This window comes from Tachyglossus aculeatus, chromosome X4, assembly GCF_015852505.1.
Source record: "Tachyglossus aculeatus isolate mTacAcu1 chromosome X4, mTacAcu1.pri, whole genome shotgun sequence".
NCBI lineage: Eukaryota > Metazoa > Chordata > Mammalia > Monotremata > Tachyglossidae > Tachyglossus > Tachyglossus aculeatus.
Window position 1 is genome coordinate 56,684,072 of NC_052098.1, and position 121,896 is coordinate 56,805,967.

General features: G+C 43.6%; 1 protein-coding gene across 5 annotated transcripts; it reads right to left on the minus strand.

Moving 5' to 3' along the window:
* Nucleotides 1-73,210: 73,210 nt before the first annotated feature.
* YTHDC2 (YTH domain containing 2) lies at nucleotides 73,211-121,036 on the minus strand. Of its 5 annotated transcripts, none has more exons than XM_038769752.1 (30): nucleotides 120,344-121,036; nucleotides 118,563-118,653; nucleotides 115,557-115,753; nucleotides 114,596-114,795; nucleotides 113,396-113,562; nucleotides 112,469-112,571; nucleotides 110,281-110,437; nucleotides 109,420-109,527; nucleotides 108,985-109,139; nucleotides 106,787-106,922; nucleotides 102,835-102,961; nucleotides 102,548-102,613; nucleotides 101,771-101,949; nucleotides 100,092-100,188; nucleotides 99,920-100,007; nucleotides 99,750-99,830; nucleotides 98,808-98,890; nucleotides 96,412-96,517; nucleotides 92,915-93,034; nucleotides 92,318-92,590; nucleotides 90,131-90,257; nucleotides 87,856-88,061; nucleotides 87,134-87,329; nucleotides 84,722-84,831; nucleotides 83,622-83,908; nucleotides 82,768-82,882; nucleotides 80,849-81,052; nucleotides 75,413-75,595; nucleotides 74,844-74,937; nucleotides 73,211-74,722 (listed from the first exon to the last, which is right to left on the minus strand). In XM_038769752.1, the coding sequence occupies exons 1-29, from the start codon at nucleotides 120,999-121,001 to the stop codon at nucleotides 74,866-74,868; spliced, it is 4,692 nt and encodes a 1,563-aa protein (XP_038625680.1). In that variant the 5' UTR covers nucleotides 121,002-121,036; the 3' UTR covers nucleotides 73,211-74,722; nucleotides 74,844-74,865. The 5 variants fall into 5 exon arrangements, with proteins under 5 accessions (XP_038625680.1, XP_038625679.1, XP_038625683.1 ...); XM_038769751.1 differs by having other exon boundaries at nucleotides 84,722-84,834; XM_038769755.1 differs by lacking the exon at nucleotides 120,344-121,036 and adding an exon at nucleotides 119,827-119,877 and having other exon boundaries at nucleotides 84,722-84,834.
* Between the last annotated feature and the right edge of the window lie 860 nt (nucleotides 121,037-121,896).

Sequence of the window (121,896 nt, forward strand, 5' to 3'; positions counted from 1 at the left end):
CCACAGTGAGCTTAAACTAGCACTATAATCAATTGTTCTGTGTAGGGAAGTATCAAGACCTAGGCTCACACTTCATTTCTGAAAGGAAATTCCATCATCATCATCACCCACCTCCCCACTACTACTACACACCTCTCTCTTTGTAACCACGTCAATGTTCAAACCATTTTCTGGCTGAGCCTACATAGCCAAACCTAACATCAGTTTGGAGAGAAATGGGTGGAATCGCTGGGTTTCTTAATGATCCTAAGGGAATCAGCCTATTAGAGGGGGATTGGGTGCAATTCAGCAGTGAAAAACTAAAAAGGTACTAGGTTGAGGTCACGCAGATAGGGTTTTTCTCTCTCCAAATCTGCCTCATAATCAATGGCCCTAGATTACCCTGGAATTTGTCCAGTTAGCAGTTGCTCTTCACAGCCCTTCTCACCCCACTGCCACCTTGCCTAGGCTCTGGGAGCCTTCCCTGAAGGTCATTCATTCATTCAATTGTATTTATTGAGTGCTTACTGTGTGCAGAGTCCTGTACTAAGCACTTGGGAGAGTACAACAATAAACAGACACATTCCCTGTTCCCTCCTACCACCCTGCCACTCCCAACCCTACTCCCACAACTCAGGGCTGGCAGCAAGGTGATGAGACAGGGTTGGAAAAATCTGAAATGCTCTGAGGTAGATGTGTTGACATCAGTAGGGAAAATCCTATTAAGTTCCAAGATATAGGACAATAAAAAAATTTTTGCCTAAAATCTCTTAATTTTCCAAAACCGATAACAGGATCTCAATGATTAAGACTGTGAGCCCCATGTGGGGCAGGGACTGTGTCCAACCTGATCACCTTATACCTACCGCAACACTTAGAACAGTGCTTGGCATGTAGAAAGCACTTAAATGCCACAACTATTATTATAATTATTACTATTATGCCAATATCATACAAATGGTTAGGGTTTGAACACCTCTCAAAGAGTAGGAGTCCTATTGAAATGCTGTTTGATCTTAGATAAAACAGAGACAGAAACAGAGAGAAGGGGCGGGGGGGAGAGAAGGAGGAGGAGAGTATTGCCTAATGTGTGCTATTCCATAGAAATATAAAATCTCCTTCTTTACACTGAGAGTTCAGCTAATCTTTCAGCACAGAGAATTGAATCACTGTGCTTCCAGCCTCCAAACGTTTGCTAGCCAGTTTTTAAGCAAAAGCTTTTCGTCCTAGTGTTTGTTTTGTTTTTCCTCATTTTCATGACTTCATCTGACATTTAAAACTTGCAAATAGACTCTGGGATGAGTTTGGGGTGCTAATTTTATCTACCAAATAAGGGGGCATATATTTGAAAATGCTGATTTTCAGAACACATTCATTCATTGGAGAGGCAAAAAATAAAGGTTCCTTCCTCATCAGAATGAAAGAATGTTTTTTCCTTAATGATCTAAGCTACTTTAAAAGGGCATAGTGTTCTATTCCTAATAGTTATCCGTTGTATTGGCATCTTAAATTTCAATCATGACCCTGGTCAGCATGTATTTCCAGATTGAAAGTAACAATGATAATGATAACAGTAATTCTACCTTCACAGCATGGCTAAAATCTGCCCTTTTTTCTCCATCCAAACTGCCATTACACTGACTCAAGCATTTATTCTATCCCACCTTTACTACTGAACCTGCCTCCTTACTGACGTCCCCACCTCCTGGCTCTCCCCACTCCAGTCCATATTTCAAAGTGTTTTTAGACCTTATTTAATAATCACTTACTCTGTGCCAAGCACTGTACTAAGCACTGGGTTATATTCAAGCTAATCAGGTTGGACATGATCCATGTCCTACAGGGAGCCCATGGTCTTAAACCCCATTTTACAGATGAGGTAACAGGCACAGAAAAGTGAAGTAACTTCCCCAAGGTCACACAACAGACAAATGGCAGAGCCAGGATTAGAACCCAGGTCCTTCTGACTCCCAGGCACATGTACTATCCACTAGGCTGCCCAGATCATTTTTCTAAAAAAAATTTCAGTCCATGTCTCCCCTTTCCTCAAGAGCCTCCAGTGGTTGCCTATCCAATCAGAAACTCCTTATCAGCTTTAAAGCACTCAATCACCTCACCCCCTCCTACCTTACCTCACTAATCTCCTACTACAATTCAGCCCTATTACTTCTCTCCTCTAGCGGCACACAGTAAGCAAGCTGGTAATTTCATCTATCTGGCCACTGACCCTGTTCCCTCTGTCAACAAAGTGCCAAACCTCCACTCTCCCCACCCTCAAAGTCTTATAAAGGTCATATCTCCTCCAGGAGGCCTTCCCTGATTAAGTCCTCTTTTCCCCGGCTCCCCCTCTCTTCTACGTTAGATGTGGAGACTAAATGGAGCATGATGACTTGAGAAAATTGGATACTAATAATAATAATAATAATAGCATTTATTTAGCACTTACTGTGTGCCAAGCACTGTTCTAAGCGCTGGAGAGGTTACAAGGTGATCAGGTTGTCCCACAGGAGGCTCACAGTCTTCACCCCCATTTTACAGATGAGGGAACTGAGGCCCAGAGAAGTGAAGTGACTTACCCAAAGTTACACAGCTGGCAGTTGGCAGAGCCCAAATTTGAACCCCTGACCTCGGAGACTCCAAAGCCTGGGCTCTTTCCACTGAGCCACGCTGCTTCTCTCAAGGATGGGGTCTAAAGATCAGAGGTCTCTGTGGGGGCGGGAGGGACTGGAGAGATTTTCTGGGGGTAGGGTGGATGTGTGGGAGAGAAGGCAGGTGAGGAGGTTGTAGTCAGGTAGAGGGATTTCAGAGTTGGTGAGGGTAGAGATTGTACACTGACTAGAGAGGAGATAAAGCATGTGTCCAAATTGATGGGTGAGTGAGATGGGGTGAAGCAAGAGGTCTGATCAATGCCTCTTGACTTCAATATCCATCCTGAGGATGCCAGCATTTTGAAAATTATTTTTGGCTGGCACTGCTCACTTGGCCAGTGATATTTAAGGAATTATTAGCAATGATTCCCAGATCTCTTTCTTGAACTGGGGACAGACAACTTGGAAATTAAATGAAATTATTTGAGTAATGATAGGCTCAAGGTCCAGGAGCAATTCCAATTCAGTTGAAGAAAAACTGCCCTTCTTATATCAAGAGTATTTATTAAGATCCTACAACGTACAGAGAAATGTACTAAGTGCTTGATAGAGTGCAAGATACAACACATAACCCTTTTCCTCAAGGATCTTACAGTCTAGTCAGGAAAGCAGACATTAAAAGAAGTTGCAGGTAGGAGAAAGAAGGAAAAGGGGACATTTCATGAATTAGTGCTTGAGTAATAAGGAATGCCAGTAAAATGTGGATTAAGACCGTGAGACCCACGTGGGACGTGGACTGTATCCAACCTGATAAGCTTGTATCTCTCCAGCACTTAGTACAGTGCCTGGCATATAGTAAGTGCATAATAATTACCAAAAAAATAAAAGTCAGAGCCGTATAAAAGTGCTGCAGGAGGTAGCACATACTTAAGTGCTTCAGAAGTACAGAAGAGCTAGAAAAACAATAGAGGTGTGGAGGGGAAATACGTAAGCAGGGGAGATGATGGCATCCCAAGAGTTAGATAACAAATCATCAAAATAACTAATGTCAAATCATCTAAAACTGAAAATCCCTGAAAATCCCTGAAATCAAAATCAATCCATCTAAAAAGTCAATCATTGTTGAAAAGTTGCAAAGAACTAAAGGGTAAATAAGCTAAATTCAATCATTCACCAGACTAAAATGTAGCAACTCAAAGTTTGGAAGAGATAAACTTCAGGGTCCCCAGGCTTCCCCACTCTAGCCAAGGCCACCTGGTATTCAACTTTCCCAAACTTCCAAATTTGGTGCAGAGCTTCTGCCCAACTTCCACTCCTGCCCAGGACAGAACTTCCCCACTGTGCCAGGCAAGAGAGAGGAGGGCATCCCACCCATCAGAGCCCCTGATGACCAAGACTCATTCTACTTTTTCTTTGAAGTTATTTCCCAGCACACCAGCCCCACAAACTGCACAAGAGACTCGAACAGTTGGACAATATGATTTTTAAATTGTTTGGAGTTGCTTGAGGATTTATGGAGTCAGGGCCAAGTAACAATGCTAGTCAAACAGTTGGCCATTTCAACAGGGCCAAGCATTTTCTCCTTGAGCTTCAATAAAACATACTTTCCCCAGCCTCTTTTCATTACTCAAACACAAAGCTGTTAACATTTGCACAATTATAGATGCTGCAGAGAGACAAGCTGACCTTCCGGACAGGATGCCACCCTCGGCTTTGTACATGTGTCCCAAGTGGCAACAGTAAGACTGCTGCTGAGTTTCCATCTGTCAGATCTCAGTGTTTGCCCATCAGGGGCCGGAGGGAAGGAGAGGAGAGAGGCAGGGCCAATACAGAAATTTGCCCTAGGCTCTGTCACTAGATATGACTTGATCAGGTATGACATGAGATTGCAGGTGCTGATATTGTACATTTGACTTGTAGAATCAGTGAGTATTGGATTTAGACCTCTAATTCTGTATAACATCTAGCACGCTGTTGATACTTAAATACTAATACCTCTATACAACACTATAGATATATATGCAGATATATGTATATATACATACACGCATATACCTCCTCTTGTTTTTAAATATGACCAATGGTATGTATTAAGTGTTTCTCTGGAAGAGTACAATAGATTTAGTAGAAACAATCCTTTTCCTCAGTGAGCTTACGTTCATTCATTTGTTTTTATTGACCGTTTACTGTGTGCAGAGTACTGTACTAAATGCTTGGAAAGTACAATCCAGCAACAGAGACAATCCCTACCCAACAATGGGCTCACAGTCTAGATGGGGAGAGACAGACATCAAAACAAATACACAGGCATCAATATAAATAGAATTATAGATATATACACATCAAAAACAATTAAACAGGCATTAATATAAATAGAATTATAGATATGTACATATATACACAAGTGCTGTGGGGCAGGGAGGGAGCGAAGAGCAAAGGGAGTGAGTTGGGGTAATGGGGAGGGGGAGCTGAGGAAAAGAGGGGCTTAGTCTGAGAAGGCCTCCTGGAGGAGGTGAGCCTTCAGTAGGGCTTTGAAGAGGGGAAGTGTGATTGCTTGGCAGATTTGACGAGGGAGGGCATTCTAGGCCAGAGGTAGGACATGGGCCAGGGGTTGACAGCGGGACAGGTGAGAACGAGGCACAGTGAGAAGGTTAGCATCAGGGGAGCGGAGTGTGTGGGCTGGGATGTAGGAGGAGGGGGCAAAGTGATAGAGAGTTTTGAAGCCAATAGCGAGGAGTTTTTGCACTTACTGTGTGCAGAGTATTTACTGAACACTTGGGAGAGTACAATATAACAATGAACAGACACTTTCCCTGCCTAAAATTAACCTACAGCTTAGAGGAGAAGAGACTTAAATAAATTACATCAACAGTAACACACCCCTAAAAATGAGAAAGGGAATTTCTTTTTTAAACCACCTATGTGTGATTCTCTAAAGTATAGGATTCGAAACATGTTGCAATCTGGTACTGCTTTTCACAAGTGCATTCACAAATTTTACTCTTCATTTAAAGCCCTTATCCAGCACAGTTTTTATTTAGCCTCTGTGGTAATTGCAAAGGAAATTAAATGTGGAATCAACTACTTGAAAAAAGACCTCTGAGATCATTAACAAAATTAAAACTAAATTAAGATTTGGTTTCTCCTCAATATAGTACTCAGTTTGCACTTCCAGCTCATACCATTTCAGGTACATTCGTACACCCTCGATTCCAAACAAGGCATCACTGAAATCAGTCCTCATTTATCACTTGCATCAAGGCATTACAACCATATATCCATTACAACCACAGTGAGATTCACATTAGCAAAGGATATCGCGGCTTCAATTACGGACAACAAGTGTTAGCTAATTGATGTGAGTTAGGGAAACACTGAACAACAAGCAATAGTACTTTGCACCGATGTTAATGCCTTTTCTCTCCAAAGATCTTGCATAGCAAGTTGAGGGGTTTATTCCTGAGTTCCCACCTTAAGAAATTGGGCAGTGACCACTTGGCTTCCAAGTCTTCTGAGGGCCCTGTAAGTTGAAAAGCTGAGATTTCTCCTACAGTACTGAATCCTACTCTTTTACTACCTAGGACAAGAAATATGATTCAGATCATTTTGAAGTGGTATTATTTAAGAGCTTACTATTTACCAGGCACTGTACTAAATACAGGTATGTAAGTTCTCCAGGCTAAAATTCCCTCATGTTCTGCAGGAAATCTAAGCCCCATCACACAATCTGAAAGATGTCCAGTGAAGACCCATTAAAGACCTTCTTTGTTGCCAACTTGTACTTCCCAAGTGCTTAGTACAGTGCTCTGCGCACAGCGCTCAATATGATTGAATGAATGAATAGGGGACAGCAGCTGTGGCAGTGGGGAGGCCAATCTGGGACAATACAAGCAGGAGCAGGTCAGGGGAAAAAGGTAGCTAAGCTGACACTCCCCTTTACCGTCACCCTGACTGCCCTGTTTGCTTCGGATGTGGTTTGCTGCTTCTGCAAGCTTCTCCCTTGAGGTTTCCAAGATAGGGAGTCACAGTCAAGGGTGCCAGAACCTCCAGGGAATAATTCTGGCAGCTGAGCAATACTACACTCACTTCCTTGGTGACCTCATTCGCTCCCATGGCTTCAACTACCATCTCTACGCTGATGACACCCAGATCTACATCTCTGCCCCTTCTCTCTCCCCCTCTCTCCAGGCTCGCATCTCCTCCTGCCTTCAGGACATCTCCATCTGGATGTCTGCCCGCCACCTAAAACTCAACATGTCCAAGACTGAACTCCTTGTCTTCCCTCCCAAACCCTGCCCTCTCCCTGACTTTCCCATCTCTGTTGACGACACTACCATCCTTCCCGTCTCACAAGCCCGCAACCTTGGTGTCATCCTCGACTCCGCTCTCTCATTCACCCCTCACATCCAAGCCGTCACCAAAACCTGCTGGTCTCAGCTCCGCAACATTGCCAAGATCCGCCCTTTCCTCTCCATCCAAACCGCTACCCTGCTCGTTCAAGCTCTTATCCTATCCCGTCTGGACTACTGTATCAGCCTTCTCTCTGATCTGCCATCCTCGTGTCTCTCCCCACTTCAATCCATACTTCATGCTGCTGCCCAGATTGTCTTTGTCCAGAAATGCTCTGGGCATGTTACTCCCCTCCTCAAAAATCTCCAGTGGCTACCAATCAATCTGCGCATCAGGCAGAAACTCCTCACCCTCGGCTTCAAGGCTCTCCATCACCTCGTCCCCTCCTACCTCACCTCCCTTCTCTCCTTCTACAGCCCACCCCGCACCCTCCGCTCCTCTGCCGCTAATCTCCTCACCGTGCCTCGTTCTCGCCTGTCCCGCCATCGACCCCCGGCCCACGTCATCCCCCGGGCCTGGAATGCCCTCCCTCTGCCCATCCACCAAGCTAGCTCTCTTCCTCCCTTCAAGGCCCTACTGAGAACTCACCTCCTCCAGGAGGCCTTCCCAGACTGAGCCCCTTCCTTCCTCTCCCCCCATCCCCCCTCCATCTTACCTCCTTCCCTTCCCCACAGCACCGTATATATGTATATATGTCTGTACATATTTATTACTCTATTTATCTTACTTGTACATATCTATTCTATTTATTTTATTTTGTTAGTATGTTTGGTTTTGTTCTCTGTCTCCCGCTTTTACACTGTGAGCCCACTGTTGGGTAGGGACTGTCTCTATATGTTGCCAACTTGTACTTCCCAAGCACTTACTGTGTGCAGAGCACTGTACTAAGTGCTCAGTAAATACGATTGATTGGTTGATTGATTGATTGGTGGCTGCAGCAGCAACAGCAGGAATTCCTGCTTTGCTCTCTATCTAGGAACCACAGTTCTCCACTTCCTTTCTGCCAGCACCCACCTGCCCCAAAACTCTCAAGCTGTAGCCCCCTGGCTCCTCTCTGCCTCCCCTCCACCACACAAACTGGCAGGAGAAGAAGGTGCTAAAAGGCAAAGTTTGTGGAGGAAGGAAGAAAAGGGAAAGTGCAGAAGGAAAAAATAATAATTGTGGCATTTGTTGAGCACTATGTGCCAGGCACCATACTAAGGGCTGGGGTGGATTCAAGCAAATCGGGTTGGACACAGTCCCTGTCCCACGTGGGGCTCACAGTCTTAATCCCCCACTTTACAGATGAAGGAACTGAGGCACAAAGAAATGAAGTGGCTTGCCCAAAGCCACATAGCAGACATGTGATGAAGCTGGGATTAGAATCCATGACCTGACTCCCAGGCCTGTGCTCTATCCACTACACCATGCTGCTTCCTAGTTAAGGGGAAAAAAAAAATCAATCATTGGCATTTATTGAGCACTTAACCATGTACAAGAGCAGTGAATTAAGTGCTGGAGAGAGTACAATAGAGTTGGTAGACACATTCCTTGCCCTTAAGGAGTTTACGAACTGAAGGGAGAAGGGGATAGGAGAGAAAAGGTAAGGGATCTTCATCTCCTGCCCTATAGCTGGACAGATGCATCACAAAAAAAAAAATGTGGCTGGAGAAGGAAGAGAAACCAGGACCTCAAAAAGTAGGGAGGAGAGGTGGAATCTGATCCTGGCAGCCTGTCCTTCATGCCCCTCAGCAGTGGCAAGAGAAACCATTGATCCCTGGGTTGAGGAAGCAATTGCGCTGTTCTATTCCACCAAACCCCTTACTCATGATCCCAGTGCAGTCTGGAAAATCTAATGGTCCCAACCTTGAAATGGACCCTCTGTGCCACTTTGATTATAAAATCCTTCCCTAGATTCTAAGATTCTTGAAGGCGGGAATAAAGTTTACCAACTCTATCATATTGTACTCTCCCAAGACCTTAATACAGTGCACTGCACACAGTAAGCGCTCAGTATAATACCATTGATTGAGGGAGCAGAGCTAGCTTTACATACTTCAATAGGAAAGGAGGGCATATGAGTAGTTTCTGAGGTTCCTATTGCAGTCTGCCCAATATACCCTTTGGCCCCAGAACTCAGGGAGAATATGTAGACAGGTGACCACTGGAGGTATATTCTCCTCAAAATGGCTGTCCAGGGGAATTTCTGCCACTGTGCTCCTGCTGACTGGGTTCCAGCTGACCACTTCAACCTTGTGGATTTAGCAGGGCCAGTTGTCCACAGGTCTCTCACCCCACCCACCCTGTGAGTATTGCTTGAGAAAAACCTAGGGAAAAAAAATCCCTTTGTTCAAGAGAAGCAGCAGCCTGAAAAAAAATCTGAGGTTGTTCTGAAAGAAAAACAAAAGAAATTGTAGGGGTGAAGTTTTACTAGTAGCAAATAGGGTATTAGAGAGACTGCAACTACCCTGCCTCCTGGAACAGTGAATTTCTTCAACAGGACTTAATGAAATAAAGCATAAGTTCCAGGCACACAGGCCTATCCACTTGAGTTTAATTTACCTCTTCTCCTCACAGCCTCATTATGAAGGATATGATTTCTACAGAAGCAAAGGTTTCATTTTGTTCCCATCTCTTCAGCCTCAGTTTCATGCTGCATGGATATTTTCCATCCATTTCTTATTCACAATGGCACCTCTGCTCTGATCTCTGGGATTCATCACCAGCTCCTGACCCTCTCACTGCCCTAAGGTCAATTTACAACATTGCTAAAGCTATTCCCCCATAACCAGTCTTGCTATAATAGGGTATATCTTCTTTCCTTCTGATCTAGGACTCAAAGGTTGTAGCATGTTTGCCCTTGATTTCCAAATCAAGGAGCTCTAGAGAGTGAAATAAACCCCTTAAAAAAATCAAAGTTCCTCATTTTCCACACAAAGCAATAAGCAACACTGAGCTTCCTAACCCACAGTTGGCTGAGTAGGGGATGAAAGAAATTTCCTTTTTTAAAAAGTGAAGGTTGAGTTCGAACAAACGTAAAAAAGAATTTCTTAGCAGCAAGTGTTAGTCACTAGAAGTGGGGAGGGTGTGGGATGACAAAAGAGGTTATGATATCCTCCTCTGGAGATCTTTTAAAACATCATAGTATAGATGCTCATTGGTCTGGGGTGGTGTAGAGATGATATTGCCCAAAGGGGAAAGAATGAGTTTTTGTTCCTCTGGGTCTCTGAGTCAGCAGTAAAATCCTCCAAAGTTAGAAGCTGATGAAACTCCCTCACAGGGGAGCTTCTGAGCCTCTTAGTTTCCCCTTTTACACTGACTCTAGTGGTTGCCCAAAGTAGGAGTCAGGAACAGGCCAGCTGCACCAGAACTGACCCTAATTCAGTTATGGTGATTGAAGGAACAGGTGGCAATTAAATAGAAGGAATTCTTTGGATGGCTTGAGGCTCAAAGAGGGGAGGTAGTGGGGTTGGAAATTTCATAGGAAATACCTGGAATTTCCCAGACTGGAATGTGGGAAAAACTTCATTTCTCAATGGCCTAAAAGACAAGGAAACAAAAGTCTGTCTCTAAACTAGCTGAATTCTGTGTAAGCTGCTCAGATCTTGCATCATACTGCAGTAACATCTATCTGCGGATGCAAAATCAAACACAGCAAGAAGGTTAGTCAGGCTCACAGAGCCAGAGCATGCAGTAGAAGAATGCCGGTTTTTCCCAACCATAGGAAGAGGCTTTGATTCCACCCTTTCTGGGTTGCAAAAGGAAGTAGGTTGGGCAGGTGCCAAATGTACTTTTGGAATCATTTCTAAAAATGAGGACAGACTGATTTTTACCTCCCACATGATTCAATCTAAATTATACTGCACAAAGCAGTTTGCTTACCTAGATACGCTTATGATGCTGAATATTCAAAAGAAAGAGGAATTCCCATTCAAGTACATAAACATCTTGTATTAGCAAACAATCCTTTTAAGAGCAGAAATTAGAGGATTCTATGAATAAACAGACTGAACAAACAATTCCCCCAACTTGCAATTCTCGAAGTTTGAGCAATTTTATGTTCCAAAAAGCTGAGACCTGGCACATACAAACTGTTTAGTTTTGGGGGAAGGGGCTATTCAGGAGGAGGTGATTATCCGTGGGAACAGGGGAGAAGGATATAGCTACATGAGCTGTTCAAATAGGGGCATATTTGAAAGCACCACTATAGAACAGCAACTGCTAGCTAATCTTCTTACACAATTCAGTTAGTGTGTGTGTGTGTGTGTGTCTACCCCATTCTTGTCATTAGCTGTGAGCCACAGTTTATTCACAATGCATGATGTAAAGCCAATGTTTTAATCACGGAAGGTATATGGTAAGTATATCATCTAGTGAATAAAAACACAAAACAGAGTGGAAGCTCAGTTTTATAACAAACTCAGTGAGCAATTTGCTATGGGCCATTCAGGGAATGTCTCTTGATCCCCATGCCACTTTTCTCTTCCTCTTTCATGCAATTTTCTAATTGAAGAATTGTGACACAAGGGTTTTACTAGGTTCCCCTGGGGTAGATACAAGATAAGACTAGATCATCCCTATCCTATACAAGACTCACAGCCAAGAGGGAGGGAGAGGCAGTTATCCAGCTCCCATTTTACAGATGAGGAAACTGGGACACAAAGATATATGACCTTGAGCATGTCCCTTAACAAAAGGCTAGTGACAGAGCTGGGATTAGAAACCAGGTCTCCTGATTCCCAGCCCCAAGCTCTTGATAGTAAGCTACACTCACTTCCTTCTAGTGAAGGAAAAAAGGACCATATACTTTGGTCCAGGGATCTGTTTTGGGGTTTTATTTATGGAATTTGTTAAGTGTTTACTGTGTGCCAAGCACTATACTAAGCGCTGGGGTAGAAACAAGCTAATCAGGTGGGATGTACTCCATTTCCCACATGGGGCTCATGCAGTTTTAATCTCTATTTTACAGATGAGATAACAGGCACAGAAAAGTGAAGTAACTTACCCAAGGTCACAGAGAAGACAAGTGGCTAAGTCAGGATTTGAACCCAGATCTTTCTGACTTCCAAGCCCATGGTTTATCCACTAGGCCATGTTGCTTCTGTCTCTTTTGCTCTTCATTTCCCTGCTCTCCCCTTGTTTTTTTTTTCCTCTTTCTCCAAAGCTGTCCTTTTTTCTCCTATTCAGCAGCCCTGCTGTCCCCTCCAAGTAGCTCTCCTCCTGTGCTGCCATCCTTTGGCCTTCTCTGTATTTTTCCCTTCTTTATCCCAATCAATCAATGATATTTACTGAGCCCATACTATGAGCAGAGCACTTTATTAAACTCTTGGGAGAGTACAAAACAGAGTTGGCAAACACATTCCCTGCCCATTAGTTTACAGTCTTGAAGGGAAGGCAGACTTTACTGTAAATAAATAATTCATAATACATAGTTTAACTATATGTGCATATCTTTAAACAGTAAGTATGCCCCTTTCTACCTGGCAATTTTCCTATTTCCTTTTCCAACATCTCACCTGAATGTGTCAAACGAGCAAAATCTAACATTTGATTATATTCCCAGATTCAGCTACCAGTGACGATCATCAAGACATGACAGTCTGCTGTATTTATGGGTCTGGAATTATTTCCTTTAATTCAAATCAATGTTAATATATTTAATACATTTCAAAATGTTAATGAAACATTAACAAATCTGTGTTAGGCCTCACCACTGTATGTATGTTCTCACTCTCCTATTTCTCTCTTTCCCTTTCTCTCTCTCTCTCCCCCCACTTCCCTTTCCTTTTCACACTAGTGCCAAAATAGCCAATCCACAGCCAGCCAAAAGTAACAACCATAGTGCCCCTAGGATAAGGTAACCAGAAATACTACTTTTGGCAGAGTGGCCATGCTTTGTGGGGTTCTAGCCTGCCACCCGGCAGTCCTAAGGCAAGACTTGTTAAGGGATTCTTTTGTGGCCAAGATGGCAGAAGAAAACCCCTCAGCCACAGAGGTAGGGACAGCAGCTGGCAGTTGTTGCCACCACTACTTTTGCTGCCATGGTCAAAATGGCATTTGGAGGCCAATATTGCTGCCTGCTGCCCAAGCCCTTCCAGCAAAGTCATGCTGTGGTAGCAGGGAGTTTTGCTGGTAGGGTAGGGGCATTAGTGGTGATGACTCCTATTCCTCCTCAGGACCCCCAGAGTATGGCTTGGGAAGCCCTTCTGACAGGGTCAGGAAAGCAACAATCATCAAATAGCAGGGAGCAGTATGGGCAGGATCCAGGCCATGGCAAATTATTTTTCTACACTTGTGTGGGGATCTTTGTGCATTTATCAACTCAGCCTTCCAAATCTCAACCCCCTCCAACCTCCCCATCCCTTTTGTTTTCACTGCTCCATTTCTGTCTCCCTCCCCACCTCTGTCTCTTCCTCTCTGGCTCTTTATTTTTCTGTCTTTCCTGCCTTTCAGCCCCACCCACCTGGCCCACTTTGAACTTGACAAAATCTGGTAGACTATCTTCTAGACTGTGAGCCCGCTGTTGAGTAGGGACCGTCTCTATATGTTGCAAACTTGTACTTCCCAAGCGCTTAGTACAGTGCTCTGCACAGTAAGTACTCAATAAATATGATTGAATGAATGGTCTTCTTTCCCAAGTGCCACCTACCAATTTAAAGTAGCTATATATAGACAGACATAAGAATACCTGTCCTCTCCCTTCCTCCAAGAATCACTGGATTGTGGGAGGAATTTAAGTGCTTTGAACTCAGCTCATTAGAAGAAAGCAGACCAAAAGTATCAAGACTGAATATTTTAAACAGCTGAAATTTCAGGAAATGCCTGCAAACAATACATGTTCTTAGAAGAAGGGCTTTACCTCTGAACCAAACAGCTACTGCATAGGAAATGCATTCTCTTTCATTTCTTTATTAAACTATACACAGTACCTGGACTGGTGAAAGAAATCAAAATGCTAGCTAGGTTTCTGAGAGGAGCTGGGTACGACTAACAGAATGCCGTATTTGAAGCAACATATAAAGGAACCGCACAATTATCCAGCAAAACCAGGCATTTAATGGAACATAAAGATCAATCCTCAAAATGGGTAAATGAGGCAATATTGGGTCCTGACGCATAAGTGTACTTGTGAATATACAAAGCTATACCTGTTGTTCAATTATTTCCATACAAAGACCATGTGCCGGTAAGTGCTAATGGTGGCAGAAGTGTCTGTTTTCATAGATGTTGCTGGAGTGCGAGGAAAAATCTGAATATATTCACCTGAGGAGAAAAATATTACTTGGGTAATTAGAACTAGATGTTTTTCAGCATTTCTAGTTATGAAATTATAGCAAGACTGAAAGGTGCCAACTTCTCATTTCAAGCTTGGAGGCAAAGTTGGTAAATGGCTGCCAGAGAGACAGGGCTTCTAGGGGATGGGAGTGTGTGCAGAGGAGAATGAGAGGCATTAAACACACACATTGCCGGCCCAAGAGGGAAACAGACATGCTCAGGGCTGAAAAGGAAAGCCCACTGGCACACTTGTGTCCACGCACATGTGTATGCACACACACAGTTGAGGAAGAGGCTCTGGAGATGCACAGAGATAAAGGGACAATCAGGTGAAACAGCCCTGGCATGGAAGGGAGCCCATTTCCCAATAGAGTCTGGAGTCAGACAAGGATGACAGTGTCCATTCCCAATTGGGATAGAAGACAGTCACACCCCTGGTTTCCACATGGCTCCCTTCCTATCTGAAGGGGCAGAGAACAGGCAGTCTTAAGGGCTGAGGGGAACGGGGGGGTGGGGGGGGTCAAAGCTAGTTCAGCTTTAAAATGCCAATTCCTCAGGTGTGATGGCTCCCTAGAGTTGTCCCTTGGATTGCCATCTGTCCAGTTTGACATCAGACAATTTTTCAGCGGACTTGTTTCCTACACAATTAGAGATGTCTCTATGGCAGCTATTTTTACTTATATAAATGTGTGTGTTCCTAGGACCTTCAATTATCAACATTTTCAATTTCCACATCATCCCAGTTAACAGGGAATTCCAGTTGTTCCCTACCTTCCCCTTCTGCCTTGCTCTCCCATATCCAGCCCTGGCTTCAGCCTCCTGAGATTTCAACCCTAGAAGACAAGGTCTGTAGGAAATAGAAAAAGCCAGGGTGGTAGCAGCAGCAGCAGCAAAATCCACTAGGTTGGAGCTCTAGAAAAAAAAGTTACAAAAATAGATTTCAAATTGAAAGGGGCATGGGGAGAAGGGTTTCAAAATTCAGAATGGTCAAAAATGATTTCATCACAGAAGGCAGGAAGGGAGAATGACATGCATTCTGCCCTACCTAGATATGTATTCAGCTCTTGGTGGGGGAATCAGGCTAATTCTAGACATTCTCCACAGTAAACATACATTGGTAATATTTTTTCATTGTTCTTTATTATTGTGGTTGCTATAATTACTACTATTTGCTGACAGCTTGTGAGCTACAAGATCAGTGTAAAGAAATCCATTTAAATAAAAACGTGTTGGTGAGATAGCAAAGGGTGAGTGGGGGCGGGGGGGGCTTCTGTGTTGAGTGCTGTCAGCAACATCCTAATTGTCCCTCCAAGCATAGCAATCCTCCAAGAAGAATTAAAGTGAAGCCTCCTCTGCTTGGGCCTTTAAAAAGGTGTTAAATAAAACTCTGGATACCTATGAGAATACCTCTACATTAGTGAAGAGATGGACTCACTCGTTGAAAGTATCAGTCTCTTCTATAAAGAATTCCTAAGAGACAGTCAGAGCTTAAAGCATCTTATTTCTAATCCTGTTAGCTTCCACATAAAATGCTTTTCTGCTCTTCACCCTCCCCTGCCCCTTTCTCTCCAGCTTCTAACCTTGCTTCAGTTTCACTGGACTTCCTCCCTTTCTGCTTCATTCCTTTCCATCCTCTTCCCCCCCAGAGGCATCCTTTCAACCACTCATTCACTCATTCAATCGTATTTATTGAGCACTTACTATGTGCAGAGCACTGTATTAAGCACTTGGGGAGTACAAGTTTGTAACATATACAGACAGTCCCTACCAAACAGCGGGCTCACAGTCTAGAAACACTCCTCAGCTCGGTAAACATACACAGAAGCAGCCAGAAGCCACAGCAGCCACCTTGCTACTGTTAGAGCCACACTACTCCCTCAGCAAGGTCTTTAATTCAATAGTATTTATTGAGCACTTACTGCATGCAAAGCACTGTACTAAACACTTGGGAGAGTTCAATATAACAATAGACACATTCTCTGTCCACAATAATCTTATACTCTAGAGGGATGAGCTTACAGTCTACTCAAAGTGGAGTGACACCTAGAGCTGAAAGGAATCAAACTCTGTACTTCATTTCAAATAGGAGCTTTGCCCAAGAAAGAGCCATAGAACTGAACTCTAACCCAGAAGACACAATAATACTTCATTCATTCATTAGTATTTGAGTGCTTACTGTGTGCAGACCACTGTACTCAGCACTTGGAAGATTACAACGTATAACAACAGACATATTCCCTGCCCACAATGTATAACACTTTCCCTTATGAAATGAAAACTCAGAAGTCCTGGTGCACACTCAGAATTCAACTCTCCCAAATTATCCATAATTTACCAGTCTCCATTGTAGTTTCTCTCAGACAGCCAGTAAGTCAATCAATCATATTTATTGAACACTTACTGTGTGCAGAGCACTGTACTAAGCGCTTGGGAAGTACAAGTTGTTAACATATAGAGACGGTCCCTACCCAACAGTGGGCTCACAGTCTAGAAGTCAATGAAGATGAACCCTAAACATACTATTGTGGTAGAAGACAAATGTGTTTTTCAAGTTCTAGAGCAAACAGGCAATAAAGTATTTAAAAGACATTTTTTACTGTGGTATCTCAGTAGTTTCTGGATAGCCAGAGATCCCATCTGGCTGTCAATCTGACATGAGAAGAAGGGTTTCAGTGTTCAGCCCCAGCAATCAGATTAAGGAACTACAAACTTCACCTCTGACTCCTAACCTCCAAGTGGGTCCACATCCAAATTTCCAGACGTTGAAAGCATATGAATTATTTATTTAGTTAGATGGTACATAATCAAGCCAAACTACCTTTATGCAAGATAGAGCTTTCTGTTTCTCCCTCTGAAATGCCATTTTTGTAACTACACCTCTAATAGCATAGGAGTTCCATTTTCACAAAAAACTCTCAGCCTCTGTCTTAAAAGGCAAGTGACATAATGCAACACCCTGCCCTTTTAAAAGACCAAGATTGTCCTCTTACCAGTATGGTACAGCATGCCAAAGACCTCGAGCCAGGTTTAATGATTCTGGGTCACCAGTTTGCTACTGAAGCTTATACATTTCAAGCTGGGTTAAGAGAAAACAAAAACCCATCAGACTCTGTTTACTTCAGCTAACAGCCAGAGTCCCCTTTGAGCCAAAAGTCCTGATCACATGATAAAGCCCCACGGACAAAGAGATCATGGAGTAGAGAGTAGAGCAGAGGTAAAGGAGGAGTCGAGCCTTACCTTACCCCCTCTCCTAGTTTGCCTCACTTATTAGGTGGGATGCCTACCACAGGTGTTCAGTAATATTACTGATTGATTGAGTGAAGGTGGTCACCAACACAATGGGCAAAAAAAGACACAGCTGAGGTTCCTTTCCCCAACTTCTAGAAGCTCAGCCCCTGGGGGGAAGAAGGAGAATGAGAAAGTGAAGGTCATCTCTCTTACCTAATATATTTAATCTTCCCAGTATCCCAGGCTAGACATCAAGTAGCCTGGACTTTAGTCCTAACTAAGCCAGTGATTGGTGTGATTTGGAACTCCCAAATCTTTTAACCTCTTTGAACTTCAGTTTCTTCACCTAAAGGATGCTCCTCTTCTCCTACCTTTCCCTGGGAGGCTATGAGAAGTAAACAAACAAAATTGTCTGTAAAGAGCTTGAGTTCTTAGTAAAGAAGACTTTCTCTAAATCCATGGTTATAGTCATTTTAAGTCAAGTAGCTTTCCTTTAATAGGTACTTGCAATCATTTTTAATGTCCACCACCTTATCCTGAGTTGCCAGCCACAAACCCTTCAATCACTGCAAATGGCAACAATTTAGAACACCAATTTATCTGTGTAATTACATCTTGACTAATGTGGCTAATTTGATGTGTAGGGTCTAGAAAAGGGACATCCTAAATATGTGGTCAAAGAATTACTGGAATTAGACAATTAAGGGAGAAGGGAAAGACCCATTCACAATCATAAGCCAATCAATGGCATCACTATCAGAAACTGTTTGGTTCTGTACCAGAGATGAAATGGTTTGGGAACTATCCCAGTTTTTGTGGTAGGCAAACAGCCATTCTGGCTGGGGCTGTACTAGAGAAATAAAGCTGGTCTTAACCCCAATCCCTTGGCTATGAGTTAAAAGGGCCTCCATGGTCCAGATTGCTTCAGACATTTCTCCCAATTGAAGAGTCCCCTTTGGCAGGATGAACAGACCCAATCCCACTGGGAGCTTCCTGTGTTACACATACCTTCTCATCAGAGAGCGTGTCTTTGTGGATAGAGCACAGGCCTGGGAGTCAGGAGGACTTGGGTTTTAATCCCGGCTCTGCCACTTATCAGCTGTGTGACCTTGGACAAGTCACTTAACTTCTCTGGACCTTAGTTACCTCATCTGTAAAATGGGGATTAAGAGTGTGAGCCCCATGTGGGAGAAGGACTATATCCAACCAAACAGTGCTTGGCACATAGTAAGCGCTTGACAAGTGCCATTATTATTCTTATTATTATTATCAAAGCTAAAACAGTGGTCTTAAGGTAATGTGACCAGACACCTGGAAATGAGCGGAATGATCACAAATTTTGAGTTTCCCATCCCACTACATGAAAGACTGAAGGCTGAGGTGGTAAGATAATAATAATAATGGCATTTGTTAAGTGCTTACAATGTGCAAAGCACTGTTCTAAGCGCTGGGGAGGATACAAGGTGATCAGGTTGTCCCACATGGGGCTCACAGTCTTCATCCCCATTTTACAGATGAGGTCACTGAGGCACAGAAAAGTGAAGTGACTTGCCCAAAGCCACACAGCTGACAAGTGTTGGCATCGGGATTTGAACTCATGACCTCTGACTCCCAAGCCCATGCCCCTTCCATTGAGCCACAACTCCACAGGCCCATAACTCTTGTGGTAAGGATGGTAACCCTCCAGCAGGAAGGAAGGATGCCTCTTCCCACTCCTCTTTGATGGAAATAGCAACCACTGCTGCTACCACTGCTATCACAACTGCCTGTATTGCTCCATCCTAGGGTCAGTCCATGCATTGATGAGAGTTTCTGGTCGTGTTGGGAATTTAATAACAACAATAATAATAATAATAATTGGTATTTGTGGTATACTGTGGTATTTGTTAAGCACTTACTCTGTACTAAGCTCTAGGGTGGATATGAGCAAATCGGGCTGGACCAGTCCCTGTCCCTCGTGGGGCTCCTAGCCTCAACCCCATTTTACAAATGAGGTAACTGAGGCCCAGAGAAGTGAAATGACTTGCCCAAGGTCATACAGCAGACAGGTGGCAGAGCTGGGATTAGAACCCATGGCCTTCTGACTCCCAAGCCCATGCTCTATCCACTCCACCATGCTGCTTTCATTCATACCTGGCCCTAGAAGAAGCCAGTTAACCAGTGAGGCTGTCCTCCACTTCAACCTAAGCAGCTGAAGGTGGTGACAGCAATGAGGAGGATGAGTACTTTCTTCCCTCTCCCCTTCCCAATCAAGCAACAGAATTCCTTGAGTGCCTACTGTGTGCAGTGCACAATACCAAGCGTGTGGGAAGGAACAGAAGAAGAAAACATGGCCTAAACCCTCTAGGGGCTTACAGTCTAATAGCGGAAAAAGGCAGACTGAAATTATTTATAAATAATGGGAGCAGGAGGAAAAACAATATATAAACAGATAGCAGCATGAATGTTTCAGTGGAAGCAGAGGGCAATGTCAGGCTGGGGCCGTTCCCTTGTGGCTCCCCCTACCTGGAAGTAACACTAGCCTGGGGCTGGTGAGGTTAGGTGGCCACCGATCCAGTTTTACAATGAACAATCAGGTTTGCAGTTGGCCTGTTCCACATCCAGTATCACAACCTACAGTACTGGACGCTTTTAGGTCGAGCGTAATTGTTTTCAGCCTCCATCCTCCCTCCACTACGACTCCTGCCACCAAGTCCCAGAGTTCAGTTGCAACATCCCAGGTCGCACAGTCCTGGAAGAGGAATGCAATGTATCTGGAGCCATCGGGAGATCAGGATCCTCTGAATAAAGTTTAGGTTCAAGCTAAATCTGGTCGAATAAGCTGACTGCTTTAAAAATGGTTTCCATATGATGACATTTTATAACTCTGCATGCCAGCATAACATGGGTAATGTCACATGTGCCTTGGGGTCCAGTTTTTCAGAGTATCTTTGCTAGAGGGGCCAATGATGACCACTCTGTATTCCGAACAAGGAGATGCAATGTCATATGTGTTACTCCAGGCACATGGCGTAACATGATGATGTGTCAAGCACATTTTGTGGCAATACGAAGATTTTGCACTAGCCTAAAGTATTTCTCTGGAGGAATCTGTGACACCTCCCCCATTTTCACATATTCTCTCTCTTGCTCTATAGGTCTTGCATTCTCCTCCCAGGTTTGTGGGAAGTCTGGCACAGATTCTAAGCTGCAGAATTCAGTGGCAGGAACTGTGGTAGAGGGGGACTTGGTTCTGAAAATTAAAAAAAAAAAACAGACATAAAAGCATCCGATAATTATAATGATGGTGGTACTTGTTAAAGACTTACTGTGTGTCATTCACTCTGCTAAGCCCTGGGGTAGATACTCATGTGACCAGTGATCCAGTAAGCCACTGGGCATATGGAGCGCCAGCTGAAGAATAAGGAATAGCAGCAGGATATCACACTGAGCCGGCACCGGAAGGCCAATTTGATAATTTCGGTCAATCATTAATATTTATTGAGCACTTACTGAGTACAGAGCACTGTATTAAGTGCATAGAAGAGTACAATACACCAGAGTTGGTAGACACACTCCCTGACCACAGGGAGCTTACATTTCTGATGGAACTGCTATCATTGTGAGCTAATACCTAGCTCACCTTGGCATTATCCTCATCACATCTTTCTCTTACAACCCACATATGCAATCCATCACAAATTCTGTAGATTTGACCTTCATAACATCGCTAAAATCCACCCTTCCCTCACCATCCAAATTGCTACTATGCTGATCCTATCCCATCTTGACTACTGCACCAGCCTCCTCGTTGCCCTCCCTGCTTGCTGACTCTCCAGCCCATATTTCTCTCTGCTACCTGGATTGTTTTTCCAAAAAAATGTTCAGCCAATGTTTCCCCACTCCTCAAGAACCTCTAGTGATTGCTTGTCCGCTTCCATATCAAACAGAAACTCCTTACAATCGGTTTCAAAGCATTCAATCAGCTTGCCCCCTCCTACCTTACCTCACTGATTTCCTACTTCAGCCCAGCCCACACACTTTTCTCCTCTAATGCCAACCTACTGACTGTACTTCAATTTCATCTATCTTGCCACTCATCCCTTTCCCACATCCTTCCTCTGGCCCAGAACTCCGTCCCCCTCCACATACACCAGACCACCACTCTGCCCATTTTAAAAGCCTTATTAAGGTCTCATCTCCTCCAAGAGGCCTTTCCTGATTAAGCCCTCTTTTCCCTGACTCCCTTTTCCTTCTGAGTCACCTGTGCACTTAGATCTGTACCCTTTAAGTCCTTGATATTCTCCCCAACCTCAGCCCCACAGGACTTATGTACATGCCGTAATTTATTTATTTATATTCATGTGTGTCTCCCCCTCTAGACTATCATCTCGTTGTGGGCAGGGAATGTATCTACCAACTCTGTTGTGTTGTACTCTCCAAAGTGCTTAGTACAGCACTCTGCACACAATAGTGTTCAATAAATACCACTGACTGACTGATTCCTTGTGGCAGAGGCAGTGGTGCAGACATCAGAGGGTATGGCCTGAGGCTCCCGGGCCTGGTGATGATGCTAAACGAACACTACATGGGCACACGACATTAATGTAATGCTGTAATGCAGGATGGAAGGTGGCAGGGAATTCTTCCCTGCCTCAGCATGGCCAAATGTCTGAAACCAAACTTGGGATCCACCTATGACACTGCAGCTACAGGAGCTCTCCGAGTTGTCCGCAGCCTGAGGTAGGGCCGTGGGGACACCTCTTCTGCTCCTATGGGGTCAAATTTAGGGGTCTGACTAAGTCCAAAAATTATCGTTTTGCTTACTGGATGGAATCACCAGAAACATTCTTGATGTCATCACACTACATCCTGTGTGTGTCAAGGCACGATGCATCATGACATGTCACACAAGGGGTGGCATTTGGAACTCCCGCCTCCAGGCACACAACTAGCTGAAGACAGCTCTGGATGACATGGTCTAAAACAGAGTCCAGCCTGATGTGGGACAAGTCCACTAGCACACCAAGGATCTCTCCTTACTTGTGAACAATGCAGGAGCCATATGCCCATCCCATGCTCTCTTGACCCCATCCATCTTTCTGAGCACCTCACACCCCACCTCACCTCCCTTTCCTCTCTGCCCAGTCTTGATTATCAGATTACTGCTCTCAACTCTACCCTTTCTACTCAGCTAGACTCACTCACTCCCCTTTCCCTTTGCCGCTCTCGTACCACTAACCCACAGCCCTGGATCACTGCCACTGTCCGCCTCCTTCGCTCTTACGCTCGAGCTGCCGAACGCTGCTGGCGAAAGTCTAAACACCATGCCAACCTCATTCATTTCAAGTTTATCCTTTCCTGCCTTAACTCAGCCCTCTCCTCTGCCAGACAAAACTATTTCTCCTCCCTTATTGACACCCATGCCCAGCATCCCCAGCTCTTCCGTACATTCAACTCCCTTCTCAGGCCCCCGGTTCCTACCCCTCCTCCTTCCCTCACTCCCAACGATCTGGCCTCCTACTTCATTAACAAAGTTAAATCCATCAGGTCCAACCTCCCCAAAGTCACTCCCCCCCCCCCAAACCCCCAGCTCTCAACACTCTCTGCTACTCTCCCATCCTTCCCAGCAGTATCCTCAGAAGAGCTCTCCTCCCTCCTCTCAAGTGCTACTCCGGCCACCTGTGCTTCTAACCCCATTCCCTCTCATCTCATGAAATCTCTCGCTCCGTCCCTTCTCCCCTCCTTAACTTCCATCTTCAACCGCTCACTCTCCACTGGTTCCTTCCCCTCTGCCTTCAAACATGCCCATGTCTCTCCCATCCTAAAAAAAACCCTCTCTTGACCCCACCTCACCTTCTAGTTATCGCCCCATATCCCTCCTACCATTCCTTTCCAAATTCCTTGAATGAGTCGTCTGCACACGCTGCCTCGAATTCCTCAACACCAACTCTCTCCTCGACCCCCTCCAGTCTGGCTTCTGTCCCCTACATTCCATGGAAACTGCCCTCTCAAAGGTCACCAATGACCTCCTGCTTGCCAAATCCAACGGCTCCTATTCTATCCTAATCCTCCTCGACCTCTCAGCTGCCTTCGACACTGTGGACCACCCCCTTCTCCTCAGCACGCTATCTGACCTTGGTTTCACAGACTCTGTCCTCTCCTGGTTCTCCTCTCATCTCTCTGGTCGTTCATTCTCAGTCTCTTTTGCAGGCTCCTCCTCCCCCTCCCATCCCCTTACTGTGGGGGTTCCCCAAGGTTCAGTGCTTGGTCCCCTTCTGTTCTCTATCTACACGCACTCCCTTGGTGACCTCATTCGCTCCCACAGTTTCAACTATCATCTCTACGTTGATGACACCCAGATCTACATCTCTGCCCCTGCTCTCTCCCCCTCTCTCCAGGCTCGCATCTCCTCCTGCCTTCAGGACATCTCCATCTGGATGTCTGCCTGCCACCTAAAACTCAACATGTCCAAGACTGAACTCCTTGTCTTCCCTCCCAAACCCTGCCCTCTCCCTGACTTTCCCGTCACTGTTGACGTCACTACAGTCCTTCCCGTCTCACAAGCCCACAACCTTGGTGTCATCCTCGACTCCGCTCTCTCGTTCACCCCTCACGTCCAAGCCATCACCAAAACCTGCCAGTCTCACCTCCGCAACACTGCCAAGATCGGCCCTTTCCTCTCCATCCAAACCGCTACCCTGCTCGTTCAAGCTCTCATCCTCTCTTGTTTGGATTACTGTATCAGCCTCTTCTCCGATTTCCCATCCTCCTGTCTCTCCCCTCTTCAATCCATACTTCACGCCGCTGCCCGGATTGTCTTTGTCCAGAAATGCTCTGGGCATGTTACTCCCCTCCTCAAAAATCTCCAGTGGCTACCAATCAATCTGCACATCAGGCAGAAACTCCTCACCCTCGGCTTCAAGGCTCTCCATCACCTCGCCCCCTCCTACCTCACCTCCCTTCTCTCCTTCTACAGCCCACCCCCTACCCTCTGCTCCTCTGCCGCTAATCTCCTCACCGTGCCTCGCTCTCGCCTGTCCCACCATCGACCCCCGGCCCACATCATCCCCCAGGCCTGGAATACCCTCCCTCTGCCCATCCACCAAGCTAGCTCTCTTCCTCCCTTCAAGGCCCTACTGAGAGCTCACCTCCTCCAGGAGGCCTTCCCAGACTGAGCCCCTTCCTTCCTCTTCCCCTCGTCCCCCTCTCCATCCCCCCCATCTTACCTCCTTCCTTTCCCCACAGCACCTGTATATATGTATATATGTTTGTACATATTTATTACTCTATTTATTTATTTATCTTACTTGAACATATCTATTCTATTTATTTTATTTTGTTAGTATGTTTGGTTTTGTTCTCTGTCTCCCCCTTCTAGACTGTTAGCCCACTGTTGGGTAGGGACTGTCTCTATATGTTGCCAACTTGTACTTCCCAATCGCTTAGTACAGTGCTCTGCACACAGTAAGTGCTCAATAAATACAATTGATTGATTGATTGATTGATCCCATATTTGGTCCTTTCAGCCACATTTCCAACCAGGGATTGTACATTATTTTCAGGACCTTTGTCTTCAAATAATATGTGTATATATGTTATAGGCGCAATATGTATGCATTTATGTAATATATGGAATATGTATACATATACAATTTACAATATATAATGTATACATATACAATTAGAGAAGCAGCACGGCTTATGCAATACACTGCCGCAACTGCCCTGCGACTTCTCCCGCCAACCTGATTTTCCTCTGCCACCAAGTCCTACGGCATAGCAAAGCCACTGTACCCCGGAAAAAAAGAGCCTTGAAAGAGATGGAATCGCTAAAGAATAAATACCATTATAAAACCCCGTGCAACACAAACAATGGAATACACATAAATTTTGAAGAAAGCCTTTTGCAATATAAATTATTTTATTGGAGAAATGGTGACACAACCTTGAAATTAGCCTTGAGAATAGCAGTGTAATTGGATTTGACATCCAGCTCTAAACATTTACATTTGGTGAAATTGGACATTCTGTTTGAAAGAATTATGAATAAAACTCTAAATAAAACCATTACCGTGCTGCTCGGAGGCAGAAGAAAAAAAAAGACCATCTGCCGGCCTAACAGTGGTCTCAACCTTGGCATGAAAGTTGGTCTCCGATTTTCCTTTGCGTGAACAGAAGTAAGCCAGTGACAGGCTAGGGCAGGGAAAGGGGTGATACTGAAATGAGAATGGTGTTGGGAAGGAGCAGAAAAATAGTAATAGTGCCAATCTGCATTGAAGGTTTCACTTAGACTGTGAGCCCCCAGTGGGACACCGACTGTGTTCAACCATATAAACCAGAGCTTAGAACAGTGCTTGACATATAGTAAGTGCTTAACAAAAACCATAAGAAAGGTCTCAGAGCTTCTTCCCAAATTGACCTCCTGGCTACAGAGTTCAGGAAAGAGGGGAATTTGTGGGGGAAGGGGAAGCAATTAAGGCCAGAGGGTGTTAGTCCCCATTACCTTCTTGAAATCGATCCTTTATCCTAGTCAGTCACCTAAGAGTTGTAGTTTTTGAAAAAGGCATAGAGCATAATACAGCACCTGGTCTAGATACCAGAGATTTTCCTTTCCACCACCCCCATCCCAGAGTCTGATGGGTGGCAGATGCAGACCTGAGGTAATCATAGCAGTTGTTCTGATTTTGGAGTCACACATTATGAGATTCTATCTCAACCCTAGAAAAGCCCCCAGCGGGGGATCCATTAGGGTCCTGGGTTTGATGGGAGACAACCCAGAAGTGCATGGTGGTATCTGTCCATAAGCTGGGGGAAGTAGGAGGGGCTGAAATGGCTGCTCCCTGGAGGATTTCTCGAGAAGAAGCGCCTTGCAAGCAGGAAAATTGTCTACCAACTCTGCTGTATTGTAATCTCCCAAGCACTTAGTACAGTGCCCTGCCCACATTAAGAACTCAATAAATACCATCGATGAGGAGAACACTCAGATGCAGCAGTGCCATACCGGGAAGCTCGAGGAGGCATTCTGCAGCCAGGTTCCAAGGACCCCCACCACCACTACCACTCGGGCTGTGCCAGTTGGGATCTCAACACCATGCAATGGGGCACAGAAATAGGACTTCCACTGCCGAGGTCTTGACAGCAGGATTCTTGCTGGTTCGGCCCTAGCAATAGTGGGGCTAGGGATCCCGGAACGAAATTATAAGTCATTTGTGTGGGTGAGAATGTGTCTTTGCATGTTTAGCTGGGTATATGCATGTTGCCCCTCTCCCTACACCCTTCCAAACCTCTCTTTGTACCTCCTCACCCCCTTTATTAGTCCCTTCCCTTTTATAGCCCCCCTTCCCTCTCTTTTTCTCTTGTCTCTTTTCTCTTTCTCTGTTTCTTTTTCTCAGTCAATCAATCAATCAGCCATATTTATTGAATGCTTACTGTGTGCAGGGCACTTTACTAATTGCTTGGGAGAGCACAACAAAACAATATAACAGCTCATTGCAGGCAGGGAATGTGTCTATCATTGAATTGTACTCTCCCGAATGCTTAGCACAGTGCTGTGCACGCAGTAAGCACTCATTGAATATGATTGAATGAATAACAGACACATTCCCTGCCCACAACAAGCTCTTTTTCTCTTTCTGTGTCTCTGGCTTTCTATGACCCTACCTTTCTATCTTTCCTGCCTCATAAAGCTTGTTCCTGGGGACCACCCCCATCATTCCCACCCCCACTCCACTGAGAATCCTCAAAAATCTGGTGACCTGATACTATCAGGAGACATCAGAAACGTGGAGCAGGGGACATTCCCAAGAAACAAGGGCATTTGGGAAAGGGAGTGGGGGGGACCCCTGATCTTTCAACATCCCAGGCAACCATCCATGTCATCCACCCCTACAACTGGCACTGGTGCAGTACGATTTTCCCCTCTCTCTATGCCAGGAGAATATACCAGTTTTTGCTACTGGCAGCCAGTGTATAAAGCCCTCAGTTTGATTACATGGGCACCCAGATCCTGTCTTTCGTCTTCCTCAAGTTCAGAAAGGCAGCCAGTCCTGTTGTTTTCTCAACAAAAGATTTTACAAAGTCAAACATCCCTCAAAACCTCTTGGCCCAGCATCTGCCATCAAATGTTTGAAACTCCCTTGGATGCTTTCCTGAGAAAAATAACCACAGAGAGGTTTTTTTGTTTTGTTTTGAGGAAGGTTTTTTGTTGTTGTTGTTGTTGTTTTTCAAAGAGGGAGGATGGAGTCTTTTTTTAACACAAAAACCCTGAATTTTGCTTTGAAAACCAGTGCCGACTAACCCTTTTATTCAAAAAAAAAAAAATTAAAGCAGGAGATTGGGGGATCTCCCTATTCAGCAGCATGTGTCTCCTATGGGAAGAGGAAAACTCCCTGCTAGGCAGACAGGGAGCCTGAATTATCAACGCTGAAGGAATAATCTACTCAGGCTTGTCAGAGAGGAGCTCTCCAGAGAGCTTTTGGGGTTTTTCCACTGGCAGCGTGAATACCTAGCAAAGGAGCAGCATTCTGAAGCAGTTGCAGTCAAATTTCCATATTGCTTCTTCAAGCTGAATTTCTAAAACAGCTCAAGAGTTTGACAACAATTGGGTCCTTTAGAGCAATTAAACAGCCAATGGGTGAGTGTGATTAATCAGACCTTAATTGGGGGCCAGGGGAGAGAGGAAAGAAGGGAGAGGGATGCAGTGATCTTCCATCCTTCCCTGTTCATTTAAACGGACTATTAAAACAACAGCCATCTGTGAAGCCAAAATACAGTCAGTTGCCACCCGTGTTTCCATGGCAACCCAGAACAATTGCCTGTTTCCAGTCATAAGCGAATGTCCTAAATGTCTCCAGCAGGAAGGATACAAGTCTGAAGGGATTCCCCTGAAATCTCCTTCCCCGCATCTTGAGCTAGTCACCTCCCCCTGCCTATTTTGACTCCCAAGTTGGAAGCATAAATTCCTGAGTGCTCTGAAGGGAATACTGGAAGGGAAGCAGGGCTTTCTCTGGAGAATTTATTATGCTCAAATCAACTTTTGTAAGACCATGGGGCACTCGTTGACCTCAAAAGAATAAAAAAAAGAGTACTGTAGAATCATTCACTGTAATGCTTTAGATTCTTCCACCTGATCTAGGAAATCTGCAGTGTCACTCGAATATAATCTTAACTTTTGTCTCATTGGGAGTCTCTAGGGGAATTGCCAGTTGCCCTTCAGACACACGTATAAGTAATCACCTGGGACCCAGAACCTAGGAACTAGCACCTTGAGCTCTTGGAAAGGAAGGGGCTACATCCCTCCCCGATTTCAGTACCCAGACTATCACTATTGCCCTAATTTTGAGATGAGAGGAAGTAGGGAGCCGACATGGAGTGGCCCAATCTAATCAGTACAGGAGAAAAATGGTTTCTGCCTCTGGGTGTAGGATCCACTGGAGGCAGAGAGACCCATAAAGAGGCAGTTGCAGGAATCCATACAGAAGGTAAGAAGACTTGCACTAGGCCTGTGACTGTAGGAGTGGACTAGATCCATGAACGATTTATCAGAAAGAATCAGCAGGATTTGATGACGTATTGCAAATGTAAATGGGCGGGGAGGAGGAACACAAATGAGTCAAAAGGTAATAATAGTTTGCAGTAGTAGTGGTAATAGTAGTTGTAGTAGTAGTTGTAATAGTATTTATTCACTGAACACCTACTGAGTGCAGTTCACTCAGAAGCCATTCGGTCTAGTGGAAAGAGCACGGGACTGAGGAAGAAAACCTGAATTCTAATCCTGACTCTGTCACTTTCCTGCTGTGTGACTTTGGGCCAGTCAACTTGATTTCTTCAGGCCTCAGTTTCCTCATCTGTAAAATGGGGATTAAAAACCTGCTTTCCCTCCCCTTTAATAATAATAGTAATAATATTTATGGGAACTATTAAGCATTTGCTATGTGCCAGACACTGTACTAAGTGCTGGGGTGGTTACAAGCAAATCAGATTGGACATAGGCCCTGCCCCTCATGGGGCTCACAGTCTCAATCCCCATTTTACAGATTAGGTAACAGAGGCACAGAGAAGTAAAGTGACTTGCCCAGTGTAACATAGCAGACAAGTGGCAGAGCAGGGATTACAATCCATGACCTTCTGACTCCCGGGCCCATGCTCTTCCCACTAAGCCATGCTGCTTTACACTGTAGGTCCCATGTACGACAGGAAGTGTGTCTAACCTGATTATCTTCTTCCTCACTCAGTACTTGGCACATATTAAGCACTTAACAAATATTATCATTTTTACTGTTATTATTATTATTATTCATTGACCTAAATTGGGAAAGTGCTGATGAAGTCTCCCATTAAGAGCAACGGCTGAGCCTCGGTCCTGAGGCTTCAAGATTCAGACACTGTGTGAAGGAATAGATTATCATGATAGTGATATGCACAGCACTACTTCGTTCTCTCGTCCCTCCCAATCATGCTCCCACTGGGGCACAGAGTGCAATGAGTGAGTGGGCAGACAGAGGGCAGGGCATTATGAAATATAACTATTAGAGAACGATAATGACTTTGCCCATTGAAATTAGAGGTAAATGGACGCATAAAAAACGGCAGGCCTCCCCCAACCTACTGCAGAATACAAACGTTGTGGATTTCATTCTCCTTAAAAGGAGCCTTAAGCGACCATGCTCATCACCATCATTATCAATGGTATTCATCGAGTGACTACTGAATGTGAGGTACTGTACTAAGAGCTCATAAGGTTACAACAGAAACAAATGGACATATGACCACTGCCCTCCAGGAGGTTTCACTATTTTATGAAGCTCAGAGTGGGAGAAAACAGAGTTTTTAGGGTGTGGGACCAATAGTCCAACCAGGAGGTAGGAGGTGGGGTGAGAGATGGCAGCTAAAAGAGAGAGACACAGGCAGACACACACACACACTCATCTACCCCACCCCCACCCCCTCACTAACCCTTAACCCTTAAACACATTCACAGAAGCACACATATCCAGACAGATACGGCTGAAAATTGTTACAGGATGAGATAAATTAGAGCAAGAAGCTAAGTGACCATCTCAGTTTCCAGCACAAAGCCCATTAGCAAGCAGCCTTTCACCAGAACCAACAGTGTTAGAACACAGACAAATAAGCAACAGCGGTGATGATTGAGCTCAGCTGCTGCTATTGCTCCAATCTACACTGGACTCCTTGAATTCCCACCACCACAGTGGCTACAGGAGAAATGGCCCTTCTATGGAATGGCAGAACCAGGGGGCAAAACTTATGACTGCCTGCTGAAGAAATGCTTTTTTCTTTCAACTTATCCTTTTGTGGTAATTAGCAAAATGATTTAGACCAGTGAAACAGGAAGGAGAGTAAAGGCCTTGGCCCCATTTTTCCTCTTCTAGTGTTTCTCTACTTCCACCAGAGTAAGTTTTATCAGGTCATAAGGCCAGAAGAAAGGAAGATAATTAATTCACTAAGCCATAGACAAGCCTTGCAGATATCTCTGATGAGTGTTTGGAAGGCAGAAGGAATGGAGAATGTTCCCAGCTGATTTATTGAATCTGCACTCATCAAAGATGTAACAAACTAGGGAGTACAAAAATAGGTGTATTTTCATTTTAGGAGCCCAAAAAATGGAGACGTACTTCATGTGGTGGAAATTGGTTATTTCTGTCTTGCACCACGAAGGACTTAGTGCAAATATTATTTTTATCTCTTACAACAGTTCCCTTTCCCAATTAAAAGTAGACATAGTGTCACAGTTTGCAAGCTAAAGCACCACACTGAAAACAGGGCAACTGTGAGCCAGATATATAGCTCTGGACCTACCCCAGAAACAAATGTCAAATGCCAGTAATAATCCCCCCTCCCACTACCACCCAGTTTGTCAGCTTGTGCTCCAGCCCTAATGATGCATATTCATTATGCTGGGAAGAGTTTTATTGCTGCTGAAATACAGCAAAAATGGTTCTGATTTTTTTCCTCAGTGGCTGTACTATATAAAGCATTGCTATCACCAGAGAAAAATCATTCATGAAGAATCAATGGCTCTAACAATTATGTTAGCAGCTGGTAAAAATGAATTCTGGGAAAGGAAAACTGACCTTACATGTTGCTCAGCATCGTTTACACCCATATGAATGGTCAAGCCAGACAGCCCATGGATATATAGCTAAGCCATGGGAAAAGAGTGACTAGGACCAGCTGTGGAAAGGCCTCTATGTCTTAGTTATGTGAGAATGGGTCTGAATGCTTTGAGCTCCCCCTCTACGTTCCTTTCAGAGTCAAAATGAAGGAGTAAGGAGATGATTAGCCCACTGATGCTAAAGTTATATTAACTCACTTCAATCTTGCATGATCAACAAAGGCCAAGCAGTAAACCAGCAATATTTTTCCATTAAAATAACCACAATAATCATAATAAGGCTCAAGAATGGGAGAAGAAGCTGACGGCCAGCCCCGTACCTTAAGAGTTAGGAAGCATCACGGCTGCTTCAGGTATCAACTTCATGTCATTACCCGAAGGGAAACACCCAGTGCCACTGCTGGTGTGAGCTGGGAGAGAAGAAGGGGGAAGTAGAGGAAGAGAGGAGGGAGAAGGAGAAGGACAACCGGGAAGGCTTGAAGGGGTGGCTTAATGTGACCAAAGATCCCACAATAGGTAGGACAGGTATGATTTGGAGAGTTTGGGCCCACCGCCCAAAAAACCAAAAAACCTCGAGCTGGCTGCCGCAGGGGAACGCCACAGGCCCACAGCTGCAGAAGCACAGTAGTAGGAAGGTGTGGACGAGGAGGAGGAATAAAGGAAGCCACCCAGGCTTCTCTTTTTTTCACTCAATAATCAATTAGTGGTATTTACTGAGCACTTGCTGTGTGCACAGCACTGTACTCGGTGCTTGGGAGAGAACAGTTGAGTAGGTAGACACAATCCCTGCCTTCCTTCCACAGCAGCAACAGTAGCCTCTGCTGAAACCACCATCACTGCCACAACTGTTCTGATAGCCACATCCTAGGGATGTGCATGTTGGGAGTTTCCAGCACAGTGGGATTTACACTTTCCTGGATGTGTCAGAAACTCCCTCTCATATGTGGTGGACAGAACAGCCTGCTACTTTCAGCCAGCGATGAGGTCAGGGGTAGTGGCAGCCTTGGTGGCAAGGCCCAAGATGGACTAAGTGATCCAGTTCCCACCTGGGCAGAAGTGGCAATGGGCTTGGCAGCAGCCTGGGCTGGGCTTGCAAGGCTGTTATCACTTGAGTGGCAGAAGCAGAAAATCTTAGAAGGTGGCAGTGGTGGATGATGAGTACCTTGTGCCCTCTCCCTCCTTCCCTTTCTTTCCCTAGCCCCATCCTAGTCGCACTTTCCCTTTCCTTTGGCCCCTTCCTCCCTCCCTCCCTCCCTTCTCTTCTCTGACCTCCTCCCTTCTCTGCTCCCACTTTGCCTACCACTCCTTTAAGACCCCTCCCCATATCACCCTAAGGTAACCAGAATGTGGCTTTCTGAGAGGTTGTATACTGACTGCATGACAACTGGCTACTTCAACAAGCAATCAGTAATTACAGTTTTGCATAAATACACAACTCATTAGGGGATGGAAGTCATCGGAACCTTCTCAGTTTTTGTTGGGGTCTCCTAAAGAGCAATTGGATTTTCTATCATCCTTCCTGGAAGATGTCACCTTTCACCCAATGCCTTGATTCAGAACAATTTCCAGGAAGAAATGTGTCATTTTATCTTCTTTTCAGTATGCTGTGGTAAAGAAACAATTTCATCTGTAACATTTTTTTTAAATCATGATAATTTTCCAAAACTAAACAGTGGGTGGTACTGGGGAGGGTACTTTGCTCCCAAGCATTTCTTGCCTCAGACTCTGCTCTGTGCCCAGCCCTACATTGGATCTCTCCTCTCGTGGTTTTTGCTTAGAGACTCCACCTGTCTATACTATGGAGCCAGAGATAAAGGGGTAGCAGGGCTGGAGGTGCAGGATTTGCTGGGAAAGCGTTGAGGGTTTTTTTGATGGAGAATGCGTAGGGTTTTCATATTCATGTTGGGTGTCCAGTGAAAACAAAGAAGGATGCCAAGTTAATGGGGCATGGGGGGCTGGTCCAGCTACCAGTTGCATTCGTTCTGGTTAATCCTAGCTAGTCCCTCTTGTCTGGAAGCACCTTGCAGGCAGGGAACGTGTCTACCTGCTCTATTACATTGTACTCTCCCAAGCACTTAGTACAGTACTCTGCACACAGTAAATGCTCAATTGATTGATTGATTAACTCAGGGACATAGAAGAATGTGTGCTCTGCTTCTGTGGTACCACTAATTGATTCATTGATTGAGAAAGATGCATCCAAGGCCATTAGAGTGTAAACTCCTTTTAGAATATATCTCAGGTTTCTGTTGGATTTCTTTGCACCCAATGGGTGCTCAATAAATACCATAGCACTACTACTACAGGAAATCCATCCCCCACATGTACTAAGCACTTGAACTCTCTCAAGCACTTAATTCAGTGTTCTGCATATGGTAAGCACTCAATAAATGCCGTGTATTGATTCATTGAGGCATGGAGTTTCAACAACATTGAGCAAGCATATGTCCAGCAACCAGATAAGGCAAAACTAATAGCCACTGAGCGGCACCCTGGCCATAATCTTTTTGGAGCTTTGATCCAGAGTTGTAATGCCTGAACCCACCTCCTGGGCTATACATTTGTACACTCAATCCACAACCTTAGGGCAAGGAGAGGGATTACCTCCTTGCTACCTAAAGGGGCTCTTAGGGTTATATTTCATCCAGAGTTTGGCTCCCACTCTCTCTCTGCCACCACTATTCAATCATCACTATTAAAAAGAACTGCAATGCTTTGAATTTGTAGGGCACTTTTATTTTTCTGAGATGCTTTCCTGTAGAGAAGCAGCGTGGCTTAGTGGAAAGAGCTCGGACTTGAAAGTCAGAGGTTATGGGTTCTAATCCCAGCTCTACCACTTGTCAGCTGTGTGACTTTGGGCAAGTCACTTAACTTCTCTGTGCCTCAGTTACCTCATCTGTAAAATGGGGATAAAGACTGTGAGCCCCATGTGAGGCAATCTGATTACCTTGTATCTACCCCAGCACTTAGAACAGTGCTTGGCACATAGTAAGTGCTTAACAAACACCATCAGTATTATTATCATTATTATCTTTTATCCTCACACCATCTCTGTGATGCAGGGAGAGGTAGGTATTTTGATTGTCCCCCTTTTAATGATGAGGAGACTGAGGCCCAGAGAGGCTAAAATGACTTGTCCAAGATCAGACAGCAGGGACTATAGCTGAGACAAGAATCCAGGTCTTCTCGAATAGATTTGAATGGGCACCAGACAGTGATTTTTTCACTGACAAAATCTATAGAATGCAGAGAAACACAGCAGCAGCAGCAGCAGCAGGGGAAACATGTTACTATGGTCTTGCCACTTGGATGTGGAGGAGTAGGTTGAGGACTGAAGAACAATTATGCTGTGGAGGCTGTGCCTCCTACTCATCTCATGCCCTTAGGAAGGTTTCCCCCTCTGTGAAAGCAATTGGGATAACAGTATTGACCCACCTGACAAATGATGTGGAAATGAACTTGCTGAGCTGGTAGAGGTCTTTGGAAAGATAGTGATGCCCATAAATTTGGGCAGGGATATAGACCCACACATTTATTGTGATTGAGTAACTATTGTTCCAGTAAGGACAGACTTTTTTTTTCAAATGGTATTTTTTCAAATGGTATTTTTTAAGCACTTAGTATGTGCCAGGCACTGTACTAAGCGCTGGGAGTAGATACAAATTGTACATGGTCCTTGTCCCATAGTATTATTATTATTATTTTCATTATTATTATTATATTTGTTAAGCACTCACTACGTGTCAAGCACTATTCTAAGCGCTGGAGTAGATACAAGTTAATCAAGTTGGACACAGTCCCATTTCGGGCTCACAGTCTAAGTAGAAGGGAGGAGGATTTAATCCCCATTTTACAGTTGAGGAAGCTGAAGCACAGAGAAGTTAAGTGACTTGCTCAAGGTCACACAGCAGACAAGTGGCAGAACCAGGATTAGAACCCAGGTCCTTCTAATAATAATAATTATTATTATTATATTTGTTAATCAATCAATCAATCAATCGTATTTATTGAGCGCTTACTGTGTGCAGAGCACTGTACTAAATACTTGGGAAGTACAAGTTGGCAACATATAGAGACAGTCCCTACCCAACAGTGGGCTCACAGTCTAGAAGCACTCACTATGTGTCAAACACTGTTCTAAGTGCTGGGGTAGATACAGGTTAATCAAGTGGACATAGTCCCATTTGGGGCTCACAGTCTAAGTAGAAGGGAGGAGGATTTAATCCCCATTTTACAGTTGAGGAAACTAAAGCACAGAGAACTTAATCAAGTTGTACACAGTCCTATTTGTGTCCCACAGTCCCCATTTTACAGTTGAGGAAACTGAAGCACAGAGAAGTTAAGTGACTTGCTCAAGGTCACACAGCAGACAAGTGGCGGAACCAGGATTAGAACCCAGGTCCTTCTGACCCCACAGTCTCAATCCCCATTTTACAGCTGAGGTAACTGAAGCTTAGCGAAGTGAAGCGACTTGTCCAAGGTCACACAACAGACAAGTGGTGGAGCTGGGATTAGAACCCAGGTCCTTCTGACTCCCAGGCCCATGCTCCAGCCACTAGACCACACTGCTGATAGACATGGTCAGGAAGAGGTGAGGAGAGAGACAACCAAGCCCATCCCTTCCTTGTCTCTACCTGCAACTGCCTGTTTCTGGGTACTCTGTTAAAGGCACTGCTGCTCCTATCAGAAAGCTACTCAGTTCAGGGTAAGCTGTTTTGCACCCCATTCCCTGCACCAGGAGTTACAAAGCTGTCCCAGGTAGTGGAAGCCCCTCCAGCCTGGAGCAGTTGGCAGTGAGCTGAGTGGCTGTTGGCAGGGGCAGAAGGCTGGGCTCTGCTCTGTTCTGCTCTTTCTTGCTGCAGGCCTGTAGTGGTGGGTCTAACACTGTAGTCGTTCCTCCTCTCTCTCTGTCCCCCTTTCCTAAATTCTCTCCCCTGATCAGATGTGGTGTGGCCTAACGGCAAGCACACAGGACAGGGAGTCAAGAAACCTGAGTTTTAATCCCAGATCCACCATCTACCTGCTGTGAGACCTAAGCCTCTAGACTGTAAACTCATGTGGGCAGGGAATATGTCTGTTATATTGTACACTCCCAAGCACTTAGTACAGTGCTCTGCACACAGTAAGCACTCAATAAATACGATTGACTGACAAGAGCAAGTCAGTTAACTTCTCTGGGCTTCAGCTTCCTCACCTGTAAAATGGGGATTATATTCCAGTTTCTTCACCTGTTAGGCATGAGCCCCATGTGGGTCAGGGACTGTGTCCAATCTTATTATTCTGTATCTATTCCAGTGCCTAGCACAATGCTTGGCACATAGTATGCACTTAGTTAATGCCACAATTGTTAAAATGTTTATTATCATTATTCTGACTCCTAGATTAGACCACACTCCCTTCCAAAATTGTCCCTGAAAACTTTGCCATAATCCAAAGCCCCTTGGAAAACAAGTCATAGACTTCTAAATGTGGAAAATGACTTTGGAACTTATCTACAATTTTGGCTCGTGTTGCCAACTTTTTCTTTCATAGTTCCTTGGTGAGACATCACCATCTGGTGGCAATGTGTGATATCAGAATTTCAAAGGACGATTTCCCTAGCGGGAGATACTCACACAATTTTCTTTTTCACCCTAAAAGTCAAGAAATAATAGTTAATGATACAAGAACCAACCCCACTCGATTGTTTATGGCCTTTATTTGCATTACCATGGGAGACGTGAGGTGGGATGTATCCCATCCTAAAAAAACCCTCTCTTGACCCCACCTCACCTTCTATTTATCGCCCAATCTCCCTCCTACCATTTCTTTCCAAACTCCTTGAACGAGTCGTCTACACGCGCTGCCTTGAATTCCTCAACACCAACTCTCTCCTCGACCCCCTCCAGTCTGGCTTCCATCCCCTACATTCCATGGAAACTGCCCTCTCAAAGGTCACCAATGACCTCCTGCTTGCCAAATCCAACGGCTCATACTCTATCCTAATCCTCCTCGACCTCTCAGCTGCCTTCGACACTGTGGACCACCCCCTTCTCCTCAACACGCTATCCAACCTTGGCTTCACAGACTCCGTCCTCTTCTGGTTCTCCTCTTATCTCTCCAGTTGTTCATTCTCAGTCTCTTTTGCAGGCTCCTCCTCCCCCTCCCATCTCCTTACTGTGGGGGTTCCTCAAGGTTCAGTTCTTGGTCCCCTTCTGTTCTCGATCTACACGCACTCCCTTGGTGACCTCATTCGCTCCCACAGCTTCAACTATCGTCTCTACGCTGATGACACCCAAATCTACATCTCTGCCCCTGCTCTCTCCCCCTCCCTCCAGGCTCACATCTCCTCCTGCCTTCAGGACATCTCCATCTGGATGTCTGCCCACCACCTAAAACTCAACATGTCCAAGACTGAACTCCTTGTCTTCCCTCCCAAACCCTGCCCTCGCCCTGACTTTCCCATCACTGTTCACGGCACTACCATCCTTCCCATCTCACAGGCCCGCAACCTTGGTGTCATCCTCGATTCCGCTCTCTCGTTCACCCTTCACATCCAAGCCGTCACCAAAACCTGCCGGTCTCAGCTCCACAAAATTGCCAAAATCTGCCCTTTACTCTCCATCCAAACCACTACCTTGCTCATTCAAGCTCTCATCCTATCCCATCTGGACTACTGTAACAGCCTCCTCTCCGATCTCCCATCCTCGTGTCTCTCCCCACTTCAATCCATACCTCATGCCGTTGCCCGGATTGTCTTTGTCCAGAAACACTCTGGGCATGTTACTCCCCTCCTCAAAAATCTCCAGTGGCTACCAATCAATCTGCGCATCAGGCAGAAACTCCTCACCCTCGGCTTCAAGGCTCTCCATCACCTCGCCCCCTCCTACCTCTCCTCCCTTCTCTCCTTCTCCAGCCCAGCCCGCACCCTCTGCTCCTCTGCCACTAATCTGCTCACCGTGCCTTGTTCTCGCCTGTCCTGCCATCGACCCCCGGCCCACGTCATCCCCCGGCCCACGTCATCCCCCTGGCCTGGAATGCCCTCCCTCTGCCCATCCGCCAAGCTAGCTCTCTTCCTCCCTTCAAGGCCCTACTGAGAGCTCACCTCCTCCAGGAGGCCTTCCCAGACTGTGCCCCCTCCTTCCTCTCCCCTTCGTCCCCCTCTCCATCCCCCCATCTTACCTCCTTCCCTCCCCCACAGCACCTGTATATATGTAGATATGTTTGTACATAGTTATTACTCTATTTATTTTACTTGTACATATCTATTGTATTTATTTTATTTTGTTAATATGTTTGGTTTTGTTCTCTGTCTCCCCCTTCTAGACTGTGAGCCCACTGTTGGGTAGGGACTGTCTCTATATGTTGCCAACTTGTACTTCCCAAGCACTTAGTACAGTGCTCTGCACACAGTAAGCACTCAATAAATAAAATTGATTGATTGATTGATTGATTGTTAGGAGGGTTTACGATTTCAACAATGCTCCACACTCACATCCAGATGGAAATAGAACTGCATGGTTGGAGCAGGGGCCCGAATACATTTATGGTACCTCTTCCGAGAAAAATTCCGTCAGGTTACTTAGCATTTATATTGCCCTTTTCAACTCTCAAGCTCTTTATGTGAATTCACCGATTAATTCTCCCAGCTACCCTATGAAGTAAGTACTACTCCGGACTGTTAGTTCCTTTATGAAAGCCTGAAGCAGCAGTTTCTGTTGCTTTAGAGTGCCTTGAGTGTACCACAGAGAATTTCTTCCAAGAGTCTAGTCCAGAGAATGTGAAGCAAAAGTATCATTTTCAAACATTTTGAGGCATTTGTCTTTTCAAGGGGAGAAGCAAGTCATGGTTCATTCAAAGCCTGAGTCTTGTGCTGTGAAAGGAAAGCCTCAGATTGCAGAACATTTTAGCTGTTACCTTAAGACTGACTCAACCACAGTTCAAGAAACTCTCTCTTCAATGAGTCTTTGGGCTAAGGATCGACCTAGGTTTGCTGAGGCATAGTTTGCAATTTTTAAAGCAATGCCCTGCCATTAGAGGGAGTGCTCAATAGATGTCACTGATTGATTGATTGATGTACAGTGAAAGCCAGCATTCTTTGTCCCCTTTAATGGAAATTCTCTCCACAAACCAGATGCCACCAAAATTTTTGGATGGGTCCGGTATTTAAGAATATCTGGTCTCGAATCTGAGACTATAAGCCTTCAGTGCATCCACCTCCCGCCTTTTCTCACCCCTGATAATCTTGCCAACTTCTTTCTAAGAAAATGGAAAATCATTGAGTGAACTCCCTAAAATCACCCCCTCGCCTACCCACTTCCCTGCCACTTCAACATCTCAACCATCTCTTAAGAGGAGCTTTCTCTTTTGCCGTCTAAATTTAGTCCCTCGACCTGTGCCTTTGACTCCATCCCTTCTCTCCTTCTAAAACACTTGTTCCCATCTTCCCTCCTTGATGGCTATTTTCAATTGTCACTCTCTTATGGCTCCTCCCCCTCTGTCTTCAAACATGCCCAAGTCTTGCCTATCCTGAAAGAAACTTTTCTGAACCTTACTGCCCATCCAACAATCTCCCACCTTACATTTCTGTGTGAATTCTTCAAATTGGATTGTAAAACTGGTGCCTCCACTTCCTCTTCTCTGCTGCCTTCTTTCTTGACCCTCTACAGTCCAATTTCCACCCCTTCACTCCACTGAGGCTACTCTCTCCAAGGTCACCAATGCCTGCCTTCTTGCCAAATCTAACAAACTGTACTCTGCTCTAATCATCTTTGACCTCTTGACTCCTTCAGACTCTGAACAAGTCCCTTCTTCTAGAAAAATTAACTAACCTTGCTTTTTTATGGTATTTGTTATGTTCTTATTATGTGCCAGGCCCTGGACTAAGCATTGGGGTAGATACATGATATTCAGGTTGGACACAGTACCCGTTTTACAGATGAGTTAACTGAGGCCCAGAGAAGTTAAGTGACTTCTTTTTCTTACAGAGTGCTCTGTTGGTTTCCCCCTTACCTCTCTGGCCATTTCTTCGCAGTTTCTTTCACCAGCAATTTCTCTACCTCCTACTTCCCATTTGTGAGTGTCTCTCAAAGCTCTGTTCTGGAGCCCGTTTTTTTTAAGCACTTACTATTTGCCAGGCACTGTACTAAATGCTGGGGTAGATACAAGATAATCAGGTTGGACACAGTTCCTTTCCCACATTGGGCTCACAGAATTAATCCCCATTTTACAGGTGAGGTAACTGAAGTACAGAGAAGTTAAGTAACTTGCCCAAGGTCACACAGCAGACAAGGGACAGAGCCAGGGTTACAATCTGGTATTCTGATTCCTAGGCCTGGGCTCTTTCCACTAGGCCACACTGCTTCTTTCATCAATATGCTCTCACTCCCTTGGGGAGCTCATCCACTCTCACAGCTTCAACTACTATGTGGGTGACTCAGTCAATCAATCAATAGTATTTATTGAGTGCTTACTCTATGGAGCGAGCACTATACAGAGCACTTGGGAGAGTACAATAGCGTCCAGTGCTTAGAACAGTGTTTTGCACATAGTAAGCTCTTAATAAATGCCATCATTTTTATTATTAGTAGTAGTAGTAGACATAATCCCAGCCCTAGTGGAGTTTCCATTCTAGTAGAGAAGACAGACCCTTAAAATTAATTACAGGTAGGGGAAGCAACAGAGTTTAAAGATATACACATAAGTACTCGGGCTAGAGGGGGGTGCTTAATGGAGGTGTTGATATAGTAGTAGTTGGGGAAACCGGGTAAGGAGATAGGAAGTTAATCAGGGAAGGCCTCCTAGAAGAGATGTGGTTTTAGAAAGGCTTTGAAGACGGAAAGAATACTTGGTCTGTCAGATATAAAGGGGGAGGGATTTCCATGTAGGAGGGAGGGTGTAAGAGGTCGATGGTGAGAGAAATGAGAACAAGGCACCACATTTGCCCTCACCTCTCTCCTTCTCTTCCATCTCACATATCCTCTTCTCTCTAGGACATCTGTCAGAACTTCAAGTTCAACCTGTCCAAAACTGGACTCTTCATATTTCCTCCCAAATCCTATCCTCCTTGCTTTCCCATCTCAGCTGACAACACTACCATCCTCCCCAACTCTGAAGTATGTAAACTTGGCAGAATCTTTGACTCCTCCCTCTTTTTCACCCCTCATATTCAAGTTGGTCACCAAATCCTGTAGGTTCTTCCTTCACAACATTTCCAAAATCCTCCCCTTCCTCAGGCTGGTTCAAGCACTTGGGTAGGGATCGTCTCTAGATGTTGCCAACTTGTACTTCCCAAGCTCTTAGTACAGTGCTTTGCACACAGTAAGCGCTCAATAAATACGATTGAATGAATGAATGAATTTTCATATCCTACCTTGATTACTGCATCTGCCCCCTTGCTGACCTCCTGCCTCCTGTCTCTCCCCCTCCCCAATCCACATTTCACTCTGTTGCCCAGATCATTTTTCTAAAATGTCATTCTGGAAATGGACAGCAGTTCCCCAAAATCTCCGAAGGCTGCCCATTTCCCTCTGCAGCAAGCAGAAACTCCTGATGACCAGCAGTCATCTCTCTCCCCTGAATACTTATCCTCTCTCCTGACACACTACAATGCAGTGGGTAAACTTTGTTGATCACAAGCGAACCTACTCACTGTGCTTCATTCTCATCTCTCCCGCTGCTGACTTTTTGCTTGGAATTCCCTCCCCTTTCACCTCTGACAGATCACTCTGCTCTCCCCATCTTCAAGGCCCTTCTAAAATCATATTTCCCCCAGGAGGCTTTTCTTGATTGACTTCTAATCTCCCCATTCTATATTCCCAATACCATTTCAGTACTTCCACACCATCAAAGCACTTAAATACTGACAAGCCCTCATAGCATTTATGTACATACGTACATACTCTATTACCTCCTACTATCTGTAATTCATTTAGTGCCCATCTCTTTGCTACATTGTAATTTTCTTGAGATCGGGAATCACGTTTCCTCATTCTATTGTACTTTCCCAAGCACTTAGTACAGTGCTCTGCACTCAGAGGAGGCTCAATAAATACTAATATTGATTGATTAAAAACTTCATATTTTTTCTTATAATTTCTGAATTTCCTGCATACATAGCAGGTAGCACTTTTTAAAAAATCCATCTTTATCTCTTTGATTCTCTTCCTTTTCTGCTACAGTGTGGCATTAAGATCTGGCCCCAGCCAGTGTGCTGAGAGATATAAGGGGTGACAAGACCATGAAAACAATTTTCTGTTAGGCCAGCCAGCTTTTTGGGAATCCACATCCCTGTATTTGGCCCTGAGGGAAGATTAACATCAGGGCACAAGACCAAAGGGCTTCAGGGCATTTCCTGTGGAAATTCTCAGAGCTGATGAAACTAGCAGTTGGTACAAACAAAATGCCCCTGTCCCTCCTGGAACAGTAAAGAAGAACATAAGAGCATTTCTTGCATTTTTTAAAGAGGAGGATGGGAGCAACCGCACTCTTGAACTGCCCCTGATCCTGCTTCCTACCAGTGACACATGGAAAGTTATCGATTGCCAGAAACTCATCCCAGGAGTCTGGCCATCCACAAGTTGGCCTGATCTATTGGATGGAGGTAGCCCAACGCTGCCCAGGGGACACAGACAGCCTATTCCCCAGATCCAAAACTCCTATGTAAGCTAGCTATTCGTAGACTCCCACGGCAGGGTTCTTTAAACCGGATTGTCTTTGTCCAGAAACGCTCTGGGCATGTTACTCCCCTCCTCAAAAATCTCCAGTGGCTACCAATCAACCTATGCATCAGGCAGAAACTCCTCACCCTCGGCTTCAAGGCTCTCCATCACCTCGCCCCCTCCTACCTCTCCTCCCTTCTCTCCTTCTAAAGCCCAGCCCGCCCCTCCGCTCCTCTGCCGCTAATCTCCTCACCGTGCCTCATTCTCGCCTGTCCCACCGTCGACCCCCGGCCCACATCATCCCCCTGGCCTGGAATGCACTCCCTCCCCACATCCGCCAAGGTAGCTCTCTTCCTCCCTTCAAGGCCCTACTGAGAGCTCACCTCTTCCAGGAGGCCTTCCCAGACTGAGCCCCCTCCTTCCTCTCCCCCTCCTCCCCCTCTCCATCCCCTGCACCTTACCTCCTTCCCTTCCCCACAGCACTTGTACATATGTATATATGTTTGCACGTATTTATTACTCTATTTATTTATTTTACTTGTACATATTTATTCTATTTATTTTATTTTGTTAATATGTTTTGTTTTGTTCTCTGTCTCCCCATTCTAGACTGTGAGTCCACTGTTGGGTAGGGACCGTCTCTATATGTTGCCAACTTGTACTTCCCAAGCGCTTAGTACAGTGCTCTGCACACTAGTAAGTGCTCAATAAATATGATTGATTGATTGATTTAAAACTGTACAGCAATGGCCATCATCTGTCAAGTCAACCATCATTCCAATTGCAGTGTCTGAACATTGAGCAAACTTTAGAGCACAGGAAAACAAAGACAGATAGCACAATATAAGCCCAAAATAGCCCCCTGGCTAGGAATTGTGTTGACTACTTACTATAATCTCAACCCTGAACTCTAACACCCATTCAAATCCAAACCAATTCTTTTGGGATCCATGGTGACTCAATGCCTAATACTGTGCACACACGGCTTCTGCTAAGACAGTGGTTAAATTAAGATTGCACATGCATTCCTATATGCTCATCCCTAGAGCCTAATAGCCACCAAATTAATTTTATTTTAATTAAAGTTCTAAAGGGATGAATACATCACAACCTCCTATCTGGATCAAGCCAGTGCTTAGAACAGTGCTCAGCACTTAAAACAGTGCTTGGCACATAGTAAGCGCTTAACAAATACCATCATTATTATTAATTGAGAAGTAGCATGACCTAGTGAAAAGAGCATGGGCCTGGGAGTCAGAGGACCTGGGTTCCAATCCCAGCTCTGCCACTTTTCTGCTGTGTGACCTTGGGCAAGTCACCTAACCTCTCTGTCTCAATTACCTCATCTGTAAAACGGGGATTAAGACTGTGAGCCCCACATGGGACATGAACTGTGTCCAACCTGATTATCTTGTATCTACCCCAGCACTTAGCACATTGCCTGGCACATAGTAAGTGCTTAACAAATACCATTTTAAAAAAAGCACCAATTGGTGCCGAGCACTTTACTAGGCACTTGGGAGTGTATACTAGAAGCAAAGACATGGTCCTTGCTCTCTACAAGTTTATAATCTAATAGGGGAAACAGGAAGGCATAAAGTATTTACCAAAAATGGGAGGAGGAAGAAGTGTACAAATTATTGAATGTTTGCACAGGAGGGTAGTTTTTTAATTGATGCAACTGAGGGTGTTGGAAATTGATCAGAGAAGGTTTCTCAGAGAATATGGGATTTTAGGATAGCTTTGAAGCGGGAGGGAGCTGTGGTCTAGTAGATTTGAAGTTTCCTTAGCTATAAAATGGGGATGCAACGCCTATTTTCTCTCCCCATTGGACTGTGAGCCCTGTGTGTCCAAGCTGATTCTCTTGTGCCTCCTCTAGGACTTAGTATAGTGCTTGTCTCACAGTAAGCATTAACAGATACCACTATTATTACTCAGACCTAGGTTTTAAAAGGATTTTCTTCCAACTATGGATTGCTGTAATACATACATCACCATGTTTTTCTCCACCTATGATGCTTTCAACATCACCCCCAGATACCGCTATTTTGGAGTGATATAGGAAAGAGATTTTACACCTGGAAAATAGCAGGAGTCACCTGCTACCCGTCCATTTCCCCCACTCAGCATCTTGTTTCCTGAGCTCACTGACCTCTGGCTTACCACTATTTTAAAGGCTTTTTCCAAACCAAAGAGTGGTGATGGAAAGTAAAAAGACACTACCTTTTTTTTCTGGTATGCGTTAAGCATTTACTATGTGTCAAACACTGTTCTAAGTGCTGGGGTAGATACAAGTTTATTAGAATGGACACAGCCCTTTTCCTGCAGGGGGCTCACAGTCTAAGTAGGAGGGAGAACAGGAGAACTGAGACACAGAGAAGTTAAGTGACTTGCCTAAGGTCACAGGGCAAGCATTTGGCAGAGTTGGGATTAGAACCCAGACACTCTGCCTGCCAGGCCCTTCTTCTTTTCCATTACTACTACTAATAATAATTGTGGTATTTGTTAAGCGCTTGCTTTGTGCCGGGCACTGTTCTAAACACTGGGGTAGATACAAGTTAATCGGGTTGGACACAGTCCCTGTCCCACATAGGGCTCACAGTTTTAATCACCACTGAGGGATTGACTGAGGCACAGAGAAATGAAGTGACTTGTCCAAGGGCACCAAGCAGAAAAGTGGTGGAGCTGGGATTAGAACCCAGGTTCTTCTGACTCCCAGGCCTGTGCTCTATCCACTATCCCATGCTGCTTCTCATGTAATACCACTGATGATCAATTCATACCACTGATGATTGATCCAGAAAGGAGTTGTGATGCAAACATCCCTTTAGAACATTAGTTCAAATAGGAATGATTTGGTGCCTATTACTACCTTCCACGTCTTCTTGCGAATTGAGACAACAAAACATCAACAAGCATTGTTCATTCTTCTACCGTGGAGTCTGGAATTTTGCACATGAGATTTGTACAAGTCACAGGCACAAAGTGAATGGCAATGGATTATCAACACACTTGAAACCTGCTTTCTAAAGGAAAGTTTGGCACGTAGAAGAGATCTCGGCCGGAAGTCAACAGAATTAAAAACCTTGTGAAAATTGCAAGCTCTCCCGAGAAAGTCAGAAGTGAGGTAACCTAATGCTTTAGTACCAGGAGATGGAGAAAGGGGAGGTAAGGGAACACATTGGGACAACAGTGGATGAGTGAGAGGTAAATGCCCAGCCACAGTCACATGTGTCCCCTTCTCCATCCCCTGGCCCTAAAGGTCTAGGAGGGAACGTGAGGATTCTATCACCAAAAAAGCAGGCTTCAAAGGCCAGAGGGGTAGAACTGAATGGATAATCAGAACAGAAAAAGGCTCATTGTGAGGAACACAAAGTGTTTAGCTTAACAGTGAATTCATGTTCTGTCTAGTGGTTACACAGTGCAAGGTCAGAGGGTGGAATGCCTCACCTCAGGAAGTTGGGAGGGTTGCAAATAGCAATGGGTTTTGAATCCATCATTCCCCTCCTCAAAAGCTTCCAGTGCTACCCAATCCCCTCTGCATCCAAAAGAAGCTTCTTACTATTGCAGCTTCTGTCTATTGAAGCAGTTTGGCTGAGTGGAAAGAGCACGGGCCTGGGAGTCAGAGGACCTGGGTCCTAGTCCCAGCTCCACCTCGTACCTGCTGTATAACCTTGGGCAAGTTACTTAACTTCTCTGTGCCTCAATTCCCTCACCTGCAAAATGGGGATTCAATACCTGTTTTCCTTCCTACCTTAGACTGTGAACCCCATGTGGGAACTGATTATCTTGTATCTACTCCAGCGTTTAGTACAGTGCTTGACATATAATAAGCACTTAACAAATACCCCAATTATTATTATTGGCCTCAAGGCCCTCTACCACCTTCTTTTTTCCATACCTTTCTGCTCTTGTCTACCACTACAACCCACCTCACACTCTTTGCTCCACCCAAGCTATTCTGTGTATTATACCCCATGTACAGGCACAGCAGCATGGCTTAATGCAGAGCACGGGCCTGGGAATCGAAAGGATTTGGGTTCTAATCCTGGCTCTGCCTCTTGTCTGCTGTTAGTACAGTGCTCTGCATACAGTAAGTGGTTAATAATAATAATGATAATAATAATGGCATTTGTTAAGCGCTTACTATGTGCAAAGCACTGTTCTAAGCGCTGAGGGGGATACAGTGTGATCAAGTTGTCCCACGTGGGGCTCACAGTCTTCACCCCCATTTTTACAGACGAGGGAACTGAGGGTCAGAGAAGTGAAGTGACTTGCCCAAGGTCACATAGCAGACTTGTGGTGGAGCCGGGATTTGAACCCATGACCTCTGACTCCAAAGCCCGGGCTCTTTCCGCTGAGCCACGCTGTTTGTCTTTGATTGATTGATGTATTCATTCAAATATTCATTTCCCCCCCTTTTATTACCAATAATATCTGTTTCTCTCTTGTTCCCACTGTACGGACACTAAACTCAATGCATCTGACTGTCTTCCCATTAGACTGTGAGCTCCCAAGCTTTTAGTTCAGTGCTCTGCACATGCTGTAGGTGTTCACTAAATACTGATGAGGAGGAGGATGATGGGTTTAGATCAGTTCAAGGGTGAATAGTCTATACTGGCTTACTAGAGGCAAAACTAGTCTTGAATGTAATAATAAAAGTGGTGTTTATTAAGCAGACACTTCATGCCAAGCACTGATAAATACAAGAAAACCAAAATTGACACAGTCCCTGTCCCATATGGGGCTCACAGTCTAAGGAGAAAGGAGAACAGGTATTTAATCCCCATTTTACAAATGAGGAAACTGAAGCACAGAGTACTTAAGTGAATTGCCCAAGGTCACAAAGCAAGTGACAGAGCCAGGATTAGAACCCAGGTCTCCTGACTTCCAGGCCCCTATTCTTTCCACTAGGCCATGCTGCTTCTCACGGTCAAAACAATGTGAACAAATGCAAAGGAGGCATGAATGTCAAGGAGAACAACTATCACACAGTTCCTCAATGCATCCTGTTACCACTGGTGGAGGCAAAATGCTAGGAGGCAAAATACTAGACTGGATGGAACAGAGGTCTGATACAGTCATGGCTAATTTTGCAGCCCTGAGGTAAATACCAATCAATGGTATTTATTGAGCGCTTACTATGTGCAGAGTACTGTACTAAGTGCCTGGGAGAGAACAATACAACAGAATTAGCAGACATGTTCCCTGCCCATAATGAGTTTACACTCTAGAAAGTATTTCATGAGCTATTAGAGTTTAGTTCTTTTTAACAAGTTCCTTAAAATAGCTCCATGTCCTGAAATTCAGCTGCCTTACTAGATTAAAGATGTCAGGAACATGCTGTCTGAGAGGGAACAAGATTGGCATTTATGAGTGTGGACTGGGTGAACACTGAATTGTTCTTAGCCAAATCCCACTCCAACAGGACCAGGGGGCAACGATTGAAGTTGGAAGGTGGTGGCATCTAAACAATCGAAAGTGGATGCTTTTTCCATCCAGCAGGTGTAAAACTTGTAGAATCCACTACCACTGTATATTTATATCCACTTAAAATGGATTCTACACTTAATATGTGCATGTGTATATATAAATAAATATATATTGAGAGAGAGAGAGAGATTATTGAGTCCACTGTATGGACTATTCATCCTCAAACTGATCCAAATCCATCCTCCTCCTCATCATCAGTATTTATTATTATTATTGAACACCTGTCATGTGCAAAGTACTGTACTAAAAGCTTGGGAGTATGCAATACACAGCCCTTGCCCTCAATTATGTATACATATTAATAGATTCAAGAAGGGTTTGGACGAATTCATGCACAAGATGTCTGTAGAGAGTTGTTAGAGGGAAAGCTTAGGAATAGTTGATGGAAAAGGTCAGATGTTAGGAGGTTCGAACAGTTGAAATAGTTCATGGATGAAACATCTGTGATGGTTTAGTTAGCAGGAAAAGGAGGGCACAATCATACTTTTTCTCCACACATCCTGTTGGCACTGCCAAAGACAAAACTCTGAGCTAGCTGGGCCACTGGTTGGTCTGCTATAGGATAGCACTGCTTATTTTCTTATGAAAGGAGTGAGCAAGGCTGTAACCAAAGATGAGCGCGGAAGTTAAAGACATGGTTGGTGCCTTTGAGGAGCTTACAATTGAATGCGGGAGGCAAGCCAACAAATTGCCAGCCATGCAAGAGTAAAAGAGTAAGAGCATAGATAGAAATGATAATAATACAAATACAAATTGAATCAATAGAAGACTTTTCCTTCAGTTTGAAGGTAAAGCTGATGATAATGAGATTATATCCATGAGTGAGTTATTATTGAGAGAAAATCTCTTGCAATAACAATAATGATAATAATTGTGGTATTTGTAAAGCACTTTATCCATGAAAATACAGTAGTGTACTTATTCCTCCCCACCCTATTTCTCCCTTCTCATCTTTCTCCTTCCTCCAAGCTGTTTCCAAAGAAGAAATCTCCCCACTGCTCTTAAAATCCACCCCCTTCGATACTGTACCTCTCAGCATGGCATAGTAGATTGAGCACAGGCCTGGGAGTCAGAAGGTCATGAGTTTTAATCCCGGCTCTGCCACTTGTCTGCTGTGTGACCTTGGGTAAGTCATTTCACTTCTCTGTGCCTTAGTTCCCTCACCTGTAAAATGGGGATTGAGACTGTGAGCCCTCACATGGGACAAGAACTGTGTCCAACCTGATTTGCTTGTATCCACCCCAGAGCTTGGTACAGTGCCTGGCACATAGTAAGCTCTTAACAAATATCATAATTGTTATTATTATTATTTTTCTTCTCACTTCTGAAAAGCACTTGCTTCATGCTTCCTCCCCCTCCTTATTACTATATTTAACCTCACTCATTCTGATTCTTCGGAGTTCTTCAGAGTTCAATCTTGCTCAAGTCTCTCCTATACTTTTTCTCTAGATGCCACAGCCCCTCAGCTATGTTTTCATCTCCCTGGTCCCATTCCTGTCCACACTCCTTGAATAGTTTGGCTACACATACTGCCTTTACTTCTTCTCCACCCCCTCTCTTTTTAACAATCAGGTTTTCACCCCCCTTCACTGAGCCTACACTCTCCAAGATCACCAGTTGCTTCCTTATTGCGAAGTCCCATGGTAAGCACTTAACAAATATAATAATAAGAATAAAAGAAGGAGCCAAATCACTCTGGGACATAGTAAATTTGAAGTGGCAGAAGTTAGTCAGTGCTGGGATTTACCCAGTTGCATTCAGATGCATGGGTGCCTGAGTGGAGGAAGCAGACAATGGAAGTAATCCAAAACCGGGCATTGGTGGTGTGAGAGTGACAGAGGGACCCAGGGTATGGGAGATTATTTTGGTGGAAAGGGCAGAGATGAGGGCATTATGGGAGGATTGGTTTCCATTGGCAGCATGGTGGCAACAGTCACCAAATTCGGCGATGAAAGCCTTTGTTATATGTGTCCATTTTCCGGGGTATATTCTGGTATGTGACTTCCATTTCTTCAGACATCCTCTGACCACAGTGCTGTGCTGCATACATGTGCCTCTAGAGCAAAGTCATTAGTATATTGTAGTTTCTGAAATGCTGTCTCACAAAGTCTTTTGATAATGCTTTTACTGTCAAGCTGAAAGAGTGAATCAGAAAGGCATTCTGACTCCCAACTTGTAGGTCTTTTACTGCATCCTCGAGCATAGTAGCATAGAATAAGTTGAACAGGTTCAGGCCTACCACACAATCTCACTTGACTCTCACATGATGAGATGATGGTGTTACGTGCTTACTATGTGTCCAGCACTGTTCTAAGCTCTGGGATACATACAAGTTAATCAGTTTGGACACAGTCCCTGTCTCACATGGGGCTCATGGTCTAAATCCAACTGACCATGAGCAATGCTATTACTGGACCAGAAATAAGGGCCCATCCAATCAGGTGTTTTGTCTCCACAGCAACGGAATGCTTGGAAGCACCATTGCTCTCCTTGGCCTCCATCTTCACAATAAGAGATGAACTATCAAACATCCCTAACTTTCCACTCTATAGCTCTCTCACTTTCCCTCTAGTGAATCAGCATGGAGAAATTATTCATCTAGGAAATTATACAAAACTCTCTTGAACTTGCTGATATATTCTGCACAACCTTCTCCGGGAACAACTTCCACATGCTTTCCAATGGCTCCTGCTGTGATGGCAGAGGGTAGCTCTCTGTTAGTGAAAGGTTTTCTGATGGTTTTTTTTAATTAAAACCCCCACATCTTTCCCTTGTGTTTTTCTTATTAAAATAAAGTCATTTTTAGAAAAGGAAAACAAAGAAATTGATTTTTGCATTTTGGGCTATATTACCCATTTTATTGTACTAGTGAGACAGCAACAAAAAGCAGGAACTCTTCTTACCCTAGAGATCCACAAATTGCCATCTTTAACCAAGTAAACAACTCTCTCTTCCTAAAGGCAATGATAAGAGGCTTTCATTTGAATTCCTTAGATTCAGGCTAGCATTCATCTGCTCTCTCATTAGGTATCTTAAAGTTGTACTTGGTCTAATAGAATTGCTTGAAAATTAATGATTAACTTAAGTATTGAAAGCCTTTAACTCTATCAAAATTATTTGGCAGTAGAAGGTCTGCTCCACCTCTGAACTTAATGGCTAAGCATTCAAGAGCTCAATGCTCTTGGAGGAGAAGAAGAGGAATTTATTTTTCTCCTAATATAAGGGAAAGAAGTTGGAATTTGACATCTCACAACTGATTCTCAGGGTCAGAATCGATTTTAAGAGATTGGTAATGGGAATTCTGAGTCCTGGTTTTGGACCACATAACTTCAGGTGACCTGAACCTTCAGGAAACACAGATCTGGTGACTACTAATGTCTGATCACTGAGAAATTTAACCAATTTAACCCTCTGACTGAAAGACTTTGGTTTTGCAGATGAGGGGAACCTTTCTCAATCAATCAATGGTATTTACTGAGCACTCACTGTATGCAAAGTCCTGGAATAAGCATTAGTATGTACAAACTATAATTCAATTAATCAAACATGTTTGTTGAGTGCTTACTCTGGGCAAAGCACTGTACTAAGTGCTTGGGAGAAACCAATGTAACAGAGTTGGCAAATACATTCCCCATCCACAAGGAGCTTGCAATCTAGAAGGGAAGACAGACATTAAATTACACATATGTACATAAGTGCTGTGGGACTGAGGGAGGGGTGAATGAAGGGTGCAAATCCAAGAGCAAGGGCATTGCAGAAGGAAGTGGAGAAGAGGAAATGAGGCCCTAGTAAGGGAAAGCCTCTTGGAGGAGACGTACCTTCAAGAAGGCTTTGAAGGTGGCGAAAGTAATCATCTGTTTTATATAAAGAGGGAGAGCATTCCAGGCCAGGCCAGCAGCAGGATGTGGGTGAGAGGTCAGCGGTGAGATAGAGGAGATCATGGTACAGTGAGTAGGTTGCCATTAGAGGAGCAAAGTATGCAGACTGGGGTTGTAACAGGAAATCAAGGAGGTAAGGTAGGAGAGGGCAAGGTGAATGAGTGTCTTAAAGTCTATAGTATGGAGTTTCTCTTTGATGTAGAGGTAGATGGGCAACCACTGCAGGATCTTGAGGAGTGGAGAAACATGGACTGAACAGTTCTGTAGAAAAATGATCTGGACAGCAGAGTGAAGCATGAATTGGAGTGGGGAGACAAAGGTTGCAAGGGATTCAGCAAGGAGGCTGACGCAGTAATCAAGGTGGAATAGGTAACAGATTAATAATAATAATAATAATGGCATTTATTAAGCACTTACTATGTGCAAAGCACTGTTCTAAGTGCTGGGGAGGTTACAAGGTGATCAGGTTGTCCCTCAGGGGGCTCACAGTCTTAATCCCCATTTTACAGATGAGGTAACTGAGGCACAGAGAAATTAAGTGACTTGCCCAAAGTCACACAGCTGACAAGTGGCAGAGCCGGTGTTTGAACCCATGACCTCTGACTCCAAAGCCCGGGCTCTTTCCACTGAGCCATGCTGCTTCTAATGTGGTAACAGTTTGGATGGGGATGAAAGGGCAAGTTTTAGTGCTGTTGTGAAGATTGGACCGACAGGATTTAGTGACAGATTGAATATGTGGGTTGAATGAGAGAGCTGATTCGAGGATAACATCAAGGTTACAGGCTTGTGAGACAAGGAGGATGGGGGTGCTGTGTACAGAGACAGGAAAGTCATGGGGAAGACAGGGTTTGCGTGGGACAATAAGGAGTTCTTATTTCCTAAAGGGGAAGAGGGAAACATATTATCTGGCAATAATCCACAGTGCCTGTGGACTATTTCAATTTCCATGTACCATATTCTCTGGAGTTTGGACAGATTATGCTCTCCGAACACTCATTTTAAAGACAAGGCTGGATCACTTCCCATCTGCCCTATCTGAACCTCCTTCCTCCCAATGCTAACCTGACTCCTCACACTCTGACCTTTGGAACGTGGTTCCCAAACTCTCAAAACAGAATGTACCCACTGCAGGGATTTTCATTATCATCATCATCAATCGTATTTATTGAGCGCTTACTGGGTGTAGAGCACTGTACTAAGCGCTTGGGAAGTACAAATTGGCAACATATAGAGACAGTCCCTACCCAACAGTGGGCTCACAGTCTAAAAGGGGGAGACAAAACCAAACATACTAACAAAATAAAATAGATATGTACAAGTAAAATAAATAGAGTAATAAATATGTACAAACATATATACATATATACAGGTGCTGTGGGGAATGGAAGGAGGTAAGATGGTGGGGATGGAGAGGGGGACGAGGGGGAGAGGAAGGAAGGGGCTCAGTCTGGGAAGGCCTCCTGGAGGAGGTGAGCTTTCAGTAGGGCCTTGAAGGGAGGAAGAGAGCTAGCTTGGTGGATGGGCAGAGGGAGGGCATTCCAGGCCCGGGGGATGACGTGGGCCGGGGGTCGATGGCGGGACAGGCAAGAATGAGGTACGGTGAGGAGATTAGCAGCAGAGGAGCGGAGGGTGCGGGGTGGGCTGTAGAAGGAGAGAAGGGAGGTGAGGTAGGAGGGGGCGAGGTGATGGAGAGCCTTGAAGCCCAGGGTGAGGAGTTTCTGCCTGATGTGCAGATTGATTGGTAGCCACTGGAGATTTTCAAGCGCTGGAATCTCCCCAGAGAGAATGATGGACGAGCCTGGATCCGAGCTTCGGGAATGAGAACTTGTGTGAAGAAATCGATCGTGGTGATGGTATCTTGTGCCATGCCACTTGCACCCTCTCATCCCCATCGATCATGCTTTTTTTTAAAATGGCATTTGTTGGGTGCTTAGTATGTGCAAAGCACTGTTCTAAGCGCTGGGGAGGATACAAAGTGATCAGGTTGTCCCACTAGGGGCTCATAGTCTTAATCCCCATTTTACAGATGAGGTAACTGAAGCACAGAGAAGTTAAGTGACTTGCCCAGAGTCACACAAGCGGCGGAGCTGGGATTTGAACCCATGACCTCTGACTCCCAAGCCCAGGCTCTTTCATCTGAGCCACACCGCTTTTGCCGGGGCGTGGAATGCAATGAGCAAGTGGGTGGATCAGGCTGCAGCTCCTTCATGCAAAGGACTCATTTACATTTGAGGTGCCTATAATGCCGATGCTGTGCAACAATTCAGCAACCTTGATAAGTGCCACTGGGATAGGCATGTGAAATTAGTAGTGCTGCTTATATGGAAAAGATACAAGTGGGTAATTCATGCCAGATGGGGGATCAAACCCACATACAACATGGCTTTTGAAACCATATTTGCTGAAAGAGCTGGGAGTTATATTCACTGTCCAAGTGAAGGCTTTCTCTGCCAAGAGTTTTGCATGTATAGCTCTCTCATGTGTTTCTTCATACACTCACACCCCTCCTTTCATGGGTTTTTGTTTGTTATCACTATCAGACCTTGGAGGCTTTCTGTTATCACTCAGGCACCAGATAAAGCTGCCAACCAGATTTATCTTGATGAAAAGCAAGTCCAAATGAGCCAAATTCCTGTGGCTAAAAAAGAAAATATGTAAAACCAAGGCTTCAAAAGGCAATAAAAACATGTCCTTAGTCATCTTCGTTGCTCTGCTTAAATGTCACCCTCTTTCCCAGCTCTTTCGTTGGAACCTTTCTCTTCTGAACCTTTTGTTTCCAGGGTCACGGTACTGATGATCAGACAGAATATGGTTGCAGGGGTTTACACGCCTGGCACATACTGAGCACTTAACAAATACCATTAAAAAAAAAGTATTGAAATCATCTTCCCACTCCCCTCTCCTCTCAGCCCCACTCCTCTCCTCAAGTTCCAAAACTCTCACTATTGCTGAGACCTCACAAAACCCAAGTAAATAGGTACCCACCTTGAACAAAGCAGAATCCATCTTCATAACTAGCAAATCAACAAGCATACAGAAATCCTTGAGCTCATTAAAGTTTCCATCTTCCCCGTATTTGGATGCCGACCATAAAGGGGTGAATAGATGGATGGAATGACCTTCCTATTACCGCTCTGATGTCTGGTGTCTTATCTCCAACTCTTCTTACCATCCAAAGGAAAGCTTTTCACACATTTCTGGATGGGCTGTCCACCTACATTGAGAAGCATCTCTTTATTTGTTTCCTTTCACAGCCAAACTGCCACTATAGTTCCCCTCTCTGCCAGGCATGTGTGGGTAAAATAATTGATGGGCTGGAGTTCTTACTCTATGACAAAGGCTAGAAAGAAACAGAGGGCTAGAAAATGTCAGAGCCATTAAAATACGGGCCCTGGAGGTGTCAGAATGTGTTCAGAAATGATCATAGGTCATTGGAGCAGCTTGTACAAACAGATTAACTTGGGATCTAGAGAAACAGCCAGGGCCCTCGAAGTTTCCCTTAGTACTGCGCCCACATGAGCAAGGCCATGTGGCTTGGCCATGTAACTATGGCTCTGGTCATCCATACACATTGGATGATGGGGCTCTCTCCATCTGTGTGTCATATCTGGTACTTCAAAGGATCCTGTGGCTTCTCTTTGGCCTCTCAAATCCCCATCCCCACCCCAACCCTCCCACCCACCAAATGAACCTGGCCAACAGCCCAAAAGAAGAGGGTGGCTGACAGAAATGCAGTTTGCTAGGAAATCCTCAGCAGAAAACAGTAAGCTATATCCCCGCACTGAACAGAGTGCTCCAAGGAAGGCTTATAAAGTGGGTGAAAGCACAGTGGTACAAGACATCAAAGATTTTTCTGTTCCCCACCTTCAGACTGCATCTGCTACCCCATCATCTGTCTTAAAACACATGCTGTTGGCTGCATGAGGAATCAGGCTATGAGGGTGTGGATGATTCAGTACGACCCATCACTGTGACTGGGAAAGAGTACTAAACACATGGCTCTGCCCCAACCTGAGCCCTTTTCCTCCCTCCCCCAACCCAAAACTAAATGTCTTTGGAACTATTAGCCTAATGATGATCTCTTGACCGATCAGGAGGCAGCAGTGTTTTTAGTCTTCACTCTAGCCCTATTTAGAAAGAGACTTCTCATCTCCATTAGGAAAGGCACAAGAAAAGTGCAAATTACCTAACTGTTCTATGCCTCAGTTTCCTCATCTGTAAAATGGAGATTTGATATCCATTCTCCCTCCTACTTAGACTGTTAGCCCCATGTGGGGCAGGGACTGTATCTGCCCCAGTGATCTTATATCTACCCCAGGGCTTTGCATAGTTCTTGGTGCATAGTAAATGTTCAATAAATACCACCCTTCACTGCCAAAAAATACCTCAACCCCAGATGAATTTGAATTCTGCAACAGGACAGCCCCTTGAACCCATAAGGATGGAGAGTCTCCAATCATCAGCTCAGTCCCTCTGCTGATCACCCTACCCACTATTGCACTTTGGAATGACATTTCTTATTCTGTTGGAGTGTTCTCTCATTGTCTTTCCCTTAAATTGCAGCAATCACCCGTCTGTTTCCTCTTGGCAACAGCTGAGGACGATCAGATTACGACATACCCTTGAGGAAACAGTCTGATAGCCAGATGGTGTCATCGTGAATATTCATCAAAGACCAAAATCAAGAACAAATCTAGCAAGGTTGTGAAGGCTGAGAGAAAAGACAGAGAAAGGCCAAAGTCTCTGAGCCTTTGCCAAGCCTAGGGAAGGAGAATCATCCTTGCTTTCCTCTCTGCTGTACATTCTGCACCCACAGTCCCTGATTCTGCTACATCCATAGATGTGGAGGTTGTTCATGTCTCCAGAGTTCCCCCGCTCTCTGGAGAAAGGACCTGCTCGCTTACCATGTGGAAGGGTTCAGGAGTGGTTCAGACACTGAAATAGTGCCCTTAAAGCCCCCAGCTGGAATGTCTTCATGGCACTGAGGTCAATGGTGATCTGATAATCAGCCAGTTCACTTGCAGTGGAGACAGTTAACCTGGAAAATGCAGGGTCCCACATGGATACTGTTTTCTTACTTGAACTGACTACCTTGATAATTGTCCATTTTCTACTTCACGTTGTTAAGTGGCTTTAATGTCTGTCGTTATGTTCCCCTATTCGAACCCATTTAGGACTTTCAATTATAAAACGATGAGGCTGTGCAAAAATCGAGTAAGTCTGACTGAGCAGATAGATCCTGAATGGAACTTCCACAGGAATGTAGTCACTAAAAATGATGACACCACCAGAATCCACTGAACTCCAGGACAGTGCTCTGCACCCAGTAATCACTCAGTAAATTCCATTGATTGACCCTTTGATTGTTTCCGTAATAACCTCCATTAATGTTTTAGCCTGTCCACCTACATTAGAAATTAAATCAAATACATTCTCTCACTTTCAGGAAAGAAAATGCCTTGTAATAGTCAAGGGACAACATCGAAACTGAATGGTTTTGGTGATCCAGGGCACCAAACTGTACCTTTACATAAGAAATCATTTTACAGGATGTAACAGCTTTGATCCATAATAATAAGGATATTTGTTGGACACTTATTTTCCAAGCACTGTAGTAGATAGAAGACAATAAGATTAGACAGAAACCCAGCCCCACATGTTCAGTTTTCTGCTATGGGCAGGTCTGCTCACAGAGAGTGTGCACATTTTGAACAAGGACTGAAAGCTACATAGGCTCCCCTTCATGTCTCTCATCTGGCCTTTCCTTCTGAGGTGGTTGTGAGAAACACATGGACAATTCCCTTTTGGATGGATTGAAGGGTTAGTCGGTGTTGTCAAACTGGGGAAGTCAGACATGGTCTCTAAGAGATTGGTGACAATCTTCCATAGCTTCAGTAACCATCCTGCTTTCATTTCCCATAATTAATCAATGGTATTTATTGAGCATTTACTGTGTGCAGAGCACTGTATTAAGCTCTTGGGAAAGTACAATTCACCAGAGTCAGTGGATGTGATCCCTGTCCACAAGGAGCTTACACTTTACAGGGTGAGACAGCCACTAGATTAGTGAAAGGGGAAATAGTAGAGTATAAGAATAATTATTTAAGTGCTGTGGGGCTGGAGTGAGTATCAAAATGCTTAAGGAGGACACAGCCAAGTGCAGAGTGGATACAGAGGGGAGGATGGATGGGGAAATCAAGGGTGTCTTGGAAGAGATGTGATTTTAGGAGGGTTTTGAAAGTGAGGAGAGTGGTGGACTGTCAGACATGAAAAAGGGGTGGTGGAGGGAAGGAGTTCCAGGCTCCAGGATGAATGTGGCCAAGGGGTCACTGGAGGGAGTGATGAGATCGAAGTACAGTGAGTCATTCATTCAATCATATTTATTGACAGCCTACTGTGAGCAAAGCATGGTGTAAGAAATTAGAAGAACATCGTGCGGATTGATTTGTAGCAGAAGATTGGTGAGGGTAGGTAGGCGGGAGAGAGTTGATTGAGCACCTTAAAGCCAATAGTAGAGAGTTTGATGCTTTGGTGGATGGGAAACCACTAAAGGTCCTTGAGGAGTGGAGTGATATGGACGGAATGGTTTTTCAGAAAAATCATCCAGGTGGCAGAGTGAAGTACAGACTCAAGTGGGAAGAAACAGGAGGCAGGGAGGTCAACAGGTAGTCAAAGAGGGATAGAATAAGTGCTTGGATCAGGATGGTAGCAGTTTGGATGGAGCAGAAAGGGTGGGTTCTAGAGATTTTGTGAAGGTGCAACTGACAGGGTTTTGTAACAGACTGAATGTGTGGATTGAATGAAAGAGATGTGTTGAGGATAGACCGTTAGACTATTGAGGTTGTCATAGTGGTAATGTGTTGTGTGGAGTTTTTTCTTTTGATTTTCTTTGCTTCTCACAGGGAATCAGTGTTAAATTTTCAAACCCAAGATAGTGGCTGGAAAAATCCTGCTCCCACTGTTTGCATACAGTTTGTATCTGTCTTTCTCCTCCGATAGTCTGCAAGCTCCTTGAGGGCAGGGATCACTTACTTTTACTGCACGTGCCCAAGTGTGTGGTACAGTTCTCTGCACGCAATAAGTGCTCTGCTGATGATGATAATGATGATGATTAATTTTTCAATGAAATGACTTTCTCCCATTACAGTCTTAGAAAGAGAAGCTAAGGAGCCACCTTCGGCTTTCATACAAGCTGCCACCTCAAGGCAATTACACAATGAAGATGCGTTTACAGCTAAATTGGTCAGGAACTTGGTTTTTTCATTTTATTTTGTTTTTTAAGGATTAAACCTTGATTGGTAATAGGTCTGGATCTGGAAATTGTTCCAAATAGAACTTGAATTCCAGCCTCTGCTCTTTCTATCAATATTAAAAAAACTTGCTTAATCTAACAGCTCTCCTGCACCCTCTCTCCCTTCAACTACTAATCTTTGATTGGGATTTAGTGTTCTGATTGTGAAAGGGGCTTCACTCTGGCTTGCAAGGAATCACAATCTACAATTGGTTTATAGTATGATTTAGGGGATGGCATTTTTTTACTGCTTAAACCCTTTGGCATAATGTTGTCTTTTGGGGCCATTCATAGCTTTTAAAAAAGGGATGTGACAGGTTATCTCATGGTCACACTTTCAACCCATGATTTTATCTAGGAGGTAAAATAAACAACAGGCAGGTGCTACCTTGGTCCTAAGCAACAAAGGTGTCCTTCAAAGAGTCTATTTATTTTCTTCACTAATGCCCAACCACTTCCTCCTGCCCTGAAAAGGGGAAGTAGGGAAGTCATCTGAATATATGGTCTGTCCTTATCCACTGTACCTTTACATAAGAAATCATTTTACAAGATCGAACAGCTTTGATCCATAATAATGATATTTGTTGAACACTTATTTGCCAAGCACTGTAGTAGATAGAAGACAATAAGGTTACACAGAAACCCAGCCCCATGTGGGGCTCACATCACAGTCTATGTAGGAGGGAGAACAGATATTTCACCCCCATTTTACAGATGAGAAAAATGAGGCACAGAGAAATGGCTTTCCTCAGGCTGCACAGCAGTTACATGGCAAAGCAGGGATTTGAACCCAGGTCCATGCTATTTCTACTAGGCCACACTGCTACTAGTGCATTTTTTAGTTTCAAAAACTTCTTCCTTAATCACCCACAGAGTTGCCTTTTTTCCTGTCCTCTATTGGCATTTGCTGTCCTGTAGTTTGGAAAGTAGTCACTCAGTCCTTTGAGTACAGAGACCATGTGAAAATGGTAATATTAAGTGGTATTGCTGAGTTTGTGCATTCCCTGAGTTGTATGCTACCTAAAAGCAGGCCTAGGCCAGGGCAAAGCAGAGATGAAACCAGGGAAGAAGCAGAGCTCATTCCTAAAACGTTTCTGCCTTAAATCTAGGCAGCACCACTTTCTTCCTCCTGACTAGAGGACTATGCTCACTTTGAAGTAAATCCCAACAAACATAACCCTTTGGAGGCTGAAAAAGAGAATTGAGCCCTAAATCCTGTAGTAGGAAAAGCATTTAGAATGTGTACATATATAACAAAGAAAAACTCCTGAAAACAAAGAATGAAAATGTCTAAAGGAGCTTCTCTTCCAGGCTAAATGCCTCTAGCATTTGCGGCTTCCCATAACTTGCTCAGAATCTTCCCCGTCTCCAATTTCCCCCCAACTCTTTTTGGGAAGTTTCACCCTTTCTCTCACCTAAGTGGCTCAGGTTTACTCTCATACCTCGTGATATGTGGTCACAGGCTGGCAGAAGGATTTGCAAAGCTTGAAGGGGACACCCAGGGCTGTACCCATCCTTCACAAAGTGCTGACCTCTACATCCCATGCTTGGGTCTAGTAGGGTCTCAGGCCTGTACCAAGTAGCCCAGTTAGAGGAGGGGAGGCTGAAATAATTGAAAATCTACTTTTAAATCTCTCCCCTTTCTTCCTCAATTGACTTTGTGCATTGGCTACTGCCTGCTCATGCTTCCCAGCACAATCTGGATGAGTGTAAGCCATTTGTCTGGTTTTCAGATGGTCTGACTCCTTTATGTTCAGCGTTTTGATTTTGATTTCCAGTCTCCCTCAGCCATGGCACCTGCCTCTGAGTTCTGAGGCTTGAGTGTGTGCCTGAGTTTACCCCACCCTGGAAGCAAAGGCTCTGGACTAAGTGGGGTGTGGGGGCATAGGTCTTCTGAAAAGTTCAGGCCAAGCCTGAGGGTAGACTGCCAGGTAGGGGTGGGGACAGAAGGCATCATGGAGTTTCCTCACACCATTCCCCCACCCCCTCAGCCGCCTGCCTTGAAGTACCAGTTCCCCAGAAATTCACTGCCACCTGGCACCTCCCCACTCACCCAACTCCCGGCCTACAATTTGAAAACTTCCTGCTGAGGGGGATTACATAGGAATTGTGGAACTGGGGCCCACCATAAATCCAGCAAGTCCTTCATACAGATGAGATGAGAGCAAACTTTTTACAAAATTAATCAGTGGTATTTATTGAGCACTTACTGTGTGCAGAGCAGTGTTCTAAGTGCTAACTTGAGTCAGGTCTCAGATTGTGACCCCCCCACACCCAAGGAACAGTACAGTTCCTAACTCCCACCTGTCTCCCAGCAGTTAGCACAGTGGTCTGCACACAGTAAGCACTTAATAAATACTATCACTACTACTCTGGAGTCCTGCTGGCTGAGAGATACGGACCATCAAGAGACCAGGATCTGGGTCAACTGCCAAAATCGGTTCCCTCCTCGGGATGGTCCCCATCAGTCTTTGTTGGCCTGCTCCAGTTTCCCTCAATTGCAGCCAGGGGGATCCTCTCCCATCCTGATCAATTCAGATGATGTTCCCCTGACTGCATGGAGACTCCAACTTCTGCAGTCATCCGGCACAGAGGCATGGGACAGGAATTCAGTGAAAAATGTTTAGTCACTGTTCGCTGCCCTAAGCCTGAGGTAAAGATCATTTTTTGGTCCATGCTTACTTAGCTTTCACCAAGGGCCACCAGAAAATGTTTAATTTTCCAAGTAAGGTTCAAATTGCTTCCATTTTTGAGACAGTGATTTAAGTTTTGCTTCTGGCATTTCCCCCCACTTTACCTAATTCGGCCCTTTCTAGGGAGATGGCCAAGGACCTGTAGGATTTTCTTTTTTTGGCATTGCTCAGCAAGCTGCTTGACTGCCAACATTTCAGCTAAATATCTTACCTGAAGGGAAGTCCTCCTTCTTTGAGGACAACAAAGGGGCTAGTTGTAATCCATGGTGTTTGTTGAAGTCCTTTAAAATGGAAATTCAAAATGACTCCCTTAACCCAGGGGAGGAATGAAGCTACCCGCTTCTCCTCCAACACCCATCATCCTAACTTGGGCTCTGGGCAGTGGGAAGGGTGAGGAGGAGCTGTGCCTTTGGCTAGGGCACAAGTCACGGTACGAAGTAGGCAGGCACTGGGTACCCTCTAGTGGCACCATCTGGATATGTCACCCCCAAAACCAAAACCCTGAAACTGCAGGCCTGGCTGGAGGGGAGAGAAGAGGGAGCTTCTCTTCTATTGTCCCAGCAGTCTTGGTTGGCCTCTGATTCTGCAATGGTGGTACAAGAACTCTAGTCCAGCCATCGGGATGCCAACCATCTCTGTGCCATATGTTATATCATGCCAGGACAAGACATAGTGAGAGGTTCCAGACCTCAGTCAGACTACCAGCACTGAAGCAATGCCCAGCACATCACACTTTCACTGAGGAACATGTGAGAAGAATGGATGGCAGCAACATACTCCAACGAATATTGGTGAGCTGACATGAGGCAATAGAAACATAAGAAGCAGTGTGGACTAGTGGAAATACTAATGATAATAATAGCAATAATAATAATGGTAAGCGCTATGTGCCAAGCACTATTCTAAGCACTAGGGTAGATACATGTTAATCAGGTTGGACACAGTCCCTGTCCCACATGGGGCTCACACTCTTAATCCTCATTTTACAGATGAGGGAACTGAGGCCCAGAGAAGTAGTGACTTACCCAAGGTCACACAGCAGACACATGGAGGAGCTGGGATTAGAACCCAGGTCCTTCTGACTCCCAGGCCCTGCTCTATCCACTAAGAAGCGCTGCTTCTCATAAAGGGAGAAAAGAGAACAGAAATAGAACTAATATGGGGATCAGGACACCTGGGTTCTAATCTCACCTCTGCCACTAGCCTATGTGACCTCATACAAGTCGCTTAACTGATCTGTGCTTCTATTTCCTCAGCTGTAAAATGGGGATTCAATTCTTGTTTTCCTTCCCCTTTGGATTGTGAGACTGGTGTGAGACAGGGACTATGTCCTAACTGCTTATCCTGTTTCTACCCCAGCACTTAGGACAATACCCGGCAAACAGTAAGTGCTTAACAAATGCCATTATTATTATTATTATCTTGGAAAAGGTGGAGAAAAGAAATGCTCTAAAGACACAGTGAAGCAAGACCTCATACAGTGTAGCACTGCAGTGGGCAGTCAGGAGACAGCAACAGCCGACAGACCAGCCTGGCATGTAGCAGTAAGACATGTGGTGACTGCCTATAAGCAGAGGCTTCGGGAAAGTTGTGAAGCCAAGAGTGATAAATAGCATCAGGCAACAGTGCAACAAAGGGTAATCTTTACATGGACACAACTAGAGAAGCAGCGTGGCTCAGTGGAAAGAGCATGGGCTTGGGAGTCAGAGGTCATGAGTTCTAATACCGCTCTGCCACTTGTCAGCTGTGTGACTGGGCAAGTCATTTAACTTCTCTGTGCCTCAGTTCCCTCATCTGTAAAATGGGGATTAAGACAGTGAGCCCCACGTGGGACAGCCTTGATTACCTTGCATCCCCCCCAGTGCTTAGAACAGTGGATGGCACATAGTAAGCGCTTAACAAATATCAACATTATTATTATTATTATTATCATCATTATTTAGAAGGGGTGGTCAGTAACACATCAGTCTTATCTATCACACCCACATACACCTATATAAATGGCACTATCTGTAGTATCATTTTTAAATTCTCAGTTCGACTTTTTTTTTAATGGTACTCATTAAGCGCTTACTATGTGTCAAGCAGTGTTCTAAGAGCTGAGGTTGATAAATTAATCCGGTGGGACACAGTCCCTTTCCCATATGGGGCGCAGTCCTGGTCCCATATGGGGCGCAAGGTCTTGGAGAGAGAAGCGGAATTGAATCCCCATTTTGAAGTAAGTTCTTTCTCTCCCCACCCTCACTCTGCTCACCCCCACTCTTTGTAATTTCTCCCTCCACTCCCTGTGGGTAGGGATCACGTCCACCAACTCGATTGTACTGTAGTATAATTCAATTGTATTTATTGAGCGCTGTGTGCAGAGCACTGTACTAAGCGCTTGGGAAGTACAAGTTGGCAACATATAACAACAATGGCATTTGTTAAGCACTTACTATGTGCCAGGCACTGTACTAAGCGCTGGGGTAGATACAAGCCAATTGGGTTGGATACAGTCCCTGCCCCATGTGGGTCTCAGAGTCTCAATCCCCATTTTACAGATGAGAGAACCGAGGCCCAGAGAAGTAAAGTACCTTGCCCAAGGTCACACAGCAAACAAGTGGCAGAGCCGGCATTAGAACCCATAACCATCTAAATCCCACTATGCCATGGAGTGTACTCTACCAAGTGCTTAGTACAGGGCTTTGCACACAGTAAATGCTCAAGAAATACCATTGGTTGATTGATCAGTGTACTTATATCACTATTGACCAAGAACTCTGCCAGGCAGAATGGGAACAAGGTCTGCCCCCTAAAAGAAAGAATGCCCAGCCCCCCAAGACATTCGGGGCTCCCATCCCGCCTTGCTCAGGCACAGTAGGGAAGAGTGATGGCAGAGCTGCCCTTTTCAGCTTGTAGAATGTTGGAAGGCTGTGGCTATTGTGACCGTTGCGACCATTGGATTCTGAACAGCCCTACCTGAAACTGTGCTCCTTTAACTGCCCATGCTATTACACTTATTGTATTTGTAATTATCCTTGTCTTTTTATTGAGTTTGGGGGCTGATTTTATTCTTTCAATCCTTCCTTCTGTGCCTGTCACCAAGCTCTTTCCTTCCCTACCCCTTTTTTTAAACAGGATGAGCCCCGAAGGGTCTAGAGACCATTACTTAGTCTCATCATTGTCCGTTTTTTCCCCAGCATTTAGTATACTGTTTTGCACTCAGAATGCACTTAATAAATTCTACTGAATGAATGAAATATGAACCTAAAGCTAGAGCCAGGATCTTCAGTACCTGTATCTGAATACAGTCTCGACCGCCTGAAAAGGAAGAGAGAGGTTTGCATCCTAGGGTTGTGAAAATACAAGCCTTGTATTTTCAAAGCCCCAGTAAGGCGGCTTAAGCCTCCAGATCAACTGGTAGTTAAGTGCAAGGTGGGTGCTAAGGATCAGGGATCATAACACCATCAAATATTTCAGCTCTTCCCATTGCACAAACATAAAACTCTTTTCCTCCCCTACTTCTGTGGACACCAAGAGACGCAAACAGAGGTGTGATAGCTATCTGTAAGGTTGTTCAAAGCAGCAGCATGGCCTGGTAGAAAGAGTATGGGCCTGGGAGTCAGAGGACCTGGGTTCTAATCCTGCCTCTGCCACTTGCCTGCTCTGTGACCAGGGGCAAGTCACTTACCTGTTCTCTACCTCAGGCTCTTCATCTGTAAAATGGGAATTCAATCCCTGTTCTACCTCCTATTTGGACTGTGAACCTTGTGTGGGACAGGGACTATGTCCAACTTGATGCTTGGCACACAGTAAGTGCTTAACAAATACCACTGTAACTCAAGTTTTTCTGGTGAGTTGTCCTCACAGTTCTGAGTTTTCCTGCTTCTGTGGTGCAAAGTACAGGCTAGCAGAGTCCAGGAAATAGAAATACTTCTTTGGCAGCTGAGAGGATGGGGGGTGGGGGAGCCAGTCAATTTTTACATTAACTAGTAAAACCCTTCACATGCAGCTGCTGAACCTGGGATTCATTCACCAGGAAAAACGGCCTCAGCCAGTGCCCACTAAACAAAGAAGAATGACAAAAAAAGTCCATCAGTGATCTGAGACAAAATGGCTACCAGAGTGGGTGACTCTATGAAACAGTTTCTCTTTCGATAGACTATATTCTAACAAATAGAGCATGGCTGAAAGTCAAGGTTCAGAAGATGTTGAAAACAGGGAAGGAGTGCTGTCTAATGGATTTGAGGGGGGCAGGAGTTCCAGTGGTAGTAATAATAATAATACTGTTTATTAAGCCCTTACTGAGCGCAGAGCACTGTTCTAAGTGCTGGGAAAGAATACCTAGGTGGGAATTAGACATGGTCTCTGGCCCTCAGGGGGCTGGGAATCTAAAAAAGGGGATGAAGGACCTGGTGACAGAAATTTAAGGAGAGATGAAACAAAGCATTAGGGCCAGAGAAAGACCCAAAACAAAGATCAGGAGTGAGCTGTGGCTAGAGGAGCAGAATATCAGAGTCTTTGCGATCCTGAGTCCACAATCACAGTCACAGGTTTTATGGAGGCTGTTCCAGTCTGGGGTTGCTTCTCTCTGGTCCACTCAGGTAGAACAAGGCAGGCTGGGATGGAGCTTTCTTGGTGACGAGGAGGAGAGCCGGTGTGGGATCCCTAGGAGTCAGTGTGGAGGTCAGGTATTTATTGAGCACTTACCAGGTGCAAAGCACTGTACTAAGCACTTGGGAGAGTTCAGTGTATTTTTAATTAAGGTGCCAAGCACCATGCTAAATGCTGGGGTAGATACAAGATAATCAGATCTGACAGTCCCTGAGGTTCACAATATAAGGGAAGGAGACTATATATATTACTCATTTTACAGATAAGGAAACAGGCCCAGAGAGGTAAAGTGACTTGCACAAATTCACACAGCAGACAAGTGGCACCTGACTCCCACTCCCATGCTCTTCCACCAAGACTACACTGTCTCCAGGTTAAAAGCTTTTTCAAGTTTCTTTTCAGAATCTTTTCCTGTAGGGTGGCAGTTCTGAGAAGAAAATCCCTGAGAAAAAAATATTACATTTTTTTAAATCTAGTCTCCCCACCCTCCTTCAGTCCCCATTTTGCCAGGGTTATTGAGTGGAGAAAAAAGGGAATTTGGCAAATTCCCCTCTAATTTCCCTCCCCTCTTTCTTTGTCTCATCAAGAGTGCCCTTGAATCTGTGACCTTTGGGCATTTGATATTCACCCCCACAACATTTGTGTTCATATATATATAAATTATATATTATAAATCATTCAATATACCAATGTCTGTCTCCCCCTCTAGACTGTCAGCTTGTTGTGGGCAGGGAACTTGCCTACCAACTCTGTTGTATTATACTCTTCCAAGCACTTAGTACAGTGCTCTATGCACAGTAAGCACTCAATAAATTCCAATGATGATGATGATGAAGACTGAAAACATCAATGAGCATTAGGAAAGAGAAGAGATGGGTTGCAGTCACCATTTTCTCATCATCCCTGTCACATGATCAACAATAAGTGCTTAGTACAATGTTATGCACACAGTAAGTGCTCAATAAATAAGACTGGCTGACTGGCACGAGTGGACATGAGAGGCAGTTTTCACAGACCCACTGATTTGGGCAATTCCTCAGTCAAGGTTCCTGGGATGGCTAAACCTCTCAGGATTCAGTTTGGAATCTCGAGGGGAAAAAAATCAGTTTCATTTATTCACATGCCATTCTTGTTTGTGCCAAAATCAGCCTATCTTCCATGCTTGTATCCCAAATTTGTACAACAGCACCATCTAGCAGACATACGGCACTGTCAGTATTAGGCTAACATGGCTTGTAAAACCTTAACTTGAACCATACACACACAGTAAAGGAATAAACATTATTCTGTCAGTTTTAATCTTACATCAAAGAGGCTGATGCAAAAATCACTAGAATTTTCATCAACCAATAAAGAAATCTTCTTTTAAAGGAAACAGCAACTTTTCCAGTGTTTTGTTTTGTTGTCTGTCTCCCCCTTCTACACTGTGAGCCCATTGTTGGGTAGGGACCATCTCTATATGGTGTTGATTTGTACTTCCCAAGCGCTTAGTACAGTGCTCTGCACACAGTAAGTGCTCAATAAATACAATTGAATGAATAAACCTAATTAACTTTATCTCCTTCTTACACCCAATCAACTACCAATGGTAAGCTTACCAAAGAGCCGCACCAGAAAAATGACATTGGGTGTACACAATAATCCAATATCTTCATCCTATTAGCTCACCCACCTTACTTGTTGACATCATTTAAAGGGATTTTAAAACTATCTTTGAAACTTAGTTCTTAACAGAAGTAACTGAAATAACTCCCTTAACTGAGATTGGAAAAGAATGCAAATAAAAAGATGACTACTGTTGGTACAATGAAAAATACATTAAGCTTACATTAAAAAATTGACTTTTCCACTACAATCATTAGAAATCCCTTCAAATGAAATACCCTGATCAAATCCCCTAATATATTGAAGTGGGGATGTTGTAATATCAAGACTTCCTTGGGACTAAGATTTGTAAGAAAGCAAACTTCTAAAGGGCAGGGATCATGCCTTACTCTTCTGTAGTAATTCTCTACTGCCAAATAAGGTGGCCCTCAGAAAGTACCGTTGATTGTGATGAAAATCAATTTAAGTGTCAACTTAGACAATGTGTTGACAGTTACAAGAGATACTTGTATATCACTGCCATCTAAATTTGAAGACACTACTGCAGGGATTGTCAAATGTACTTTTCAACCAAAGCCATATACTGTACAGGGGAAACCCAAATCCTCTGCGAACAGATTTCATGTTTTCAAGTTTTTCACCCTTTATTCATCCCTCCCTCAGTCCCATAGCCCCATTTCAGGTCAGTGGCTAGCAGACCTGACTACTCTTATGAGAACTGGCATCATTTGTGGTTCTACCTCCTTAATAATAACAGTGATTTGTATTTTAGACTACTTTTATTTTTCCAAAGCACTCATTTTGTTCTCACAAGACTACTGAGAGGTAGGGTCAGGTATTAACTCCATTTTAATATTATTATTATTATTATTATGGTATTTGTTAAGCACTATGTGCCAAGCACTGTTCTAAGCACTGGGGTAGATATAGGGTAACCACGTTGTCCCTCGTGGGGCTCATACTTTTAATCTCCATTTTACAGATGAGGTAACTGAAGCAGAGAGAAGTTAAGTGACTTGCCCAAGGTCACACAGCAGACACGTAGCAGAGCCGGTGTTAGAACCCACGTCCTCTGACTCCCAAACCCATGTTCTTTCTACTAAGCCACGTTGCATTTCTACAGATGAGGATATTGAGGCCCAGAGAGGGTAAGAGATTTGCCCAAGGCCATACCTTAGGCCCATGGCTGAGCTGTGGCTGGAACCTGGTTGGATGGATTCCCATCCCCAGCTTCATTCCTTGAGTTCATACTGCTTTACATACTGCTTCACAGACCATACTACCTCCCTACCTCACAGCAGTTTCTGAAGTTAAAAAAAATTCTCTTCTGAGATAAATTCTTGATTGGGTTTGTTTTGCCTGTGGTAATCTATCAATTGAGTTTACTAATTCAGTAGACATGTCCCTTGCCCACAGGGACCATACAGTCTAGAGGGGGAGACAGACATTAATATAAACAGATAAAATTACAGATCTGTACATAAGTGCTATGGGGCTGAGGGAGGGATGAATAAAGGGTGAAAAACCAAGTGCAAGGGTGATGCAGAAGGGAGTGGGAAAAGAGGAAATGAGGGCTTAATTGAAAAAGGCCTCTTGGAGGAGATGTGTTTTAAATAAGGCTTTGAAAGTGGGGAGAGTGATCGTGTGTCAGATATGGAGAGGTAGAGTCTTCCAGGGCAGAGGAAGAACGTGAGCGAGAGGTCAGTGGATAGATGAGACAGAGGTACATTAGAGGAAATAAGTGAGCATGCTTGGTTGTAGTGGGAAATCAGGGAGGTAAGGTAGGAAGGGACAAGGTGATTGAGGGCTTTAAAGCTTTTGGTAAGGAGTTTCTGTCTGATGCAGAGGTGGATGGGAAACCACTGAAGGATCTTGAGAAGTGGGAAACATGGACTGAACAGTTTTGTTGAAAAATGATCCGGCCAGCAGAGTTAAGTATGGAGTGGAGTGGGGAGAGACAGGAGGCAGGGAAGTCAGCAAAGAGGCTGATGCAGTTGTCATTGCAGGATAGGATAAGTGCTTGGATCAACGTGGAGGCAGTTTGGATGGAAAACCACTCAGTCCATGTCTCCCCATTCCTCAAGAACCTCCGATTGTTGCCCATTCACCTCCATATCAAACAGAAACACCTCACCATAGGCTTTAAAGCACTCAATCACCTTGAACTCTCCTATTTTACCTCACTAATTTCCTACTACCATCCAGCACACTAATTTCACTCCCATAAGACCAAATTACTGTACCTCGATCTCTCATCTATCTTGCCACCGACCTCTCGCCTACATCCTGCCTCTGGCCTGCAACTCTTCCCACCTTTAAAGACATTTTAAAATCACAACTCCTCCAAGAGGCCTTCCCCAACTAACCCCTCACTTCCCTTCCTCCCTCCCTCCTGCATTGCCCTTGCACTTGGATTTGTAACCTTGATTCACCCTAACCTCAGCCCCACAACACTTACGTCCATATCTGTAGTTTATTTTAATATGTCTCCCTCTGTGAACTGTAAGTTTGTTTTGGGCAGGGAACGTGTCTATCAACTCTGGTGCACTGTGCTCTCCCAGTGTTCTGAAACAAGTGTTCAATAAATACCACTGACTGATCAGTGGCCATAGCTGAGTGACACCACGGTGTTCAAGTGGCCCTATGGGGTGTCACTGCCACAGCAGCTTCCAAGCTCCAACCCCCATCCTGTGGATTTACTTGGGTCTCAGGTGGGGGCGAGGCAGAAGAGCAGATGTTCCTCCTTATGGGACTCTGGATCATGGGCATGTGGGATTGTTCATGTCCAGCCCCGGTGAGGACCAGAAAAACAGCAGGGTCCTGGACCCCCTGCTACCATGGGGCAGGAGGTGAAGCTGCCCCACTATCTTGGATCCAAGATTACAAGAAGCAGCATGGCTTAGTGGAAAGGGCATGGGCTTGGGGGTCAGAGGTTGGGTTCTAATCCCAGTTCTGCCACTTAATAATAATGGTGGCATTTGTTAAGCGCTTACTATGTGCAAAGCACTGTTCAAAGCGCTGGGGGGGCTACAATGTGATCAGGTTGTCCCACTTGGGGCTCACAGTCTTAATCCCCATTTTACAGATGAGGTAACTGAGGCACAGAGAAGTTAAGTGGCTTGCCCAAGGTCACATAGCTGACAAATGGTGGAGCCGGGATTCGAATCCATGACCTCTGACTCCCAAGCCCTCACTCTTTCCACTGAGCCACGCTGCTTCCCCTAGTAATAATGATGGTATTTGTTAAGCGCTTACTATGTGCAAAGCACTGTTCTAAGCGCTGGGGAGGTTATAAGGCAATCAGGTTGTCCCACAGTCTGTCTCCCCCTTCTAGACTGTGAGCCCACTGTTGGGTAGGGACCGTCTCTGCATGTTGCCAACTTGCACTTCCCAAGCGCTTAGTACAGTGCTCTGCACACAGTAAGCGCTCAATAAATACGATTGAATGGATGAATCCCCATTTTACAGATGAGGTAACAGACCCAGAGAAGTTGTGACTTGCCCAAAGTCACACAGCTGACAGTTGGCAGAGCCGGGATTTGAACCCATGACCTCTGACTCCAAAGCCCGGGCTCTTGCCACTGAGCCACGACTTGTCTGCTGTGTGACCTTGGGCAAGTCACAACTTCTCTGTGCCTCAGTTACCTCATCTACAAAATGGGGATTAAGACTGTGAGCCCTAAGTGGGACAACCTAATAACCTTGTATCTATTCCAGCGCTTAGAACTGTGCTTGGCACATAGTAAGCGCTTTAACATATACCATCATTATTATTATTATCCACTTTTGGTCCCATTCTGGCTCCAAGGGATAGGGTGGGCTAGCTATGGCTGCCTACCTTGCCCAACAATTCATTAGTTTTGCCTTCTCACACCATAGGGATAATCGTCCCCTTTTACCCCATGGAATCAGTGCCTATGAATGATGCCCTCAATGTGGGTATTTGGAAAAATGACTGACCTTTATTAAGCACCAACAATGCACTAGGAACTACACAAATATATACAAATGTTCTAGTACTGACCCAGTGTATCAAATGGAGTTTTGAAGTTTTGCCTACTTATATGAACATTTAAAAAATGTTTACTGCAATGAGAATTTCAATCCCCTCCCTCCCAAAGCAGTAACGTGAATTTCCACAAAGAATTGTTATGAAATTGATAAAAACTACTTCGGGATATTCAGTTTTGGCTATGCCAACACTTCAAATGCATACTTCTCATAGCATCTTGTCCCTAGAATAATATTTTCAAGAATATCATGAATTCAATAAATTAGTATTTCTTTGAAATACTCTGTCCCTAACTTTAAAGCTTAATAGCAAGCTTAATAGCTCCCATTAGCGTGCTCTCATTTATCACTCAGGTAACTTCACGTTTGATATTACTCAACCCATCCATTCTTCATGGACCTGAAGAAGACCAGAAGAATGGAACTTTTTATTCCAACATTTAAACATAATTGCTAAATATAATTACGAACAAAACACGGAAGTGCCTGGTAAATTTAGCATCCAATGTAATTAACAAACAAAACAATGCCATTGCTGTGGAATGTAATTGCTTGCGGTCTGAAAGTCCAAGTATGCCAAGAAGGATGTTGGGAAAATCTACACACTGTAAATATGTATATAGGCATAAATTCAGGAACTGGAATACAGTACCGAGGCAAGTGTCCCCAAACTAGTATATAAAATTCTCAAAAGAAAAATTGGAAGAGTCTCCCCTAGGGGTTTACTAAACTTATCCCTTTTCACCTCTCGAAGTTGAAGTCATCTTGTAGCTTATTTACAAACAATAACCCATAAGTATTCTGTCAGTGAACTCCCAGGCAACTCCATCTTTCCAAAACCTCTACCACTGCATTTTTGTCCTTTCAAAAGATAGGCTTCCATCTTAAATCAGCTAGTCTGAAAGAACATATGTGACTGGCTGAATGCAAAGTCTCGGGTGGTCCTAACCACCAATATGAAAGGATCATGTGAACTTGGGAAAAGCCAATCAGTTCTGAAGCATTCAACCAGACCATGTTCAGAGACCATATGTCAACATGGAGACTTGCTTAATTTTGGGTTTTTTTTTTTTAAAGGTCACCCAAAGAGATGACCAATACAAAACTGAATGATTATTTTCTTAACTCCTTAGGGGAATTGAGGAAAAAACAGAAAAAGATGCCAAAATATGGCTCGTGATGGGTAGAGGTCTGGAACACAAAGTAAGCAACTCTGATCCACTCCAATGAAGTGCATATGGAATGCCCTTAGCTGCAACTCGGGAGAGACACAGTTCACACATCCAAAATATGTCATGGAGGCTGCAAAGATGTCCTAATAGCAGTAGTCACATGAAAAGAATCATAAACATCACCACAATTATTATTAAAGGCTTAAAGAAGACCCAGCCCCCAGAACAATGGGAGGGAAGTGCAGTGGAGAACTGTATCTGGTCTCATTGATTGGACCAGGAAGAGCATCTAGCTTTATTCAAGTTTTTTCTTTGCTTAAACACTCAATCTGAACCTCCTGAAACAACCATAGGCTTGGGAGGACATCACTTGTGGCCAACTAACAAAGAACACCTTCAGCAGTGACATGCTGAAATTATCAGTTCTTACAGAGTGATTCTGTGAGTAGGCCTAAGAACTGATGAGTTTTAAAGTATACTTCTATTTACACCCAAACTGGGTCAGGTCCAAAGAAGATAATTTACTTTTTCTCTGAGAGATCATCACCAAAAACTGTTTGTGCCAAATGCCTTAAGCAAACAGCTTATACCTTCAATCTTCAAGTGCTTAAAGTAAAAAAATTAAACAGTACAAAATGAAAAAAATGCACATTATTATTCATTCTCCTAACCAGGAACAATAAACTGATCCAACTGTCTTCTGGATGACAAAGGTGGCTCTAAAGGGATGTTGGAAATTTTCAACGTGGATATTTCTGACTAGGTTTTTTTTTTTAATATTCAGTGCATCCAGTAGTCACAAATAAGAGGTGGCATTTATCACCATCCAAAGCTGTAAAATAAGAAATAATTAATTAAACAATTGAGCAATAGGGAAGAGATTTGCAGATGCCGTATCTTCTTTTTCTAGAGTAGACAAAATCAAACAGTACTTCACAAAGTTTCTTCAATACCTCAAATATGCTACTGTTTCAGTTATTTTTCCTCTTCAACGGGAATATGGTCCCATAACTTTAGCAACTGCTCTCCAACCTGGGGTTCTAACTCCTAGAAACCAAAGAGGAATTTTGCTATTAAGAAGAATGAAAAAATGAAAATTCATAAAAAAATGAAAATTAGCAATGGCTGAGAATAACAGATAGTTTAGGCCTTGTTCAGACAAAAGGAGGAACAAAAATACAGCGAGATCTCCTATAACATGGGACTTGCGCTCTTACATAAAGGAGAAATCATGCTGTAGTATTTACATTCTGTCTGACCGACACCGTGTGCACAACTGTTTCTTCTAATACTGCATTGTCGGAAGAACATGCCATATCTATCAATGGTATTTATTGAGCACTCACTGTGTGCAGAGAGCACTGTACTAAACACTTGGGAGAGGACAGTACAACACAGTTTGTAGACATGTTCCCCACCTACGAAGAGTTTACAAGTCAACAGCTTCAAGCATGTATAATGTAGTCCACTGAAAATTGTATTACCAAAGAAGCCAGTAATACAAGGCATTTTTTCAACATACCTGCCCATCATGGCTGATTTGTACGTTTTTATTCTCATTCCAAGGATTGACTAAATGGCTTGTCTGCTGAAAAGGAAGCTTCTCTTTCCGAATCCAATCCACTGTGAACATCCCTCCCAGATCTGGTAAACCACAGTCTTCACTCTTCTCCTGTCCTATCTCAGAAGTCATTCTAGAAAATCCCTGTAGCAAAAGTTAGAGATAAAATGTTTAGGAGAGAGAAATCCAAATGGAGAATTTCTTTCAACCAACAGAGTGAGACCACTCAGGGTAACAAATATACTTGTTTTTTCTACTTGGATTTATTGTTTGAATTAACTTCATTGCAGAAAAAAGTTCTGTTCAAATCCTGTCAACCCATTACTTCAAAAATGGGTGAATTCATTCTATTTCAATCTTTAATTTTTGTGGCATTTAAGCAATTACTATGCACCAACCACTGTTCTTAGAGCTGAGGTAGATACAAGATACTCAGGATTGGACATAGTCCCTGTCCCATTTGGGGTGCACAGTCTAAACAGAAGAGAGTAGGACTGAATCGCCATTTTACAGGTGAGGAAATGGAGGCACAGTGAAGTTAAGTGACTTGCCCATAGGTCACACAGCAGACAAGTGGCAGAGTTGAGATTAGGACCCAGATATTCTGACTCCCGCATATAAATAATGCTTCCTGGGTTAATAGGGTGTACTGCTTTCATTGATTGTTACATATTTGTATAATTTATGGCTCTCAAATAGCTACAGTTTATAATTTAACAGAAACTGTCCATTTATTATCAAATGATGGTATGCCGTTCATTTTATCTGCATTTTGTCAAGTATAGCAGGTCGGATTTGATTGATGATAGGGAGTAAGTCCTCATTTTAAGAGATTCCCAAGTTTCCTGTAGGAGTTAACATACCACCCAGGATCTTTAGTTCTGCTGTACATGAATTGTCCATTGTTTCAAAGATGATGCCATTGAATGAGACAGGATCTGAGTGCACCTTTAAGAGAAAATGACCTGTACACCTGCCCACTTTGACCAAGAAAAAACCATAGTGCACTCTTCCTGGACTCTTGCTATTCAGGTGAGCAATTCTCAGACACCAATGGTTAAGAGAGGAAAAGTATGTTTTTTATGGCAGTAGTGGTGATAATTTGCTCTGTGTCATCCACACTCTCTCCCCAGTTTTCCAGGGGCCAGCAGTGCATATTAAGAGATGGCTTACAGGGAGAACGAGTGCAATCTGTGGTCACAAGACCAGACTATCTCTAAGATATTAATCGCAGCAAACAACTATACCCTCACCCACTTGGTAAGACACTGTTAAATGCAATATTCAGAATGTCTTAGCATGGGTCAGTGGAGGGGAGTGCTCCCCGTCTCCGTTTTTGCAAAAAAAACAAGGGTATATAAAAAATACAAAACAATAGCCAAGAATAACAGGCAGCAGCAACGAAACAAAAAATACACTGTTGCCCCTTGCACAATTAGACAGACTGGAGCCAAAAAAAACCATCAGGAGCATCAGAGAAGGGGCATATGCAGACAAGGGCAGTCATTTCAAGAGGCTGAGCAGCATCATAGCTCTGGTCTATGCCTGTGTTTTTAGACTGTGAGCCCACTTTTAGACTGTGAGCCCACTGTTGGGTAGGGACTGTCTCTATATGTTGCCAACTTGTACTTCCCAAGCGCTTAGTACAGTGCTCTGCACACAGTAAGCACTCAATAAATACAATTGATTGATTGATTGATTGTTCTCTTTCACTAGCTCTTCCTATGATTGCCATTCTCTAACTGTGGAGAACGCTCAAGGCTCAGTTCTGGGTCTCTATTATTCTCATTTTACACTCGCTGCCTCAGAGAGCTCATCCGTTCTCTCGGCTCCACCTAGGTTCTCTAGGTGGATGAGTCCCAAATCTACCTCACCAGTCCTGACCTCTCTCCTCCTCCACAGTCTTGCATTCCCTCCTGCCTCCAGGACATCTCAAGCTCAACATGCCCAAACCTGAACTTCTCATCTTCCTTCCCAAATCCTCTCCTTCCCTCGACTTTTCCAACACTCGACACCACTACCACCCTCCCCATCTCACAAGCCCACAACCATGTCGTTATCCTTGATTCCTCTCTTTCAACTCGCATATTCAGTCAGTCACCAAATCCTGTAGGTTCTACCTTCACATTTCCAGAATCTGCCCTTTCATCCCCATCCAAACTGCCAACAGCTAATCCAAGGACTGGCTCAACTACAGCATCAGCCTCTCCTTTTTGCAGTCCATACTGCACTCTTCTGCCAGTATTATTTTTCTAAAACCTGACTTGGTGCTTATCTCCCCACTCCTCCAAAATCTCCAATGGTTGCCCACCCATCTCTGCATCTAGCTGAAACTCCTCACCACCGGTTCTATTTCAATGAGGGAAGCTCTCTCCAAACTAAGGTACATCCAGATCACATCTCCACAAGTCAGTTTTCACCAGGCCATAGAGCCTCACCCAGTGCTGTGATGACTGACTTTGTATCCAGTTAGTCCTCGTGCTACAACTGATGCCATTCTTTCTGGGTGATGAATTCTCATCATCACACAGTGCCCCTGAGAAAAGGGGTTCACTATGAAAGTAACATTTATAGTGATGGATCAGGGTAGAAGAAATATATAAGCAGCCTGGACTAGTGGATAGAGCACGGGCCTGGGAGTCAGAAGGATCTAGGTTCTAATCCTGGCTCTGTCATGTACCTGCTGTGTGACCTTGGGTAAGACACTTCTCTGTGCCTCAGTTACCTCATCTATAAAATGGGGATTAAGACCATGAGCCCCATGTGGGACCAGGACTGTGCCCAACCTAATACGACTGTATCTACGCTACTGCTTAATGCAGTGCCTGGCATATAGTAAGCGATTAACAAATACCATATTACTATAATTATTATTATTAACAATAATAATAAATACCATTAAAAGACAACCTTCATTGGGCACCACACCAGCCAAGAGTGACGTCCCTTCTTTTTCAGGTCAGGCCAGTGAAAGACCACATTTGAAGGAGAGGTGGCTTAGTGCCCTCTACTTTGTACAGCCTTGTTGAGTGAGACTCTCACTCTCAATGGACCAAATATTAGCTAGTTCAGAGGTGCCAGTGACAGAGTGAAAATGGGAAAAGCAATAATTGGATTGAAGATATATGGAGTGGAGTCCTTGTATGTTTCACAATCTTCTCCATGTTAGCCAGGAGGCATGTGACTAGGGGAATCATGCTTCACCAGAAGTGCCCCCCCACCCCCACTTCTCCCACTACTCTCCTTGGCTAAGCCAGTACAAGGACACAGAGGTCAACAAAGAACACAGAGAGAGGGGACTTAACTGCTCACTGTCCCTCCATGGCCCAATCCCTGGTCTCAGTTCTGCCTTAACACCAATTTTTAACACATGCTTTGGCCAGAACATGATTAGAGAATTAAGTGGTTTTCTGAGAATATTTGCTTGGGCTCAATATGTCATGTTACTGAAGAAACTGCTTGTGTATATGTATGCAGTGTCAGAACAAATGAGTACTACACATTGTGAGTTTTCTTTAATGCCAAGTTTTGCATTATTGCAAAATGCAAACCCTCACATAACAGGAGAACTAGATGAACCTTACACAAGTGGCCTTACCCAAAGGCTTTAGAGTTAATATACATTCACAAGCAAATGTTTTGGTTCCTTCCCTTTAGATCTAGGTCCGTTGAAAGCTATTTCTATAGAAGCTGCTAATATATTCAGCAGAGTTTGAATCCAGGAACTCTCACTGTAAATCAAAAGCAGCTTTAGTACTGTACTGAACTTTGTTCAATCTAGCACCTTAACATTCTATGTTAGCCCTTCGTGCTTAAAAGTGAAAAATGAATATGGCACAGACAGTGAGGAAAAAGGCATTTCATTTGATATTAATAAAATTAATTGTAAACCCTCAAGACATAGTCTATAGGAATATGCATACGGTTCACTTCTAGTTTAGATATGTCTAGAATAGCCCTGGAAACAAATCTAAAATTTCAGAAGAAATTACAATTTCAATTTTTTGGTGTAATTAAATATCTGTATTAGCCCTATTCTTTACTGTAGATTACTGATGCCACATTTTCACACTTCTTTATTATGGTACTTGTTAAGGTGCTTAGTATGTGCCAGGTACTGTACTAAGTGCTGGGGTAGAAACACTGTCCCTGTCCTACACTGGGTTCACAGTCTTAATCGCCATTTTACAGATGAGGTAACTGAGCCACAGAGAAAGCGAAGTACCTTGCCCAAGGTCACACAGTGAGCACTGGCCTGCATTCTAATCCAAGTTCCACTATGTCTGCTGTTTGACCTTGGGGAAGTCACTTCACTTCTCTGTGCCTCAGTTGTCTCATCTGCAAAATGGGGATTAAGGGTGTGAGCCCCACGTAGGACAGGGACTCTGTCCAACCTGATTAACTTGTAGCTACCCCAGCACTTAGAACAGTGCGTGGCACATAGTAAGCACTTAACAAGTACCATAATAATTGTTAAAATTGTTACTATGTGGCAGAGGCAAGATCAGAACCCAGGTCCTTCTGACTCCCAGGCCCGTGCTCCATTCACTAGCCCATGCTGCTTCTCATTACATTAACTCCATTACTTATGTTTGAGGTTCAACTTCTCAGACTTTAATTTCTAAAATCTACAATATAGAATAGAATATTAAATAGGAACTTCATTATCTTATAAATGAAGCTAGCTCAGGGCAAAAAATTATTTATTAACACAGCTCTTTATTTCTTATTATGTCTGGTTTTTTTGCCCCAAAGTCACCAAAAACAATGGATTACCCAATTTGTCTTGCTTAAATAGGCAAAAACAGTCCCCAGGGAAGTCACAGCTATTAGCTTGAAATCACCCAAAAGCTTTCCAAGTTAATATACTAAACCATTTTCAAACAGGAACTGTTTAGGTGGAAAAAGGGTAAAAACAAGGAAATTACTTCTCTGTAATTGTAAGCATTTACTATGTGCCAAGCATTGTTCCAAGCACTGGGGTACACATAAGATAATCAGGTTCCACATGGGGCTCATATTCTATGTAGGAGGGAGAACAGGTACTGAATCCCCATTTTGCAGATGAGGGAACTGAGGCACAGAGGAGTTAAGTGACTTGCCCAAGCTCACATGAGACAAGTGGCAGAGCTGGAATTAGAACCAAGATCCCCTTATTCCCAGGCCCGTGTTCTCTCCACTAGGCCCTGCTGCTTCTCTCTCTTTAAGAGCGACATCTTTACTGCAGATTATCCTTTGCCAGGAGTACAAAACAGAGTCTCTAAGGTGAACTCGTACACTCAGAGGTGAACTTTACCATCTGTGATGTCTTCTTCAAGTACAAAGGACAAATACCCAGATACATTTAAGTTTTCTAGAACCAAGACAGACCCTGTGTTAACATTTCATATGGCTTACCTGGAAATGTCCGGATCCTTGAACAGAATACACCAAGAAAACAGCAGAGCTATCAAAAAAAGCTTCATTTAATTTTCCCTCATTAACAGGGGTTGTAGACCAGACACCCTTCTGCTGAGAAATCTTAAGGTTTCTCGAGTTGTTACTCTTCATTATGAAGTACCGAACTGGCAATTTTGATTGTGCCGAAGCAGACACTGAGACCTGTAAGTAACAGAAAGGCCTTTGAACCTCTCAAGATGAAAAGCCTCTACCGATGATTTCATACGTACAGGCTCACAAGGCAAAATATTTTACCTTATACATTAATTTCAACTGTATCTGTGGTGCAAAAATAGAACATCTTCAATAAGGGATTGGCCAGAACTACTGTGACACTTACCAGCTTTCAAAGAACTAGGCTGGAAAAAAGGAGGCAAAGAATGTGAATGAAATGGCTGTGCTGCCTCCAAATTTAAGACCCAACAGTGTGTAAATGGAAAGGTTCCCCAGCGGGGATCCCTGGAGCCTTGGGAAGCTTGGCCATTGCCATTTTGTGGAAGCACTCCTGTGTATGTTCACGCACGCACTTGGCCACACGGACTGGTTTGCATACCAACACAGGGTATCTGCTTCCTGCTTATTTTTTTTTTTTTTTACCTAAGCAGCCTTCTCCCACCCTTTCCCCTAAAAATTAACTGAGAAGCAGAAATAGTGGACCTATCCCACACCAAGGAAAAGGAATGGGAAACGTTGTGACTTGATGCACATTTTGACCAATGTTATATAAAGGCAAGTTGCCATACCAATCCAATGCTGCATGCTTGTGCACAACTATTTCTTCCACATGGCTCTACCCACATGGACACACCCAATGTCAGAAGAACGTTCTCCAATCTGGCTGTTATGAGCCCCTTGTTGGGTAGGGACCATCTCTATATGCTGCTGACTTGTACTTCCCAAGCGCTTAGTACAGTGCTCTGCACACAGTAAGTGCTCAATAAATATGATTGAATGAATGAATGAAAAAATGTTCTGGCGGAACTGAGTATTTTCACTGGAATGTGTGAGAAGCAGCGTGGCCTAGTGGAAAGACCATCACGGGTCCAGGAGTCAGGGGACTTGGGTGCTAATCCCAGATACACCATGTCTGCTACATGACTTTGAGCAAGTCACTTAATTTCTCTGGGCCTCAGTTCCCTCATCTGTAAAATGGGGATTAAGACTGGGAGCCCTATGTGGGACGGGGACTGTGTCCAACCCGATTATCTTGTATCTACCCCAACGCTTAGTATAGTGCCTGGCACAAAGTGCTTAACAAATACCAAAAAAAACTATATAAAAATCACTGAAGAACTTAATAATGTACATTTCAAAATAGCTGTAGAAATAATCACAGCCAAGTTACAAAAGGCTTTATATGTATGTGTGTATGTGTATATATATATATATATATATATACACACACACACATACACACACACACACACACAGCTAACTTCACATACTATTACATGTTTGTCCCTCATGATGAGAGCTTCAAATGCAAACCATTCTACCCAGGTGTAAATAATTATCTTAAATCCTATTTTTAAATATCTCAATTAAACAAAAGGATTAAAGGTTCAAGGAACTTATGTTTTTAGAAAAAAATACGCCTATATAAATGGGAAAGAACACACAAAAAAACCTGTTCAGTCTGACAACAGATACCTCACTGGTTTTTCAAAAATCTACCTCTAAGTATTTTTCAAAAAGGAAAACTACATGCCAGGTGAATCCAAATATTCCAGGGTCACTTGTCTTTAGAATGGGGTGACTTGGACAATTCTTTGACTTAGGTTTAACTCCCTAACAATAACAGTCTATACATTTGCCTTCCCAACACCACCGATTTCATCTACTTTCAAGGTTTTTGACGAAGTTGGCAGATACTTTACCATATTGGTTGATGGAGGACTACCGAAAGGACTCAGGAAACTGCAGGTGTTCGTAGGTTTCTGAAAACAATGATCTGACTGGTCATCACTGCTTTGTTTGTGATTCAGGGTGAGACTGAATGTTGAATTTTCAGATTTCAACACAGTTATTGGAGAGAAAAGAAAAAAAAGGTATGATCAATAATTTTATACTGCCACAACCAAGAGTTTTAAAATATGACAGAGTTGAAGCGCCAAGATCATGAATCACAAGGAAGTATCTTCCAGGAAGTTTTACCTTATATTTCAAATCTGGGAGTTATAACAAAGTATAATAAACTACCATGAGATAGGAGGGCTTGAGTTCATTCATTCATTCAATGGTATTTATTGAGTATTTACTGTGTGCAGAGCACTGTACTAAGTGCTTGGAAAGTACAATTCAGCAACAGATAAAGACAATCCCTACCCAACAACGGCTCACAGTCGTTCTTCATAACAAAGCAGAGGACCCTGGTACTAAAAAATCCTCAGTGGGTTTCTGGGTTAAGCAAAGTCCAACCCTGTACATGCTGCAGCTGGGTTTATTTCAGGGCCGGTGAGGCCCCGCCCCCCGAAAGGGCTTAGACAAGAAAACTCCATAGGTGCAATGAATCATGGACATGTGAAGGCATTTTTATCTACTGCTGATTTAATCCTAGTTTTAGGCGGGATTTGTTTTGACTTTTGTCTCAATTTGAACTCCAGCTATTTTATAAAAGATGTGATTCTTAAAAAAATAAAATACCAGTTGGTATGCATTTTTCCATATGGTATTTTCTTGGTGATTTCACCTCTATTTGCACAACCTCCTTAAAAAAAAAGAACAACTTTACCTTTCTGGAGGAGAAGACTCATCAGAGAATTCATCTCCTGAATTCAGGTTGTAATTATTTGACTGCCACAATGTCATAGGCAAATCATCAGAAGATATAGGCCTGGGTCTTTGGCCAATCCCTATGGGCTGCTGTAAACCTGCAGCCTGTTCTTCTGTGGTTATAACAGCAATGATGGCTTTGAGAGTTAGTTCATCAATTTGGGACCAAGGTTTAGCAGGGACTCGAATTCGGCGCAAAAACAAACTCTGCCATTTCTGTCGGAGCTGCAGCAGCAGATTGGCCACCTGTAATGCATTTTTAAAAAAATTTAGTTGACAGTTTTGCTTGGTCCACTGGTTGCGCTACACTGTTGTCCAAACACACTTCCATGTTACACTTCGTTATCACTTTACTTGCCAGCCCTTATGGAGCGTTGTCCTTCAATTCGAAGAAGCTCCTGCTGATGGTGAGCGTGGATCCATGGGTGTGAGTGCACACTTGCCTACTGTAACTGTGAAACCTCAGTAGTGCACCTCTTCTGACTCCTCACCATTCTGGGTGAGCATTGCTCAGACACCAAAGTCTTTAAGAGGGGAAAGGCATGAACTACCAGGAAGTTCTGTGCTTGAATGGCTTTTGCAATAGTCATGATGGTTTGCAATGAGTCATCCATGCTCTCTCACTTGACCCCACCCTCTGCCCATCACTGCATAATGAAGTTTTAGGACTAACCCTGTACAATGATGGGTTTGGAGGAGAAGTGATTTTATTTTTATCGAAACATCTGGGCACCTACAAAATGTGGTAAGGAAATTACATGGATTCACTCACATGTAAGTGTACTTGTGAATGCTTTCCCCCTAGCCAAAACTGTTAAAGTACTTTAAACACAGCTGGAATATTTGCAGTTTAAAGAATACATATTTTTTGAAACACAGGTTAGAATAAGAAGGGATTAAACTTTTGATTTCTTTCTTCCTCAGCTGGGAACACAGAAGCTACATCAAAGTCATTTCTAATTCATTTTAGAACAGAATATTTTAACAAACTCAAATGTTGCAATTACAAAATAACTGTAAAAAGATGCTCAATTCATATATATTTTCTATATCTCCTACCTCAGGATCCATCTTGAAATTTAGCCATTCATCTAGTCTCAACGAAGCCAAGGCAGCAGTAGATCTATCCTCCGATTCACTATCGCTGCTGTTGTCATTAGATAAAGTACCTACTATTCAAATATCCAAGAGAAAATCCTTTGTCATTTTGCATCTCTAACACAGTAAAAATGTCAGAAAACCCTTAATACAACTGGCCAGTCACCTGCACAAACCCTCCTGACTTCGGGGTGAGTTGAAGCAAAAAGAGCAGCCATGAGAAGGTCAGGAAGTTAGGACTGCCAGGAATTCATTCATTCAGTCGTATTTATTGAGCACTTACAGTGTGCAGAGCATTGTACTAAGTGCTTGGGAAAGTACAATATAACAATAAACAGACACATTCCCTGCCCACAAAGAGCTTCTAATAACTCCCAACAATAATGTTGGGAATAATTCAGAAGCTTTGCGGGGACAGGGGAAGAAAATACCTACTTCCTTTGAAAAGCCCTTAGAATTTGCTTTTTATTTCAAGAGTGTGGCCATTAACACTGACTTCCTTCCTCCATTGTTACAAACATGAACATCCCTTATTTTGTTAGAAGAGCTGGTGATTACAAGAGTTAATTTTTAGTCTCTCAGTTTCATATAGTAGAGAAACAGTAGAATTTTCCCTTTAATTTCTAAAAAGTACTTATCAATATTTTACCAGAAAGCTCCAAGCATATACTGTAATATATGTTTTTAAAATCTTTGAAAATAGACCAGACTGGTCAAAATGAAATCTAAGGTTTATTTTGATCGCTATTAAAAAAAAAAATGTAAAGATACCACCCTGACTTACATTCCAAAAACCCTAAAGGACTTCTCCACACCCTCTGCCAACATTTGTATGGAATTCAAGGTGACCACAAACATTTTTCAAATGTTTAAATAACTTTAATCCATTAACCTAACCAGGCAAACCAGCATGTGCAGACATTCCTTGGACAACTCCTCCCTTACTTGCCCACCCCCCAAAAAATATTAAGTTGTTCCTAAAGAAATCAACCTATCAATGGCATTTATTGGGAGCTGTGTGCAGAGCACTGAACTAAGCACTTGGGAGAGTACAACATAAAACAGTTGGTAGTTTACAGCACATTAAGTCTGATATACCAGGGACAGTCAAGTGGAGATGTCCTAGAGCAGAATAATTATAGTATTACTTTAAGCTTTATTCTGTGCCAAGTGCTGGGAATCGGGTTGGAAGCTGTTCTCATCCCACACGGAGTTCACAGTATAACAGGCTGTGGGACTGTAGGTTAGGAAAAAGGTCAGGGATAGAGAGGTAGATCTGGGAGTTAGCTGAATAGAAAGGGGGCATTGGCAGTCATGCAAGTGGATTAGCAACCCACAACAGAGACTTGCGGGACACCAACAGTTATGGGATGAGAGGCGGAAGAGGAGTCGGTGAACAAAACTGAAAAAGAGCTGTCATAGAAGCAGGAGAACCAGGACAGTACTGTCTCAGCAAAACTGAGGCCTGCTAGCATTTCAAGGAGGATGGAGTGGTCTCTACAGTGTCAGAGGCAGCCCAAAGGTCAAGGAGAATTAGAACAGAGCCCATTGGATTGGACTATACCACAGTCACTGATGAATTTAGGGAGTGCAGTCTCAGTGGAGTGAACGGTTTGAAAGCCAGACTGTAGTGGGTTAAGAAGAGAGACGGTGAAGAGGATGTGAAGGCAGCCAATAGAAACAGCCTGTTTCAGGAGTTTGGATAGGACTGGGAACAGGGAGATGGGGGCTGAGGGATCATGAGAGAACTTTTAAAGTTGGGAAGCAGTGTGACCTAACGCGCAGAGCACGAGTTTGGGAGTCAGAGGATCTGGGTTCTAATCCCACTTCTGCCACTTGCCTTCTGGGTGACCCTGGGCAAGTCACTTCACTTTTTTGTGCCTCGGTGTCCTTAACTGCACAATGGGGATTCCATACCTGTTCTCCCTGACCTTCGACTGTGAGCCCAATGAGGGACAGGGACTATGTCCAACCTAACATCTTGCATCTACCCCAGCATTTAGTAGAGGGCTTGGCATATAGTAAGTGCTTAACAAATACCACTACTATTATTATCATTAATAAGTATGGGAAATATCTGAAGACAGAAGGGGAGAAGGCAACAAAGTAAATACCTAGTGTGATTTATGTGGAATGCAATCAAGGATGAAGTACAATAAATATTCAAATCGTTCAGAAGCATACAGCAAAACAGAAATAATGTGAACTCTTCAAAGACCTTAAAGGGAAAAGGCCCTTGGCATAAGGTTTTATACAACATAAGACACATATTGCATGTTGTTTAATAAAAAGAGAATTAGAACTTCAGGACATTCTTGGTTTACAATTGATACAGAAGATAATCCTAAATATTGGGTTTTACCCAGACACTACCTGCAAAAGGTAGAGGTTCCTGGAGCGCATTACTTGCCAACCTCATTGGTCCACTGAATAATGTAATAGTGATGGGGGTCACAGCAGTACAGCAGCTGATGCTGGCTATTTTGCACGCTCTGGTCACTTCATCAAAAATAAGCCAATCTGTAGGGAGTGCTTGAACAGATACTACATGCCCATTGGCTGGAGGAATCTATTAGGAAAAAGTATACATTTCAATCTCATTTGTTAAAAATATTTTACAATTCTCAATATGCTAAAGATATCCCAATAAAGAATCCTTCTGTAGATTTACACCATTTCCAAGTAAAAATGAGACCTGGACTCTAATCCCAGCTCTGCCACTTGCCTGCTATGTGACTTTGAGCAAGTCACTTAACTCCTCTGTGCCTTAGTTTCCTCATCTGCAAAATGGAAAAAAGATCCCTGTTCTCCACCCCCTCCTTAAACTGTGAGCCCCATGTGGGACAGGAACTATAGACAATCTGGTCACATTTTATCTACCCAAGGGGTTGATTTTGTACAGTGCTTAGCATATATTAAGTACTGACATATTACAATTATTTCCATGACCAACGAAATAGACTTGTCTGTTACAGCAACTCATGCTCCCATCTAACTTGCATTTTTATTATTTTTTATCTTAATACTTGATGTCTTAGAGGAAAGAGGCAAATTCCTGGTCTTCAACTACCTAAAAGCAGAATCATATGCCTTACCTTTTTATATTGGGCTTGGCTGAGAACTGAATTTGGATGAAATCGGAATTTTTTCTCCTTGGCTCCTATCAATTCCATGCATGTTTTATCCACATGCACTACATTAGGATACATGCCTGTCACCAGTGCAGCTTTTACTACTGCCCAGTTTTCAGAGTTCGTATTAACATCGCGAATGTCCCCTAAACCTCGTGCTCTAACAAAACCTGAAGGGGGGAAAACCCACATCATTATTTTATTCTGCAAAATTTTCTCAAAAAATGATAACATTGCTATAATAAATCTATTTCTTAATTTTTCAAGTCAATGAACAAGCAAAATAACCTCAAGAAAAACAATGGGTAGTAGATAATAATGATAATAGATTATAATAGATAATCTGAAAGATAAGATTATGGTCCATTTTAATACAAAAAAATGAGAACCTCCTCCATAGACTTCTCTACCTCCTTAATCAGTTTTCCTAAATTTCCTGAATGAGATGCAATTAAGGCACCAATATTTGCCTCATCTTTTTCTAAATTCAGCTGCCTCCCCAGTTTCAAAACTTCTTTGGTTACCTACTCAGAGGTCTCCACCAAGATTTGAGTCCTGGTAGAGAGGCTGGCTTGGCTGGAAAATTGGTTGGACTGTCAAGCGTCAGTTTGGTATAAGGCATTAAACAAAACAGATGGGATTCCTAGGGGTTCCCCTGCTCTGCCAGGTCTTCTATAATGTGGGACTGTGTTTCCCAAAAAGTCTCAAATTTGTGAAAACTTCCATGAGCAGTACTCACACCTTGACCAACCTCGTGGGCATATACAAAACCATTTCTTCCAATACCATACAACATGAAGACCATAAGATATGAATTTCAAGGTGCTTGTGAGGACCTTAGAGAAAGGGACCCTGGTTAGGACACCAATGTGACAAAGGCCAGACTGGGGGTAAAATTCCTGGGATGGGTGGGAGATAGTTTGGAGCTGGCAGTCAGTTTGAGAAGTCACACTGTCATTGAAGGCTACAGCTCCTTAGAGAACCTCACTAAAACCCAATCTAGGTCACAGGTCTGCTGAATTCAAGTGTTGGGGATTGCCACTGATCAGGGAGATCTTTTAAGAAGCAGCATTGCCTAGTGGATAGAGACCAGGCCTGGATGTCAGAAGGACATGGGTTCTAACCCTGGCTCCATCACTTGTCTGCTGTGTGACAGTCACTTAACGTCTCTGTGACTTAGAGGGGTAAGACCGTGAGCCCCATGTGGGAGATAGACTGTGTCCAAACTGATTAGCTTGCATCTATGCCAGCGATTAGTACAGTGCCTGGCACATAATAATCAATTAATACCTTTTTTTTGTAAGTGTTCTGCCCAAAGCATGTAGTGAAAACCCATATTCTAGAAGATGTAAATGACATGGGTCCAAAAAGGTATGTCTCACATAGTTAAGATGTTCTGCTTTTCTGTAACTTTTTCCCCTGAAAAATGGCACCCTGGACTACTGACAATTTCTTTCACTAATGCTGGGAAGCACAGCGGCCTAATGGATAGAGCACAGGCCTCAGAGTCCGTAGGACCTGGGTTCAAATTCCACCTCCACCACTTGTCTGCTGTGAGACCTTAGTCAAGTCATTTAACTTCTCCAGGTCTCAGTTACCTCACCTATAAAATGGGGATTAAGACTTTGAGCCCATGTGAGACATGCACTGTGTCCAACCTGATTACTCTGCATCTACCCTAGCACTTAAAACAGTGCCTGGCACATAGTAAGCACATAACAAATACCATAAATGCAATGGAAAAATGAGTTCAACTGAACAGGGGATGAAGGGGATGAGTGGACCAAGGTTAGAACCACCAAACAATGACAGAGAGCTCTCCCTCAGACTGCTTCAATATGGCAGTTCCATTACTTTTCAAAATATTTCTCCAGCCCAGGAGCAGCAAAAGAGTAATGGCCTCTGCCCCTGGGCAAGGCACTCCACATGAAAATAGGTGCCTGCATCTCTATTATATTCTAACAGTCAATACGGAAAAGTTATTCCTGGCCTCTACCAGGGTTTAGGCATAATAAGCCATTCTACTTTAGGAAAAACAAATAATTGAGACTTCCAGGGCATATTAAATACATATCACCTGCAACAGACACAAGGAGAGCATATATTCTTCAGGTTTATTTCCAACTTGGGCTCTTAAGTAAAACAAATTATGAAACAATATGAAAATTAGAAAAATGATCTGATCTCACCAAAGATATATAGGATATTCAAATTCAAATATATGCCTTTGGAATTCTACCTGAGGCTCGGAGTTGACCAAGCAACTGGGTTCTCATGCCAATGATGATTTCCAATGCAGCTTGGGAAAGAAAATGCTTTGCACAGAAGGCTCTCTCCCAACCATCAGCTCGGGATTTCTGCCATGCCTGGAGGAAAATTATATTGATAACTGGATTGATTAGAAGGGAAACACCGTGAATTTCTCCCTACCATATATTTGCTTAAAATTCCATGAAATTTCATAGTCAGATGATATTATCACTAGCTAATCTTGATTCCTCAAAAACAAAATTAAGGCAGCCTGGCCTAGTGGAAAGAGCATGGGCCTGAGTTCTAATCCCAGCTCTGCCAGATGCCTCCTGTTGACCACTGGAACGTCACTTAGCTTCTCTGTAAGTCCGTGTCCACATCTGTAAAATAATAAAAATGGCATTTCTTAAGTGCTTACTATGTGCCAAGCACTGTTCTAAGTGCTGGGGTAGTTACAAGGTTATCAGGTTGTCCCATATGGGGCTCACAGTCTTAATCCCCATTTTACAGATGAGGTAACTGAGAAGTTAAGTGACTTGTCCAAAGTTACACAGCTGACAAGTGGTGGATCTGGGATTCGAACCCATGACGTCTGACTCCCAAGCCCACGCTCTTTCCACTGAGCTGCTTTAACACCTGATTTCCCTCCTACTTAGACTGTGCCCCCTGTGTGGGACAGGAACTGTGTCTGACCTGATTGACTTGTATCTACCCCAGCACTTAAAACAGTGCTGGACACACAGTAAGCGCTTAAATGTTACTATTATTATCAAGGTTCCCGCTAGACTGTACGCTCATTGTGGGCAGGGAATGTGTCAATTTACTGTTATAGTGTACTTTCCCAAGCGCTTAGTACAGTGCTCTACACACAGTAAGTGCTCAATAAATGTGATAAATGAATATGACTGTATATCACACTATTTAGAATACTACTCACAGATAACATAGCTCAGATGACTAGCTACATTTCTCTCTAATTACAATCTTCTCGGTTTCTGCTATTTCTGCTTGGCTTCAAGGCTCTCCATGAACTCCATCTTACCCAGCAACTCTCTTCCATTGTTACACTCCAGATCACTCTCTTCGTTCACCCAAGCTCACCTTCTTACTGCACTTCACTCTCATCTCTCACATAACCATCCCCTCATACATGCTGTTCCACCAGCCTAGAACTCCCTCTCCCCATAAATCTGACAAACCACGGCCCTCCCCGTGTTCAAAGCTCTCCTAAAATCCCTCCTCTTCCAACAATCCTTCCTCAAACAGCTCCCAACTCCCTGAGTCATATCGACTCAGAAGCCACCTCTACACTCATTTATTTTTGTCGAGTGGAAGGAACTGGCAGGATTTGGCAGTTGGTTGAGTGGGGGAACTGAAAGACATGAAAGAAGTTAAGGATGCCAGCAGGGTTCCAGGGTTCTGGGTCAGGGAGGGAGGATGGTGATGTTATCAGAGATGGGACAGGAGAGGGAGTGGATTTAACAGGGAAGATGATAATTTCAGTTTTATACATGTTGAGTTTCAATGCACTAGCATGTCATCCAAGTGAAGATGTCCTGGAAGCAAGAGGAAATGCAGGACTGTAGGTCCGATGAGAGGTCGGGGCTGGAGAGACAGATTTGGAAATCATCTGCAGAGAGGTGGTAGCTGCAGCCATGGGAGCAGATGAGCTCCCCGGGAGTGCGAAGAACAGAGAGAACAGCGAGAATAGTGAGAAGCAGTGTGGCACTCAATCATCTTGCTCCCTCCTACCTTACCTCACTGATCTCCTACTGCAGCCCAGCCCACACTTTGCTTAGGATACTTTTCATCTTTCTGGAGTCCCAGTACAATAAGCTACAAACAGAATCATCATCAACAATGGTACTTATTGAGCACTGATTATATACAGAGCACTCTACTAAGCACTTGAGGGAATAAAATCCACCAGAGTTGGTAGACATGCTCCCTGTCCATGACAAGCTTATAGTCCAGAGGGAATCAGTGAATACATTTGAGTTTTTCCATTTTTCAAGATTTAGTTTTGCTTTTGAAAAAAAGCTGCAATCCAACTGTCCCTACAATGTAAATAAGCCCTTAGAACAGTGCTTCGCACATAGTAAGCGCTTAACAAATACCATTGTTATTATTATTATTATTCTGTAAACCACTACGAAAATACTGCTGATGATAATACCTGGAAAGCCCTGAGTAGGACCATATGGTCGCTAAACGCTTCCGCACTGAAATGCTTCCTAGATAGCATGGCTGCCCGCCTTTGAGAGGCCTTGTTGGGAAGCAGAAAAGGATCACGGTATGCAAGAGTGCAGGCGATGGTAAGGATGGGATCCAGGCACTTCAAAACAATTGAACACAACACCATTTTACCCAGGCGGGGTTCTACTGGCAAATCAGCTAGATGGCATCCAAGTTCAGTGAGATCTTCCCAGTTATCCATGGCATCGATTGCCTAAGTAAAGGTCAAAACAAATCAAGGACAAATTTAACTGCAAAAAAACACACCAAGTACAGGAAGTGGCACTGGGAGCAACCCACACCTCACATGATAAATCCCTACGATTATTGGTCAGTTTGGCTACAGCATCGCTTCAGACATTGTGCAGCTTGCTTCACTGACAATTTACTGCAACTATACAATGCTCAAGTCACTATGGCAACTGAATGCTAGGATTTGTTTGAAAAGGAAAGGAAAAATCCATTTAAGGTGCATGTTTTAGTGTTTTAAGTATCCTAAATTGAAACTAAAATCAAATCAAGCAATGAAGACACTTACCATAAGAACCTGCACCGCATTTTTAATCATTAATGTTGATGGAGAATCTGGTGCATTCATCAAAAACTCGGCAATAGAGCAATTAATAGGCGCTAATAATTTGGTGTGCAAACAAAGCTCCTGAAAATTAAAATCAGCAAATAAAGGAAGCAACAGAACAGCCCTCTAATACTGACTTTTGACACTACTGGCAGAAGTTTAACTACGTTGATTTTGACTACCATTGCTAAGTAATTTTAAAAGGCATTTAGGCAAACTGTCTCTGAGACAATTAGAATGGTAAAATTCAGATTTATGTGTGAAACAGGTTCCTTCCAATGGCAAATTGAAATACCAGTCGAGCAATCAATGGCATTTACTGAGCACTTACTGTGTGCAGAGCACTGTACTGAGAACTTGGGAGAGTACAATGCAAGAGAGTTGGTAGATACGCTCCTTGCCCACAAAGTGCTTACAGTCTTATGACATGGACAACCTAGTGGAGTGAGGACCTGTCTGTCTGCAGTGCTGGGGAGGGCTCTGCTGAGGGTACAAAAACCAGGGGACTGATGCCCATTCATAGCCATCCCTTGGCCTCTGGGTGTTCCTCAGGGCAGGCCTGTTTGAAAATACTGCCTCAGGGGCTCCGCAAATCCATCTTCAGCCCTTTGCCATTGCCTTTCATCAGTTCCTACAGCATGGAGGCAGAGAGCAGGAGAGGGGATGGAACAGTGCCAACCCTACTGCCCAAAGTCTGCTCACCCCCTCAGCGAGCTGTTCCTGCCTACTCTGGGGTGTTTCAGGCACCGCCTCCCCACAGTCTGCTGCCTCTGAATTTTGCAAGAAAGCAGGAGGCTGCTGAAACTGCTCAATTCTACTTCCTTAAGATTATTGCTGGGGTTCCAGGAAGCAAGCAAATGGATAAGGAGGAAGAATTTTATCCTGTAACTTTTTTAGTGGCTGACCCTCCCACTAACTTTGTATATTCCTTGAGGGCATGGATCTGCACACAGTAAGTGGGCAATAAGTACGACTGATTGGCTTTGCAGGTGCCTGGGAGACTACATCCATGGTTTGTGGCCTGGGTTTTTTTGGTTTTTTTTAATGGTATTTGCTAAGCACTTACTATGTGCCAGGCACTGCACTAAGCACTGGGGTAGATACAAGGTAGTCAGGCTGGACACAGTCCATGTCTCCCATGGGGCTCAAAGTCTGAAGCCCCATTTTACACATGAGGTAATTAAGGTACAAAGAAGTGAAGTGACTTGCCCAAGGTCACACAGCAAACAAATGGCAGTACTGGGATTAGAACCCAAGCTTCACCAGGCACATGCCTAAATATGTACTTGCAAAAGTCAGTTTTAGAGTGCATGAGTGCAGACATCTAGTTGCATGCATGAGTTGAGCATAGAGGAAGAGGTATCAAATACAAAAAAACTTACAAGTTGTGATGAATAAAAATGGTGGAAAATAACACAAACCTGGGATAATACAGTCCTCGCTTCCCTTCTTTTTATTCAGAGCTTCCACTTCCCTTTCCCTTTCTCCTCTATCTGAATGTTTTCTTCTTTTCTTGCTGTGTGCCTTTTAGCATTCTCCCTTTGGCCCCATTCTACTTGTCACTCTAATCTTCCCCAATCCCCTCTATCCCTTCTGGATGCTGCTCCTTACCTTTGTGGAGTGAGAGAGAGGAGAGAGGAAAGGAGAACAGAGGAGAGAGAAAAAAACAAGGAGAGGAAAGGAATGAAAGAAGAGAGAGAAGAGGTGAGAGGGAGAAAGCAAGGAGAGAGAAGAGGAATGGAGAGACAGCAGAACAAAGCTAAAGCACAGAGAGAAGATGAGAGGGAGAGAGAGCAGAGAGAAACCAGACAGGAGAGATGAGAGGGAGAGAGTAGAGAGGGAGAGAGAGGAAGTGAGAAAGAAGAGATGAGAGGGAGAAAGGAGAGGGCAGAGAGCAGAGAGTGACAGAAGATAGGAGAGGAGAGAGAGAAAATGACAGAAAGGGGAGAGAGCAGAGGACAGTAAAGAGCAGAGACAAAGCAGAGAGAAGAGGATAGGAGAGGGCAAAGAGAAGAGAGAGGGGAGAGAAAATGGAGAGAGAAGGAGTTCCTTATCTAATGGAGCTGTCTCCAAGCCAGTGTATGGAAAGAAACGACTGAGCCAACCTCATTCTTCTTCTCACACCTAATCCTCTCAAAACATGTGAGAGCTTGTGAATAAAGGAGAAACGAGGGCTGGGGGCAGAATTGGGAAGGGGTTGGTGGCTGCTCTGGGGATGCCTGGCCTGGGCGAGGCAGCTCTGGCAGATTCTGTGGGACAGAGAGCATCGACACTGTCTCTAGCCTAGGCTGGAACAGCTCAGTGGAGCCACATGCTCAACCCTGAGCCCAAGCTCAGCCCCTTTATCAGTCTACCCACAGGCTCAGCACTGCAGGTAGAGAAGAGATGGTAGCCAGAGACAGCCAGAGGTTAAGCACCTTTCAATCAATATTTACTGAGCACTTACTGTTTGCCAAGTACTTGGGAGAGTACAATACAACAGAGTGGGCAGACACATTCCCTGCTCAAAAGGAGCTTGCGGTCTAGCATGGGAGACAGACATTAAAATAAGTTACAGCTATGTACGCCAGTGCTGTGAAGGGTACATGTCCAATTGCGAGGGTGATACAAGGAGAAGGGAAATGAGGCCTTAATTTGGGGACGGCGTCTTGGAGGAGACGGGATTTGGGGCCTGAACCAGTGAACACAGCCTGCACCACAACAGGGACAGAGAGGTGAAGGTGAGCAGCAGCCAAAGAGCTGTAGGGGGAAAGGCACACAGGTCAAAGCCCAAGATCACAGCATGGACGGAAAAGTCCTCCACACACGCCCTCCCAGGGCTGTGTTTCCAGGCAGGTGCTCCTCCGGTCTCGTGGTTTCCAGCTGCAGTCAACCCTTGCAGCATTTGGCATGGTTTGTGGCCTCTGCCACTAGGTTGCATTGACTCTCAGTGTGACTACAGCCTCTGCTCAACGTCAGTCACTCGATACCTGACAGTGATTGCCATCTTACTTAAAAACAGGCCCGGTTTAATGCCGGGGGCATGTTTCTCAATGAGTCATACTAGAAAGGATGGAAATAGTTATAAAAACATGAGTTATACAATATAACTAGACTCTTAACTAGTCTACCATGGAATCTTTTTGTAGATTCTGGTCTGTCTATGGTCCGTATGTTCTGACCAGAACACGGTCTATATGTATTTTAAAATATCATCCTCGTGTTACAAAAAAAGAAAAACCCCAAAACAAACTTCAAATGAACATATTAATTTGCTAACTGAAATAATCTAATCCTTTAATATTTTAAGAGTGTCAACCTTTAGATTCCTAATTTTTCTGGTTCACTGTTAAATCCAGATAAACCAGGGAGAGAAAAACGTAATTACAGAAATCAATCAAGCTATGGTATTATTTAAGCTCCTACTGTCAGCAGAACACAAAGAGTCATTAAAGTAGAATTTGCAAGCAGATTCCTACCTGCACTGGCATTCTCAGTAGTTCTGGTGTCTGAAAATCTGACATACTTTGATATCGGAGTCTGCTGTACAGACGGAAACAGATTCCAGGCCTGGAGCGCCCCGCCCTTGGGAACAAAATAGCAAGTTGTTATTCAAACAAGAAAGAAGTCTTAAAATTACCTCATAAAAAGTACTGCTACAAAAAGTAGGCCTTGCACGTTTCAAATAAAAGCAGTTCACAGTTTTATGACAATCGGTTCCTGCAACTAAGAAGAAAAAGAAATATTGTTGCATTTGTTAAAGCACTTACTATGTGCCAAGCACCGTTCTAAGGGCTGTGGTATATGTAAGGTAATCAACTTGGACGCAGTCCTTGTCCCAGATGGGACTCGCAATCTTGATCCCATTTTACAGATGAGGTAACTGAGGCCCAGAGAAGTTATGTGCCTTGCCCAAGGTCATGCAGCAGACACGTGGCCAAGCTGGGGTTAGAACCCACGTCCACTGACTCCCAGGCCCATGCTCTGTCCACTAGACCACGCTGCTTCTCTTTAATCAAAACACTGTTATGTCAAGACCAATTTCTCATAGAAACAACATTCTAAATGGGAGATCGATTGCTACAGCAAGGTCAGATACCCTAATTTCACCTAAATTACCCAGAATTGTTCCCTCAATTGCAGGTAATATAGGCACATTGGCACATTTATACTGAGTCAGCTCCATGACAGGTGGCCAATATAATTCATTTTAAGTAAAATGGACACGTCCACTCTTGGGGGTGACTCTGGGCCTGGCAATCAGGTAAAACCCCATGCCACAACCTTCATCCCTCTGGCCTCTCTCCCTCCACCCACCCCGTAGCCTTTAAATTTTCCTTCCTCCTCTTTCTCCTCACACTGCAACTTTTCTCATTGATTCTCGCTCTTCCCTGTGGCCCCCACACACCCCATCCCACAGACCTCCATTCCAGAGCTTGTGCCACAAAAGAGCACAGAAGTGCTGGAAAGTTAAAACTATAGTCAGTAAGATCTGTAAGATCCTTGTGTGCAGGAGTGGTCTACCTCTGCTGTATTGTACTTTCCCAAGCGCTTAGTACAGTGCTCTGCACACAGTGAGCACTCAATAAATCCCACTGAGCGGCTGAATTTTAAAAAAATGGTGTAAATTGCGAAACGCTGCAAAGGCTGCTTGTTTTAACTCAAAACGTAGCATGTTGAGGACCGCCTGCAATCCATCATTTCTCATCTAAACCATTTCTGAAAATACTGGGGTTCCTGCATGGTGAGGATCCCGTCTTATAATATATAATGGCATTTTTATTAAGCGCTTACTATGTGCAAAGCACTGTTCTAAGCGCTGGAGAGATTACAAGGTGATCAGGTTGTCCCATGGGGGGCTCACAGTCTTAATCCCCATTTTACAGATGAGGTAACTGAGGCACAGAGAAGTTAAGTGACTTGCCCAAAGTCGCACAGCTGACAATTGGCAGAGCTGGGATTTGAACCCATGAACCCTGACTCCAAAGCCCAAGCTCTTCCCACTGAGCCACGCTGCTTCTTCCAGACACTTCATTGCATCATCACTAATGGTATTTACTGAGCGATTACAGTGTGCAGAGCACTGTACTAAACACTTCGGAAAGTACAATACACCAGAGCTGGGAGACACCATCCCTGCCCACAACGAAATGACACTCTTTTCCCTCAGGTTACCCGCAGCACCATGAGGGACTGTAAGACGGGATTTCCCATCGCTTAGGCCCGGGGGACCATTCAGCAAGGGAACTTCCTGTAGGGTTTTCATTCAATCGAATATAGTGCTCACTGTGGGCAGAGCACTATACTAAATGCTGGGGAGAGTACAATGTAACAGTAAACAGGCACATTCCCTGCATTCCATGACGAGCTTACAGTCTAGAGGGTTTTGCACAGCTGGGTGGCAGGGATTCCCCATCCTTAAGCTCTTCAAGGAAATTGGAGAAGGCAGTGCCTGTGGACACCAACATGATTCCCTGCTTTCAGACCCCATGGCTCCAAGGATTTCTTGGGGTCTGCTATACAGTGACTGATGCTAGAACGAGGGCCTCTAATGTATTTAATCCCCCCAAGGTTTAGGTTGTAAGAGTATGGGTCCTTACGAAGGGGGCAAAGTTATTTGGTTTTAGGAGTTGGCAGAGCATCACCAAAAACTCATTCCCCTCTCTGGGCCCCCGCACAGGTGTCATTCTGAAAAGGGGAGGCCTCTCTAAAAGAAAGTGTATCCAACACCTAGCTCTGTCTACTGTCCTCCATCTAGCAGTCTAGTGTGGCTTAATACTGCAGTATCCGTTCATCATTCATCATCAATGACAATACCATTAAATAGAAACTCAAACTCTTGAAATCGGTAAAATGAACCACTTATTCACATTACCTGCCTTTCCGCTGGAGAGCACTAGCTTTTGAAATCCACACCATTTTTAATATGGTCACACAATTCATGGCATCATAGGACTTCTGCAATAATTAGATCATGTTCATATTTGAAAAGTATAAAACTAAATTGGTGATATCATTTGACAATTCAAAACAGTCTGAAAAGTTAAATCTAGAACATTACTGCTCAACAGTGACATCTTTATTTCTTCCCAGTCCCGCTTTGCTGTTATTTTTATGAATCTGCTGATGTTAGCAAGAAACTCCCTATACAGGTGCAGTGTGAATCAGGAATGCTTAATTTAATTGTAGTCTGCTTCTTCCCTAAGGCTAACATAAAATCTTTCATTCCAAAAGGGACACTTCACATTTAAAATAAACTCACACATGAGACCTTAACTACCATATACCTACAAATCTCAACTATCGTCTCAGCTTCCTTTTTCTTGGATAGTTCACTCCCAGAGGTTAAATTCTCCCCCATACCTTGGAGACCTTGAATCTTTAACTAACTTCACTTCATATTTTATGCATTGCTTCTCACTGGCTCCTGATGACTGTACTACTCTCCCAAGTGCTTAGCACAGTGCTCTGCACATAGTGTTCAATAAATGACTGATTTCTTTGAAAGCTAATCCACCTAATCATGTGTGGAGAAAGATACTTTTCCAACGATCCTCTGTTCATTCAAACATTCAGGCTTCAGAAAGATCCCTGCTTTCTGCCTCAGCTGCCTGACACCTGGGTCCCCAGCTTTCCATATTTAATAGAATAATAATAATAATAGTTAAAAACTTACTACGTGCCAATCACTGAACTAAGCACTGGGGTAGATACAAGATAACCAGATTGGACACAGTCCTTGTCCCACACGAGGCTCACAGTCTAAGAAGAAAATTCCTGACATTTCATCCAAAGATGGTAGGTTATTTAAATATACCTCTTTCATCTTGCCGGAATCAATAACAAAGGCAACATCATTGATCGTGATGCTCGTTTCTGCTATATTGGTTGACAGAATCTGCAAGGAGTAGAATATCTTGTAATAGTACTTAGGAGAAACAAATAGTTATCAAAAATTAAAATAAGAAGAGGTGGCGAAGTGCTTACTATTTTGCGGACACCTGTGGATGGCGATTTTAGCACCCTCTTTTGATCAGTTGCTTGCATATTTGAATGAAGCATTAAAATGTGGAATCTGTTGGTAATACAGAATGAGAGACTAGTGAAATGCATGTATAAGAGACCATAAAACAAACACACAGAAGGTTATAGCTTTTACCTGTGGGAATAATCAGCAAACCGCTTGTCATCAAAAAGAATACGATCCTTCAGTTTGACAATCTCCTCATATGCAGGAAGGAAAATTAAGACTGCTCCTGAGGGTGAAATATAAAAATGAGATTTAACTCATTTTGAAATTTTAATGATATTAAAATCCAGCGGATTTAACACAAATATTATTCCATTAATATGTTCACGCAGTCTCTCCACAGCCCTCAAAGGATGGACTTTGATTTGATTGAATCAATCAGTTGTATTTATTGAGTGCAGTGCTCCCTCCGCACTGTACTAAGTGCTTAGGAGAGTGCAACATAACAGAGTTGGTAGACATGTTCTCTGCCCACAGCGAGCTTACAGTCCAACGAGCTTAAAGAAGTTAATAAACATCAATTACGGATATGTACAGAAGTGCTGTGTGGCTGAGGGCAGGGTGAATACAGGGTGCAAATCCAAGTGCAAGGACGTTGCAGAAAGGAGTGGGAGAAGAGGAAATTAGAGTCTAGTCAGAGAAGGCCTCTTGAAGGAGATGTGCCTTTAACAAGGCTTTGAAGGAATGGAGAGTGATCGTCTGTCGGATATAAGGAGGGCATTCCAGGCCAGAGGTAGGACATGGGCAATAGGTCAGCAGGAAGATACATGAGAGCAACATTCAGCGAGTAGGCTGGCGTTAGAGGAGTGAAGTGTGTGGGCTGGGTTACAGTAGGATATCAGGGAGGTAACGTAGGAGGGGTTAAGGTGATTGAGTGCTTTAAAGCCTATGGTAAGGAGTTTCTGTTTGATGCGGAAGTGGATGGGCAACCACTGGAGGATCTCAAGGAGGAGGGAAACACGGACTGAACGTTTTTGTAGAAAAATGATCCGGGAAGCAGGGTGAAGTATAAACTGGAGTGGGGAGAGGCTGGAGGCAGGGAGGTCAGCAAAAAGATTGATGAAGTAATCAAGGAGAGATAGGATAAGAGCTTGGTAATCTGGTAGCACTTTGGATGGAGAGGAAAAGGCAGATTTTAGCAATGTGAAGTTGAACCAACAGGATTTAGTGACAGACTGAATGTGTGAATAACAGAATAACAGAGAGAAGTCTAGAAAAATGCCAACGTTACAGGCTTGTGAGACAGGATAGATGGCGGTGCTGTCTATAGTGAAAGGAAAGTCAGGGGAAAGAGTTTGGGTGGGAAGAGGATGAGTTCTGTTTTGGACATGTTAAGTTTCAGGTGTTAGCAGGACAGCCAAGTAGAGATGTCCTGAAGGCAGGATGAAATACGAGACTGAAGGAGAGAGATCAGGGCTGGAGATATAGATTTGGGAATCATCCACAGAGAGACAGTAGTTGAAGCCAAGAGAGTGAATGAGTTATCCAAAGGAGTGGGTGTAGATGGAGAATAGAAAGGGACTCCCACATTTAGGGGGTGGGAAGCAGAGGAGGGGCCCGCAAAAGAGACTAAGCAAGAGCAGCCAGAGAGATAGGAGGAGAACCAGGAGAGGACAGTGTCAGTGCAGCTAAGGTTGAATAGTGTTTCTAGGAGAAGGAGGTGGTCCACAGTGTCAAAGGCAGCTGAGAAGTCAAGGAGGATAAGGATGGAGTAGAGACCACTGGATTTGGCAAGAAGGAGATCACCGGTGGCCTTTGAAACCAATTTTCTTTCAATACATTAAGATGTACATACGACATGTATTTACCAGTATCACCGCTACGGCAGATATTGAAAAGAAGGTGCATAATCAAATCCAAGTCAACTTTTTCATCATCAACACTGTGATGATATGATTTCAGTATGTCTCTCTCCTCTACCTTGAGGTCACTTCCATTTTTCAGGACCAGAGAATGTTCATCTAGATTTCCAAACCCTAATGAGACACTTAAAAAACAAAGAACAATAAAGTCAAGGCTATTTCTTATAAAAAGCATACTTCAAGGTTCAAAGGCTGGTGTTCCAGTGACCTTTTATGAAAGATGATGACAAACTGCCACACATAAGAACGGCCCCCTCAATATAATGTCTACAGGCAGAAGGAGACGACCAGGCAGTAACCTGACCATCCAGCCTCTGGACAAATTAAACAAGAAAGGAGGAGAAAGGAGACTTGACAGAGTCAAGTGTTGGCTTTTCTCTCCCCTCTGTCACCTCCCCAACTCATCCAAAAGCCAGGTGGCAGGTCATCGTTCAGTTTATATTTGATGTTTGAAGTCCACCTTTCACTAAATTCATTTTTACCATTCAACATGGCATACGAAATTTAAAATCAACTCATTCTTAAAATAAACTGGCAATCTACTCTCAGTGTCATTTAATCCCTCAGATAAGTACATTACTCAATACACCTCAAAAAGGGAAAAATATGCATTAATAAATACTGGCTCCAATTGTGTGAATTCCATAATGTGACAGAAGTCACCTGACACAGAATACACAAACCACTTACATCAAAGCCTGCAAAATAAAGTTGACATCTTACCTGTAAGATTCCAGGAAGTCCACAATTTCAGCATGTCCAAAGTGTTTAGCCCAATCTACAGCCATCCTGCCAAAGTTTCAAAAAAAATCCACTGAAATAGAGTTGTAATCCTTAGAAAGTACCAACAGTAACCAAAACATCACTACTCCCCCAAAATGCAGGGGTAGAGACAATTGAGAGAGCTTTTAGTACCAAAAAGATCATGAAATCAAGTCATCTAAGGATTACTACATGCATTACCAAAGAGAAAACTAAAAGTAATGTCAATAGTTTTAATAACTAATTACCAGCCATTTGCTGCTTTGTTATGGATGTTGGCTCCCATACTGATTAACTGCTCTAGTTGACTCACGAAACCTCTTCCAGCAGCAATCATTAGTGCTGTCACACTAGAACCGCTGTGTCTGTAATCCACTGAAAACAAAAATATTGATAAACAACACTGTTACAAAATCAATTTTTGAAAATTAGAAGTTGTTATTATTAATAACAATAATATTAATAATAATAATGGCATTTATTAAGCACTTACTATGTGCAAAGCACTGTTCTAAGCACTGGGGAGGTTACAAGGTGATCAGGTTGTCCCCCAGGGAGCTCAGTCTTAATCCCCATTTTACAAATGAGGTAACTGAGGCACAGAAAAGTTAAGTGATTTGCCCAAAGTTACACAGCTGACAACTGGCGGAGCCAGGATTTGAACCCATGACCTCTGACTCCAAAGCCCGTGCTCTTTCCACTGAGCCACGCTGCTTCTCTACAGGCTCTGAAGAAAATGAGACTTTGGAAGCATAATCAATCATCGGTAGCAATACTTATGAAGTGCCTAGTACTAAAGTATTTATTGAGTGCCCCTTAGGTGGACTGCACTATACTAAGCCCTTAGGCAGTACAAAACAGAGAAGGCTATATAAAACACATTCCCTATTCACAAAGAGCTTACTCTCTGGTGGGAGAAGAGAGACATAAAAATATTTACTTGACGTGGAAGGAAATCGCTGTCTCAACACAGGTAGACATGCTCCTGGGCTAAAGAGAAAGGTGATGGAGAGCTAACATTAGAGATGGAAGTGCTTGCAGAGGAATTGCTATCATCTCAGACAGCAATTCCTAAACCACTGGAAAAGTGAGAGGAAGCAGATGGATGAAGGCAGTGACTTTTAAGTCCCCAAGGATAGGAAGAGGGGAAGGGAGAATAGGACTAGAGAGAAAAGTGTCAAAATTTCCATAAATGCAGCGGTGGGATTAGGTATGTGGTAGATAACAACTAGCAACTGCAGAGTATGGTAAAGATAGATGACATAGGATGAGAACATGAGAGACGGAGGGTGAAACAGAGCAGACATGACGTTGGAAGACAGTGTTGCCAAACAACAGCCAGGTCTCAGTGAAAAGATGGAGGAATGAGTGAACCGGGAAGAGGTAGATGATGAAGGGTAGTTTACCCACAACGGTGTAAGGGTTACACAGTCCATAGCAGAATGCAGTCATAAGAAGGAGTGGGGGGGGATGACAGGTGGGTAAGCGAAAGGACAGGGGTGAGGTGTGAGATGGTGTTTGGGGGGAGAGAATATGGAAGAGAAAGTGAAAGGGAGGAGTAGAGGGAGGGATTCAGAATGTAAAGGCAAGCAGTCCAGTATATGTACTTAATAATAATAATTATTATGGCATTTGTTATCACTTACTATGTTCCAGGCACCGTACTAAGCGCTGCGGTGGATACAAGCAAATAGGGTTGGACACAGTCCCTATCCCATGTGGTGCTCACATTCTCAATCCCCATTTTACTGATGAGGTAACTGAGGCACAGAGAAGTAAAGTGACTTGTCCAGGGTTATAGGGCAAGACAAGTGGTGGAGCTGGGATTAGAACTCATGACATTCTGACTCCCAGGCACGTGTTCTATCCACAAGGCCATGCTGCTTCTTCCCTCTGCACAATGTGGACTTTAGCCTCCAACTGCCACTGCCTTCCCAACATTTTAAAAGTTGTGAAGGCTTTTCTGTCTCTTCTACCCTTTAAGAAAGGGAGCGGCTGGAACAGCTGATCACTGGGCAATAAAGGGGAGTTCTGCCCAGGATTCATGGCTCTGAGGCCTTGAAGCCAACGGTAAGAAGTTTCTGTCAGATGTGGAGGGCACTCGAGTACTGAAAGTTTTACAGGGGAGGAAAGATGTGATAAGCAGTATTTTCAGGAAGATGATCTCAGAACAGCATAGAGTACAAAATGAAAAAGGAAGATGCTGGAGGGAGAGAGACCAGTGAAGAGGATAATACCTGTGATATGGCATTATTATTAATTATTGTGGCATTTGTTAAGTGCTTACTATGTGTCAGGCTCTGTACTAAACTCTAGGGTAGAAACAAGATAATCAGGTTCCACAAAGGGCTCACAGTCTACATAGGAGGGAAAACAGGTATTGAATCTCCATTCTGTAGATGAGGGACCTGAAGCACAAGAATTTAAATGACTTGGCCAAACCCTAACCCTTGATATGGAAAGGAACTGGAAGTTTCTGAGAGGGAGATGTGTCAGAAAGAAGTTTAAGAAAAATGATCCAGGCAGCACAGCAAGGGAGAGACTGAAGGCAGACAGAAAAGAAAGGAGACTATAAGTAGTAGTCAGAGTGAACCAGTGCGGTGGCCATTTGGATACAGAGGAAGGGGAAGACGTGGCAGTGTGAAAAAAGAACTGGCAGGATTTGGTGACTCATTGAATCAAGAGAAAAGAGTCAAGGATAGCACCAAGTTTGTGGGATTGTGAGACAGGGAGGATAGTGGTTTTGTCGACAGTGATGGGAAGTCAGGAGAGAATTTGGAAAGGAAATGAGGAGTTAGGTTTTGGACATGTTGAGCTCTAGGTACCAGTGGGCGATCCACGTAGAGATGCCCTGGAGGCAGGAAGAGATGTGAGATCACAGAGAAGAGAGGTAGGGGCTAGCGAGGTATATTTGAGAGTCACTCACAGGAGAGGTGGCGGTTGAAGTTATGAGAGTGAATGAGCTCTCCCCGCCCTGCAAGGGATTGAGTGATGACTGAGAAGAGAAGAGAACCCAGAATCGATTCTTGAGAGACAGCCACAGTTAGGGAGTTGGAGGCAGAGGAAGAATCACCAAAACAGACCAAAAAAGGGTGGCCAACAGAAGTAGGAGGAGAACCAGGAGAGGATTACATCAGAGGACTCAAGATTAGATCATGTTTCCAGGAGGAGGAGGTGATCCACGATGCCAAAGGCAGATGGAAGACCAAGGAAGATTAAGAAAAAGCAGAGTCTATTAGATTTGGTGAGGCAGTCACCATTGATGACATCAGAGAGAGTAGTTTCAGTAGAGTGGAGGGGATGGAAGCTGGATTATAGAGGGTATAATTCTAGAACAAGCACATTGTGGCAAGAAAGTTCCTTAACTCTTTCATTGTACTAGATCTAAATTCTGTAATGAAACCATGTCAAAGCAAAACTAGGTATAGCCAAAGCCCATTTTTATGCCATACAGCATATCTGATCCAACACGTTAGGAGTGATTTTCAAATCTTTGGATCCTGTGGACTCCCCTGAGAGCTTCCACAACTACCACGCAGATTACCCTTTCTCACTCACTCTCTCTCTCTCTCACACACACACACACACACACACACACACACACACACACACACAGTTAGTTTGGGGCAGGGGGCAGGTAGAGGCAAAAGAGGAAGGAGAGTCCGATGTCTTTCTTAATTATCTCTTCTTCCCTCTTTGACAGAACAAATGGAAAGGGCAGTAAACAAAGCAGTAAACAAAGCAATAAAAGTGAAGGTGACCAAGGGGGAAGAGGTGGATAAAGCAGAGGGACAGAAAGGGTTAAACTGTTAAGGAAAGGGGAGGCCACTGCATGGGGAAGCAACGTTGATGAGCGAGGCTCTATGACTAGTTTCCGACACCTTTCAGAATTTCCTATCAATTTGGCAAAACTTCCCGGCCTTTGGGTTGAGAAACAGAATCAGTGACTTTAAAAGTAAATTACTGGGCTATCACCATCTTGATTTTTGATGTGTATCACTTTGCTTGTTATTACTTAACATGGTTTAAGATGTTCTTTAGACGGTTTAAGATGATGTTGCTTCAGAAACCTTTTATGAAGAGCAATACGTCTAGTGGAAACTCAAAAATTTTTAAAGCGGTCATGACTGCGAACAACTTAATTGACAAACTTCCAGATAACTTACTCTACAGGGCAATACATATAAAAATAAAACTCACCGCTAACATTTTCAGTTAAAATAAGGTGAAACACACGAGCAAAAGCACTCATGTCTTTATTCAGCCATATGTCAGAAAGGCAGTCATCCATTTCCTTTATTAACCACGGATCAAGACAAGTGGCATCTTTTTCAACCTAATGAAGAAATATTAAAATGAACCATCTAATATTAACATTAACTGAAATTACAGCTCAGCTATACCAAAATACTGTTAACTGTTAATACTGTTAGCATTACAGTCAAAGCTTTCTGAATGTCTGAACAAAACTGAATAGTGAACAGAATGTTTACAACTTTAGTTGTTTTAACTTCAACAAATGTTTTACACTCTCTTTTGTTCAGTCAGGAAAGCAGAAGTAACAATAACTATTAAGTGGCTACCCAGTGCAGAGCATTACATTGCCAGGGTTGGGGTGGGGGGAGAGAGATAAATGGAGAGGGGAGGCTAAAATGGAAAAATAAAGCATTAGCCCTACAATAAAGGAGCTAACACCTTCAGCTTACCAAAATTTGCATTGAGAACAGGAAACGACTACTGCACTAACCAAAAAAGCCCTAAAGGGGCACTTACCTTGTCAAAATATTGCAGTTCAAAAGCCTGATAAAAGCCTGATGCCATACAAGAGATTCAATTTAGAAATGGACACATCAGCAGTGCCGGAAAATAACCATGGCCAATTAATCAGAGCGAGCCTATTCATGATGGGAAGTTGGAAGATGAGATATTTAAGGTCCCTAAGAAAGCTGGATGTATTCCAATTGGAAGGACTTGCTGACTTGCAGCCTAGGGTACTTAAGGTTTTTTGGAGAGCACCCAGCCATTATTTTGGAGAACGTGGAGAACAAAAGTGCCTTAGGATGAGCAAAAAGGCCACTGCTGTGCCCATCTTTAAAGAAAGACTAAATGTAGATGGGTGAGTTTAATATCATTTCTGTAATTGCACTAAAATCAAATCACCGATTTGCAACCTCCTAGACCATGAGCTACTAGGAAGAAATCAAGAAGGTACAGTTCTGAGCAAATTGGACCACACAGTAGGAACCCACTCCATGGTGGTCGCCAAAGGTGTGATGCCGTTAGCATCATCCCTCCAGCTTTTGGAGTAGGGTGAACAGCTGTGGCTAGCTTGCCCCCCTGCCCCTTGGGGCTTGCTAGCAATAGAAAGATTATGAAGACATCACAGCTGTGTTTCCGAACCTCAGAAGGCACTGGGGGCATTCACTCAATCGTATTTATTGAGCGCTTACTGTGTACACAGCACTGTACTAAGCGCTTGGGAGAGTACAATATGATAAAGATATTCCCTGCCCACAACAAGCTTACAGTCTAGAGGGCACTGGAGATATCACCTCCAACCTGGTTCTGGGGCCCTAAGGGGAATAGCCAATCCCCTTCCTTGCTCCCAACTTCTCTAGGGGCTGGGCTGTGGGGTTCCCTGGGGGCAGGATGGGGGCTGGTGTGCTGCAGTTGCTGTGACACTGGTGCTTGTCCCATGGGACTGAACAGGTGCTGTCTCTCAAACTAGGATCCACTACAATGGAGCTGGGGGTTCTTTCTATGGTAGTTATCCACGGCTTTGCTGGCAGACAACCATGTGTGGTTCCATGGGATGTCTGTTGCCACGTGGGCAGAGAGGGCAGGAGCAAGTCAAGCAGACACACAGGAAAGGGGAGCTGCTCACACCTGGCTCCGCTGCCCAGTAAAGGGCCAGAAGGGCAGTAATGGTATGGGCATAAGAGGAGGAGGAGGAGGAGCTCCTCCTTTTGTTCTTGTTGCTTCCCCTTCCCCCCACAATCTTTTCCATTCTCTTCCCTTACATCTTCCTCTGGTTCCCAAATCCACCCCCACACCCAAAATTAAGTTGACATCCATGTAACTGCCTTCTGAAGATAGTCCAAAGGGAAGTAGTGTATGTACGCAAGTACTTAGTACAGTGCTCTGCACACAGTAAGTGCTCAATAAGTACAATTGAATGAATGAATGCAATTTAACTACACTTGGACAAGATGTTTTGTTTCCAACCTATTTTCACCAACAAGCTTCGAAGGCATAGTCTTGATCATCTATTTAGGGGGTGTAAACAAATTTGGGGACCATACCCAAAGGAGAGTTTGGCACACACAGAAGAATGATCTGTGGCAAGTATGACAGCAGTTGCTGCCTGGAATGATGTCAGCAGTGAAAAAAAGCCTTACCACTTGGCTAATAATGACTTCATCATCATCATCGTCTTCATCAAAATGCTCACATTCCTCAGTCACATCTGAAGTGCCTCTCTTTCTCAGAGATTCAGGATTAGCAGTCACCCTAGCTGAGAGCCATTCTGAAAGCACGGCTTGCTGTTTCTCTTCTAAATCATGAGATAATAAATAAGGCACAGAGAAATTAAGTGACTTTCCCAAGATCACACAGCAGACAAGTGGTGGAACCGGGATTAGAAGCCTGAGCCCTCTGACTCCCAAGGGTGCTCTTTCCACTACACCACACTGCTTCTCAAATGCATGAACATACCTTTTGGCACAACATTATACTTTTAAAATTGAACATTTTTAATTATACATTGAACACTGCATATATTTGATAGATTAAAAAGAACTGATTTTACTTATCTTTCTTCCAAAAGGACTCACCTCGTTGTTTTTCTTTTGTGTAGTTTAGCATGTCGTTGTTTTTATACCCTGTGCTAATCAGTACGTCTTCAAGAAAGAACTCTTTTACTTCAAATGGTTTTCCAGGTACTAAATAACCAAAAAAAGCACCATTAACCAATGAGAACGCTCATCCCTTGCAAACTAAGTTATTCATGAATTAAACAAAGGAAAGTTCATGTACAGAGAATGGTAGCACACCCATAAAGCATTCTGGAACCCCAACACAATTTCAGTGAACAGGTGCTGAAGCTTGCCAGGTGGAACCTGGGCAACCTGTGCCTCCTTTCACAGCTGACTGCCACTTTGAAGAGAAATGGAAGATGAACAAAGGGAGCACAGCAGAATGGGAGGAGAGGACACTGAACGTTAGGGAAACTGGAAAGCAGACTAGAAAACTGAAGGACCCTGGGACCGAAGGAAAAAAAAAAAATCAATCAAAGCAAAGGTGTCTTCATGGAGAAATAGTTGGTATAAGACAAAATGACCAGTAGAAGAGGAAAATAGGGAAGGAAAGGGAGAGTAAACCATCTCAAAACGGGGACAATGACACAAGAGGACAATAAAGACTGAAGGGACAGAAAGGGGTTACAAGGCTGATGAATACAGGCACATATATACACAGAGACAGGTGCAAGAACAGTGTTCAAGAAAGGAGAAGGAAAAGAACCACCCCAAAGTGAGAATAAGGGAGTTAATTCCAAACAAATCTCAATTTCCACTTGAGATTTATAATAACCTCCTTATTGTATTTCTCGCAAATATAACTCACAGTCTTAACTATATTTGGAATGTTTTCTGAAGCACAGTATGTTAACTTTTCCCTTTGAGCTATAAACTTACTGTGTAACACTGGGCAACTTCCAAAATATTTTATAAAGAGGTTCACATCCAATGCAGCACTGGAAAGGACTAATTTCAAATTGGCACACTTCAGCAGTACTTCTTTCAACTTTATCAGCAAAAAATCACTAAATCGATCCCTTTCATGTACTTCATCCTGTATCAAGCACAAGGGAAAACAGGCCATTGCAAACATTCTACATACATGGCTATGTACTGCCTTTAGAGGACAATTCGAGGAGTTGGTTTTGATCTACAAAGTATGTAAGTTCTTCAGTACCATTCAAAACAGCATTAAGTGGCTGCAGAGCAAGTCCCTTTGGAAGTTTACCAAACCTGAGTCCGGCTTTAGATGATCCCCAACATTTTTTCCTCTAAAATCTACCTTTGAATCTCTGCACGCCCAGTTCTTCCTAACGTGTTCACTACATATTTTGGCTAGAAAACTCTTAGAAAATTAGGGAATGTTCTTCTGACAATGTACCTCTCCCTGGTGAGAGAACGTGATCTTAATGTTGGAAGAAAGTTTTGTGGGTATATATGCAGCATTAGTAAGGATATGTTAAGACTGTGAGATCATTGTGGGCAGGGATTGTCACTCTTTACATTGTACTGCATTGTACTTTCCTAAGTCCTTAGTACAGTGCTCTGCACACAGTAAGCACTTAATAAATACGACAATGAATATTGCATGAGTCTTCCTAAACATGAAACCTCCATGCTACAAGAGAATTGAGTCAACTTACCTGGCATGATTAGGTTATCTATCCTTATCAACTCCCATACCCACTGCCTGGGCCAGCTGTTCCAGATGCTTAACTCCCCCTTCAAGCCTCCTACCCCCAATCCCCCTACCATTTCTGGCCCCTAAAGACCTGGATACATGATCTATTGAGAAAACTGAAGCCATGAGGCATGATCTCCCTAAAATCTCCCCTGCTCCTCTCCAGCCTCTCCCTCCTCCTGCCTTCTCTTTGATTCTTCCAAATATTCCCAGCAGTTTCACGAGAAGACCTCTTGCCTCCCCTCAAAATCTACCCCCTCCACCTGTGTCTTCAACTCCATCCCTTCTTACTTACCAAAACATTTGCCCTCTCCCTTCTTCCCTCCCTGACTGCCATCTTCAACCATTAAATGACTTCTTCCTCACTGCTTTCAAACATGCCCATTTCTCCCCTAGCCTTAAATAAAAAAAACCTCCCTGGCACCCTTCAACCATTCCTCGTCAAACTCCTTGACCAAGATATCTATACCCACTGCCTCCAATTCCTCTCCTCCAATTCTCTCTTCATCCCCTCCAATCTGGTTTCCACCCCTTTCACTCTAAGGAAACTGCCCTCTCTAAGGTCACCAGTGACTTTTTCTTGCCCAATCCAGTGGTCACTGCTCCATCCTGATCCTCCTCAACCTCTCAGCTGCCTCTGGCATTGTACAACACACTCTTCTTCTGGAAACACTATCCAACCTTGGCTTCGCTGACACTATCCTCTCCTGGTTCTCCTCCTATCTCGTTGGAGGCTCATTCTCAGTCTCTTTTGCCCACTATGGGAGTCCCTCAAGGCTCAGTTCAGGGTTCCCTTTGTCTACATCCACTCCCTTGAAGAACTCATTCACTCCCATGGCTTCAGGGGACAGAGAAGCAGTGTGGTCTAGTGGAAAGAACACAGGCCTGGGAGTCAGAGGTCCCGGGTTCTACTCCCAGCTCTGTGACTTGTCTTTTGTGTCACCTTGGGCAAGTCCCTTCACTTCTCTGGGCCTCAGCTTTCTCATCTGTAAAATGGGGATTCAATACTGTTCTCAATCTGATTTGGACTGTAAGCCCCATGAGGGGCAGGGACTGTCCCAAATTGATTATTGATGTAGCTACCCCAGCGCTTAGTGCAGTGCCTGAGCACATAGCAAGTCCTAAACAAGTACCATTTAAAAAAATTAATTTTAGTCAATTAGCCACTCCAAGTTTCCACAACACCAGACATGGATGCGTGCCTGCTCTTCCACCTAATAAATTAATATTTTAAAACTATAAGCCTAGAAAGTAAGCAAATTCATTTTTAAAATGAAATTAGAAGATACGATAGCCAGCTCAAAGGAGGAGGCAAATGACTGCCATTTGTAATCTCTTCCCTATAAGGTGTTACAAAATTGAGGATCTTGTACTATTAATTCACAATATGGAAAATATTCTTACCACAATAATATGAGTCACAGTCGATAACGTGGTATCTCCTGACATCAATGTGCGAAGTAATACCCCATTAGTACAAAATGTTAGAAGTGTCTTCGGAGAAACCCTACAAAACAGATCAAAAATGGCATGCAACATTACAATTCCATAAGAAATATAAACATAATTAAACTCTGACCTAACTAAATATGATTTACTATCACCTGGCATAAACCAAATTTTCTCTGCTTAAATAAATTAGCAGAGATATGTAGTGAATTTTAAATGACTGCCAGCATCAGAAAACTTGTCATGGCTAATAACTTCTTTCTTTAAATACTCTTCTTCAAAGCAATTAAACGTGCAAAAGTCATTTTTCAAGTATCCATTACTTGGCTAGGAAGACACCACTTTCCCTCCTCATCTGATCCTCACCTTTGAGGGCTTTGAAAACCTAAAAAATTTCAACCACTCCCCTAAATCAACAGATTGTGGGAAGGAGATGATCATCTAAAAATTTAACCTGTCAAAATACTTCCTCCTAAATGTGTCTTAATATCACTAGCATAGCTCTCCACTCTCACTTCTGAATTTCTTAAAACTGGAAGTGTCAGCTTTTCTCGTCTCCCTTATCTTCTGATTCCTAAAACTTAAAAGCCCTCTAGACTGTAAGCTCGTTTTGGGTGGGGAACATAGCTGCCAACTCTGTTGTACTGCACTTTCCCAATCACTTAATACAGTTCTCTGCTTAAGCACTCAATAAATACCACTGATTGATCATTTGACTAATTAAGGCTTTACTGAGCTATATCCTAATGTGGCTTGCTCAAAGCTCAAAGGCTTCAATAATGTGAAGTGGCAGCCCATTCAAATATGCATCATATTTCCCCCCCAAGACTTTACAACATCTGCAGAGGTGGTTCAAACTGCATTTAGGAAAATCTCTTTTACCTGCTTTCTAATCGGATCTGATAGCCAACTGTCTGACCAATCTTTTCTCGTCTCTCTGCAGCAACTCTTTCAGCAACAGCAATAGCTGTCAAACGTCTTGGCTGGGTACAGAATATCCGACAGGGTACTTTCTGTGTGTAACAATCATCTAAAAGAAACTGGGGAATCTGAAAGAAAGATCAATTATAAAAACCTGCAACTTCCTTAAACACCAAGACATTGTAAGCTAGTAGAGTTGGCCACTTAAATGTTCATTTGAAAATAAAACAAAATTATTCTCACTTTCACATATCAGTTTATTTTACAGTGTTTCTCAAAGAACCTTTATCAATTCTCCTTAAGCCCTCCTCTCCTTTTCTCCCTCTCCCTTCTGCCCTGCTCTTACTTGATCCTTCATTCATCCTCCCTCCCATCCCCACAGCACACGTGTATACATCTGTACATATACATGGGTATACATCTGTAATTTATTTATATATATTAATGTCTGTCTCCCCCTCTAGGCTGTGAGCTCGTTGTGGGCAGGAATGTGTCTGTTGTTATACTGTACTATCCCAAGCGCTTAGTACAGTGCTTTGTGCACAGTAAGTGCCCAATACGAATGAATGAATTAATCTTCCAAGCGCTTTGCACAGTGCTCTGTACACAATGCTCAATAAATACTATTTCTTGACTGATTGATCAATTAGTATTAGTAAATGTAATGGCATTTACTGAGTGCCTGCAGGGTGTAATGCATTGTACTGTTTGGGAAAATACAACAGAAGCAAAAGGCATGCTCCAGGTTCTCATGGAGCTTACACGCTAATGGAAGAGAAAACCATACATTTACAAAGAGTGGAATCAGAATTAAGAGTTAAATGCACAATTGAATACACATATGCACACAAGTGCTGGGGATAGATATAAATAAATATGTAAGAGCTAGAGGGGGATGGTGGGTTGATGTGACTTAGGTTGCTGGGAATTATTTGGAGAAGGCCTGTTGGTGGGGTCGGGCGGGGGGGGCGGCGGGGTTGGAGGGCTTGGAACACAAGGAGACCTTTGGACTGGCAAATTTGGTGTCAGATTTGGTGGTCCCTACCCAACAACTCTTCAAACAACAATTATCTCGGAACAACAAGTACTCTCTCTGCAAACTCTCAGGTAGTTGTGAAATGTAAGCTAGCCTGAAATGGATATGTTACAAAATATACCAACCTGTGTAGTCTTCCCTGAGCCGGTTTCTCCCACAATCAAAGTCACTCTATTGTCTCTAATCATCTGGACAATTTCTTGCTGCTTCTCAAACACTGGTAGAGAATACCTAAAAGAATCAAATTCTGATTCTTCTCTCTTTCCCGGAACCTGAGGAATGCCAGTGTTGAGTCGTCCACTTGTCTTACTCATTTCTCGGTTTTCTTTAAAAATAAAGGAAAAGCATATGTTAATAATCAACACTGTCCCAGAAGATTTCCAAAAGATCTATAAATCTTCTTTAAAATTAAAATTTTTACATGTACAATATTGAATTTATATTTTTCTGACCAGAATAGACCTCAAAAGGCATTTCCTTCTTACCATTAACCATTTAAGTGGTTTACCACTGCTTTCTTCCACGCAGTAAACTAGTCTCTGCCCTCCACTCTCTCCTATGCCACTGCTGTCCAGCACAGGTGAGGCTTGACTTGTAGCAGATTGCCTTCCATTCGCTTAGCCACTGACCAAGCTAGAAATGGAAATGCTTCTGCTTTGCTCTCCCACTCATAGATAAGACTGATAGAGTACTGGAAACTCTCCAGATGGGATCCTGATGGGAGGCTCTCCATTCTACTTAAAGGAAATCAATCACACAATATCAACATACTCCAAGTATACTATGATTAGATCAGGATTAGATTCCTCTAGACTGAAAGATCATTGTGGGTAGGAAACAGGTCTACCAATTCTATTACCTTGTACTTTCCCCCAAGTGCTTTGCAGAGTGCTCTGCACACATTTAAGTAATAAATACCACTGATGATGATGACAGTTATAATTAGCTAGTTCTACCACAATCTCTGGTCACTTTTGAAAAGTTTATTTGGAAAGCTTTAAATCTTCAAGCCTAGAACACAATAAGAAAGGTCATGGTCGTGTTATGCAATAAAATGGACAAGAAAATCTACGTGAAGATACGTACCAGTTTCAATTGTGAAAATATTTCCCCGTTCTGATTTTGGTAAAAGATCCGAACGTTCTTTATTGGTGACAGGAAATCTCTGAATTAGGCTCTTAATGGTAAGTATTGAGCTGGAGGTCAAATTACAGGTCATCAATTTAGGCGCCAACTCTGATCCATCTTTCTTCTTCACAGTTACAAATCTACTTGCTCCTTTTCTGAATAATAACATTAGTAAAAACAGAATCAATTCATTTACATATGCCTAATTTAGGTATGTCATTTTAAAAAAACATAATGCTTCCAGTCACTAGGAAAATGGGTTAACAGGTAACAATTTCACAGAAAACCCAATTTAAAAGTTTAAAAGACACTTACCCAAATTGATTAATTTACCTTTAGCAAACCATGAATGATGAAACATTGCTAGTTAATGCACACTGGGAAGCATACAAAAGAAGAAAAGCCAATCCGACTGGGCCTTAAAATTACAGTAGGGAGGTTTTGGGTCCAGCCTGCACACTAGGCTGGTAATGTTTCATTCCCCTGAAATCTGGCTCAAAAAGGCTAGTCCAATGGTTGGCCCAAGCAAGTGAAAGTCAGAATGGCTGAGAATCCCAGGACCATTAAAGCCATTTGTAAACTGAGGCTAATTTCTACTCAATTTACTCAGATTCAGAAGTTAGAAATTTACATCTCTAATGTTTTTTTTCCCTAATCCCCTCCAAATTTTTACTAGCTCACAAAACTTTCACTAGCTATTCCCCACTTCCCAATATGATTGATGGCAGAGAGCACCAGTAGTCTGAAAGACTACAATAATAAGACAGTGGGTCAGGCCACCAACAAAACAGCATTACTTTTGGTTCTGAATCTTTTAAGAGAGGAGAGCTCCCTACATGGGCCAACCCAGCCCATGGAGACAGATGAAGATGGTACAATGTCAAATTAATTCAGGCTTGGGAAGGGTTTATTCTCTTCCCATAGCCCCCCACCTTTTACTGTTTCAGTCTGGGTGAGGCCATGACACAGCGAGAGCACTACGGCACTACATGACTGCTCCAATGGACTGCTGGAACTACAAGCCCCAGCAACTCACTGGGAATGTCCACACATGCTTGACTTTACCTGGAAATGAAGCTCAAAAGAAATTGTATTTTGGCCTAACCCAGTTGCCCCAAGAGGTCGCTAGGGCAAGACAGGTCCAGCTTTGACGCATATTAACTGGATCACTTCTTCAATTCTCTCCTTTATTTAACTGTGGAGAGATCTGGCCAAGACATCTGCAAATACATTGCCTGAAATAATAAACAAAGGACTCGCTTTCCTGAGGGCCTATTTCTATCCATTTTCTCTCAAGTTTATTCAAAACCTCAATAGGACTTGCTATTTAAAGCATTCAAATCTAAATCAGACACCACCACCACCTTTTGTTTAACTATCAAAGCTATCTAGCCTCAAGAAAGCCCATTGGTCCTAAACCTCCAAAGTTAGGTCTGGTCAGTACAAAGCCAAACCCAAGAGGGTACTGTAACTGTCTGCACTTTCTTGAATCTGTGCAGGATTTATTAGTGCTTAAAATACTAATCTACAGTAACCACAGGAAAAACTGTAGATTAGTATTTTAAGCACTAATAAATAAGGGGTGATGTTCCTCTTCAGCCTCCATGAAGCTGGCATCCCTGATGGTTAACAAAATCATGTAACACCATCATCTATAAGCCTCAGAACCTCCCATTTATGTTTTCCTGAATTATATATTTAAATCTTTAATTCTCAACTGTAAGTCCAAACTTTCCTAAAATGTTTTCTTTTAAAAGGTTTTCAGTAACTGATGTAATGATATTCTAAAAAAGGATCTGTGTTCTCCATATACTTTTCTTTTCTAATGAGATGGAAATAATTACTATAAATGACCAATCTAATTCTTCCCACTAATCAACACATTTGTAAGTACACACAAATGTATCATGCATGGCAGGTGCTTAACAAATGCTACTTCGTGAGGAAATTGATGCTACAAATAAATTGGAAAGTAAAATAAAATACACGACATGAAACTCTCAAATACGAAAGCTGGTGCACAAGAGTAGACTGTTCAAAATGGGAAAGTCATTAACTTCAACCTTTCAAATAATAATTCTAAGGTATTTAAAACCCCACGTTTGATTTTATTGGCACTGCTTGGTCACCGCTTCAAACACTTTCAAACATTTCAAAAGTCTAGATGTATACCGTGCCTAGAATTTTCCAAATGAGAGGTTCAGCATTAGGCAGCAGCAGAGCCGCCAAACCGGAAACGGTCATATTACCCACCTCTCCTGCAAACAAATTTCTTTGTGAAGGCCTGAAATTTCATAATATAGCAATCTGACAGTCAGTACCTGACAGTGTCATAGTTTAGCATCTCTCCTTGGTATAACTTTGCAAACAATAGTCTTTGAAGCTATTCTGCAGACCTTGATTTTTTAAAAAGGCATAAGCAGATTTCCTGACAAAAAGCAATGACAAATCCCATGCTTAACTAGCTTAACTGAAATAATAATCAAAGGACTCGCTTTCCTGAGGACCTATTTCAAGCCATTTTCTCTCAAGTTTATTCAAAACCTCAATAGGACTTGCTATTTAAAGCATTCAAATCTAGATCAAAGACACCACTGCACTGAGAAATATCCTATATGGGTGATAATAACCCTGTGTGATACTAACCCTGCGTCTTTTTACCCTTTAAGAACAAGTTAGTTTTAAATTAAAAAAACAAAGGAACAATAATAACATGAACAATAATTTTCATAATGATATTATTTTAAAACCAAGGAAGAAACAATACTATCCTCAAGCTGTCAACACTCTATATTTGCAAGGATATGTCCTTAGATGAGATTGCTTCCATAATGACCAGAAAGGGGCATGTGTATGTAAGGTACAAGTTTCAGTGAAAACCCACTTAAATACACCAAAGCAATGAAGAACACTCTTTTTAACATTTTTAATGGAAGGACGAGAGAGCCAGAGACATTAGCTTACCCTTTACTTTTAGAGATAAATCCAAAAGATCGACTCAGCTGATGAACAAATGTTCTTTGGGAACTAGTAAAAGAAGATGGAAATTCCATTTCTAGAGAAAAAGAAAAACACAACAGCAGTCAATATTATAAAAATAAAAAGATGTACTCCATTCCACATGTAATGGCTACTCCACCTGATAGCCATAACACCCATTAGTAGGGAACAAAAATAGGATGCTAGTAATGAACAGTTAATAGGTTGGTGATCTAGAGAGTTGCTATGGTTCTATTTCTATTCCCTAGTAATCTCTGTAGCACTCTCTACCCTCTTCCCTTAGCCTATGCCAACAGCCAGGAAACAGTAGACTGCCTATTCCTAGGCATAAATAATAGTAAGTGCTTAGCATAATTATTCTGTGCCAAGCACTGTACTAAACACTCAGATAGATATAAAATAATCAGATTGGACAGGATCCCTGCCCCACATGGGGCTCATAGTTGATGGGAGAGGGAGAACAGGTATTTAACCCCCAATTGTAAAATGAGGAAACTGAAGCCAAGAGAAGTCAAGTGATTTATTTACTCAAAGTCCCAATTTCAACCTGAGCTGAGTTTGGCAGGGCAGGGAACTGTTCACATTTCACTTACCTTTTATTATTTGCTTTTAGGTATTCTACTTTCTATTTAAGAGTGGGAACTTGACTTAAATTTCGCTCACTGAACATAATCATGAAATCTTTATTAATGTCATAAAGAAGGCTTTTATGAACTAAGGTCACCCTTCTTACTGCTTCATCTCTGAACTTGAGACCTCATCTCCTAAGCACTTGAGTTCTCACCCTCTCCATGGCAGCATTTCCGTACATTTCTATCCACTCCATCGCTTTCCCCGATCTGTAATGTATTTTATTTAATGTCTGCCTCCCTCTCTAGATTGTAAGCTCCTTGGGTACTTATTCTACCGTACCCTTCTAAGGGCTTAGTATGGTGCTCGCCACCAGGTAAATGTTCAACGAATTACCCAGATCATTTTTACTGGCAGTCCCTTTCTCTCTCGACCCTCTCCAGTCCCAACTCGTTCCCTGAAGGTGATGGGTAAGGAGATGAGGACGAGGGGAGAGAAGCCGGAGCAGACCCTTTCCGAGCCCCCTTAATTTATTCGCAGGATATATGGCTAATGGCTACGATCGTTTTCTTCTTCGGGAAAACCGTTCCTTTTAAATTGCCATTCCAGAGGATGGAAAGATTCCTAAGGACTTTAAATGAGATGAAAAGGTTATTACCGGAGTCCTATCATTCCAAACAGCAACTTGGGGCATATGTTAAATAGGGTAGACTTGCAAGATCCGGATCCAGCTATGGGAAGAAAACAAATTGTATTTTCAACCTTTGATGAGATTCGCTCTATTTTCTTTAAAAGGAACAGCATCAAAGTTGGAGAAGCGACGTGGCTGAGCATGGGGGCTGGGAGTCAGGGGACATGGGTTCTAATCCCGGCTCCGCCGTTTGTCTGCTGTGTGATCTTGGGCAAGCCGCTTAACTTTTCTGTGCCCGTTACCTCACCTGTAAAATGGGGATTAAGACTGTGCACCCCACGTGGGACAAACTGTATCTACCCCAGTGCTTAGAATAGCGCTCGGCACATGGTAAGCGCTGAACAAACGCCATAATAATAAATGTTAAAGTTATCGCAATTTACAACGGAGGTGGAACAAAACACACCTGCTATCCTCCCCCAGGCGCTCAGTACAGTGTTCTGCACCCGATCAATACGACCGATCAATGGGCTCCCGGCCTCACCTTTCTGGTGTCCCTGGAGGAAGCGTTCCAGGGCCATGCTGATGGCGAGCTTCACCTCCTCGTCGATGTGAATGTCTTTCAGCCCCTGGTCTTGGCTGCCATTGCTGCAGTTGTCGTGGTCTTCGAGGTCGCTGTGGACGGGGTAGCTGCCATTGGTGCCGTTGCTGAGGTGGCCGTTGTAGTCGTTGTGGTTACTGCTGTGCCCGCCGGGGCTGCCGGGGCAGGTGTAACAGCTGGGGATGCTGTGGTAGCTGAAGTCGGTGAGGGTACTCTGGTAGCTGAAGTCGGTGAGGGTACTCTGGTAGCTGAAGTCGGTGAGGGTACTCTGGTAGCTGAAGTCGGTGAGGGTACTCTGGTAGCTCGAGCCGCCCAGGCTGCCGTTGCAGCTGGAACCGCCGTCGCAGCTGGAGTCGCAGGAGCTGCTGTCGCAGCTGGAACCGCAGGAGCTGTCGTCGCAGCTGGAACCGCAGGAGCTGTCGTCGTAGCTGGAACCGCAGGAGCTGTCGTCGTTGCTGGAATCGCAGGAGCTGCCGTCGCTGCTGGACTCGTTGGCGGGCTCGCCGGGCCCGCTGCGGTCGGGATCTCCGCCATAACCGTCGTCGTCTCCACGGCCGGATTGGCCGTTGGCGTCGGAGAGGGAATGGTTCGGGAGAGACATATGGACGGCTATGAGGAGAAGAGCAGAAAACGGGGGGCAAGGGTCGGCGCTGAGTCTGCCCCTCGCCGTCGGAGGGTGGGGGAGGGGGGGCCGGAGACGTTCAGGAGAAGCAGTTGACTAATGGCCGTTGCCGCCAACTCCCAAACACCTTGCGCGCGGCGTCACAAACGCACCTATTACGCCTGCGCGAACACTTGGCGCTAACAGCCCTCCGGGGCGCGCCCTCCGGGGAATTGGCGCGCTGGAAAGTGCGAGAAGGGAAGGCAGGCAAGAACACGGGGCATCCCCTTAATAATAATAATGATGATGGCATTTGTTAAGCGCTCACCATGTGCCAAGCACTGGGCACTGCTCTGATAATAATGGTACTTGTTAAGCGGTTAGTATTTGCCAGGCGCTGGGGTGGATTACCAACCCCCCCTCCCACCACAGACAAACACACTTTAAAAAAGTGCTTAGAGCAGTGGTCAGCGCTTAGAACATAGTAAGCGCTTAACAAATACCATAATCATTATTTAAACGGGTTTGGGGGGGGTGCAAAAATGCTATCTTAATATGGTTATTGCTCACAAACTTTTTCGGCAAACAAGTTGCAAAAACGAACAGCAATAATCATAAGGAATCATCAAAAATAAAACCTTTGGGAATCGCTAGTGTTTGTGCTTCATTGGAAATAAAGTTTTTTGATCCTCAAGAACTCAGGATACAGGTCTGTAGTCCAAGAAATTAATGCAGCTCTCTGGGAGCTCTGCTTCCAGGCTGTTTTCTTCTTTCCCCCTGCAACCGTCATCACTGAGAGAACAGTTACGAGCATAACTAGGAGCTGCATTTCTTCCTGGTTTTGGGATTTCCTTGGACTTCGTTGAAAAATTTCAGGTACCCCTCTTCACTGGTC

Excerpts from the sequence above, each read along its gene's own strand:
- YTHDC2 (XM_038769751.1), bottom strand. The coding sequence starts at position 121,001 with ATGTCTCTCCCGAACCATTCCCTCTCCGACGCCAACGGCCAATCCGGC. Across the intron at positions 110,438-112,468 it reads CTGTGACTCATATTATTGTG|GATGAAGTACATGAAAGGGA; the intron begins GTAAGAATATTT and ends TGCTTGATACAG. Across the intron at positions 106,923-108,984 it reads AAGTCATTATTAGCCAAGTG|GTTGAAAAAGATGCCACTTG; the intron begins GTAAGGCTTTTT and ends TTTCTTCATTAG.